This window comes from Thamnophis sirtalis, unplaced genomic scaffold, assembly GCF_051295495.1.
Source record: "Thamnophis sirtalis isolate CommonGarterSnake01/CBP01778 unplaced genomic scaffold, rThaSir2_p1.2 scaffold_11, whole genome shotgun sequence".
In the NCBI taxonomy this organism is placed as follows: Eukaryota; Metazoa; Chordata; class Lepidosauria; order Squamata; family Natricidae; genus Thamnophis; species Thamnophis sirtalis.
The window spans coordinates 35,638,907-35,783,085 of NW_028261391.1; the positions used below are offsets into that span (position 1 = coordinate 35,638,907).

The window sequence follows — 144,179 nt, forward strand, 5'->3', positions numbered from 1 at the left end:
ATGCATCAGGTACAGCTCCATGTCTGTATCCAGTAATTGGACTTGTTTGGGGGAGGCGGTGTGAGTGACAGAGGAAAATAACAAGGTTGGAAGGGAACATGGATGAAAAAGAAAGCTGAGAAACAGCTATTTGGCTAGGAGAGTACATGGTAACAGTTTACAAAATGATGTATGGTGTGGTCAACATGAGTAAAAGAAGCCTCTTCCAGCTCTCATAATAGTAAAACTCAGGATTCTCCAGTGAAATTTATTAGCAGTAAATTCAATTTAGTACCCAATTCATACATGCAGAAGCACTTATTTATGCACAGTTTTAGTATAATCTTTATTGTCATTGTACTTAAATACAACAAAATTGGTTATTACTTTCTGACTGCACAGCTTGTTGTTGTTGTTTTTACAAGCTGTTTTACAGGATAAATTATTATCCAAACGTAATTTATAGCTTAAAAATAAGATTACACAAAACTAAAGACGTCATTAAAATTATTGACAATTAATTAAACCATAAATGTTCTCTGCAGTATACAAAAACCATTCATACCTTTGCCCCTAGATGGCACTAATTGCTATTGCTATGATTTAGTTAGATTAAGCTTCTGCTGGGACATTGCCTACATACAGTGGAATCAGGGTAAGAAAATGCTTTTTAAACCACTATAGAAAAGAGATTTGGTCGGTAATTTCAAAGATAAAATAATTTTAGTGCTGCAAAATTGAAAGTATAAACTACCCTATGTAATCATTTAAGGAATAACATTATTATCCCCGCTCTATCCCTCCCTCTCTAACACCAACATCTCACCCAACCCCCATATAACCTAAGCACAAAACAGCTCACATATGTTTTGTTTGCTTTATTTTCTGCTGGAAAATGTTGGGAAATCATGATTTTTTTTTAGTAGTTTTCTGCCAAAATATGGCAGATTTCTTGTGAGTCCAAAAAAATGGAATGGACTAGAAACACAAAAGCCTACAACTCACAAATGCCAATCTCTGGGCTAGAGGATTTGCAGCCTTACCGAAAGGCTGAATTTACCAATTTAATTTATGGTAGTGTATTCAAAAGTTCTGTTGTTTCCAATTTAATCTTCTAATTAGATAAGTAATTGAATTGTGTGGGCTGAGAAAATCACATTCCAGGAAGGAATTCATTAAAACTGAGAGCCAATAGATCACGGGAAAGGATTTGCAGTACAGACTACAAAATGAAATTTGATGTGCATGATCAGCAATAGATAAACTGGAGAATTCTCATATAGGATCTGCCTTTCCCTAGGGAGAATTTTTCACATCTCCATTACACATTTCTCAAACCACATCTGAAATGCTGTGGTGCTATTATGCTCTTTTTTTCCCTGAATGGATTTCCTGTTGTAAGAAAAAAATGCAAAAGAACGGTTGGAAAATTCTGGGAGGATTGCAATGGGATATCAACTGATGCTTCTAAATTTGCATAAAGGAGGCATTGCAGTTACTCATTAAATTTCACATACTGGTGGTTACTATCACCTTCTGGCTTATTTAATAGTTTTTATTCAGGGATAAAAACATTGGATAATATCAAAACATGCAGAACTCTTTTTTGCACTTACTCCCCTTGTTTACCCCAGCTATTTATATTCAGGAAGGGAGTATTTTTAGTTTGTAGTATTGTTATTTATGTGTATGCGCACATGTGCACAGTCTTTGAATAAAACATGACTTTGGCAGAAGTCCATGCAGTTTTTTAGGAAACATTTTTCAGAAGAGGTTTGCAATTTATATTGGTGATCATTATATATATAGTGATGGTGAACATTTTATGTATGTATTTATGTCAAAGCACCTGGTATGCCCAAATATGGGAGGGAGCATACTGCTTCCCTTTTGCCTTTCAGCTCCACCCTAGGAGCCTTCCAGGCAGAAAACCATTTTTGTGTTGCATTTGTGCTGATAAATAAATAAAGGGAGACTAGTATAGATCTATTTCAAGCTATTTAGTTCTCATCAGCTAGCCATAGCCTTACTGGGATTGGAACCTGGGCTGTTTTTACATGTTAGGCAGTTGTTGATAGTTATCAGCTGATAAGGGAGGAGAGCTTGTGGCTTAGAGGCTAATACAATTGACTAACATGCACACACACACACATATGTATGTATGTATGTATGTATGTATGTATGTATGTATGTATAGTGGACAAAGAATTTGTAACACTGTACCGTAGTTAAAAGCAGTACATCATTAAAATACTAGCTCTCACTCTTTATTTTATTTTTTTCTTATTCACATTTAATTCTTTTCTTTCCCTCTTCTAATATTTCACACTGCTTCTCTTTCATTTTTAAACACTCAACCATGGTTCCACCCATCCATCTCACAACCAACAGTAGCAGAAGGATGTGGTAAATTACAAGCGTGAGTTTACCTTGTTTAAAAAACACTTAGAGTTAGGGAAGAATGTGTTCATCTAGAAGAGGTGTAACAATACACATCAACATTTCCTAAGTTGTTTTCCAGAATCTGCAATTAGAAAAAAGAAATATATGCATAAATGTATTTTCACATCTGATTTTTGCATTTTCAAACCAATACAGATAATCCTCAATTTACAACCACAATTAAGCCAAAAAATTATATTGTTAAGTGAGACATCTATTAAGTGAGCTTTGCCCCATTTTATGACCTTTTTGCCACAGTTGTTAAGTGAATCATTGCCGTTAATAAGTTAGTAATGTGGTTGTTAAATGAAGCTCACTTCCCCATTGATTTTGCTTGTCAGAAGGTTGCAAAGGTGGTCACGTGTCCTTGGGACCCAGCAATGGTTGTAAGTATGAACCAGTTGCCAAGCATCTGAATTTTGATCCCATAATTAAGGGGATGCTTCAAAGGTCATAGCTGTGAAAAATGGTTGTAAGTCACTTTTTTCAGTGCCATTGTAACTTTGCAGTCACTAAATGAACTGTTGTAAGTTGAGGACTATCTGTATTTGGTATTGGGTTGTGGAAGACTAGTGGATAAAGTATAGTCAAAGATTATTATCCTCATGCTACCTTTTCCTCTTCTAACTATGATATTTTTATATTGCTTTGATCTCCGCTATCCTATTCTTTAGCTATCGTAATTGTTTAAATGTTATTTTTACTGTAATTCTGTTAGCTGTTCCGGAAATGCATGTAGCAAATCAGAAAAGTACAAAGGTAAACAATAATTTTACCTAAGATCACTGTTCTCGAGGCTTTCACAGGAGTGAGTCAGTGTGCTAGTCAGTTTGGGGAAGAATGCAACCTATTACCATTGTTCTTTAAATAACCTTTTTTTTTTCATGAATGGCTCTTGCCCATGAGTAAGCATCCCATAATCAGTTTGTTTCCAGACATTTTGCGTTATTTTTAGTTTTAAAGCAATGTTACATTTCTGCTGCTTTGTTTTTAGGGCAGTCTTCAGATGGGTGACTGTACAGATCTGTGGAGGTTAACCAAGCATAGCTCAGTGGCTAAAACTGTTGCTGTAGCATTATGACTTTGAACTTCTTTCACTTCTAAAGTTCTCTCTGGCAGGACAGGACTTTTCTTATGTCCTTTGTGATAGACTTTTGTTTTCAGTATTTTTGAAGTATTTTGTTCCACCGAGTAGTCAAGTATCAAGCACTCTTTATCCTAGATTTTTTCCCCACAAACTATAATTTTAAAGATTTATTCAATGCTCCAAATAAATCCACCGTGAAAGAGCTGACAAGAGAAAGTACAAACATCACTCCAAAGAATGAAATTGATCTATATTATAACAGTATTAATGCCGAATTAGCCCCCAAGTAAAGAAAAAAAAAACCTGCCAAAGGTAGGAATTTAAGCATTTTTTTTTCTTTTACAGAGGAGAAAAAAGTAATTACTTTTTTAAAAAAAGTACATCCACCTACTTTTCTAATATTATGTTATCTTTTCAGAATGTTTGGAGGCTTGTTTGTTTGAGTTTTATTTTCAATTTTCTGTCAGAAATTGCAGTGGGCAATTTTTAGTAAAAGATGAACTACAATTTATATCTTCCACCACCACTATTAATGCTAAATGTATTGGAGACACTAGTCTGGATTGTTGCAGAATTAGCCACATATTCAGATGGGATTTGGCATTATCTACCTAGGTTCCTTCCCAGGGACAGGGGATAGGCAGATGTTGATGTTTGATGATAGTCACAAGATGTAGGTGGTTCCAAGTCAAGCTGCCTTTTGCACTTGATTGAATTTTTCAATGCTAATAGTCTTCAGGTGGCACTCCAGCAGAGGTGGGTTCCTACCAGTTTGCACCTATTTGGTAGAACCGGTTCGTCAAATCTACCGAACTGGTTAGAAGAGGTTCCACCAGTGGACCCAGAAAGCAGGCCACACCTACAGAAGAGGTTCCAATTTTTTTTGAAACCCACCACTGTACTCCAGTAATTATGGGATTACACTTGAGGTGCCTATTGTTATTGATACTACATTTGCTTCCTTTTGCCAGCCTTCTATTTCTATTTGCAGATCTTTGTATTTTGTGATCTTCTCTTCTATTCTGCTGTTTCTAAGAACTGCCACATCCACTGTCCAGACTTTTTTGTATTTCTTTATTTACAGTTGTTAAGTGTGGCAGTTGCCTGTCCATTTGAATTCTAAAGTCCCAGAGCACTTTAACTTCTTCATTTTCTATTACTTTCTGTATTTTATGGTTCCACCAGTTCTTCCTTGATGACAACTAGTATTTCTTCTAATGCAGCATTGTTGCTACTTTGTAGTGCCATTGTTTGTAGTCCGTCTGTGCAGTCTTCTTGCAGCAGCTAACTAGGTCCTCTACTCTTTCTTCAGCCACTTTGCAGAGACAGCATTTGCTGTCTGTTGCTGCCTTCTCAGTTTTGGCTTGTAAACATTTGTTCTTAAGGCTTGGCAGAACTAAAAGCCCTGGATAAGAGGATTATAAAAATAATGACAATGAATCATAACCTTCATTCATGCAATAATGTTGAAAGACTCTTTGTACCAAGGAAAATAGGTGACCATGGAATATTGCAAGGGCATAAGACAGCTGAAGAACATCAGACATCAGACACTGGAAAAGTATCTGAAGGACTGTGAAGATGCGCTGAAGCTGGTGTACCATGAAGGCTTAGTCAGTACTGGAGAGACCAAATTGGCTCAGAAGAATAAAGAAGATAAAAGAGATATAGCAAGGCAAAGTGTTACATGACCAATACATTAAAAATATCAGGTAAAGCAGATAACAACAAGACCTGGGAATGGCTATGAAAGGAAAAATTGAAGAAAGAGAGGCTTCTTCTGGCTGCACAACACCAAATGCACAGAATTGAGAAGACAGGAAAAAATAGCAAATGCAGCCCCTGCAAAGAAGCTGAAGAAACAGTTTGGTTATAGCTGCTGCAAGATTGCCCAGAATGATTACAAACAATGGCAGGACAAATAGAAAGAAAGCAAAGGCAGTACCAATAGTGATGGATACTTTGTGTGCAATCCCAAAACAACCGAAGCATCAGTTGACCACCTTTGGCATTGACAAATTCACCACCAGTTCATTGCAAAAGACAACTTTACTTGGAACAGATTAACATCCAGAGACTATACCTTTAACACCATCAAACATCAACATCTACCTATCCCAGTTTTTGGGAAGGACTTGATTGGTGGATAAAAATGCCAAATTCAGTGTAAACATCTGGTTAAATATGCAAAAAACCAATAATTTATACATACACACACAAATACCATGATTATTATTATTATTTACAAAAAGCATATACTGATTATATAATTGTATAATACTGGAGGATTGTTTGAGTTCAACTATAAAGTTTAGCCTGACTCAGGTTTGTCATCTTTTCCAATTTGTTCTATAAGTAAGTTCCTGCCCCTGAAAAGCTACATGAAAAAATTATTAATCTTTAATATTTAGATGTGTTTTCTAATGCATATAGTTTTGAAAGTGATTTCCCTTGATATGTATCTTTCTGGAAACATTTCTCCCTAAATTATATGATTTAATATGTATTTTAAACACATGCTTGAAAAAAATTATGCTAAATGATTGGGAAATCCGAGTTGATATGTTTGTATTAAAGATCATGGTAAAAATTCTGTTTAAAAGAAAATGCACTACTTCACAAGATAGTGATGGCTTGCTACAAATGGTTTATTATTTGCCCTATAGCAAAGTGATTGCTTATTGGTTCATGTTTTTATTACAGATTTCAAGAAAATGTAATTTTCTTGAAAATGTACTATTTTTTAGCATTTGATGTATCTTCTTCTCTGGCTTCAAATTATCTTTGTCCTGCAGTTCTAGATTTTAAATCAGAAGAAAGGGAATAAAACCTGTTCTTTCCCAACCTTCTCTAGAGTTCTACCATTTGTTTAAAATCACTCACGTTCTATCTCCAGTGGTCTGATAGTATCTACTTTTGTGTATATAAGAAATAACATCTCTCCAATGATATTCTATCTCTGGCTGACACCTGCAATATTGGAAATATTATATATATAGCACCATGTAACGGAGTGAACTCCCGTTACTTGTCCCGGCTTCTGCCAATCTAGCAGTTCGAAAGCATGTAAAAATGCAAGTAGAAAAATAGGAACCACCTTTGGTGGGAAGGGAGCAGTGTTCCGTGCACCTTTGGCATTTAGTCGTGCCAGCCATATGACCATGGAGACATCTTCGGACAGCGCTGGCTCTTCGGCTTTGAAACAGAGATGAGTACCGCCCCCTAGAATCGGGAACGACTAGCACATATGTGCAAGGGAAACCTTTACCCATGTATGTATGTATGTATGTATGTATGTATGTATGTATGTATGTATGTATATATGTATGTATGTAAAGGGAGTTGAAGTCCACAATGTCAAAACTGGCAAGTTTGAAAAACACTGGTTTAGTAGTTTTGTTTAGGTGAGGGTGGCATTTCCTACTTCTCAGCTAACATTACCTCTCACTATATATATATCACAAGAGACCATCCAGAGACCATCATCACAAGAGACCATCCAGACAGAAAGCCCAATATTTTACTGTTGCCTTTTTACATTTGTGTTGTATTTGTGCTGATAAATAAATAATCTGGATGGTCTCTTGTGACGAGCCGATGGACAGAGAATGGAAGCAGTTAACTTCCTCCCATAATTGGGGCGTACCAGGGGTTGTGACACTAAATATATACCTACCTCCCTGGCTTAAGCTGATAAGGAGGAGGACCTGTGGCTCAATGGTTAAGACATCTGCCTAAGATGTAATACAGCACAGGTTCAAATCCCAGTTTGTGTTCCAACATAACTCTGGAACTCCTCAAGCCATTTCAACCAAACTTGGTACACAGATGACTTGCTGGGAAAAAAAATACTGTGGGGGAAAGACACCCCTAACACCCCGAGGGGTGTGTGTTCTGTTAAGATACAGCTTGTTATGCCTTAAAATGACTTCTATTCTACTGCCTTAAAATGGCTTCTACTGTACAGCGCAGTGGAGTTGCCATGGTAATGACTTCACAGTACTCCACAAGGGGACTTCCTCTGATAAGGGGGAAATCCAACATTAGAAATTATGCTTCTGCTGGCACAGGGAAAACATTTTTAACTAATTTAATTGTTGCCAAAATCAGGACTCAGGGAGAAGTTGCTCTTGCAACCACCTCTTTAGGAATTCCGGTGATGTTCATGAAAGGAGGGAGGACAGCCTATTCCGCATTTACATTGCCACTTGACATTGCCATTCCTGTCTAATACAGGATTGGGATAAAAAAAATACCCGTGCAACTCCTGATTATCAGCTAGTAACTTATAAAGTGGAAGAAGTTCCAGTTGGAACAAATATAAAGAAAAGCTGGAACTTGAAGTACATCCACCAGCTATTTGTTTCTGGAACAATCTGGTCTCCTACTTCTAATGTGCTCACCTGACAATAGGGCACATTAACATTGTGTTGTGGGTTATCCAAAGGTTAGTTCTGATGCAGTGTTGTTTGGTTTCATTATGAATTATGGATGTGTACCATTTTAAGACAAGATGCAAATTGCTCTAGAGAACAATGCTCAGGTTGATCTGTGTAGACTGAGAAGTTAAACTAAGAACAAAATGTAACAATAACATTTGCTAATTTCCATTATGTTATAATCTTGCCTTTCTTCAAGAAGTTTACAGTAGCACATATACCGAAATTCCCATATACTAAAGCTTTGAATATGATAGATTGAGAGAATGGGACTGATCCACAGCCATCTACTGAAATTTTCTTCTAATTATTTTTTGTATATGTTTACCATAAATAGATTCTTCTATTTATCTCTCTCACTTATAACTTCTGTGAGAATGGATCTGTACCTGTATTATACCATATATAGCATTTCAGTCTTTAGAAGTTGACGCATTCAGTTGAAAAGTTATTGCACAGTAAAGTTGAAAATTTAGCTCAAGCTTTAATCGCTGTGTCCCCAGAAATAAACAGCAGTAAATTCAAACACAGCCTTTTGTTCTTCCTACACCTACAGATACTATGACTGAACAGATGTGAAGCACAGAAAGGCATGTCATTACATAACACGCTACAAGTCAGTACAGCAAAATAGACTATTAAAAAAAACCCAACAGGAACTTGGCATTTAATTGTACATTCCTATATAAAATACTAATAAAGGAGGAAACAAATTCCATTGGAAGTCTTCATCTTGTAATCTCACTTGATTTTATTCTTTACCATCCTTTAAATAGCAACTGCTTGAACTTTTAAGAATTGCTTGCATGTGCTTGTCACATTAGACACCCACATATACATTGTTTAAAGCTTTATCACAACTTCTAAGGTATGATTATATCCGTTAATGATCAGGAAGATCATAAGTGTTGGAATAAACAGAATATTTTTTTAAACCCAGTGTGACTCATACCTAGCCAATTTTAGTAAAATACACAAAGGAAATATGAAAGTGATGGATTAGGAAGACCAGAATGAAGTTAGCTTCCTGTATTTTATATCTTCAATAGCCAAATACAATGCAATTTAATGATTCACCTGTTAGGCACCTTGTTTTGTTGATAAAGTAAAAGAACAATTGAAACTACAAGAGATATAAAAATTCAGATATATAAAATATTTCTGATACATTAAAGAAAAAAAATAAGACTTTGATATAAATTAATAGATGGGGTAGAGGCAAGGAAAAATGTTATAAATAGAGGCAGAAAGAGAAAGAACAGTATCACAATTTTAAACAGTCAATATGAAACAATATGTTTTATATATTAAGTGTCATAAATTGATTAACATATTTCATCCCTATTTAAGCTGTCATTTTTCATTTCAGTTTTATAATGACACTTAGTTCCACTTATTGACAACTTCCCAGCTAAAAGTTCAGATGATTTTCTTCATATGGAAATTAAAAATCATGAGTTGCTATTGAGAAATCCCAAATTACAGAATGTAATTTTGTAACATACCATGTAATCCCATGGCACCATATTTGGAAATTATGTCTTCTAGCTCCTGATAGATACTTTGTGATACAATTCCCTAAAATGATCGATCAATTTAGATGATTTCCCCCAATAAACAAATGTAATTACAATGATGATTGACGAATAAACAAATATTCCACTTACTAAAAGATACATAATGTTCATCTAGATTTAGGTGTACTTTTATTAGCAATATCACAAGACTAATCTTTAGCTTTTTTCTTACCATCTAACAAAAAAAATCATTTTTTGCAAGTTAAGAATGTAAAATAATGGATAAACTATATTGAATTTCACTAAAATGTACACTTCTATAAACAATTCAGAGACCATGGATGTACTATTACATATCATGCCAGGAATCACCAGCCCACAGGAAGCCAACTGCCAATCAAAATCTTCCCAGGTTTGCTCAACTACTTTTTCTGTGTATGCCCAGCTCCGACTTTTCCAGGCAAAGGGGAAGTGAGTTTTGACCGCCCTCACACTTTATCTATGTAAGTCTAATCAGCTTTTTAAAAAAGTTTACAATCTCTATGTTGTCTAGAATCTCCTGGTAGATTATGAGTCACAATTTGAGAAACCCCAAATTACAGGATAGAACTTTGTGATACACCATGGCACCATATTTGGAAATTATGTCTTCTAGCTCCTGATAGTTAGGAGGATGCAGCTAGTCCTCAACGTATGACCACAATTCAGTCCAAAATTTCTGTTTCTAAGCAAGGCAATTGTTAAGTGAGTTTTGCCCCACCTACAACCTTTTTTTACCCACAGTTGTTAAATGAACCATTGTGGTTGTTAAATGAATCATGCAATTTTTAAACAAATCTGACTTTCTCCATTGACTTTGCTTGTTGGAAGCAGGCTGGTAAGATTACAAATAGTGATCATGTAATCTCAGGAAATTGCTACAAATTCTACATAGTTTTTAAAATTCAATGGGATTTATATACCGTAAATATATAAAGCACCTAAAATACCTTTTCATGATCAAAAACTATAATAGAGGTCTAGCTTTAATAATTACAGCTATGCCGCTATTATAGTAATTACAGGAACTGAAAATGATACATGTAATCACCTACAGTATATTTAGTCACAAGGAAAGTGATGAGAACTACGTATGGAGATGTAACAATCCACTGGAATTAATCAATTATATAGTAACAAGAACAATTTGTAATAGCAATATTTGTTATGAATACAAGAGTCACTGGAATGTGGTAACTGAGTTAATAGAATTGAATCAAGGTGTTCCTTGATAGGTGCTACTGCCACTTCAAATGGATCATACCGTGTTTGAAAACAAGTTACAGCAAACAAATAAACGAAGAAGGATAGTTGGAAATTTGTTACACATTGCATTGGAGGTATGGAGTATCTTGATGTGGAAATGGACAAAGTCCAACCTCCTGAGGACCATGCATCTTGGGCAGCAGTCTGTGGCAGTTTCTGAAAGTAAATTCTTTGAACTGAAGCAATGGGCCAAACTGTGCCCAAGAATGATGCTGTCTGAAGGAGTTTTGGCATGTTCCCGAGGGAATAGAATGGCTCACAATGCCCTGGAACAATACATTCCTGGACTAATGAACTTTGAAAATCTTTACATCACATCTCTTTTGCTGAAAAACAAAGCAAATTACACTTTACAGTACGTTCTGTTTGGGATAATAGAGCTGGTTTTCTGACTCTTGGATCTGGAAAAAGATATCTTGGAAGGGGAGCCTGCTGGATCTCATGGGGAAGGGGTATTTCGGGGGGGGGTACCATAGAAAAGCTTTGGTTTAGGAAGTTTTCAGGCACTAGTATTTAAAGCTTGGAACAAAATGCAAGTCAACAACGTTGGTTTTAGTGATGACATTTAAAATGGAGATAGAGCACTAACAAAACATCTGTTTATAGAGTGCTCATTATAACCTACAATATTTTAAGTCTTGAAATATCCTAATTTCTGTAAACTAGTATGGCAACTAATTCCCCACCCCCCACTTTGTTGGTATAAAATCTGTTTAGTTGCTTTCTAATTATGTTTTCCACTTAACAAGAAAACTGTGTAGGGGAGAGAAGAGTTTATGTAATTTCTGGATATTATATTATATTATATTAATTATATTTTCATTGAGAACTACTGCTTGTTTATTTATTCCAGCTGTTCTAAGGACAGACAAACTGCACCCTCTCCAGTAGGTTAACTGTAACTGGAATATTCCTCCTTTAGCATTTCATCCCAACACTGTGAGTAGTTGCACATTACATGAATTCAAGATTAACTTCCCTCTTCCAATGCCTAGTAATGAATTCTGAATAACTTGCAAGCTTGCATTCTCTTTTATTATTTTATATACTGATCTAACAAAGTACTATCCTAGTATAGAATTGAAGGAGGATGGAGATGGGGGAATTAAATGGAACTTTATTGTAAAGAAGCACCAGACTCTAACAAAGAACAGCTGCATACACCACCTTCTTAGAAGACTATTTCGCTCAGTGTTCCAGCAACAACAAAGCATTCAGTGTACTGAAATATGGTAATTTTAGCTCTCTATCTTGGGAGAGAATACGCTGTGGTCAGTTTTGCTATCATGAGACAGCAGCTCACAAGATCAGATGCTGGGTTCCCAGATCACATGACTGATAAGGTCCCACTGCTAGGACAACAGTGTAACAGGCATCCGATAGGCCTTTTCATCATTTAGTGATCACAAGTGATAATACATATTTGTTTAAACAGGAAAACTGTTCCTTTACTAATGGAATACTTAACTTCTGCAAAATGCTGACCATACAAGGAAAAAAAAAGAGAAGTAAGAGTTGGGATGGAAGAAAGATGGTTTCTCTGTATTTTCCTATGGCATGGATTAAAGAAATTTTAGTCCCTGGACTTAATACATCTAGAGAACCCTCTTTCTGAATTGTGAGCTACTTCTGTTAGGAAGCGTGCAATCAGTATGTGATCCACATTTTATGCTTTATAATTGGTCTTCCTCACTGGGATGAGGAAATTTGACAGCCTTGAAACAGAAAGGGGGAAAAACACATTGGGCCTTTCTAAAATATCCTAAATTCACTTAAATCAAATTGCATAACGGCTATTTGAATTAAAGTTTTATAATAGAAGACTACAGTAAGCTTTAAAATAAAACAATACAGTAAGTGAGCATTTCTAACCATGCACATGATAGTTGCTTCAACTATAAAGTAACAGAATAACAGAGTTGGAAGGAATCTTGGATGTTTTCTAATCCAATCCCCTGCTTCAGTAGATGACATTATACTTTTCCAGATAAATAGATGTCCAATCTCTTCTTAAAAAAAAAACCTTCAGTGATGGAGCACCCACAACTTCTGGAGGCACGTTGTTCCACTGATTACTCTCACTGTCAGAAATTTCTCCTTAGTTCTAGATTGGATCTCTCTTTAATAAGTTTCCATCTGTTCCTTCTTATCCTGCCTTCTGGTGCTCTGGAAATTAGGTTGATCCTCTCTTCCCTGTGATAGCACCTCAAATGTTGGGAGGCTGTTATCATGTCAACCTTCTCTTTATTAAGATTAGATATGCCACATTCCTGCAACTGTTCATGTTGTAACTTCCAGCTCCCATCATCTTTGTTGCTCTTCTCTGCACTGCCCCCCTAAAAAAGTGTTTCTAAACATAATAAGGAAAGGTTGCTGCAATAAGTAGCCTTAGCCCTAATAGCTATTGGCACATCCATACCTGTTAAATGTTTCTATCATGGTTAGATAAGAGTGAAGACATAATCTCTATATTGGGGATGGTGAAGTAGACTGACACTAGATACCTCTGTTGTGGATTATTTCATTTATCCTTCTCTTATATAAATTCAAATAGCATGGATTAAAGTGTTGTGCTATGTAACTAAATGAGTAATAGCATCAAAGAAATCTAATGGAGCAGTGTGCAAAATGGTTTTGGACTCATTTTGTATGTAAGCATTTTGATTAATTATTGCAATGACAAACATTTATCTTTACTTTTATTTTTACTAAATGATAACCAGATGAAGAGAGATGGATACGACATACTTAAGTACAATCTAGGCAACCACATTTTAATCTTCTGTGATCTATAAACCCAGCCCATTTTGTCAATTTATTCTTTAATGTGTCATATGAACCCAGAAAAAGTGGTGAATCAAATAAACCATAGTTTAACTAAGTACAAATAAATGTCTATTGGGAACAAAGCCAGTAAAATAGACTTAATTAAACAGCTTAAGAAAAAGGAGGCAGAAGCACCAAGAATTAAAATTAATTACCGGCTAGATTCTGGAAACACCACAAAAAATCCTAAGTTATTAAACTTCTTTGAATAGTGTGAGTCCTGGGCAAATGAGCATTTTCCCCAAGATATATTTTCTCTAGTATTAGTGCATTGACTTCTGAGCTGGATTTACTCAGAATATATGATTACAAATATGTAAATTCACTTTAACTAAGTCATATTTCCTTTTCTTCAAAAGAGATACCACAGAATCATTACATTCAAAGACTCTAGCAATCCATGTTTCTGACTTGTATTATGAGTCCCTTCATGTAGCTAATCTATGTCTTCCCTTCCCTAGGAGTTGGAAATAACTTAATAGCTCATAATCAATCATGAGCCTGTTACTACTGTTCCACAGCAAAAGCATGCTTTGATTACACCAATCGCTTTCTTGTCCCCATGATGGTCCTCTCTTAGTTCAACCCATGAGTGAGGTACCCTTGCAAATTACCATTAGCTCTATTGGTATGAAAATAACATTTCCCCATTTATACTGGCACTGCCCAATTCATACTTAAAATGAATAAAACGTGATATACTTTGTGACCCATTATCTTGCAGGGAAAGTCAGCTGAGCTATTGTGGGTATAACTGGAGAGGCGTTGGGAGTGTTGATGAGTGTTGGGAATCTTAAGAATGCCCCTTTCCCTCTGGTCACTTGCTAGCTTCCCCAGTTGGCCCTCCCCTCTCACCGTCTGTTGTCTCCATTTACACATCATCTGGGGAATGCTTTTCATACTCTTCACTTCCTGTTTTTGACACCAGCCTCTCTCCAACCAAGGATCAAAATAACAAAGGAAAGCACAGCAGATTCCAGTTAATTCATTTAGGGAAGAATCTGGAGGGTGTGTTTTGCATTTTCATAACAGTTAATGTAGTAATAACAACTTACTAAATCTACATGCCCACCTCCACTTTTTGAATCTAGGTAACTTACAATTGTTAAAACGTTTTTAAAAATAACAATACAAAAAAATACAATCAGCACAAGACAAAGGAAAAATAGTGGTGAATAAGCCCAGAGGGAAACAGAAAGAAAGAAGGGGCATGGATCAATTAAAAATTAATCTTTACCTTAAACCCTGCTTTTCCAGGAATTGAGGGATGTCAACCTAGGCTTTTATTCATCACATGCTTCTCTCTCTCTCTGAGATCAGTTTCAATTAGGCCTTGCTCCTATGAAGAATAGTCTGAATTCTTTCCCCTATAAACTTACCTGGTTATACAGTCATAATGGGGTCTACCTTTCTCCTTTCAGAGGCCATTTTGTTCTTGGGTTCCATTTATTATTGCAACATTAAGGATCCCGCTTTGGAGTACAAGAGGATGAACAATGCAGATTAGCTTAATGAAGACAATGAAATGAGATCCACCCCATTTCTGCCACTGTGCCTGATTGGTGCATATTTTAATAATGCCTGGTGAGAGTTGAAAAATAATAGCAAAACTAGAGATAAAAATCACTAATTTTGCCTAAAAGTAATAGTATACTTTGAAATATTCTATTACAAAAACCAGTGCTCTAGAACAAGTACAATAGGGGGATATGGCAATGCAGTCCAAAAAAAACATGCTAGTATTGTTTTGTTAGTCGAAGGATGAGTCAATAGTCCTTTAATTAATGAAAAATGTGGAGTCCTCTTAAATTTATTTCTGCTTATATTGAAATAACATTCTCCTTGAAAAATAATCTATTTATTCATATATATGACCTTATCCAAGCAAGGTAATTTCTCTGAACCAGTGATCAAGATTATGTCTAACTGTCTTATCTATCATTAACCTCCTCCTGGACAAACCACAATTTTATATCCAATAATTACATTGGTCAAAGTGAACCAAGTCAATAATAGCAGCAATTAAACTTAAAACTTCACTAAGTCATGAAGCTCATTGAATAAACAGGCCAAACACAGAGGAAGTGCATATATTACACTATGACACAACGTGGTTTGGTTTATGTACTAAGAGTGGTGTATGAATTCAGTCACTGTAGTTTATAACACTTTGCTAACATGGCTTAACTCATATCACTACCTGACAGAGAAGAGTGGAGAATCATGTAAGTTATCTTTAGTATGTATACTAGACAATCCATTGGGTCATTGTTTCAAAGAACAGATTACTGCAAAAAAGCGGTAGAAATGGGAGCAACCTTTGACTTCCTGCTGGCTTCCCCACTTCCTTGTGGGAAGGTGGTGGGGAACATGAGAAATCTTCCTTCTCCTTCCCTTTCCTAGTAAGCAGGTGGTTACTGCATTTGGTGGAGGAAGCAACGGAGCATGTGAGTGGCTAGCAGTGTGAGCTCAGAAGAACTGACAGACAGTGCACCATTTTTCTGATGACTTTCTATCTAGAATAGGGGTAGTCAACCTTTTTATACCTACCTCCCACTTTTGTATCTTTCTTAGTAGTAAAATTTTCTGATCGCCCACCGGTTCCACAGTACTGGTGATTTATAAAGTAGGGAAGTAACATTACTTTATAAAATTTACAAAGCAGAGTTATAGCAAACCCCCACCGCCTACCATGAAAGCTGGAACGCCCACTAGTGGGCGGTAGGGACCAGATTGACTACCACTGATCTAGAAGTTCCCACAAGCAAACACTTTTGCTAGTGAAAACGTGACAAGGAACATCAACAGCCATATCAGTAACTTCTAGTTTCCCATGGACTTGTGGAAAGCTGCCAGGGAATATTGAAAATGAGAGTAACATAACCACAGCTGGCAAGTGGCACTGTACAGCCAGGACCAAAGAAGGGAAGTAGCCAGACTTCATTCCCTTGGCAATAATGGTTCCCAGCATTCTGTAACCCATTGATACCCAATTTGGAAGCCATTTGAGGTATTCTTCTTGACAACATTTTGTCTTTAATGCAGTATTTCTCCCAACTGAAGGTTGCAAAGTATCAAACAGTTGCAAAATGTTTAGTACCATATAGATTATTGCTGGACAAAAATAAACCCTAAACAGAAATAGGTATCTAAAATGTTACATAGAGTAATGCCAATTTTATTACAATAGAATAGGTTGCACACTGATGTTGCAAGAGTCAGATATCAGAATTGATATCTTTGAAAGTAGCATGATAAAGATGGTAGTAAACAAATAATTGAAGTTCTTGTGTATTAACAGGCATAGAATTAAGAAGAGTCTTCACTCAAAAAAGTGAAGACAAACATGGAATTCAGAAAAAATAAATCCATAGCCTGTTTAGGAAAATCCAAGGATATGAATAACATTCAAGCCTTTAAGTCTCCCACCCACCCTCGAAAAAGTTTGTCATGCAAGATGGTAAATAAAACAAAAAGAATGAGAAACCAGCACTTCATCATACTCTTGAAATGAGGGAGGACGTTGCAACATGCAGACCTTCCAATCAGCAGAATCTGAAATTTATATGCTGCACTGGCTTAAAAAGATATCACCTAGTAATTAGAAGGGATGTGGTCACAAAGAATAAAACCTCATCTTTAATACTTATCTTTTAATGGAGGACTGGTTAATACTATAGTTATTTTAAAAAGCCAGTTTTATTTTAAAAAGTAAGTTCAGAATAGCATTAAATATTATAAACAACTTTTTTGATGAAGAGTTTTGGAGAACTTAGAAAATTGCATCTTATACCTTGGTTGGTTTACTGGTTGAGCCATCATTGTTTTTAATAACAATTTACTGCAGGGGTGTCAAACTCGATTTCATTGAGGGCCGAATCTGGGTTGTGTTTGACCTTGGGAGACCAGGATGGGCGTGGCAAGCTCAATGTCACTTGGCCTGTGGCGGCCAAGCACTCTGCCAGCAAAAATGGCTCCACAGCTCCATTTTGGCTGCGATGGCCTCCTGCAACCCTCTGCCAGCGAAAATGGAGTTGGGAATGCTGCCATTGCAAGCTTCATGTTCAGCTGTGACGACTCCATTTTTTTCTGGCACAAGCACAGTGGGCTGTTCCTTCGCTGTTTTCAGGGCAACCCCGCGGGCCAGATCTAAGCACCCTGTGGGTCGGATGCAGCCCCCAAATCTTGAGTTTGACACCCCTGATTTATTGGTTTCAATAATTTGTCATGATTCCTGGTTTGTAGACCAGTGGCTGATTATGCATTAACAATAAGAAATGAAATGTTTTGTTATGTAAGAACCTAAGTTCTGAGTTAGTGGATTATCCCAATGCTTTGGTAGTTAACATGGATTTTGGAATTTCGCAGAAAGTAGAATTAGAGGAAGACGTTATATATATGGGTCCACATTTTTTTGACAAACTTAGTATCTTAAGTCTTAAGGTACTTTAGACTTATATCCGGTAAGTCTAAGGAAACAGCAAAAGTAAAGCCTGAAATTCAAACCATTTGACCCCAAATTCACAGGTATAGATATCAAATTCCAAAGATGACACTATAAAGGATAGACCTTAACATCTATATTTCATACAAACTTTAATCAATTACACAGAAATTTGATTGAATATGACAACAGCAAGTAAAACAATTTTGGGTAAAGCAAGATTAAAATGATGAAAAACAAAAAGGAGCCCAAGTTTTCCTAAATCAAAATCAAATTTGATCTAAATAAAAGACTTAAATCTTTTAAAAGTAACTATGATCTTAAATCTGGCAAAATTTAGCAGGCATTTTTCCAAACTGGAGGGGGGGGAGGATATTTCTCCCAAGAATCATTGCCAAGCCCAGTCTTTTACCAACTACAAATTTAAGGCATACTTTGTAATTATACTGAACTGAGTAGACAGATATGCAATTTTATATGGGATCGAGTTCAATGTCTACATTAACTCAGTGGCTTTGTTCGCAGAACACCCTGAGTCATAAAGTTGCCAGCCACATTTTAGCGTAGGGGTTACTTGCGCAACCTCAACAATGACTGAGTAAACAATAAACACGGTTTAGCCGGTCGTGGGAACACAGCCAAGGCAACCTACTCCAGCCTTTCCGCCCCTCCCACCACCCACCACAACCCCCAAAAGCTACGCGATGCCTCCTCGGCGGAATCGGTTCAGTGTTTCCTCGGCTACAGCCCGAAGCGAAGGAAAACAGAATCGTCCTTTCTCTCCGCAGCGCGCTGCGGCGGGGACGTATCTGGCCTGCGACGGATCGAACCTCCCAAGCGGAACTCTCACTCTTCATGGGGGTGTAACAAACCCGGAGAATAATGCGAGAAGAAAACGAAAGTACGTGTTGCAGAGAGTGAACTTCTTTCATGAGATTGGCTGAGGTGAATTGGAAGGCGGAGAGAGCGGCGAGAGCGGAGAGAGCGAGAAGGGGCTGGTGGGAAGCTGTTTCCTAGGTAATGTTCGCCACCGGCGCCACCATTGCTTTCCTCCCCCCGCGGGTGCCTGCATTAGAGGAGTAACAGGCTTCGTTTCCCAGCAGGTAAATTACGTGTTACCGGCGACGGAGCTGAGCAGGAAAAGCCGCCACCGCGGATAGAAGAAACAGGAAGCGAGTTCGATTGCCGCCTCTACCCGCGCTTGAGTAGGTAAGTGGCTGAAACCAGAGGCAGTTGGCCGGAGAGTGAAATTACCGGTTTGGTGAGAAGGGCAATCCGTCGCCTTTCCCTGCCGTCGTGCCTAGTGCTGTTCGGCTGGGCTCGTTAGTGAAGAGGGAGCACCCCGGGGAAGGCGACTCGGGGCGGAACACGTTCGCCTTTGAAAAAGTCTGCCTGCTGGGCTGCTCTTAGGAATTTTTTCCGGACAGCTGATCTATATTTACTATTTGGCTGTAGGTCCCGCAAACCGTCCCAGAGAGACGAGATTTAACAAAACGAAAAATAAAATAAAATAAATAAGGAACCCACCCACCCCCCGACGCCACAAAGCTGTATTTTATTCTTTCGTAGATGCATTGGGCTCAAAAAGATTGTGGCGCCATCGGAGGTGTGTGTACGTGGGTGTATGTAGTCCTGCTCTCCTCCTTTTTCTCCTCCCCAAATAATATTTAACTCCCTGGTAAAGCATGGCCTTTTTTTTTTCATTTCTTCATTGCAAGCATAGTAGAACGGTAGTAAGAAGACAAAGATGTGTATCTGACGTCTTCATTTAAAAAAATTGCAAGAGTAGTAAGCACAGAGGCAGAAGGCTTCTGCTCTCTTTTTCAAGCGATCATGTGAAGTTTAGTCACCTCGCAATCAGTTGAGATGAAGAAGGAGGTTAGAAACAGGGCTGTGGCATGCTTAACAAAACTATTAGTGTTTTAAAAAAAACCTTGGGCTTTGTGAAAAAAAAGATGTTATCAGTTTTTGGGCATGCCATGTTGTGAAGAATGCGAATCATCTTTTATTGCACCATAGCCCTGGAAGGTGAGAGTCAACCGCTTCTGTTTTAATGATTACAGTGATTTAATGATTAGTAACATTTATTGTTTTTATTCGGATAATGGCATTATGTGAGAGGATATTTCACATCAGAGTGCTATTGTGTGTGATTTTAAAATAGCTTTCACGTTGTGATGTTTAGCACTCTTCTTACAAAAGCTATTCGCCAGCTGTTTCCAGTTTTTCTTTTTCCAGGAAGAGGCAACAATAGTTCTGTAATAAAAATACAGTTTGAAAATCTGGGTGTTGTGTATAAATTGCCAAATTCTCACTAATCTTTTTGGAAATTAGATGAAATTAACAGTGTTATTTAATTAAGAAAGATTATTGCTGTGTCAACTCTACAACTGACCAAAGCCAGGCCCTTCCTGTTGACAGTTGGTATTTTTCTGGGTAATCCTTTGATCTTAAATCTTAAATGAGGAAGAGGAAGTTGCTTGGGTCAGTTATGTTCTCTCTTTCCAAATCTTAAGAGTTCATTGTAATACTTCTCATTACAATATCAGAGCCTTGAGTAAATTAGTTTTTTTCTTAGGTTGCCAATGTTCACTGAATTTGAGATTGCATTGAAATACAAGCTTATTGCTTGTATTGCTTATTGCTTATTGTCCAAAGTCCAAATTTAAAGTTCTTTTCTTTCTCCTTCTGCCAGCCAATTTATTTTCCTTTCTTCCTCTGCGAAGATGACTCTCTGATAAGGAATACTGTAGATCACTGTTGTAGGCAGTCTAGGCTGATTATTTGCAGGAGCATTTTTTCATTTTGGTTGTGGGTTTCAGGTTGCTTACTCTGGTTTAAGAAAAACCACCCACTAAACATGATTACATTGCAAGTACTTAAGTGCCAGGAAGAATATTAACATTACCTTGCATTTACTAGAAGAAATGCAATTTGTGGCTTGATGGACATAATTAAGAGACAAATTGATATACAGTAATTTTAATAATAACAGCTATGGTGCCTGGAAGATAGGAGATAATTGTCATAAAGAATAATGGTAGGTTTTCAGATATGCATTCCAGTCTTGCTTGAAAATTCAGGGATGTTTATGCAGATACAGAAAAACTTGATTTTATTAACTTGATTTTGTAAGCCTATTCAAGCATTATGTGAATTGGGAATTTTCTCTTTTGACTAGATCAGGAATGTCAAACTAGCGGTCCATGGCCACATGTGTTATGTGCAGCACCACGCCCACCCCAGCTCTGTGAATGGGAAAAACGTCACGAGACGGCAATGTGATGTCGCGAGTTTGACACTTGTGATTTAGATAGCCTTTCGTGACCAATATCATTTAAATGATGTTTACTTCTATTCTGAATCTGTTTGTTTTTGTAGGAAGTTGATATAATTTGTGAAAGCCAGGCCCCTTTCTTGGTAATTAATTCCACTGTCAAACTGCTCTATTAAGAGGAAAATGAAATTATTTTTGTGATTTAGAATTGTTCTTCTGTTGGTGCAGCTTAGAATAAAATTCGCCTTTTTTGTAGACACATCACACAGTGCCTTATAGTGAATAGGTAATCAAATACTATCCCAAGACTTTTTTTCCACAAGTACCATTTCCAAGTCAGTATCCTCATCTAGTAATTATGCATTTGGTTTGTTTCTAGAAGGAATAAAGGTATAGTTACATTAGTTTCAGCTTATTTCTCTAACTGCTGAAAATAATTTTGCATTTTATTGCATCTAGAATATTTGTGTCATCAGCAAATTTGATACACCTGTCATGTTATTCGTTAAAAAATACTTTAAATGAAGAACTGATTCTTGTAGCATTCCACTTGATATCCCTGCTCAATTTGACAATGTACCACTAGTGAGCACTTTGAGTATGAATTTTCATACCATGCAGCCCTCAAGCTTGCAAATCAGAGTGCCATCTTCTGTAATGTACTTTGATACAGTCAAAATGTATTTATTTGAAGCATTTATATGATGTCCAGTTAAGATACTCTGATTTTAAGTGGTATAGAAGCAAGGAAAGAAAAAAAAAACCAAGCAATGCAAAAGACAACAGTTATCATTAAAATGTCCTAAACCAGTGGCTCCTGACCTTTTGGGCCCCAGGGACTGGTTCCGTGGAGACAAATTTTTCCGTGGACCAGAGGGGGCATAGCTTTAACATGCTGCCTGCATCCTGCAGATTGTTTGCGTGGCCTAGTTTTTCACATGCTGGGGAACAGTGCTGGTCAACGGGCCGAGGGTTGGGGACCCATCCTAAACAATAAAATAGTGACTGGAACAGAAATATACATTGTCTTCAAATTAAGAACTGCTTATCCTGGCCCAAAAGTCTATGGAAAAAGCTAGTTTAAACTGTCCTGATAAATGCATGCTAACTTCTGATTATTGTATTGTTTTAAAAGGTTTGTGCATCTCTCTCTATGATCCATTATAGAGTCTTCCTAAATAGAAGTGTCATACTAATTGTAGTTTGCTGGATCTTCAAATTTCCATTTGTTGAAATTGGGAGCAATTGGTACTTCACCAGTGCTTGAGGATTTCTGAAAGATAATATACAAGCATTCTGTGATACCATTTTTTTTCAATACCCTACAGTGCAATTCTTCTGGTCTTAAGAATTTAAGCTTAAAATCTTTTTTCTACCAATCTGGAACGTCATTCCAGTCCTTCCCCATTTCCTGATAGAAAATAGACTTTTTTTGTTGAGCTACATTGAACCAAACCAGAAGTTTATAGCAGTGCCTTTTCTTTATTACCTGTTAGGTAACTTATTATGTAACCTTTGTTACTTATTCTTTAGAATTTGTTCATTCTTCTAAATATAGTCCCAAAGTGTGGTTGAATTAATTGAAAAGATTATAGTCATCATGGTAAAACAAAATAATAAGTAATAAGCAGTACTAAAATGTTAACATGATAAATCCCTTAGGCAGCTAAAGTAGGGTTACTGAGTCCCAATAAAAGAAACCACACCGTTAAGTCCTGTAGGGACTTTCCAGGAAACCTCTGAGATTACAAAGCAGTGGAAAACATGCAGGATTCTAAATGAAGGCACACATATTCACCTACCTTCCCTCTCAGTTGTATTATCATGCTAAAATATTTCCTGGGCTTTTCAACCTTGTAAACCAATAAATTTGTAGTCCTGCCCCATTTTCACATGCATGTTTTGTTCTTTCAAATTACAAATTGTCGTAGCAACAAAAAGATGACATATTTAAGCCTGATATCAATTTCTTAGTGTGAAAATAGTAAGAAAATTATGCTCAGATGATATTGTTTGTCTCCATATGTATGAGGGGGATGGGCTCTTAAGTTTGATAAGTAAATAAAATAAATAAATAAAATAAATAAATACTTAATTATAGTGCAAAACTACCCTGGAGGAGCATAAAAGATCTTATTTGAATTTACATTTCGTGATCCTTCTCTTTTTGTCCTAAACATCAAGTTATATTTTGCTTTAAGTAATTTTTGATTTGATATATGCAAATAATACATATTTTATATTAAATTTAGTCAATTGGTAAACAAGTAAACCAAATAATTTATACAATTTATCTTATTTAGCTATTCATGAAGTTTAGTTTAAGCTATAAATAAATAGTTGCCTATTTATTTAGCTTATATGCAGCTCCATTTCTCAAGCTGCATTGGTTTACAATTAACTACATAAAACTAAAAGCACTGAGTGGCCCAGGGTTGTTTGCTAAGATGGATGGCTATAGAAATCAAATAAATAAACAAGACATAGAAAATCAGTAACATAATCATAACACCCATTAGGCATAATGTGTCACTACCTGTAAAGCAAAATATTCAGGCATTGCAAATAGTTCTTTGAAAAGCTATGCTTTCATGGATTTTTGAAAACATAATAGGGAGAGGATCGTCTGAGTATCTGAGTTAAAAGGCAGAGTGCCATCACTAAGAAAGTTCAAGCACAAGGTTCCTGTAGGCATCTCTCTAGGTTTGAGATTTTCCACAAATCCTTTCTACTACATCTTACTGTATGGGCAAGCTCATTTCTGAGAAGAATGAAGATATCCAAGTCTGAGCCACAGAGGTTTTAAAGATAATAACTGAATTGTACCCAGAAGTCAACTGCCAATCAGTGCAATTTCCACAGCAGTGGTTTTCCCATAATTACTCAAACTAATGTCAACTAAAGCTTCTAAATAGTCTTGAAGAACAACTCCATGTAGCATAAATTATAATTATCCAATGCAATGTGATGAGGCAGTTTGTACAGAAAGCAAAGCTTCCTGTTACAGAAATGTCTCCCATAGGTGTATTTGCTGCTCCAAGTCACAGGTTCAGGAACAACAAGCTATGAGTCCAGTAAAACTTCCAAGATTACAAGACCAGAGCCAGTACAACCAAACCAAGATGAAGGGTCTCTGGATATTGGCTTAGCCATTCTATAGCAATAGCACTTATATAACACTTCATAGTGCTTTACAGCCTTTTCTAAGCGATTTACAGAATTAGTATATTGTCCCAACAGTCTGGATTCCCATTTTAATGACCTTGGAAGGATGGAAGGCTAAGTCAACCTTGAGCTGGTAAGGATCAAACTGGGAGAGTGAGCAGAGTTAGCCTGCAATACTGCATTCTAACAATCTTGGTTAGAATAGTGGAATTGTAATTCAGTCAAAACTTCAGTCTAACTTTAATCAGGAATTCAGCAAATAAGTCTTCGTTCATCCCCATAAGCTATTTAGTACAATAATGATTAAAGGTGAGCAAAACGTGTGTGAGATTTTTCACTTGTTTTATTTTCTTTCAAATTTTTAATAAAAAATATCAGTTTGTAGACATAACTGCATCAGAGAGGTCTTAAGGCAGGAAATATAAAGAGATAGAGTGGACTCTTGTAAATTTTCTATGTTCTAATTTTGATTGTTCTAAGCAGGTAATTAGTATTAGATTCAGCAGAAATATGGATCAGGTGGAAATGGATAATTTGGAGCAAATTCCAATTCATCTGTGGCATGACCAGGCTTTTGAGTTTCCTCTGTTCTGATCCAGATTTTCTAGCAATCCTTGGTTCATCTGTCTCTCTGCCGCCAAAGCATGCTACAAAAGGCAGTATTTGCAGCAGCCAATTTTCCACACTGGCGAAAAAAGAAAATACTTTTGAAATTGATATAAAATTTCATTGTGTTTTGCATTTCCTTTACCTTGGCTATTTAAAAATTACATATTTTTATTGTATTTTAAATATAATCTATTAATTGCAAGGAATAGGTATATAAATATATCTATAACTTTAGAACAGTGTTTCTCAACCTTGGCGACTTTAAGTTCTGTGGACTTCAACTCCCAGAATTCCCCAGCCAGCGCAACTGCGCTGGCTGGGGAATTCTAGGAGTTGAAGTCCACAGGACTTAAAGTCGCCAGGGTTGAGAAACACTGCTTTAGAATGTAGAATAAGACAATGAATAAGAGTCCTGAAAGCTATGAGTTGACCTTGGTTTGGTTTTGGTTTTATAAGAGTTTTTTCCCTGCTTGAATGAACTTATTCCTAATGAGCAAAGTGCGTCAGTAGTTTTAAAGGAGGGAAAATATTTCAGGTATTCAGTACAAATGTGATTTTAGCATTAAAATGTTTATGGCTATAATAAATTTGACTTATTCTCCCTCCCTCCCCCCCCCCAAAAGTATTATTTTTGCAAGTACAATGTAAAACAAAAACATACGAAGCAAAGTAAATAAAAGATTTGTGAACATTGTAAAAATATTTTAAAATATAAGAATCACATTGTAAATCTGCATGTTGGAGTATCTTATACAAATTTTAAGTTTTTTGTCAATGCTAAAATAAGTTAATCTTTGGGATAATGCAATAATTAATTACTGTAACTGGTGATTCAAATTATGAATTGTAAACCAAGATTAAAAATGCAATGAAAAATTAGATGTTGAAGTTCAGGCCACTACTGGTCCTTTAGCTGGCAGAAAAGTGTGCCAACATAAAGTTTGCAATAGAAATGGAATAGAATCTGGAAGGGACCTTGGAGATTTTCTAGTCCAGCCACCTGCTCAAGCGGGAGAACCTATATCATCTCAGACAAGTGGCTGTCCAGTTTCTTCTTAAAAACTTCCAGTGATGAAGCACCCACAACTTCTAAAAGCAAACTATTCCAGTGGTTAATTTTCCTCACTGTTAGGAAGTTTCTCCTTAATGTTCTCCCCCTTAAGGTTGCTTCTCTTTTTGGTTACTTTCCAACCACTAGTTCTTGTCCTGCTTTGGAGAAAAATTTGACCCTCTCTTCTTGGTGGTAGCCCCTCAAATACTGGAATATTGCTATCATGTCACCCCTAATTCTTATTTTCTTTAGACTAGTCCGACCTGCAGCCATTTTTCATATGGTTTAGTCTCCAGACCTTTGATCATCTTAGTTGCTCTTCTCTGAACTTTTTCCAAAGTCTCAACAGCTTTTTGTAGTATGGTGACTGTTGTGGCTCGGTAGGAGCCTTTGGAGCTGCTATCAGACTCTGACACAGAAAGCTCCTGTGAGTGGTTTCAGGATGCTCACAGGAGAAGATAACAAGCAGCTGTGGCTCGTTAAGGATCTCCTCCTGCGATAAAAGACTGATGGTGCCACGCCCTAGTTGCAACATTCCGTGTTCTGTGCCTGTCCTAGTCAAGTCTCAGTTTGCAATCATCGAGAAGAAGCACTTGAATAAGTGATTTGCTTTATATAAACCTGGTTTGCTGTGAGAGTTTGTTTTTGCATTTGCTGTTTAACTTTTCGCCAGAGAATTTATCTATGTTTATTTTGGGCTCGCAGCTAGCAAAAGCCAGGACTGATAAAGACATTCATTTGCAAGCTGTTTGTGGCTGTCCTGAACGAACAAGGTGGGGGTCAGAACAGGTGATCAAAATTGGTTGCAGTATTTCAGGTGTGGTCTTACTAGGGTTTTCTAAAGCTGCACTAATACTTCACGTGATCTTGATTCTATGCCTCTGTAATATGTAGATGCTGAGCTTTATTCTGCTACAGTAACATGACTTACTTCAGGAATTATCCCTGCAGTTTTAATCAAGGTGGATTTGATTTAAATCATGTAGTAAAAAGGGTTGATTTAAATCAACTCAATTTAAATCATAATTTTTAAAGAGCAACTGTCATCTCTGTCCCGCAGTAGCTCTTCCTATGACCCTCTGTTGACTTACGGACAGTCCCAATATTGCAGAATATACAAAACCTTAGGGTACATAACTAAGCTCCATTTCATACTGAATAAACTAAATTATTAATGTATTTTAAATAGAAAACTCTTAGATAAATTTTTATTCCAAAAGCATTTTATTAAAATAAATTTGATTTAAAAAATTTGATTTAAATTTTAAAAATCCATTTTTTTAAGCCATCGATTTTTATGCACCCTGGTTTTAACTCATGGCAACTTAAAGCAGTTTTGTGGATTCTGCTGGCTTTATTTGTCCATTAAATGAGTACAGTTTCCTGGAGCAAAAAACAGCCACCAGTTACTCTGCTTAATTAGAACTAGATTGGGGTAAGAGGTGAGCTTTCACGAAGCTGTAGATGGATGGTTTTATCCATCAGTTAAAGTACTTGATGATTGGATGTGCTTGAAAATAATAAATGAGGAGAGAACCTCCTCCTTTATTCATACAGTGCTGTGTTATTGTACAAAGGTTTGGGGAAAATGCTACACGTATGGAAGAGAAACAATGTGTATCTTATATAATAATCCTATTCAAATAAAATGTTAAGGTATATTTTGTTTTATCCAATCTAAAACTGTTTTGTACATAAGCAAAGAAATTATGGCTTCTTTGACAGTTTCTGATTTTTTCCACTAGTTTTTAGCTGCTATTGCATAATTCCTCTGTAGATCAGTAGAGGCTTAGGTAGTCACAAAAACAAACAATACGTAAGCCAGAAAATTGAAGAAAAAAACAATGATGCCTTGTTCATGCTAAACTGCAATCAGTAAGCTACAACAAATCTATATGCATAGTCTCCTGCCCTAAAAACATGTTTTAGTCATTGACTTCAATTAATTTAGTTCCTCCAAACCAAACCAAATCAAATATACTATGACTTAGTACAAGCTTGTGAACTTAGATACTTTCTTTTTTATATAGTCACTATACATTATAAATGAAAGAAAATTCAAATGTAGAAAACTGCAATCCTCTCAATTCTGTCTTTCTATTTTCAATGTGACTCAAAAAAGCCAGTGGTTTCCCATAATTAGTAACTGTCTAACATCTTTAAAAGTGTGTAATAGCTTCAGTACAATTATACTAGTTGCTCAGTGATTCATAATGGTCCTACAAACAAATAGTGGAGTTATTTAGATGTTGATGCTAGGAAACAAACAAACAAAAGTCATATGTTATATTAAGCTCAGATTCTGATCCTAGACCGTAACTGTCACCAAATTTAGATACTCTCATGGACAGAGCTGACTGATACTGGAAATCCTAATTCTGAATTTGTAGGTCTTTTGTCTTTAGTTCTAAATCATTGAACAGACGGATACAGGGAGAAAAAGAGACAAATGGAAAAACCTGTCTTAAACATATAATACAAATCTTTGAAAATACAATTCTGTTATATAGAAAAATAGAGACCTAGAACTATATATTAATTCCTGTAGAAATAAGAGAAAGAAGATCAGTGAAAGTTGGAGGGAGTACATCAAATCAGGTAACAATTATCACTACTAGCTAACTGCTTTATTTTAGGTCTATTTGTAATATAAATCCATAGAGATTCAATCAGACTTCTTCATGTCCTTAGATTCTTTTGTTCAACAAAGTGCCAAATTAACAATAAGCTTTTCTGCCTTATTGTGCTGCCATTGTGTATGCGGGAGGCATTCACACATATGTGTATTGTATATTAAAGAATAGGCACTTTTTGTTCTTTATTTTAAAGTTGGAATGGCAAGTACTATAAATGTCTCTGTTAAAAATTACAAATAATTATATTAATGTTATATTACATTGATGATTACATTAACAGTAACAACATTTAATCTTCCTGTATTTTTTAAGCTTTCATATGTTTCCGTCCCCTATTGCAGTGCAGGCTCCAACATGTTGTACTTACTATAGCCTTCAGCAGCCATACAAAAAAAAATCATATCCTTGGTTTATGATTAAGATGCCCAATTTATAGTATTTCAGCCAGTAGTAGTCTGTATTATACTGGATAATGCACTTAAGTTCAATTTAAACCATAAGCAGAATAGCTTTCCTCAAGCCTTTATGGCTAAGCATGTTTGCTTTAACCAGGCTTTATGCCAATACTATGTAATTGGAAACGTTTTAGTAAAACCTTAAAAGTGCTTCTTTTTTAAAAAAAAGAAAGAAAAGAAAATGGATGAGGAAGGATATAAGTACAGTGTGCTTTGTTGGCTGGGTAAATCATTATTGTCTGAACCAGACTACTATAGAAATGATGACATTGTAAACATTTGTAAATTTGGAATTACTGCTTCACCATTGGGAGTTTTAGAAGTTATATTTGTATTTATTATTTTTTACATTGTTCTTTTTTGAGACAATGGATTGCCTATGTTTATTTTAAAAACCATTCAAAATACTTTGAGTAAACATGGCAGTGTAAATGAATATTTCAGGTTTTCTGTAAGTGCAATTTTATTTAAAGAACATTTGGAGGTGATTGTACTGTAGTGTTCAAACAGGAATCTACTGCTACTAAACTTTGCCAATGACGACAGCAAAAGCAGCAGTGATACTTAACATAGTTGCTATGGTTAACTAGGCAGTAGCAATTGCACTCATCTCTGATAAGTCAAGAGAAATAAGGGCAGGAATTCCTTCAGTTTAATTTCAGGATAGTGTCATAATTTGTAAAATAGCTAGTTTCTTAAATCCTTAATTCATTGAAAAGCAAGAGTACATTCAGTTTTTTTAAAATTAAATCACATGTCCTTTTCCAGTTCACAGTATGCAATGGTTTCATCATGTGAAGAAGAAACTTGGGCTTTGGCCCACTGATTGCTTGACCAAGAGCCATACATAGTTTTACTCCCATGTGTATTCATGCCCACCTTTGTGAAAATTCTCTATGTCTGCACATGTCTTAATCTTTACCTTGTACAGATAGTCCTCAGTTAACAATTCTTCAAAATTACAGTGGCTTCGAGAAGAGTTCTTTATGACCCATAAAGCACTTCCTGCTATTATAAAATGACCCCACCCTCATCATGTGATTGCATTTTGAGCACTTGGCAACCAGCTCATATCTACAACAGGTCATGTCATCCCACTGTCATGTTGGCCATTTTCTGGAAACCAAGAAAAAATGGCCATTGAGTGTGCTGGATTGACTTAACCATGTGGCTTGCTTAATAACTGCAGTGACTCACTTTATTATGGTTTTAAAATCAAATCAGATCATATTGCCCCAACTTTTGATCAAAATTCAAGACCCAGTTGTCATTAAATGAGAACTACCAGTACACATTGCCCTTTTTTCTCAACAATCACTGTGGATTGGTAGTTTATTGTGATCTAAATAATTTGTTAGTTTGTGGGAACCCAGTTCCTTTTTTCTTTTTTTTTAAATTAATGATAACAAAAAACCAGTAATCTACAATTATTTCTTTTTATCAATCAATTGATTAGATCAGACAACTAGATAGAGTTTCCAAGCAGCTAAGTGTAATACAATACTATTTATAAAAATAATGCCTATTTGCACAGAAATGGGAAAAATTGTATTAAATATCAGCTAATCATTCCAATATGTGCAGTACTTTATATTCAACTTCCCAAATGTAGGACTACTTTACATCTCCTTAAAGTAGCTATGCCTTTAAGGAGTTTTAGACAGTTTTAACATTTACACTCTGAATCATCTTTGGAGATTAAATCTGAAGTGTTGCACAACAATAATACCATATTCTTGATAATAAGAGTTAACATATTTTCCGTTAATGATGGTTATCTGAGTAAACATCAGTGCTATACTGTTTTTATATTGCTATCCCTATACTTGAAGCTGTTCAAATAATTAAAAACTATGAAATTGCATCAATGAAAACAAATTGAAACAATATAAAAGATATTATTTTAAAAGATTACCGTATTTTTCGGCGTATAAGATGCACTGGAGTATAAGACGTACCAAGGTTTTGAAGAAGCAAATTAAAAATAAGTTTTTGCACTTTACAAACCTCCCAAAAAAGGCATGGATAACCTTTAGGGGGCTTGCAGAGTGCTCCGGGGGGGGGGGGGCAAAAATGAGCAAAACCCGCCCCATTTTTCATGAAAATAGGCCCATTTTTGTAAAAAAAAAAAAAAAAGGGGGCATGGATAGCCTTTAGGAAGTTTATAGTGCGCTCCTGGAGTCTGTGGGGGGTAAAATTGAGCAAAAAACGGGCCACATTTTGCTCATTTCTGCTCTCCCCAGCCCCCAGGAGCTCTCTAAAAGCTTTCTAGAGGCTATCCATACCCTGCATGGCCATTTTGGTGAAGAGGGCAGAGTTTTGGGAGGCAAAAAATGTTGTATTCAATGTGTAAGACACACCCAGATTTTCAGCCTCTTTTTTGAGGGAAAAAGGTGTGTCTTATGCTCCGAAAAATACGGTACCTAAATAATTCATCCATGGTTCATACAGGGGTAAAAATGGAAGAGATAAAATGACTATAGCTTCAGAGACAAACATTCCAGAATGCAGAGGCCACCCCATAGATGTCCTACCTGTCAGTAGCTGCAAGATGATTGACACAATAAATACAGTAGGACTTCCCTTGGTGGTTTCAGTGACTGACCAGGTCTGTACTGGCAAAAATTGCTTTTTTGGACATTTTGAAGGCCTTTTTTAAAAAAAACCTAAGATGAAAGTAATTCATCTTCATCATTACCACCATCACAGCAAGAATAATAATGCAAACAGTTAAAACATTATTGGTAAAAATATTAAGAGAAACAATAATAAAGCAGAAAAGTATCCAGGAAAGATGTTGCGCCACTAGGAATTGACTAGAAGAGACTTGCACACAACTTGTAGAGGGTAGGGGCCTCATTGATAAATTGATAGTTGTGGGCCACCGAGGAACAGCTGATACACTGATCAGCTTTTCAGAGGTTTTGTGGCAGCAACAATGGAACTGCTGGTATCAATGAGCCTAGAGGCATTGGAGGAGCTTATCTTTTGTGATATCAATGTCAGCAGATTCCCTGTGGTAACATTTGGTGGTGGTGGATTTATCAAGTTCTCAATGTGGGTAGACTGCATATTGGGCAGGCATTCTTGAGAAGTATATTGAAACTGTTTCCTCCCTTCCTCAACTCTGCCCTTTCGGACACTCTATATTCTGCCACCGCCTACCTCTGCTGATCTTTGCTGTCTTCTTCGCACTGCTGAGGCACACCCAGTCAAATCAGCTGCTGGCTTTTTGTGAGGACCAAGCAGCTGCCTCAGCCAGGCATGCCGGGGGAGCAAGAAGACCCTTGGGGTCAGATAGGAGTGGCAGGATACAGGTGGTCCAAAGGGCAGATATGGGAGATAGACAAGTGATGGCAAGTCAGAAGAAATGTGAGGTCCTTTCCTAATGATGGTAACTGATACTATGTGGAACTGCTGTTGCTAAGTGGTGAAGTCTTGTGATGTTTTGCCTAATAACTGCTTCATTTGACAATAGAAATTCAGTTTTAATTAAAGCTATTAAACTAGGACTACTTGTAGGTATATTTGGTTTATTTCCTACGTTGTTCCCAAATAAGTGGATTTCATTGTTATATATTACCCAGCATACTAGTAAAGCAAACAATTACAACTTTTTCTTCAATTTTTAGATTCCCTGATAATTCTTTCCATATTTTCTTTTCAAACAGAAGCAATGTTAAAGTGCACTGTATTCCAGTTAAAAGGTTTACTGCACTAATCAAGCCTTGATTATCCCAATTAATAGGAAAAGGGCAGCTAACAAAAATGTATGTTGCTCTAAGAAAACATTTTACATTAATCGTTAGGGCTGGATTGTATTGTGTATCAACTCAAGTTATTCAGTTACAAGGTGCATTTTTGTTCAAGCTGTTAATGTAGAACATTACAGATTCCTTTCCGTCTTTTGGTGCTAATCCACACTTGTTCCAATCATGTTTTGCTGCCCTCCGCCAAATGAAGCATTCTGTCCCCACTTGAGCAAAAATTGCAAGCATTCTAGCAAATTCTATGTTAATGCCAGACCACAAGGCTCTAGAATCTTGTTTTTTCCTTTATAGATTTCAATAATCATGTCTTAAAGCAATAGCTTTCAGAAGCAGGTTGTAAGAAATGTGAATTTTTCAATCGTCTATGGACATGGAGAGAGATCCCACAATCTTCTCTATCTCTTTAGGTTCTGTCAGAAGGCATGTGCAATTTGAATATACTGTCACTTCATGATAAAACAAAACATTTCAATATTTCTATAATTTCATTGTTTTTGCTAAGGATTTTCCCCATAGACATTAGACCATGGTTTGTACCCATAGTTCAACTTTTCCCAGTTAAATATTTCACACATATTATGTGGGTGTTGTGAGATAGACATATCTAGAAAGCACTACACAGTTTCCATGAGTGTTCTGGAGATAGACGCAGAGAAAGATGCAGCAAGAGAATCTATTCTACAATTTCTTACTCTGTACATTCAAGCACAATGTTGCTATAAACTTTTCTGAAATGATAAATTTTTGCTTTAGCAAAGCAATTTAGATTATTGGAGGTGAACTTTTTGTTTCACTGAAGTGGAACAAACAACCTGAAGTGATGAATTGATTTAGGAGGAGTTGCTGCTGCAGAAAGCTTAGCTCAGTCTTCTCCCCTAATATCTCCAGTGTGTGCTGATATGTTTTAGCATTAACGGCTTTTATGTGGGTAATCGCATGGCACTTTGTGAGACCACTCATCCTGGAGTCCCCTTGAATGTGCCCTAAAATTCTTTCAAATTGGCTTCTTTGTTGTCTACAGCAGATGGTAAAGGTAGCCAGTGTGGAAATATTTCAGCATCCATGAAGAGATTTCTAGAATGGTGTATGATAAGAAGTCATTATTGGGGACACAAAAGATATCGTATCATAAGTAAACAAGATACTTTGCCCTAACAAGTTTACATAACTTTTCCACATATGCCTTGAATGATTATGTGGTTTTGGGGGCTGCTGTTTCCTCTCCCAATGGAATTGGAGTGACCTACTCATAAAATATTGTAAGAACAGTGATTGTTTTAACAAGAATATTCAAGCCTAATAGTGGTTAGGTCTTTTAGACACATTATACTACATTGTTCATGAGTTTGGGGGATGGTTCTATTTAAATTATAAACAAAATTGAATGTTTGGAAAGTTATATATGAAAATACAGTAAATACTAAACACTGAAAAATATTCAAATGCAATGTGTAAAAAATAGGTTGAACAACAAATAATGGAGTGCAATCTTTCTTTTTCTTTCAAGTATCTTGAAGTCAATACGTTCTGCATCTGTAGAATGAGACGATTTTCTTCTGCCTTAATTATGAATATGTGTCTAAAATAATTCAAAAACTCACTCAGAATATATCTATATCTGTCTTTCTATGCACGTATGTATGTATGTATGCATGCATGTATGTATACACACACACACACACAGACACACACACAGAAATTGGAAGAAGCAGCAGAAATGGATATTTCTATTCACTATATGAGTTCTTTGCAAATTATCTGGCTATTTATATGACTTGCTACATGTGTTGGACCGACAAATTAATATATTTGTGTGACCATTTGATTTTTCTGGGTGCTGCTCTAGAGAGTCCAAACATGGGTTAAATACAGCCAATCTGCCCAGGACTGAATTGAAACTTTAAGCCATGCCTCTGGCGCTGATTAATCCTCAGATTTTTTCAGTTCAGCTATCCCAGTGGACGCGCTTCCAGTTTCTCTTCATTCCTAAGTGATAAACCATCATGTGTAGCATACCGGAAGTTCAAGATTCAATCCCTTCAGTCAATTCTGGGTTAAATCAGGCCGGGAGTTCTCTTAACATCCATAGATCTCAAGGAGGCCTACCTCCACATCCCCATTCGCAAAGCTCACCACAGGTTCCTGAGATTCTTTTATGCAGGCCACCACTACCAGTACAGATCTGGTAATTTGCAAAGATCCTAGCTGCTGTGGTGGCCTTCCTGAGATCTCGCCTGGTGCGCCTGCATTGCTACCTGGACGACGTCCTCATTCAGTCATTGTCACGGCAACAAGCGGTGCAAGACCTGCAGCACACATTGTGAACCCTCCAACATCACAGGTTCTCCATCAACAAGGAAAAGAGTAATCTGCATCCGACCACCAGGCTGCAGCACCTGGGCGCCATCTTCGACACCACCAGTTGCCAGGTCTCCGTATCTCCAGAGCGGTTGGCAAGCATCAGAAGCCAGGTGTTGCTGGTACTGCAGTCATTGCAGGCATCGATCGTGCAGCTGTCACAACTCCTTGGCAAGATGATTTTGTGCCTGTCAATAGTACCTTGGGCACACCTTCATTCTCAATACCTACAATGGCTCGTCCTGCTCTACCAGAGGGCCAACATGAGCAACTCTCAATAGCTGGTTCAGGTCTCACCAAAGGTACGTCAGTCCCTCCAGTGGTGGCTGTCCCCCACGCTGGCGAAGGGCACCCTCTTCAAAGAGCCAGACTGTCTCACCATCATGACGGACGCCAGTCTATTTCGCTGGGGCGCTCATCTCCACAACCAGATTGCACAAGGCAGATGACCAACACCCGAAGCGTCCCACAGCATCAACTGGTTAGAATTGAGAGCGGTGTGGCTCTCTCTCTCTCTCTCTCTCTCTCTCACTTCCAAGACGACATCATGGGGCGTCACATGAGAATCCTAACAGATAATGTGGCCACAAAGGTACACATAAACCGTCAGGGGGGCACTCACTCCAGGTCCCTGATGGAGGAGACAGAGCATATGGGAAGGTGGGCAGAAAGATACTTGTGCTTGATCCAAGCAGAGGACATCTCCGGGGACCACAACATCCAGGCAGACTGTCTGAGCAGAGCCACAGTCAATCACTCGGAGTAGCGCGTGCACCTGGATCTGTTCCACCAATTGTCTCAGAGGTTCGGCCATCCCCTGGTTGACTTGTTCGCCACCCTGGAGAACACGCACCTCCCCAGGTTCTTTAGATTCCACACCTTGCAAGCCAAGGGGGTCAACACTCTCCACTGTCCGTGGCCATCGAGACTGATGTACGCATTCCCCCCCACCGTTGCCTCTTCTTCCCAGGGTGATTCGGAAAATCCTGTTGGAGGAGGTGGAAATTCTACTCATGGCTCCCTACTGGCCCAGAAGGACCTGATTTGCTGACCTGGTGAGTCTTTCCATCAACCCTCCTTGGCAGATTCCCTAGCACGAGGTCTCTCTCAGCCAGGGAGCGCTTCACTATCCAGAGCCCCAGTGGTTACAACTAGCCATCTGGCACTTGAGAGGGACCTCCTAAGTAGGGGTAGTCTTTCCACCAATGTCATTCACACCATTAGTCGTCCAGATGGCCTTCTACGACCAGAATATACGACGCCACATAGAAGTCCTTCGACAGCTGGTGCAGAAAGCACGACGCTGTGGCCACTACGGCTATGATTTCTCAGATCTTAGACTTTTTGCAAGATGGACTCAACCAAGGCCTGGCCCCTAACACTCTCAGATGACAGGTGGTTGCCTTGTCCACGATCGTGACAGTAGAGCATTCTTCCCTTGGTCGTCATCCCATCATCCATAGTTTTCTTCAGGGTGCAACCAACCTGAGGCCTCCGGTCGTTCACAGGTACCCCTCATGGGATCTCAGTGTGGTGTTGTGGGCTCTCATTGGCCCGCCCTTTGAACCTCTCCGATCGGCCAGCCTCAAACATCTGACATTTAAGACAGCCTTTTTGATTGCCATCACGTTGGTACAGCAAATTTCTGTATTGGCAGCACTGTCAATTCACGAGGACATATGCTTGATACAACCTGACAGAGTAATCCTCCGTTTGGACCCGGCATTTATACCCAAGATCAACTCTTAGTTTCACCTTGCCCAGGAGGTCATAATTCCGGATTTTTGTCCGCACCCCAAACATCCCAAAAAGAAAAAGTGGCACATGCTCGATATTCATAGAGTTACGTAAGTACATCAAACGTACGGCTGCCTTCCGACCCTCTGAATCACTTTTTGTCTCGTTTCAACCTGCATCCCAGGGCCATAAAGTTTCTTCTCAGACCATCAGACATTGGCTATAGGCCTGTATTACCTCGGCCCACGCTATTTAATCTATTCCGGTGCCATGCCATATCACATTCTACCAGAAGCCCAGGCACTGATAGAGGAGATTTGCAAGACTGCCACGTGGACTTCTTTATATCCCTTTGTTTGAAACTACAGACTGGACAAATTTGCTTCTGCAGAAGGGGCATTTGGGAAGCAAGTTCTCCAGGGCATTCATACCAGCGGAGAGACCCTGGATGCTTCTGCTTCCTGCCCTAGTGACATTTAGCTTGGGTATGTCCAATGCTTGGACTCTCCAGAGCAACACCCAGGAAAATGACCATTGGCTTACCTGAAGGGTCATTTTCTGGGTGTTGCGAAGGAGAGTCCAACCCCACCCTGGGGTCTGCTCCACCATTTGTCATATGATTTCTTCTGGACTTGTGGATATTTTTTTTACGACCTTCATTGACTTGGTTCCTGAACTTCTCAGCGCACATTGTCCACACCTTCATTGAAGAAAATCTGAGGATTAGTCAGCACCAGAGGCATGGTTTAAAGTTTCAATTCAGTCCTGGCTGTATTTAACCCATGATTGGACTCCTTCACAGCACCCAGAAAAGGACCCTTCAGGTAAGCCAAAGGTCATTCTCAACATAAAAAAGAAGTTAAAGCCATCTGTAAGATCTGTTAGTATCTTACTTAAATGCATGTTTTAACTTGTGCAGGAAAGGAATGGGGAACTAAAGAAATTAGGTTACCCACAGACTATTTCAAAATGTTAACAGAAGCAAAGCATCAGGAAATTAAGGCTACATGAAAGTTCTTGCAAATAATTGAAACTTTTTACATTTTGAAAATGTGATTAACATTAATAATTTTTGCTGAACTGTGGGTTAAGATCATCAACTAGTGCTAAGTTCATTTAAATAGTGCTTCTAATCTAACTAGCCAGAAGTTATTGTTGCTAGACTATCCTGCCTGCAACACTTATGGCATATACCATAGTATGGAGCCACAAGTCCCAAACTCCAGCATATTGTAATGCTCTCCCTTCAGCTGCTCCAGATAAGTAATAAAGAAATATCCTACATCCTGAATATATGTGACTCTGTGTAAGTTGTATGTGTTATATATGTTGTCCTTCAGTACTTGTTCTGTAGAACTGTTTCAGAGCACTCTCTGATCTCTGATTTAACAGGCTGCTAATTCACACACATCAATCTTAGGTTTTTATATTACTTTTGTATGTGTATCCTCTGTAATACTTAATATTTCCATCTGTAGTGATCAGATAAATAAAAAATTATATCCATGTATTTGTATTTTTGCTCATTGTTTTGTAATTTAGTCTTTTGGTTTTTATTGTTATATCTTTACATATATTAACATACATATTATTTAAAAAAAAAATTTAAGTGTCAAAAATATTTCCTGTGCTGATGTTTGACTGTGCTATATAACTCAGCATGGACTATTTTCAAGACAGATACATGTCTGGATGTATCCAGCTTTTTCAGTGAAAGTAGTACATTACAAGCTCTGTTACTGTTGAAGGCATTGAGGAATCTGGTAAGAAAATATCTCTGAAAGAATGATCTATGGGGTTGTACAGTGTCTATGTCATTAAATGCTTTATGATAATTTTATATCATAAAATATTTTATAAAATCTGCCAGATTCCACATGAAAAAGTGGGCTTCTCATAATTTTGTTATTCCACAAAGAAATTGTCACAATAGCATCATAGTTAATTAAGGCTTTACCTACACTTCTGTTTTGCTTTTGAGAAGGTAATAAAACAAAACACATTTATAAATATAGAGGTGCAATCACTATAGTTGGCAAATCCAAGTGTTAACTTTTCTTCTCTTGTCCTTTTCAGTGTAGGATTATTGAAAGGTTTTTAAAAGTTATATTTTATATTTCCAAGGAAATAAACCAAATTGAAAGTTGGAAAAAAATACTGATGAAGATGATACCTTTTAATTCCATGTTTATGTCCCTGTTTCTTCCTTTTAAATTTCTTACTATATTGTTTCAAGAAGTCAAGAAAGTAGGATAGAAAAATAACCAACATCCATGTAAAACAGATTAAGTTCAGGGCTTTCAATTGCCAGGTGGTTTAATATGGATTTTTTTCCCCATAGAATATTTTTGGAATATTGGAATTATTATGTATTATGAGATGTGAGTTCATATGGTATTATGATATGAAATATACATTGTGTACATTTGCAATTTGCAATTAATTGGAAATGAGCATAGAGCTAATATATTTTATGATTTAAGCACCTTCTGTTCAGTCATGCCATTTTACTCTTCTTCTTTTGGAACAGTTCTGACATCCAGTCCATCTTTCCAAGAAAACCAAGAGAAAAGATGGTTTGCACAAATAAGCTTAAGTGGCCAGAATTACTGTGAATGAATTCTGAACAGAAAAACAACAATGTAAGTTATTTTTATTGTTAAAGTTACAATTCCATAAGCTTATATATAAAGGGGATAATTTTGATTGGTTTTTCTCAACATTTTTAAAAGATCTTTTTTATCTCACCTTTATTATTTTTATAAGTAACTCAAGGTGGCAAACATTCTTAAATACTCTTTCCTCCTCCTATTTTCCACATGACAACAATTCTGGGAGATGAATTAGACTAAGCATACGTGCGTGGCCCAAAGTCACCCCCTGGCTTGCATGCCTAAAGCGGAATTAGAACTCACACTTTCCTGTTTCGAGCCTAGTTCCTTAACCACTAGACCAAACTAAACTCCAGAGCTGAAGAAGCTTCTTTTATGGAAAGTAAAATATCTTCAAAGAAAAAACAGAAAGTCCAGTTGCCTCTTGAAAAAAGCACCTTTGGGACAACCATGACCTGGATGACTGAGAATCTTCATAGATACTAGACTAAACTACACTGTATTACTTAATGGGGTGAAAATGAGAACTAGCATTAATCAGCACTGAAATCTTTATATGATAATTCTTTTATTTTTCAATTATTTGAAAGGGCAGGAAAGCTTGTATAAGAACATAAGGCATATCTACTAAATAGACTATTATTGTCTCTAATGAAGGTAAGATTAGTGCAATTTTAGAGAAGTTCCATTTTTCTTTATTAATGTCAGTGTAACAACTAAGCAATATCTATTCTTAGATGGGACCACAAAATTCATATAATATCCTTCTCCGCAAATCTACTTCCAGCTCTGTGAACTGGAGACACTACATTCATACATGCCGGACCAATACATACCGTATTTTTCGGAGTATAAGACGCACCTTTTTCCTCAAAAAAGAGGCTGAAAATCTGGGTGCGTCTTATACGTCGAATACAGCATTTTTTGCATCCCGAAGCCCCACCCTCTTCACCAAAATGGCCACGTATAGCCTTATGGAGGCTTTCAGAGAGCTCCTGGGGGCTGGGGAGGGCAGAAATGACCAAAAAAGTGGGCCGTTTTTTGCCCCCCCCCCTCCAGCAGCACTCTATAAGCCTCCATAAGGCTATGCATGCAATTTTTTTTGACAAAAAAGGGCCCGTTTTCATGAAAAACAGGCCGTTTTTTGCTCATCCCCCCCCAGAGCACACTGCAAGTCCCCCCCCAAGGCTATTCATGCCTTTTTAAAGTTAAAAAACAGGCACATTTTCACGAAAAATTGGCCATTTGAGGAGGTTTGCAGAATGCAAAAACTTTTTTCCTTTCCTTCTCCAGCACATGGATAAATACACCTGGAAATATCTACCTACCTACCTACTCTCTCTCTCTCTCCCTACCTACCTACTGTATTTCTCTCTCTCTCCCCCCCTCTACCTACCTACCTACACATACACTCTCTCTTCCTACCTACCTACTGCATTTCTCTATCATCCTATCTGTCTCTATTTCTCTCTCTCTATATATATATCCCTGTATCTACCTACCTAACTACTCTCTCTCTCCCTACCTACCTACTGCATTTCTATATCATTCTATTTCTCTCCCTCTCTTTCTCTCTCTCCCCCCCTCCTTTATCTACCTACCTAACTACTCTCTCTCTCCCTACCTACCTACTGCATTTCTCTCTCTTTCTCTCCCTCTCTATCCTTCTATCTACCTACCTACTTTTTTAAAAAATTGCCTCTTCAAAACCTTGGTGCGTCTTATACTCCGAAAAATACGGTAATTTGTTTTGGCTTAGTGGGTATATGAATAGATACAAACAGTAGATACAAACTATTCTGGAATTAGTAATTCAGCTATATCTGAAAACCATAGATTCTCCAACTTTAATTTAAACAATAATAGTATTAATAACCAAAGCAGCTTATATTTTCCGGCATGATTCTGTTTCAAAATTTATCTCACATGTTTGCTACAAAGATGAAATGTGAATACCCACCGAAATCTTGGCAAGGTAGAAGTGCAATATAAATATGAGGTAAATGCAAGTCACTTTCAACCAACTGGACAACTACTGCCAAAGGATCAATGCTGCTTTTAAAAATGTATTCTGGTGTATTTTGGTAAAGATAGGTGAGATGCCACTTTGCCTTCTAGATCTCCTATATGTGGAAATTCTAATATAATGCACTTTTCACGCCACTGTAATTCTTTTTTTCTGTTTTTGAAATCTTATCTTGAGGAACATCATTTAAAACAGCATTTGTCAAGAAATCCACAGGCCTATGGAAAAAATTAAAAATGTTACTCATGTCTACTGCAGAACTTTGTTTAAAATTATTTATTAAAATCACTGTTGCATAGATTGGAAAACTGTTTTGCTAGTCTTACAAGAACAAAGTTATTCAGAGGATGAAAGCCAATATCATATAGTAACAAAACACATGACTTAGATATTAATAATGAATGAAATATTTGTGGCTCTTTCTGTAATATAAAAATCAGAATTCTTGGCTGATAATGACAATTGGTTTATTGTTGAAGTGCTGCATTTTTGCACACTAATTTTTATGTAAATAAAATTGGCAAACAAAGCAAATTCAAATAAGGGTTTAAATCCACCTACTGAGATGGTGGCCACATACAGTTTAACAATGATCCTTTATTTGATGAAAACTGTCATGAGCAGGGAAATAGTTTTGATAGAATTATATTGTCACTAACATTGAAACAATCCACTCAAAAAAAAGGATTAAGCTTCCCCCACTTCTGCTCCAGTCAAAACATCTGCTTCATGCAGCTACATTTCTTTCTAATTCAATGGCTGGCTTTACCATGGAAAAAAATCAGTTTATCAGTTTTTACTTTGTTTTTTCGGAATATGGTATATTAATGCTTATTAACTATTATTAATAATAGTAATTATATATTCCCCAATTATCCTCCACGTGCATTTTGGTGGGGATGGTCTTCCTGGGAGAAATGAAGAAAGTTACTAAAGGTGTGTTCCAACATACATAATCCATAGCTAAGGCATGAAGGAAACTCAAATACTTCGGCCAGAAACTTAAATACTTTGGCCACCTAATGAGAAGTTAGGACTCACTGGAGAAGATCCTAATGCTGGGAAAGATTCAGGGCAAAAGAAGAAGGGGACGACAGAATGAGATGGCTGGATGGAGTCACTGAAGCAGTCGGCATGAGCTTAAATGAACTCTGAGGGATGGTAGAGGATAGAAAGGCCTGGAGGAACGTTCTCTATGGGATCGCCATGGGTCGGACACAACTTCGCAACTAACAAAACAACAAAGGCATGAAGGTCTCATTTAAAACAAACAGCACGTACAGTTTAATGAACAACAGCAATGCTAGAAGATGTTCAAGTAACCAATCTTATAGACAACAGAAAAGGCATAATTTTTATACAGCAAGGAAGAAGAAATTGTAATCTATACTGTATTTTACCAAAAAAATTCCATTCTTATTGGATAGATAAGATAAAATGATTAAGGATGATGGGCCCTTAGGCTGGATGGCACACAGCACATACAGAGGAAGAGCTAAGATGTTTTGGAGTTCTAATGATATTTATGATGTGGCTAGATTAAAACTTTCATGGCATATACTGACCTTACTATACAGGAAAAAAAAAATCTGAAGCCCCAAAGACAGAATTACAATTGGCACATGGAATGTAAGAAGCATGAATGTTAAAAAACTCAATACAGTGAAAGATGAAATCAGTTAAACTTTGGCATCTCGGGTATCAGTGAATTGAAATGGACTGAAACTCTGCAATTTCAGAGATCATGCTATTTACTAAATAATAGTAAAGATTTACTATTTAAGAGCTGAGGTGGCACAGTGGTTAAAATGCAGTACTGCAGGCTACTTTTGCTGCCTGCCGGCTGCCTGCAGTTTGAATCACCAGACTCAAAGTTGACTCAGCCTTCCATCCTTCCAAGGTTGGTAAAATGAGGACCCAGATTGTTGGGGGCAATATGCTCTATAAAAACCTTTTGGAGAGGGCTAAAGCACTGTGTAAAGCACTGTGAAGCTGTATATAAGTCTAAATGCTATTGGTAATGCTATTGCTACTATTAGGACATGAAAAACTAGGGAAAAGTGATGTTGCTTTTACAGTCAGGAAAAATGTAGCAGATAGTCATCCACAGGTCATCCACTTCATTCCTCATCATACATACCAAATCTTTGAGGTGCGTCATTTTCTTTTCTTTTCTTTTTTTGGCCCAGGGTCATGCAGAACTCATATCAATACAGTCATCCTTATAAATAACTTGTATTTTATGGTGAATTTCAATTGGAGAGACTTCTTTGACTGTGAAAATTCAATTGTAGCATGTTTTTCAAATTACGCTGAGTTATCACAGGCTTCTATTTTACAAAGAATAGCAACACACACTTTCCCCCCCCAGGAACCTGCTGCCAAATGAAATGAAATAACAGATGCTAAAGAACATGTCAGAGCTTTTGGAGTATTAGTACTGACATCTGTTGGTGATGTATAGCATTGGAAACATTAATTTTCAATCAACCCTCATATTGCGGTAACACTGCATTGTGAACTACATTTTATTGGCAACTTGAACATAATAATAAATGATACTGTCCTATTCCTTTAATCTGTGCACCTGTTAGCTATTCTAAAGGCATTATATCATTTCTTTACAGCTAATGAAAAGCTATATTTAATGTGAATCTTACCATGCTTACTGTTAATAGGCTATTAGAAAGCTAACCAACAACAGTTTAAAAGGAAAAAGAACAAAGACAAAAGCTTTCAAATTTTATTTTATTTATTTATTAATCAAATGTATATAGCCACCTATGGCACTGAAGGCAACTGGATAGCACATAAAAATGGAGTCCAATCATTTATATATATGATATGTGTGTGTGTGTTCGTTCCAGCATAATTCTGGAACACCTCGAGCTATTTCAACCAAACTTGATACACAGATGACTTACCCTCTGGAAACAAATATGTGGTAGTAAGACACCCCTAAACCCCCTCGGGTTCTTCCTGGTATGGTATGGTACGTCAGAAGAGGTAGTGAAAAATCTATAGGACCAGTAGTAATAATGGTGTCCTGGCCAGGCCCCAAATCTGTTGTGTCAGAAGCTTCATCAGAAGCTTTTATTTTTTTTAAAGGTTTATTTTCTCTGCCAGTTCAGGCAAGGGAAAAAAGCTTTAAAAATAAAAGAGAGAGAGGGAGAGGGAGAGAGAGACAGAGACAGAGAGGAAGGGAAGGGAGAAAGAAAGAGAAGGAAGGAAGGAAGGAAGGAAGGAAGGAAGGAAGGAAGGAAGGAAGGAAGGAAGGAAGGAAGGAAGGAAGGAAACGAAACTCACTTTTCATCCGAAAGATTCAGCAAAGGAGAAAAACAAATGCTGTCATTTTAAATCGGAACTGAGCATGCCTGGCTGTGGAATTCTGGGAGTTGAAGTCCACAAGTCTTAAAGCTGCAAACTTTGGAGAGTCCTGCTTTAAACTGAAAAGCTGCTTGGAAGGAGGTTTGCAAAGTGACATTCAGCAGTTTGTTTCTGGGTCAGCTGAACAACAAACTAGATAAAAGGAAGGATTCTTATATGGTTCTGTGTTTTTGAAGTTTTGGGGTTTGTGCAATATAGGCTTTGTGTTTGGATGATTCCCTGTTTGTGTGAATGAATGGAGCCAAACTTTCTATAGGCTCATTATATCATTATCACTATTTGGCAGGAATATGGAATGAGCCTCAAGCAGGTTTCTTTGTTAGCAGCTTGATTTTTCCCTTTCTGGGACTAATATTTTTTTTGGAGGGGTTGCTTCCCACAGGGAAGGTAGAAAGGAAGGAAGGAAGGAAGGAAGAAGGAAGGAAGAAGGAAGGAAGAAGAAAGAAAGAAAGAAAGAAAGAAAGAAAGAAAGAAAGAAAGAAAAATGCACAGCAATTTAGGACTAGAAGGGTACTCAGAGGTCATCTAGTCCAACCCCCTGCTGCAGCAGGAAACCTTACATTGTCTGGATTATTTTGGTGCCTCTAACAGAGAGAAAAGTTGCCAGAAAGGAAAAGGAGTTTACTAGGACAAGGCTGCCATGCAGAGAAAGGCAGAGATAGTCCTTGACTTATGACTACAATTAAGCCCAAAATTTTGGTTGCTAAGCAAGATCATTGTTAAGTGAGCTTCACCACATTTTATCCAATCCATGACATCTCCTGGTGAGTGACATCAAGTTGGCCATGCCCACCCAGTCACATGACCACCAAGCTACGCCCACAAAATAGGCCACTCTACAGAATAGGTAGTAAAAAGTTTTGAAACCCACCCCTGCCCTCAGGGTGTGTTCTGTTAAGATACAGCCTGTTGTGCCTTAAAATGGCTTCTACAGTATTGCTTCTATGATACAGCGCAGTGGAATTGCCATGGTAACGGCTTCACAGTACTCCATAAGGGCTCCCTCTGGTTAGGGGAAAAAATCTAACATTAGAAATTACATTTGGTCCGGGCATTTTCTCTCTATAAATAAATATCTGGGCATCTCCAGATTATCAACTAGTTGCTTCATAAAAATGGAGTGCTAATGTTATATATAATATTAAAATGTGATACGATTTTGCTGACATATCTTTATATTTACACTAAATACTTAATTTGTCTTGATAGCTGAACTCCCTGGATACAGTGGCTTCATATGGACATAACATTAAGCTAGTGGCAATGCCTGGCTGACTTATCAAAATTTAAAAGATAAGCAGGCCAGGCCTGGTTAGTGTTTCAATGGGGAACCTCCAAGGAATACCAGTATAGCCTAAGCTGAAAAAAATCAAAAAGATTCTCATAAGAAGACAATAGTAGACCACTTCTTTACATGTTCATTTCTGTGAAGTCACCCTGGCTCAAATGGAGACATTAGCGCAGCCTCTTCTTAGCATATTGTTGCCAAGAAAATTGTATGTTTGTTGTTGTGTATTCCATAGCAGTTGAGCACATCTCAAAGACACTTTTATGTATTCATAGAATTCATTCATTATAAGGCTGGTTCTACTGGAATTTGACTTATAATTCTGTAGATTTTTGTTCCATTTTTTTCCCCAAAATGATCTGTGGGACAGAAAAAAAATCTCAGCTTGCTCCATATTTGTTTTTCTTTCTAGGTCCATGTGGTTATGATATTTAAATTCTATAATGCCTCCTGCCATGGCAGATATCCTGGACATCTGGGCAATAGATTCACATATAGCAGCTGATAGTTCAATCACTGTGGATTGCCTGCTTCCCACTGGAATTTACATCAGTCTAGAAGTTCCTCGTGATGCCACTATTTGTCATATCAAACAGGTAAAATGCTGCTTAGATATTTTTTATCAGTATTTTTACTAATTAAGATTCTTCATATGAATTATTAAGATGTTTTTAAGATGTCTTATGGGTTATTTTTTTTCTCCTATGAGAGCACAAGTCATTTTCATGAAACGTCCAGTCTCAGTAGTGGTTATCTAGCTTCTAGTCATAGAAGAAGAGCAATATAATAAATAATATTTTGAAAAGAAAATAATCCCACTGCATCCCTTAGAGAAGATTCCAGAGGTGCTGTTCTTGAACCCTCTGGATCTTTAGAAGTGTACTTGCTCAGCCAACTCTCTCTTCCATTAACTAAATAATAAATGTAGGAGATCTCTGTTTGGTACTGAAGATAGCCAAGCACTTTTATTCCATTTTTAGGAAATAAGTCTAATGATTGATTAATAGAGTAAATACATTTGGTTTGGAATTGATTTTTGCTTTCATAGTTACCCAACCCAGTTCAATAGTTTGAGAAACTTACCAAAGAGATCACAAAAGAACCAATTTGCAGAAAAAAGCTCTTAGAACTTTCTGGTTAAATATAAATAAAGTTTTATAAGTGTCCTTTTTGTTACCGAAAGGCTGTTCTAGAATACTCATTGTAGTAGAAGGAACTAGTTTTCTCATAAACTCAACATACCAACACATGGAAATTTGATACTTTTGTTGTTCTTTGAAGGCTTGAGTCAGCTGGATTTGATTTAAGGATGTTTGTTTATGCTGGAGTTTGAGTTTGCAAGAGTAGGAAAGGAACATCAATTAATGCTGAATTTAAATTGAAAAAGAATTTACTTTCCAGTTGATTCACAACTGCTACCACAATTTGATCTTATTTGCAGCTATTATGGAAACAAGCACACAGCTACCCTCTATTTCATCTTCTTCTGGAGATTGATTCCTACATGTTCTCCTGTGTGAACCAAACAGCCGTACGTGAGGAACTGGAAGATGAAACCCGAAGACTCTGTGATATTAGACCATTTCTTCCTGTTCTCCAGTTAATTACAAGAAGCTGTGATCCAGGAGAAAAGTTAGACTCTAAAATAAGTGTTCTCATAGGAAAAGGTAAATGTCAATGTTCTTGTTTTGGGGATAACGCACTACATGCACATTAACTTGAGATGAATTGAAGCAAGATAATTATATTTTTATTTTACACTAAACAACCCATGACCTGTTGGGTCATTCTTTTAGGAACATTTCCTTACCTAAACAGAATGGCCACTGGTGGGCAACAAAACAGTGGGAGCAGGATGGATTTCGAACTTCCTGTGTGCTTCCCAATTGCTTTTGCTTGTGGGAAGCTGGCAATGAGCATCAAAAAACCCTTCTCCTTGGCTGGATTACAGAACTGCAGTCACTTTGTGACGGGGGATAAATGGAGTCAAGGACCATGAGGAAAACTGTACTCCCCTGCCCATCCCAGCATGTTCCAAAGGTTCCCTCCCTCCATGAGCAAGAGGACATAGTCATCGATCACCAACACTCTTTAGATAGTCCTACTTCACCAGCAGGCATCGGAGTTGCTTTCTCACTATCCATCACCACTAAGATTACAGATTACAACTTTGGTTTCAAAGCAGCCAATTGCTGGTTGTATCTCAGTCTTTGCCATCAACCTATAGGGAGGCAGACGGAGTGTGGAGTTACAACTGTCCCATCTTTCCTTGTATAATGTAATGGATTTTTGGGATGTTTAGTCAAAAGTATAATATTCTATCTATTTATTGCTGAGAGCTGCATTAAGAAGTCCAGATACCTGGAAAATTTGGAGAACAGACATGTTCCAACTTGCATAACAGTTTGAGAATTCTGAACTGGGTCAATTTAAACAATATTGTCCAACTTCTTTAGCTCTCCTTTCCTCCACCCCTGTTGCACTTTATACATGAGAATGACATCTCCTCACTTAGCAACTGCAATGCATTCCTTAAATTGCAAGTAAAATGGTTTCTAAGAGAACAGATAAAGATGCCGTGAAGATCACTGGTTTCTACTGTCCCATTTTAATAAACTCTTGTATAACTGTGCCATCATTACTCTCATTCTGCATGCATTGTGGTCAGATGCACAAAATTTAGTTAGTATGTGCAATACTCAGAAAATGATTTTTTTTTTAATTACCATTGTATTTGCAAATAGTAATTAACTAAGATAGCCTATAAACGAGGAGTTATAGACAGAAATGTAAAATGTACAGATTGTATTTTTTTAAAAAAAACTTATCCTACAAATGATTAAATATGCATTAAAATTAACCTTTCAATATAAAGAAAATAATGTAATTCTATAGTTATTAAACACTTTACTTTTTAAACCTCATGGACTGTAAAAGGCCCTTAGTATGTGGGTGTCATAAATGTTCATATATTAAATGGACTTTAATGATTATAATAATCAATAAGTAGGTACAGTAAAAGCTTAAATTTTGCTGTTGTTTTTTTTTTAAAACACAAAAACAATCTAGGCCTCCATGAATTTGATGCCCTACAAAACCCAGAAATCAAAGAATTTCGGCTCAAGATGCGACAAATTAGTGAAGAGAAAATGCAGTCACTGATGGGATTATCTACGATGAATTGGTTAAAGCACACATACCCACCAGAATTACAACCAGCAATCCAGGACAACTTCCAGGATAAACTTTATGGTGGCAATATTGTTGTGGCTATCCATTATGAAAACTGTCAGGTGGGGTTTTTAATCTAATTTTCACACTTTTCTATCCTTTAAATAATTTTCACTAAATGTGAAGGAGTTGATGGGCATTCTATGAATTTCTGGTCCCTTAATTGTATTATTTTGCAGACAGCTATGTTTTAGAACCAAGAACAGTTTTAAGATCTAATCTGATATGGCATTGCAGTTGATTGAGAGCAAACATGAAAATTCTATGATTGAGTGTAACTGTACATTTATGTATTTTATATACTATAAGCTGTCCAGAGTCTTTTTTGTTGGATGGCCTCAATACCTAATAAATTAAATTACATGAATGATTTTGGATCCCACTCCTTTCATCTCCTTGTTTTTAAACCAAAACACTTTTTTTCCGATACCTTCTGAATTAACTGTTAAATTTCACATTAAAGTGGAACATGGCTTTGAGCATTGCAACTTGAATTGTGAAATTACAATATAAATCTATTTTAATTTCTGAATGTTTGGGAATCAATGGCATTTTATGGCATTTTAAAAAATGACTAATGTAGGTGGCATTGGAAATCTTAATTTCATTCTCAAAAACCGAAGTGCTTATCTCTGATAGTTGTTCTCCTGTTAAAAGTAAGTAAGTAAAATCTTTGTTACGGTCAAAGACCAGCAATACACATTCGTTTTTACATTATATTAAAAAATACTAACATTAAGATATAATTAAAAAGTATTGACATTAAAAGTGGATAATAACACAACGGTCCAGAGATTATTAGAGGGATGTCCAGATAATTGGTACAAGATGGTACTATACTTCTATAGCCAATTTTTTTGTTATGGAGATTGCAGCAGCACAGAACTTTGCCACTGCATACGTGGTAACCATGTTACTGTCCTGGAGGAGAAAGCCTAGATAAAAATTGTCTGCCCTCCCTGGCAATCTTTCTAATAAGGGGAGAATATGTGCAGACCTACAAGCTCTGTATAGCTCGCAGTGTAATAGTACATGTGAATTATATTCCACTTCTCCTTTACCACATACAGACCCGTTCTGCTATAGGTGTTCTCTTATACCTGCCCTGGAGGAGTGCTGAAGGAAGAATGTTAAATCTGGCTCTGAAGAAAGCTATTCTTTGTTTTGGGGAGATCAGGTCATTTAGATATCTTGCCGATTCCCACACACCCTGTTTGATTCTGTCCTTACTGGGGAGGGGCAACCTATTTAGTTCTTCTTGGAACTCCATGTCCCTCATTCTATCAATTACTACTTGCTTTGCTTGCTCAAAGCCTAGGGACATTAAGAATAATGGTGAGAGCCCATAAGAGCCCAGCTTGTGATGAATTGCTTGTTTCCAGGGGGAAGAGAAGTTGTCAGTCAACTCTAGTGGGGACAGTCCCTCTGGAAAGAAATGCATTTTAAGCCAATAAATGATCATCATTTTCCAGGCTCTTACTTGAATTTGAGGCATGCCTGTTTCAATTCTTAACTGGGCATTTGGAATTCCATTGGGAGCAGCTAAGATGGCTCGCAGGAATTTTGTTTGTATGGATTCTAACAAGTCTCTCTTTGCAAGGATTCCTGTTTGTGCCCCGTAAAGAATTTGTGCCAATGTTTTGACCTCAAAAGGTTTTAAGGCAGCAGGTACTAACTGACCTCCACCTGTATAAAAGAAATGTTTGATTGTATTTGAGGACCTAATGGCTACTTGCAATGTGTGATCCAGGTGTGCCTTCCATGTCCCTAGCAAGTGGAAAACCACACCAAGGTATCTAAATGTTCTAACCTGTTCCAAACTATATCCTTCTATTTGCCAGGAGTATTGGCTTGGTCTTTTAGCAAAAACTAAAATTTTTGATTTATCGAAGTTAAGGACCAGCTTGTTTTGCCTGCAATAGCCGAGTGTTGCCCTAATTGCTCTCTTCAGTCCTATGCGGGTTTGTGATATGATAGCAGTGTCATCAGCATATAAGAGAATTGGCACTTTGCGTTGTGCTAGATTAGGAGGATGGAAATCAGGGTTCTGTAAAAGATCAATCAGGGGATTAATATAGAAGTTGAAGAGGGAGGGGGATAGGATGCAACCCTGCTGTACCCCTTTTTGTACCCTTACTGAGCCGGTTAAACTCCCTTGGGGGTTGCACCTCACTTTCAGGGTGGAATTGGCATACAATTTTTGTATGAGGAAGAGGAGGCGTTTATTGATAGTGGTGCATTTTAACTTCTCCCAGAGGGTTATCCTGGATATTGAATCAAAGGCCTGTTTAAAATCCAGGAAGGCCACAAAAAGAGAGGATTTTTTTTTATATGTGTATTTTTGTACTAAATGGTGGAGTACCAAGATATGATCCACCGTCGATCTTCCTTTTCTAAAACCGTCTTGTTCGTCTTTGATTATCCCCCCTGAAATTAGCCAATCTTGAAGTTTATAATTTAGGTGTTTGGCATACAGTTTACTAATAATGCTTAAAAGACTAATGGGTCTATAGTTGCCTGGGTCATTTCTATTCCCTTTTTTATAAATTGGTATGATAATTGCTACTCCCCAATCTCTAGGCATATGGCCTGCTTTGTCTATAAATGTAAACAGTGATGCTAAAAGTGGAGCCCACCAACTGGCGTTCTTTTTAATTATTTCTGGTAGGACATTATCAGCCCCAGGTGCCTTATTAGCCTTTAGGGCTCCAATCAACCGGGATATCTCTTCTGGTGTAACAGGGGGCCAGTAAGGAGTTTGGGCCATAGTAACTTGGCTCTCCTTAGTTACATAGTCAGGATCTGTATAAAGCTCCCTAAAATACTCTTCCCAGGCATGAATCGGAACCTGATTTGTTGGTGGTAGGGGGAGGAAGATTGTTTATTTCAATTCCAGACTTAACCATTCATATTAAGATAGCTGCAGTTTATGTCTTGTCCAGTTAAAACAGCAATTTCAAAATAAAAGATAGTATAAATGATAGTTACTAACAAAAAATGTTTTGTTTCTATATGCATAAGAGTAAAACAGATATCCTCTAGTTGTCTGAAAGTAAAATTATATTATTTTTTTCTGAGTGCTTAAGATTAATCAATATAATGTTTATGAACCTGCTTGAATATATTTATTTTTGAATATATTTTTGAATATTCTTATTTTCTTTACAAACAAAAATCGGGGGCGTAGAGAAATTAATTTAGCTAAGGGCATATTAACTCTTTCTTGCCATGTGTTTCCTGACTCAAAATTTCCATATCAGCTGATATTTGCAGGAATTGTAGTTTAAGAGGAATTTATCAACTGGGAAAATAGCTTTTTTAGAAAAAGTTAATTTCAATCCCATCTCTCCTAGAAAACTTATTAATATTTATGTTAGATTTTGTTCATTATTGTATAATACTTAAACTGTGTGTAGAGCTTTATAGAAACAGGTGACTCCTATGAAATATCAACTATATACAGAAAACATAGCTGATGACTTTATTTTTGAATATTTGCTATTTCAGTTTATGTCTTGGGCTTTGGCAGAAACTTCAGAGAACATAACAGTTTTGAGACAAATACATTTTGAACCTAAGAAAATATTGAATTGATTTTGACTGACTTCTTCATTTTAGCTATGATATTCCATCATGATGTTTGGCTGCTTACCAAAAAGCTGATACATAAAGTTCCAGACAAAAAATAATAAAATAATAAAACCAAATGAAATGAAAACTGAGCTATGATTTACATTTGTCAATAATTGCTTTTGAATCCTTACATTTTTTTCTAGAGTGAAAGCTCCATATGTCTTTATAAAACTATTTTGTGAATGTGGAATAGACACTGCTAGGAGGATTCTTAACAGCAAAACATTTTTCTTGCTTTATTTTAGTTGTATAGTGTTGGCATATTTCTGGCCAATTTTGAAGTGTCTGTAAGAATCAGCATTTGAACTCCGAAATACCTTTAAGAAAATTTTAAAATTATTTTTCACAGAAGTTTTTAAAATACTGAAACACAAGAGTTTTTGTTTTTCTCTGTAGAATCAATTTTGTTTACTCTTATTTTTATTCGCCATATAATAACCCTTAATTAATTATTGCACAGGATTTATATAATAATGCTATGATAATGCATAGAAATTATAATATAATATTTTATACATTTCTATGTTTAATAATAATTTAATATATTTTATTAACAATTTAATAAATAATTTCATAAAAAGAAATTAAAGTCTTAAAGCTGATAAAAGCTTATCATGGGAACAGAAGATTTAGAGGCCAGATAAGTGATAAGATAGCATTCATCAAAAATTTGAAAGGATGTCAAAGAGAAGGTCAAATGCTTTTTTGAATACATTCTTGTAGAGATTACTCAACCCATCTTTCTGAGATGCTTTTAATTTAAGTTCTGAATTGAGCAGGATGTGGGTATAAGAGTTTTATATATGGTATGAGTTTTCTATATCGTATGAGAGCCTTTATGAGTTAAAAACATGCCTATAATACCTCTAGTTATCAGTGATTTAACCTGTCAGATAAATTATGTCAATCAAAAGTAATTTTGTTGAAAAATATTTATCAATCTAAGTCATTCTTTTACCAGTTATATAGTGTCTTTTTCACCTAACACAAAAGATAACTTAAAATAATTATAATTTCATAAACAAATTCCTTTTAATGCTTGATAATAATACATTCTGTCTCTTCTTAATAGGATGTATTTAGTTTTCAAGTGTCTCCTAATATTAACCCTATTAAGTTGAATGAATTGGCAATTCGGAAATGGTTGACTATCCATGGAAAAGAAGATGAAGAAGTTGATCCTTGTGATTATGTGTTACAAGTTAATGGAAGAATGGAATATGTTTTTGGGGATCATCCATTAATTCAATTCCAGGTAGCTTTCTCACAAAATAATATGCCAATTTGGAACTTGGAAAAACAAATTATATATAAAATATTGATTTAAACTGTGAATAATATTATTATTATTTTTTCTTTTTAAGATAAACTTATTTGTTAATGCTAGTACACATGGACTTAAAGAGAGAAAGAATTTCATATAAATGATTATGAGAACTTTGTTGTCATATTAATAAAAAAATTATAGTATTATACATATCCCAAACAACATTTTAAAACTTAAATATGTAGAGGTGGGAGCAAATTATTTAGTTACAACTTTGGATGTATTGCTTAATTGGTAATAAAAGTATAATCTTTTTTCAATATACTCTTATTTTCTGAAGTTCTTTGGCCTTAATTATTTTTTAATATATGGAAGTACATATATATATATATATATATATATATATATATATATATATATATATATATGTATGTATATGTATATGTATATGTATATGTATATGTATATGTATATGTATATGTATATGTATATATATATATATATATGTATATATATGTATATATATATATATATATATATATATATATATATATATATATATATATGTATATATATATATATATATATATGTATATATATATATATATATATATATATATATATATATATATATATATATATATATATATATATATATATATATATATATATATCAGATTTGTACAACCCCTGGTAAGCCCCAATTATGGGAGGAAGCTAACTGCTTCCATCATCTGTCCTTCGGCTCGTCACAAGAGTCCATCACGACAGAAACCCAATATTTTTACTGTTGCCTTTGTTATATTTGTGTTTTTTTATTTGTGCTGATAAATAAATAAAGGGAGACTAGTATAGATCTATTTCAAGCTATTTAGCTCTCATCAGCTAGCCATACCCTTACTGGAACCTGGGATATAGCCCAGGTTCTAATCCCAGTAAGGGTATGGCTAGCTGATGAGAGCTAAATAGCTTGAAATAGATCTATACTAGTCTCCCTTTATTTATTTATCAGCACAAATAAAAAAAGGGAGACTAGTATAGATCTATTTCAAGCTATTTAGATATGTGTGTGTATATATATATATATATATATATATATATATGTGTGTGTGTGTATATATGTGTGTATATATATATATATATATATATATATATATATATATATATATATATATATATATATATATATATATATATATATATATATATATATGATAGATATAGATAGATAGATAGATAGATAGATAGATAGATAGATAGATAGATAGATAGATAGATGATAGATATAGAGATACAGATACAGATAAGAGCCAAGGTGGCGCAGTGGTTAAATGCAGCACTGCAGGCTACTGCTAGATCAGCAGGTCAGCGGTTCAAATCTCACCGGCTCAGGGTTGACTCAGCCTTCCATCCTTCCGAGGTGGGTAAAATGAGGACCCAGATTGTTGGGGGCAATATGCTGACTCTCTGTAAACCGCTTAGAGAGGCCTGAAAGGCCTATGAAGCGGTATATAAGTCTACTGCTATTGCTATTGCTATAGAGAGATAGAGAGATATAGATATAGAGAGATGATAGATAGATAGATAGATAGATAGATAGATAGATAGATAGATAGATAGATAGATAGATGATAGATAGATAGATAGATATAGATTAGATATAGATATAGATATAGATATAGATATAGATATAGATATAGATATAGATATAGATATAGATATAGATATAGATATAGATATAGATATAGATATAGATATAGATATAGATATATAAAGGCCAATAGCAGCTAAAGAACTGCCAAGTGTCGTTTCATATTGTCGTGATCAGATAATAATTTATTAATCTTACATAAATATAATTTAAAAAGTATTAAATTTATATGCCGCCTGGCTCCCAGCAACTCTGGGCAGCTAAATGTGATTTTAATTTACTTAAGATACAATGTGTATAGTACTATACACTACACAGTAGTATGGAGCTGAGGTGGCGCAATGGTTAGTGCTAGCTGCAGTTTGGCAGTTTAAATCTCATCGGCTCAAGGTTGACTCAGCCTTCCATCCTTCCAAGGTAGGTAAAATGAGGACCCAGATTGTTGTGGGCAATATGCTGACTCTGTAAATCACATAGAGAGGGCTGAAAAAGCACTATGAAACAGTATATAAGTCCAAGTGCTATTGTTATTGCTACACATGCAAATTAACATTTTCTTAAGATTAAGTTATTAAGTGCAGTTAATTAAGTTACCTATATTTAATAATTCCCTGCTTCCATTAGAACTTTTACAGGAGCTGCAGGGCTCACATTCTGTCTTCGGGAAGGAGCACAAAGGGCCCTTGGGATTTTGCACAGTCACATTCCTATTTGAAATGCTCTATGTAATTCTGAACTTCCAAGTATAATTTATAATAATATAAATATATTTATATTATAAATAAATTACATAAATTACATATTTATAATATATAATTTTCTTTTTCAGTATATCCATTGTTGTGTAATAAACAGAGCTCTTCCTCAGCTGACACTTATTGAATGCAGCACAATTAAAGCAATGTATGAACAGGAAATGATCGCTATCGAAGCAGCAGTAAATCGAAAATCAAACAATCTTCCTCTTCCTCTACCACCCAAAAAATCACGTGTGAGTTTTCATGCATATGTGTGGATGTTACTATTGGGGGAGGGGTATTATTGCTTTAGACCTGAGGTGAGGCATTTATTCAGAGAACTCTGATTGCTATCCAGAGATTTTCAAACTATAATACTGCAGTGCCTTAGAATGATAAAATATATTTGTGTCCTTCAACAAAACTACTTCAGCTGTCATAGTTTTGGTTAAACCTATGGAAGCCCACTGTAGACTTGTTCAGGTAAGACGGGGGAGTTTTATCAGTGATTCCAGTTTGCCTAGAATCGTGTTTTTTTTAATTTGAAATATCCCCAACCCACAATGTGCGAACTTTTGAAATAAACAGAATTTATGACTTCAGTTTAATGTTTTTGTTCTAATCTGCTGAAATGTTATTTACAAAAGAGAAATGATTCTGATAAGAATCCTAACAGGTAGTTTTGCATTTTTTCCTGTTATTGAATTGGAGGGATGAATTACTGTATTAATGCCAGACTTCTTTCTGGACTCCCTGGAATAAATGATCTCTGATTTGGGCTTATTGCCTGCAAATGTTCTGCAGTTACTCAGCGCTTCCAAAGTGGATTGTCCTTTTTTACACCTGGAGCTTTATCCAGTGTTGGACAAGCACTTCCATTATATCCAAAACCACTCCTACCAGATGCTCTACAAATTAGAATTGTACTACTAGTATATTGATTTTGAAATGTCTATGTACAGTATATAAGTATTACTTAAAGAGAATGAAAATCACACAATGCTGTTTTCTTTCTACCACAGTTGACTCAAAGTGTCTGGGAGATTGGCCACCCTTTCAAAATTTTGCTAGTAAATGGTAGCAAATTGAATACAGAAGAAATTGCCAAAGTAAGTAACTATTTTCCAATACAAGAGATACATTTATCTGTTCATCCCAGTACATTTTGTATATTATGAACATACTTGAGTTATTATTTAATTCATGAGCAAAGCTATAGATTTATATAACTTATATTATTTGATATTTAATGTTATTTAATGTTCCATTTACTCATTTTACAAACTATGGACAATTCAAATTGAGTCATACATAAACATTCTTTTCTTTGGTAAGTATAAAAGGAAATGAACCATTTCCTATGAACCTAAAAAAAATCCTCCTTTTAAATTACATTGTTTTAGTATTAAATGCCATTAACGTGTTCAGTAGCTTAGAGATGAATTGCTTTGAACAATTTAAATAGAGTGATGCCCAAGTACAACATACAAATGTTTTCTTATATTTAACTACCACAGAGTCATGGAGGATGTGTTTTATTGTGTGCCTATTGATTTCTGCTCAATTTGTTTGAGTAGTTTTACAGAACAATTACTTTTTAATTCATTCTTGTGCTCCTTAGTCTCTCAGTAGCTTTTAGTAGTGTTCAGCATGGCATCTTTCTGAGATAGCTCTGAGGTGAAGGGATTGGGGACACTATTCAGGGTGGTTCTTTTCCTTTGTCCAGGGCTGGTTCCAATAAGTGTTGGTTATGGAGAGGATGTTCTCTGAGCCCCTCGTTTGTGGAATGCCTTTTCCACCTCCTTTTCAACATCTAGATGAAAGCAATAAGTGATGAGAACCCAGGCATATCTTTTGACACACACGCCCAGGTCAGCAAAGTGAGGCTGTTGAAGTTCTGTCTCAGTGTCTCTAGATTGTCTGGGTTTGGCTAGGGAGGGACCATCTCCAGCTCATCCCTTCAATACCGAGTGGTTGTGACTTTGTGGGTCATTAAGAAGTGAGGATATTTCATTTCCGACCTTGAATGCGGTTGCCTTTCCCAATTCAAGAGTGGTGTGCATTCTGGATTCACAGCTGGAATTGCTGAACTCACAGCTCCTGCTTTATGAATACAAATGTCAGAGAAAGTTCAAGGATGTCTAAGAAGGATGTATTGGTTTCATCATAGTCCCAACAGTGCTCATCAACAAATGCAGTCAGGCCATCTCAGTTCTATAACCAGGCCCAAATCCTGATTGAAAAGGTTCCAGATAATCTGTTTCTTCCAGCCCCCTCAGAAGCTGTAAGCAACCATTTAGTCAACAACCTTCCCTAAAAAGGGTTTCTCACATCTCATGCCGAAAAGTATTCACCACTGCCTTTACCCAACCACTTGATACTCCCCAGAACAGTTTAATCAGCTAGGAGATATGAGAATCTAAACCACAGATAGATGAATTCATAGTACTGAAGACTCTGTCCATTTCATCAGGACCAACAGGCTCAAACTTTTCCCAGATAACCGGACTAGATTGTGCCTCAGGTAATTCTTGCAGAGACTGGTTGGATCTCCATTTTCATTCATTTGTCAATATTTAATACCGTATGTTAATTGTTCCTGTTCAAGTCTTGTACAGTAATGCTCATAACTTAGAAAGATTTGTCACCACTAAAAGGGTATATACAGGTAGTCCTTGATTTACTACCATTTATTTAATGACCATTCAAAGTTACAATGGAACTAAAAAAAATGACTTATAACAATTTTTCACACATCCCTGTGGGCATCTGATCAAAATTCAGATGTTTATGACAGTGGCAGTGTCCTGGGATCATGTGATCACATTTTGTAACCTTCCAACAAGAAAAATCAATGGATAAGCCAGATTTACTTAACAACCATATTACTAACTGAATGTGGGAGGAAGGCCATAAAATGGGACAAAACTCCCTTAACTATCTTGCTTAGAATGGAAATTTGGGGTAAATTGAGGTCGAGGGCTATCTATATGCCTGATTTCCATTTCATTAGAATTTTGTTAATAACTATTTTGCTTATGTTAGCATTTGTTTTAAGCAAAAATACAACAAATCATAGTTTGTTTATATATTGATAAAAAATTACAAATGTAAAAGTATCTTAATTCTATCAGAACTTTCTAAATGTAATTTTATTACAAAACTCTGTTTATCAGTGAGACATGAGAAGGTTTTGAAATTGTATGTATGTATGTATATGTATATGTATATGTATATGTATATGTACCGTATTTCCCCGAAAATAAGACAGGGTTTTATTTTCTTTTGACCCCCGAAATAAGCGCTTGGCCTTATTTTCAGGGAGGTCTTATTATTCTTGAGATGCAGAAGGCAGTAAACATGGTCACCTCATGGCTGCTGCTGTGTTGCAATATTTTCAGGGATGGCTTATTTTCGGGGGAGGGTTTATTTTAGCGCATGCAGTCAAAAGCCTGATTGGGCTTATTATCCGTAGAGGCCTTATTTTCAGGGAAACAGGGTATATGTATATGTATGTATCAGTGGTGGGTTCCGGAACCAGGTGCAACAGGGCCCAGTGTCCACCACATGAACGTGTGCAGCACACAAGTGCAGCGCACGCATGTGTCCTTGCCTCCTGCGATGCTCCAGATGCTTGGCGGAGCATCGTGCAGGCGCTGTACGCTCCGTGTGCAGAAGCGCCGAAGAGCTCAAATACCGGTAAGGAATGCGGGCGGGCAGGTGGGCCCTCCGGAGCACCGGAACAGAACGGTACCCGGGGCTCCCAGCAGGCACCAGTATGCCCGTACATTACACACACACATACACACACACCACCTTTTTATAAAAAAAACTCAAACATACCTAACACTCTTTGGCTGTGATAATGCCAACAGAGATGGAAAGTTTATTTTAAATCATTCTTGTTCTCAAAATGTAAATTAACAATTACATAAAATAAATTTGTCTCCGTACAGCAGAATTTTAATAATGCATGGTATTATTTGCTTAGTTGATACAATATTTTAAAATAATTTTCTATCGTGTACCTTGTAGGTTCATATCAGGGCTGGCCTCTTCCATGGCAATGAACTCCTTTGTAAACCTATTGTAAGCTCCGAAATAACAGGGAGAAATGACCATGTTTGGAATGAACCCTTGGAATTTGACATCAACGTCTGTGATTTGCCGAGAATGGCTAGATTGTGCTTTGTGGTTTATGCTGTTATGGATAAAATGAAAAATAAAAAATCAGCCAAGGCACTGAATCCTTCCAAATACCAGACCATGAGGAAAGCTGGGAAAGTGGTAATGAAAGCATTTAATTCCTTCTTTACATTCCTATTCGCAGCAGGGTACTTCATGTGTAGCTGTAGATATTTCAGGTTTCTATTTCCCTCTATATATGCTAAGATATTAAAACTCCTGAAAAGCTATTTCAAACCAGCCATTGTTTCTTTCAACCTAGTCTATTTCACGGGATGGATAAAATGAAGGGAGAAACTTCCCATGTTCAGTGATGGAACCCGTCAAAAGATATACAGATTGTCCTTGACCTGTGACCATTTATTTGGTCAGCAATGGTTCCAAATTAGAATGCTTCTGAACAAATTATAGTTACGACTGGTTTATGGAGTTCCTAGCCATCCCAGCCCCCCCCCCCCCACCTAAGCACATTGTTACAGTTTGGATGCTTAGCAACCCGGTCACACAATCAGTTGCCAAGCATCCCAATCATGTGATCGTAACCTTTTCTGACATTCTGCAGATTGTCAGTGCGGAAGCTATCAGAGAAGGTTGCAGGGGAACGTTTCCCTCACCCGCACACCAGTGGTGGGTTCCTACTAGTTTGGACCAGTTCAGCTGAACCAGTAGTGGTTTACTGGCCTGGGTCACTGGAACAGTCAGCAACCCAGACCGGCCACGCTCCCGAACTGGCGGTACCATCTTGATTTTCGGTTCTGCGCATGCTCAGAACAATTTTCATTGTACAAATTTGTTTTGGTTTTTAAATTTTTTTTAACATTTTGTGCATGCACAGACCTATTTATTTGCAGATGCATAGAGCGCATGTCAGGCATTGGAGCGAATCGAGCACATGCACACAAAATTTGTGAACTGGCAGTGATGCCGACAGCAACCCACGCCTGCTGCGCACCCTTCCCCACCTGGTTAGCAACCACTTACCTGCTCGAGGAACTGGGACATGCAAATTCATGCCAACTTTCCCCATTGGCTTTGGTTGTGGATAGTCATCAGGAAGTTCCCTTGCATAACAGCCATGGTATTCAGTTAACAGTGACAAACAGGACTGCAGGAATTGCTGCCACTGATAAAGTCACATTTTATGACCACACTGCTTAATGATGGAAATTCTGGTTCCAGTTATCATTGTAACTCAAGGGCTACCTTGTAACTGAAATAAGAATATGGTTTTTGACGTTTCAGGTTGTTTCAGCACTTCATATTTTGTTTGCATTTCAATAGTGTTTCCCTAATATTTCCTGTAATAAACATTAATCTTAACCTTTTTAATGTGCGTTTTGCGCACTAAAATATTTTTATAGTCCAAAAAGACAAAGGCACTTCATTCTACAAAGATCTATTATTGGGCTAATTAAATTTAAAACAAGTGTGCTATCTCAGTTAAACTAGTCTAGCATGTTAATGAAGTATAAAATGTTAACTATAATCAACTTGAATATTTTTATATTCATCTTTAGGTTCATATTTTTTGTAAATGTTTGTTTATTTATTTACACTTGCATCTTTTCTATCAGGGTGCTCACTATTTACATTCATTAGCTTTTTATCCTCATATCCATTTGCAGTTGATCACATTGAGAGAATAGGGCTGGTCAATCAGTGGGAAAATAAGTTGCTATATTTTGTGCCTGGATGTCCTTTAGTCCCATAGTTCAAGCTGCATTGTTCTTGAATGTCTTTTAAGATCCCTCCCACCATCAGCAACTTAATTAGTAGCATTTCCCCCCTAATGATTGTACCTTTGGATTTGTATATCTCAGTGTCACTGTACCGGTTTTAATTTTCAAAATATTTGGTTTGTCTTTGCAGCACTATCCTGTGGCATGGGTCAATACTATGGTATTTGATTTTAAAGGACAGTTGAAAACTGGAGATCTTCTTTTGCACAGCTGGTCATCATTTCCTGGTGAGACTGGTGTTGCTGTATGGGCACCTGCATAGCTTCCATTGATTTCATAATGACTGAATTTGCTGGGACTACCTACTCTAGAATGAAAGGCATGCAGTGTGGATTAGGATTAATGCAGTATTAGAGAACAGGATGAAGATCTGTAATGTATAGTTATAAAAAAAGATTATTGATAATGAAATACTGACAGGAATGATAATCAGTCCCAAATAGAGAGCTCTTTTCGCTAAGATGAAATCTTTCCCTTGGCTACCAGTGGTAGAAACTTTCTGTTAAGAGATGGATATCTTATGGTGGCTAGGTTAATACTTAACCTTTGCAAGGGAAGCTGCTGTGTCAAGAAACAATGCATCAGACTTAAAAGTTGTTGCACATAGGTGATATAATTAGTGCACGTTCTGAAGCAGTTTTTGAAAATTAAATGTAAAGCACTGTAGATCTCTTAAATGTTCCATTTTCATTAAAATAGGTTAGAACTTGTTTCTTTGTCACTGTATTTTAAGAGTAAGATGAATGGAAAATATGTATGTGTAGGGACTAAATGTACTGCCTATGTTTATTTTAATACAGGTATACAAAAGATTTAAAGGCAGATAACATTCCAATTTTGAAATATCCCATTCTGATTGTAACACAAGTGACTCAGTCTAAAAAAAAATTCATTCTGTGAAATAGAGGAGTAACCATTTTGACCCTGGACCACTTCCAGTAATGTCATACAGAATATTTTGCCATTGGAACATTTCCAGTGAAGTCAGGGTGTTTCACCCTTGAACTGTTCAATTCACCTGTGTTCAGAATATTTACATTTCCATCTAATTTCCAATTAGTTTAGAACTTCCATTAGCTTATATGGAAATACATTGGTCTCTGTTTCTTTGAAGGTTGTTCAATGATCTGTTGGCCCTCATAGAAGCAATTCAGTTAAAGTAATCTACCTCTGTTTATAAAGTTTATTTAGCATCGGAAGCATAGCCATGAGGATCTTGAAATGTGTTTATATATTTACAGAAGTAATGCCCTTAAACAGCATGTATCGTTAAACAAAATGTGTGTTATTCTGATTACCTAGATGAACTTGAAGAAATGTTGAATCCAATGGGAACGGTACAGACTAATCCATATATTGAAAATGCAACAACTTTGCAAATCAGATTTCAAGAATATTCAAAATGTCCTATTTATTACCCCCCTTTTGATAAGGTAAGGACTCATGATAATTTTTGCCTATGCTTTCACTTCCACACCAGTGCCCCAAAATACACACACCCAACATACTTCTTTGTCCAATTGTATTGTTACCAGGGAACTTACAACATAGCTAAAGAACTCACAAAAAAGCTTGGACATCTCACAGAGGGGAGCAAATATTCTATCAACTCCCCCTACAGTGACTCCAGAAAATCAAAGAACTAATATAGAAGGTAAGATGATGGTTTCACTCAATCTCCCAGCACTCCTTACATCCATAGATTCAGAACCAGGGGGAAAATGCATGGCAACAGTACTATACAATATACCCAAAATAACAAGTACACTAAGATTGACATATCAAACCATAGACCTCATCAACCTCTGGCTCACTACCTACTTTCAGTACAATTGAAATTATATATCAACAAATCACAGGGACACTCATGGGATCACCACTTTAAGGATTCATAGCAAAGACTGCAATGCAACGTCTAAAAACCATAGCACTCCCATGCATACAACCAAAAGTGTGGGTCTGGTATGTGGACAACAGCTTTGTCATAATAAAAAAGAAAAAACTAAAGAAGAAATGAAGCAATCAACATCATCTTCAAAGAAATAAAATTCATATGGGAAAAAGATAACAACAATGCACTGCCCATCGTGAGTAACCTCATTAGCAGAAGAAATGGTGGCAAATTAGAAAAATAATCTTAAGGGAGAAACCACCCACACTTATTTAGTGAGCCACTACCAAAGTAACAACCCAACCTTCCATGAGGAGAGCAAAACTTATTCAGATAAGCCAAACCACTGCGGCCACCCAGAACTAGAAAAAGAAAACATCATCTAAATATCTTCTAACAAAAAAGAATACCTACACAACTTTATCAAAGTGCCTGACTACTCAACCCACTTCTGCACAACCACCACAAGCTATAAGAAGGATAATACTACATACATTAAAAATATCTAAGAAATAATCAATCTACAGGCTATTGCAACCACACAGCATCACCAGCACACACACCAACTAAATCCCTCTACAACATCTTCAGTAAAAACAAAAGACCCAGTAGCCCAAGGGGGAAAATATAGGAGTTACCTGCAACATACAAAATAAAATCTGTAACAGCCACTATGCAGGATAGACAGAGTGCACTGATAAACATCAACTTGCTGTCAGAAGACACAATGAAAAATCCTTAATTTCACAACACACCAACTTAATCATAGTTTCATCCTAGACCAAACTAAATCCAAAATTCTTGGGGAATTCCTGAAAGCTTGCCACTCAAATCAACCATCAACAAGTACATAGACAACATTTATACTCTGTTCAAGAGACAAGAGCTGTTAAAAAAAGATCAGAACATCACCTCACCAGCAATCAATAGCCAAATAAACAGAAATTAACATGAGGATTAACACCAAACAATCAAGCAGTAAACAACAGCCTAATCAAGGAAATACCAAGAAGAAAACAACACCCTCATCAATTCTGACATGGCAAGCCACTGTATATAAACAACAAACTCTACTCCTTTCTAGCCCTGAAGATTTTACTTAACCGGGTAACAAAATATCTGCAAGAAAACAACCAATTTTAGAGACCATATGGACTCGAATAGTCACTTCAGTTTTAAATCTATGAGATTGTCTTCAAAACTTAGGTTGGAGAGAAGTTCTGTGTGTGTGTGTGTTTGTTTGTTTGTTTGTTTGTTTGTTTGTTTATATAAATAAATTTATATATTTATATAGATAGATGAACAAAGTTTCTATGAGAAATCTTTAGCTCTTAATCCTGCAGATATGCTACTGTGTAGCTTCAGAATCCATATGTATGTTTCAATAGGGGAGGGGGTCATTTAAATCACAATATCTAAAATGTGCAGATCATTTGAATCTACAGTATCTTTGGATAGAAAATCTACTTTGTTCCTCCCATCTGTAGGAGGGATATAAACATACATTTTAAGTTGCGAATAGAATAGAAATAGCCGAAAAATGAAACAATACTATAGCTACAACTTGAAAACTTTAAATTGACAAGTTGCATAAATGGTTGTCTACAACAATGGTCCCCAAACTTTCTGGTTTACTGGCCTGGCAGGGAAGGGGAGAGGATGTTTCATCTGAGCACAAGGACAGGCTCTAGGTTAGAGATCAATATGGAATTTGGGCCAATTTGATGCCTATTTCCATTCTACTCTTTCTGCTACCATCTACTGCTAGAAATGCTGAAGCAAATGAATTGAGAATTTGAAACCATGAGGAATTTGAAATTACACTTTTTGTCTTAAACCTGTCCCCAGTAGAACCTTGAATTTTACAGTCTCAAGTTGAATCTTTGGCACATCTAGATAGATCTGGATTTAAAAAATCCTGCATATTGAGCTAGAAGGGCTATTGGGCAAACCGAATATAAGTTTCCTTCTCCTTTAATTAAAAATAAATGCAACATTCCAGCCAGTATAAATCTGAAAAAGCAATAGTACTTAAACTTATATACCGCTTTATAGCCCTCTCTAAGCAGTTTACAGAGTTAGCATATTGCCCCAAACAATCTGGGTCCTCATTTTACCCACCTTAGAAGGATGGAAGACGGAGTTAACCTTGAGCCTGGTGAGATGAACTGCCAAATTGCAGGCAGCAGGCAATCAGTAGAAGTAGCATGCAGTACTGCACTCTAACCACTGCGCCACTGCAGCTCATTTTTACAATGTTCACAAATATGCGATTTCAAGGTCTGCATTCATTGTTTAGTATTTACATTTTGTTGCAGACCTTGTTTATTGTTGGTCCAGTGAATTTTCTTACAATGAAATAATGGAACCTGATTCATCTTAAGATATGATGATATAAGATGCAAATTTTGTATCTGAACAAGGACAGGAAGAGCAATGTAAATGACATTAATTACCTTACATGCACATGTTATTTATCAGGCTGCACAGAAACCAGTTAATCTTTAATTCTAATATTGTCTGACCTTGTTCAAGTGTAAGTGTGTGTGTGCGTGCAGGAAATTTTAAATTTAAACCTAAATTTCTTAACATGAGTTAAATTTTCTGCAGATACTTGAAAAAGCAGCCGAGATTGCAAGGAACAGTGATTGTTCTGGCATGGCAGTAAGTATCGAAGATGAAATAATTGCCATTCCCCATTTAAAAAAGAATGTATTTATTTTATGTATTTGCTTTTACCATGTGCTAGATGCTACTATTCAGAAATAATTTGGTTAAATTGTGACATTCTTTCAAAATTATATTTCTAGTAAAATGCATAAAAATCCTGCTCGTTAGCAGTCCACTAAATTTTGTGAAGTGAACCAGAAATTGTGAACATATATGAAAATGAGAGTAAATTAATTCATATAAATACGTATTTTATTGTACTTTTCTATGTTTAATATTTAGAATTATTAAAGCTTTTAATAGTGTAAGATAACCAATGTTTGTTAGCTCAGTAGAATGTTTTGACTTAAATATTTATTATATATGAACTGTTCTGAAAGCACTATGTTTTGATTGTTACAGCTTTTTGGATTAATAAAATTTATTAGTAGACAATAGTCTGTAGGTGTTTTATATGAAATAGTCAGAAAAGAAATGGTTTTAAATCAATGAAATTTGAGCATAGTTCTGCACTCTAATTTCATGATATATGAATGAATCATTGTCCTTGCTGTCACTTTTAAATTCCTTGCTCCTTTTTCCCCCTCTTATTTTTAATACCCTTAAATTTTTATTTAGCTTTTTATTACCCATAGCTTTCTAAGTCAGTTGAGCCAGGAGTTGGAATTGGCTGAGGCTTGGATATCACGTTCTGGTTTATTTAAATAAATATAGCTTGAATACAAGACAACATGGCAAATTGTGGGTAAATAAGAGCCTAAGTGGATGCTTCTACTTTCCTTTTTATCACATTGGATAAGCCACAACAGCTCAGGAGAAGACTTAGTGTACTAGGCATAATTCCAAAGTTTACTACAGGTTCATAGCAGCAAGAATAAATTTAGCACAGCATTGGAAAGGATATAAATTACCAAAAATAGCAGACTGGGAACTTAAACTTGGAGAATATACAGTAATGGCAAAATGCAGCAAAGCAAGTATAAATATCAATAAATAGCAATGCTGGATGGGGAATTCTGGGAGTTGAAGCCCATACAGCTTACAGTTGCGAAGGCTGAGAAATATGTACAGTTTTTAAAGGGGGGGGGATCTAACTAAAGCACTAAAATCAAAGATACACACACAAAAAATGAGATGTCTGTAAATGTTGTACATTAGTCAAAATATGATAAAAGGCAAGTTAGAAACTAATGTTTTAAAAATTTTAGTAGAGTTTCCACCCTCCCCCCACTTTTCTAGGTTTATTGTTTATATTGTATGTTTGAATGTTGTATGGTGGGGGAAATGATTTTTCCCATTTTTAACACAGTGTTGAAACATAAATGTCAAAAGTGCTGTTGGATGTTGACTTCATGTGGAATTCTTCACTCTCCTTTAATCCGTACATTTACCTTTAAATAATACAAACTTTTGCTTTTATCCATTCTTTGAATTTTAAATTCAAATTCACTTCAGCAGAAATTTCCAAAGGAAATAGTAAAATAACAATACTGCCCCTTAGTGGTCTTCATTGAGAAGTGTATATTTCATGAATGACAATGTTGGCATTTGTGATGTATATAAAACTTGTAAAATGAATATGATTTGATAAACATTTACAGTTTTACACTAAAACAAGGGAAGTATCTGTTATGGTCCTATAGCATTTGTAGCAATACTAGAACATAAATGCTTGTTTTGATATATATGTAAAATTTACAGAATGTTTGCTTGAACATTTATCAACATGCAACCCTCTAGGGTCGTGGTGGCAAAAAATTCTACATTGAGCTAAAGGAGATCATGGAAAGGGACCCCTTATCTCAGCTGTGTGAAAATGAAATGGATCTCATTTGGACATTACGATTTGACTGTCGTGAAAATTTTCCACAATCCCTGCCAAAACTGTTGCTTTCTGTGAAATGGAACAAGCTTGAAGATGTTGCACAAGTAAGACATATAGCAAACTATGTAGAGCAATAGTAATACCAGGACAAAGCGAATATTTTTTTTGCAGGAATGTGGCAGGTTATAATTTAAATGGGATATTGTTAATTGGAAAAACCTGGACATGCCAATTATTTACAGAGGAAAATGTTCTAATTTCATTTTCATCAATTTTGTTCACAAAATGAAAATGTTATTGTAAACTGCTTTACCAGTATTTTTTCATTTGTAAATTCTGTCCATTTTCTCTTCTGCAGTTTTTGCATTATTTTTAAATCAGGTATTTGGGGGTTGAGAAGGTGAAGGGACATCATTGTTAGTATACAAACATGGGTAGAGTTTCCTTTTCCAAATCAGTCTTGAGTAATTGTAGCAGAATAAAATGTAGAAACATCAGAGCAATTCCTAAATGTAGTTCATTTACATTTCATCATGTGCAAGGAAATACAGTATAAACAGTAGTCAAATCTGGATATTATGATATAGTGGCATTGCGTTCCTTTTTGGTTTGCCAAAAATGTTTGTGTTTCCCCAAAAATATGACTGGGTCTTATTTTCTTTTGACACCCCCCCTCCAAAAAAACAGCTAGGGCTTCTTTTTGGGTGGGTCTAATTATTGACTCACTGACTCTTCAGCAGCGGCACCAACAGCCCCTCCCAGCAGGAACCTGCTGCTGGCCCACTTCTGTGGCCACTTACTGCCACTTTCACGTGTCACCTCCAGCCTCCATTATGCCATCAGAGCCTTCCAGAAAGTTATCTGCAGCTGAGAAACAGGTTCTGGATTGACACACATGGCACCCCCTGACTTCTGTTTCACCTTCATATCCCTTCCAGAAAGCCCTATGTAGCCAATAAAAGAGTTCCCCATCCCCACCCTAACTTAATTTTCACCTGTGTGCCTCGCCCCACCTCCTGCACCCTGGGGTGTGTGGGGTATTAATTAGGGCTAGTTTTGGGGTTAGACCTTAATTTTAGTGAATGTGTTAAAAACATGATAGGGCTTCTTTTCGTTGCAGGTCATATTTTTTGGAAAACATGGTAACTTTTAATTTATTAATTCTTTTAGTACTTGAATAGCATTTACCCCAGTGTTCATAGTAGGATTTTTAGATACTGTTCTTTGGACCAGCTGCAGAAATCTGATTGATGTGCCATCCAGTTGTTTTCAACTCCAAGTGACTGTATAGATATATTTTCACCATGATGATTTATCTCAAAACTGGCCTTTCAGGTTTTCCAGTTGTGCAAAAGAATCTAACATATTTTCAGAGTATAAGATGGACCTTTTTTCCTCAAAAACGAGGCTGAAAATCTGGGTGCGTCTTATACACTGAATGCAGCATTTTTTTTTGCCTCCCAAAGCCCCGCCCCCTTCACCAAAATGGCCATGCATACCCTTATGGAAGCTTTTAGAGAGCTCCTGGGGGCTGGGGAGGACAGAAATAAGCAAAAACAGGCCTTTTTTGCCGCCGCCCCCCCCCAGCAGCACTCTAAGCCTCCATAAGGCTATGCATGCAAATTGTTTTACAAAAAACAGACCCGTTTTTGTGAAAAATGGGCCATTTTTTTTTGCTCATTCCCCCCCCCCCAGTACTCTGTAACCCCCCCTCCCCCAAGGCTGTTCATGCCTTTTGTTTGAAAAAAAAAACGGGCTGTTTTGGGGAGGTTTGCAGAGAGAAAAAACTTTTTTTTTCCTTTTGGAAAGCTCTTTAACTGATTGATGAGAATTATAATGATCAAGTGCTGTGCAAGCAAAAACAAGGTGCGGCAGATTGTCAGCTATTTTCTTCTCCAGCACATGAATAAATACACCTAGAAACATCTACTTACCTACCTACCTACTCACTCTCTCTCCCCCTATCTACCTACTGTATTTCATACTCTTTCTTTCTATCCCTCTATCTATCTACCTACCTACCTACCTACACTCTCTCTTTCCCTACCTACCTACTGTATTTCTATCCCTCTACCTACCTACCTACCTACCTACCTACCTACACTCTCTCTCCCTATCTACTGTATTTCTCTCTATATCTTTCTCTATTTCTCTCTCTCTCTATCCCTCTACCTACCCACCTACCTACACACTCTCTATCTACCTACCTACCTCTTTCTCCCTACTTATCTACTGTATTTCTCTCTCCATCTCTTTCTATTTCTCTCTCTCTATCCCTCTACCTACCTACCTACCTACACACACTCTCTCCCTACCTACCTACTGTATTTCTCTCTCTATCATTTTATCTACCTACCTGCCTAAGTACTCTCTCTCTCTCCCTACCTACCTACTGTATTTTTCTCTCTCTGTCCCTCTCTATCCCTCTACCTACCTAGTTACTTTAAAAAAAAATTGCCTCTTCAAAACCTTATATTCTGCTGCATCTTATACTCAGAAAAATACGGTATTTAAAATATTACTGCCCTAACATTATTTATAATTTAAAACCTTTTGAATAATCTAGTTGTATAAGATAATGCCATAAAGAATACTAATTGTCTGTTAATATTTTATAAGAGCAAAATTGTATATTGCCTCAACCTTATTACATTCAAAAATGTATTAAATTTATTAAAATGTAGCTAGAAGATGATAAAAAGGTAGCTGAAAGTGGCATAGTTCATTAATTTCTGAAATTAGGAGAAAGATTCCTAGTTGCTGTAATTTTCCTATTTATAATGGGAACTTTTTTTGTAGATACTTTTGCTCTGAATCAATATAATTGATTGTCCTGTAAAAGTATTATTGTTTTGGGTTTTGGTTTAAGAAAGGAAAGCTTTGAGCCCAGATGTGATAAGTCCCCTTGTTGGCCTCTGACCAACACTCTTAGATCAGCCAGTACCCACCTGGGATGTTGATCTAGCTGGTCAGCATTTCCCTCCTTATTCAAGCTCAGAGAAAGAATGTAAACAAGAATTGGCTGTATTTTTGGAATCTTTTTGGCTCCTTCTCAGGTCATTGAGCTCTTGTTTCCTCTAAGGGTCATATCACTTAACTTTTTCTAGTTCAATAACCTCTGCCTCTAATTTTAAGTTTTTTTAAGCATCATAATCCTAGTGGCAACAGAACAATATTCCATATGTTGCACACATTTTTGAATGCTTGGATTCTGTTATCTGATATTGTATAGATGAAGCCAAATATACAGAATATTAAATTCCATGTTTCCTGCAAGGAAGGGCTCAAGTTAGAGCTCTTTGGTGCTCAGCTTGTTGAGTTCAAGTGTAAATTCAGGGATACATCAATGCTCAAAGGATAGTGTCATTTGCACTTTTACGATGGGGCAACTAATTTTAATATTAGCATTTAATCAAATAAGATACAACAGATAACAGGTTGATAATATGAAACTATTTCCTATACAAAAATAACTAGTCCTTTGTTAAATTAATTGCCAAATAGCATTTGTCCCTGTTTTTAGAATTTGCAAATAAACATAACTGAGCTAATTTGTGTCCAGAGATTAAGGGAATTATACACATCTCTTTCTTTTATGTATCCTAAATGTATTCTCTAATATCTCATTTGAATTTCATTTGATTTGATTTATATGAACTACTACCCCTTTGTTTCTCTTATAGTATTTTACTCTGCAGATCACCCTGATTTTTCTACCCTTTGCCACACAGGGTCTGTATTCTGTCACAGGTAGAGGAATAATGAAGACTTTCAAATCTCCCCCTTTTACATCACTAGAAGGAAAAGAAACAAATGAAATTATTGACATTTTCTCCAACTGGCTAGAAAGAGGAATATTAAAGAGTCAGAGTTTGTGCTACCATTCTCCTCCTCATTAGTTTGAACTGAGGAATGGAGTCTTAACTGGTGTCTCTTGCTATATTATGTTTTACATCTCTGTTGAACATGTTTCCCTTTGTGTATGTGCGGGGGCAATATTTATTTATTAACTGAATAAATGTTGTTTTTTAGATTTATATTCAGTCCTTCCTCCAAGAATTCAAGGCAGCTCAAATGGGATTTCCCTTCATTTTATTCCCCCAAAAAGTGAAGTAGATTGAGCCAGTTCCTTTTCTCTCCCTCTCTCTCTCTCTCCCTCCCTCCCTCCCTCCCTCCCTCTCTCTCTGTCCAAAGTCATTCAGTGACTACAATGCAGAACGTTGGGTCCAGTAGTCCAACTCTATTTATAAATGAATTCTGCTCATAAATATTTTAGTTATTGAATTCTGCATATATTATGTTTATTTTCTGAACAGCTTCAGGCTCTTCTTCAGATATGGTCAAAACTGCCTCCACGAGAAGCATTAGAATTACTAGATTTCAATTATCCTGATCAATATGTAAGAGAATATGCTGTGGCCTGTTTACGACAAATGAGGTGAGTAGTGTGGTAACTTTATCCTAGTAACTGGCTTACAAGTTGGATCTCAACAAGAAAATCCTGTGGCTTTTACCCTGAGTGAAATAAATTCTCCAACTCAGGAAACAATTCCAGCTGTAGGCCAGGCTAAAATCCCAGTTTACTGATGATATCAGTAAGATCAGTCTGGGTGGTCCTCCTTTGGGAAGTGGTGTCTAGTCAGGAGAGGACAAGTCTCCCTTTTCTCTCTCGGGCAAATGCTACAGCATTGGAAAGACACAGATGTTTTCAAAATGCCAATTTAGAAAGCATCCAACTAATGTCCTATGGAGGTGAATCTTCGCAAATTTAGGATTATGTCATGTGAAACATACAGGAATGTACACTTGAGCAGATGTGCAACAGATTTGGTATGTGTGTTTATATAATAGGTTTTCCAAGAATCTGTTTATTTGTTTAATTTTAAAGCATAGATTTATGTATTCAATGAATTTTTTTTCCAGAAAAATCTTAACTATTATCAGTGCAGTGTTGTTGGGTTTTGTGGCCTTGACTTATCTGAACAGTGCTGTATATGATTAATAGCATTTCTTATTTATTTCCAAGGCTAAATTGCTAACAGAATATTTTGACGTCCTTAAAATGTAAACAAGGGGTTTTTCCCTGTAAAACTTGTCTAAGTTTGATATAGTATACAGTAATTCGAGAGGATTGTTTCTACTGAGCATTGGCATATTGTAAATTATTTCATAATTTTTTCTGTTTTACGTGTGTATATATCTTTCAGGAGATCATTTGCATTCAGCATGTTATGTCAATTTTTGCAGGCATCTTCCTTTCTAAGCAATATATAAAACAGAAAGAATGTTTAAATAATCTCAGTTGACAAAAGTTATAAATGCTAGAGTCTGAGAGCAGAAATGCCATAGTTACCAGTACCCTCTCTAATGTTGTTGTAGCATTATAGTAGTAGTTTAGTAGTAATTTATTGGTCTTGTATGCTGCCCACTCCCGAAGGACTCCAGGCGGCTTACAATAAACAAGGGAAGGGGATAAATAGACAAAACAACAATTTAAAATACACAACATTCATAGTTACCGTGGGGCTGGGTACTTCAAAGCCCCCCCGGCCTGCTGGAGAAGCCAGGACTTAGTGGCTTTGCGGAAGGCCGGGAGAGTAGTAAGGGTCCGGATCTCCACGGGGAGGTCGTTCCAAAGGGCTGGAGCTGCGACAGAGAAGGCTCTCCCCCGGGGAGTCGCCAGCCGACATTGGCTGGCAGATGGAATCCGGAGAAGGCCTAGTCTGTGATGTGATTTAGGCCTAGTCTAATGATGTGACTTAGTGTACTAGTTACATCATTATTGTGCTCTAGAAGGTGTCTTGAGGAGAATGTTGGCAGCCATGACTGGATGATTGAATTTAGTGATTTTTTTTTTTTGCTTTAGTACATATAGTAATTTTTTTTATATATGAATGGACAAAATATATTTTCTCTGTTGATATGATCATTATTTGCAATTTCATTTGAAATGAAACATACGTTATTTTCTTCAGCAAGAAAGTTGGAAGGTGGAGTCTTTGAACTTTCCCATTGATCTTTAAGATAAAATTCATGTAACTAATGTTAAAGAGGTAAAGATGTAGATATCTATGACACCTAAGGAAGTTGACAGTATCTTTCAGAGATGAATCCAGCCACCTGTAAATTATAACTTTCTCCTTGTGGTGATGGTACATGCCTCCAGACAGGGCACAAAGACATGAGCTGGGTCTGTTGCCTGTCTTGAAGGAGGTGATAGTGTATCTCCTCCTCAAAAAGCAATCCTTTGGTCTGAACATCTCAGAAAATAATCAGCAAGTCTCCAGCTTGCCATTTCTTGACAAGGTTGTTAAGAAGGTGATTAGATTTCAGCTACAGAAAATTTTGAATGGCGAGAGCGTGGTACAGAAATGGGTTGTTCTTGTGAATGATTTGCAGCAGAATTGTTTTACCAGATCGTTTTGACTCTGTAAATTGCTTAGAGAGGGCTGTAAAGCACTGGGGAACAGTGTATAAAGTGCTATTGCTATCTTCTTGAATTTGCATCAGCTGCCCAGTAAGGCGATGGCAACTGGCTAAAGAGCGATTCAGGTTATGTATATGCACATTCATTTTATGTATTGGTTGCATTCTTGGTCCTGCACATGGTCACTCAGATTTTCAAAACGGAGATTGGGAAGGAGTTGTATTCAGTCGCTTCAGCCTGACCTTTTACAATTCCTTTCATATATCTTAAAGATTATCCTTCCACTGTATTTTCCATCTATTCTACCTAGTCTATTATACAGTCCTTGCTAAGGAATACCCTCTATTAGGACACATATAGTAGCATAAGAGAACCCAGCATCAAGTATTCTCTATAGCAGGCCGTCTCCCCTGGAATAGTGTGCCACCTGAAGCTTGAATGGCTCTCACAATCATGGCATTATGGAAATTGACAAAAACATGCCACTTTTTGATCTGTCATGATACCACTTGTTAATTTTCTAAATATTTAATTTTGTGTTTTGTTCTTAATTTAAGTTTTGGATTTTTATCTTATTTTTAACACTTAATTTTTAAGAAGGTAGCTGTATTCTTTTGGTTTTTTGGCAGCTAAATACATCTTACAAATCAGTAAATATATACCAGTATGTACATAGTGTTTTATTCTTGATTTTAATTTAGCTTATTCTTCATTGAGAAAGTTTTAAATGACAATGTAAAAATAGTATAAAATTGAGAATGCATTTATCCAGAATTCCACTGGTTTATCTACTTTTTTCTAACCTATTTCTAGTGATGAAGAACTTGCTCAGTATCTCCTGCAGCTTGTGCAGGTCCTGAAATATGAAGCTTTTCTTGACTGTGCCCTCTCCAGATTCCTATTAGAGAAAGCCCTGGCAAACAGAAGGATAGGACAAATGTTGTTTTGGCATTTAAGGTAAGATTTGAAATGACTTGTTATACAAAACACCTGCAGCAAATAAGAAGGGGGCCCTCTACTCATTCCGAGTATTATATTTGGTTATTCTGTTTTATATCATACGTGTATAATTTATGTTTTCACTATACCAATTAAATTAGAATGTTTAAAAGTAGATGACATTTTAAAAATGCTTTAATTGTGGGGGGTTTTCAAACACCCAGAGAGAGAAAATGGTTTATTTTTACCATAGTCAATGGTAAATAAGTGAATTCCAAATAGATATACAATATACAATTCTTGAATACAAGCATATTAATAAGAATCAATTAAAATGCATGTAAATGTAAATGCATAAATATAGTCAGTTGGATAAACCATCTACAGTTGAATGATCAACTTGGGAACTTGGGAAGAAATAGCTAAGAGTTGCTTAAAGAAAGATTGCTGTATTTTATGAAGCAATTTTTTGTGACATTGATCTCATTATAACAGCTGGAGATAAAGGGAATGAAAGTACTTGACCACAAATGATAACAATTCTTGCTGAGTGTCAGCATAAAGCAGGAAGTGAAATATGATGCAGGGTTTCAATGTGATCCCATTTGAGTGGAGACACTGCAGGACTGTTATTCTAGATATCTAGCATGGTGGATAAGTAGAGCAAGTCAAAAATGTTTCTAGGCAAGATTGACAAGTCTATTTATATCTTTGTGTCCTTGGCATATTGCCTAGGGTTGGTGAATGTTCATTCATAGCCCATCTGGGAAATTGTGGCCCATGAAAATCAAAGTGGATAACTACGATTAGAGGAGACAGAATGGCTGTAAGAAAAAGTACCTTAAGTCAGTAAAAAAATATATGAATCCAAGTAGATATTTCAGTTTTAAGTAACTGGCTGCATGGTACACCATTGCATTAAGAATGGAGTACCGTGTTTCCCCGAAAATACGACATGTCCTGAAACTAAGGCCTTGCCATATTTCTCGTGTGGGGAAAAATATAAACATCCCCTGAAAATAAGCCCCCTGGACAACCCCCTCCCCTCCAGCCAGGCAGAGCACTGCTCACCGACCTAGCAGTATCCCGAAGGCACCAAGCTGTGGCAGTTGGGGGGAAAGGCACTCACATTGCTTGGCGCCTTTGGGAATACCGCTAGGTTGGGGAGTGGTGTTTTGCCTGGCCGGAGTGGGAAGTTGCCAGGTGGCTGCTTCCTTGCGAGTGGGCTCCCGAAGAGCCGGGCACAACCTCAGGGGTGAAGCAGCCATGAGGTGACCACACTCACAAGCAGCCGCCCAGCAAACCCCCTCACCAGCTGGGCAGAACACCATTCACTGACCTAGGGGGTGTCCCTAAGGCACCAAGCCACATGGCACTCTGCCCACCCCCCAGCTCCCACAGTTGGCACATTCAGGATACTCTCTAGGTCAGTGCATGGAGCTCTTCCTGGCTGGAGAGGGTAGTTCCGCGACCACCTGTTCCACCCCCAGGTCGCATGCCTCCCAGCCTCACCATGCTCTGGCCCAGCTCTTCCTGCAGGGCCAGGGTGCCACCGCGCCCTGAGCATAACTTCTTCTCCAGCTTCCAAACTCCGGAACTCGGCTTCCGATTCTTCCAGCAGTGGTCGCTCTAGGAGTACACTCTATGGTTGTGGGTTGGCTGCCATAGCAGCCGCTCTAGGACTGTGCTCTATGGTTGTGGGCCAGCTGCCATAGGGCCCACAACCATAGAGCACACTCCTAGAGCAGCCACTGCTGGAAGAATTGGAAGCTGAGTTCCGGAATTTGGAAGCCGGAGAAGTTATGCTCGGAGCACGGCAACGGCATCAGTGCCTTGGCTCTGCAGGAAGAACTGGGCCAGGGTATGGTGAAGCTGGGAGGCATGTGAGCTGGAAGTGGAACAGGCTCTCGCGCAACCCCCCTCTCTAGCCAGGCAGAGCTCCATTCACTGACCTAGGGGGTATCCCGAATGTGCCAAGCTGTGGGAGCTGGGGGGCAGGCAGAGCGCCACATGGCTTTGCGCCATAGGGATACTCCTAGGTCAGTGAATGGAGAAGGGGTTTGCCGGGTGGCTGCTTGTGAGCGTGGTCACCTCATGGCTGCTTCACCCCTGAGGCTGTGCCCGGCTCTTCAGGAGCCTGCTCGCAAGGAAGCAGCCGCCCGGCAACCCCAAAACAATAAGCCCTCCCCTGATAATAAGGCCCAAGCCATATTTTTGGGGTCAAAAGGAAATAAGACCCTGTCTTATTTTCAGGGAAACAGTAGGAAACTTGGAAACTGAAACTTAAAAATTGGCTTTGTATCAAGTGGAAGGGAATGACTTGTAGGGACTCAACTAAACTCTAAAAAGGAGTGGAATGTGAATCTCAGCCAAGAAGAGTTTAAACACTGCAGGTACAAACTGAGCTCCTTTGGAGCCTATCAAATTAATTTTACTCTTTTCATATGTCACATCCCAAAATGAATTCATCAAGGGAGTTTTAAGGGCTTTTGAGAGATGGTGCCCATGAAGGCGGAACTGCTATGAGACAGCAGTGAAAAAATAGTAAAGGTTTAGTCTGCAAGTATCTTGCATTATATAGAAGATTAAATAAATGTTATTTTGATAATAATCGTGTTCTACTTGTATGGTTTTTCCATATATTTATTTTTTTCAAAGTATTTCTTTAGAAGCAGAACCACGTAATTTCTTTAGGTAGTTTCTTTATAGTTTATCAAATATTTATTTAAAGATGTGTATATTTTTCCCTTGTCCCTTTTAATGTTGACACAGTTGTGTTCTTCAGAAGCAACAAGGTAGCTTGGGCTTCTGCTTAAGTCTTGAAATTCAGTGAACTTTTTCTTTACTACTAGAAGACCAGTCTTGGATTTATTTACATTTTATACATTTGTGATAAAATATATCAGAAGATTCTTTTTTGTTCCTCATAAAAATCACAATCATGTGTGTGGTTTCATTCCATACAAGATTGTTTTACATCGTAAGGTCTTATTCATTAATCCTTAGATCCATTTTTTTTGTCCCCCATTGAATCAGCATCTCAAAAAGCATTGATCCAGCTGAGATAATTAAAGAGAAAGGATCCATCAGATTGTTCTTCTAATATTCCTACCTACAGTTAATGAGTAAAAACAGTAATGAACAGGCTTTTAAACTGCAGCATGCCTTCAAAATGCCTTCTTCTCCCTTTTGATTTCTAAAGCTGCAGTTCCAAAAGTCATGCTTCCACTCCTTTTGATACTTCTATAGTCTGGAGCTCTAAAGTTATATTGACTTTCTTGGGGGAATTTGGGGGATTAGATTAACTTCTGCTGCAAAGGGCTTGAGTATTGTCTTTTAATAGGTATATACTTTCCACATGCAAGGGTGTACTTGGCTTTGTATTTGTTTATTTGTAGAGCAGTAACAACATAATTTGGGTTTTAACATCTGCACATTCAACTATCTACCTTCTGATTTCAATATATATTATAAATATGTCTTTAAAATACATGGTTATACATTTATACATATATGTCTTGTAGATCAGAAATGCATATTCCTGCAGTTTCTTTGCAGTTTGGAGTGATATTGGAAGCTTATTGTCGTGGAAGCATCACTCACATGAAAGTTCTTTCCAAACAGGTACTACTTATTTTAAATCCTTCCCCCGAGATTATTTGCACGAAATCAGTATGATGTAAAATGCTTTTATAGGGCAGACATTTTTGAAAAAGCACCTAACAAATTCACAGTAGTTGTCTTATCTGTAGAAATAACCAGTAATTGTTGCTTAACCAGTTGTGAAATGCTGCTGACCATATTCATTGGGAAACTGGCAAAATAATAGTTTTAGAGGGTTTTTTTTTAATCTACTGCAATCAGGTATGAATCTTTACCTCACAAAATAATCACCTACTCCTATAGTATAAGAAAATATCTTAATTATACGTTAACATACTTGAGTAAACCATTAAAAGCTAATAGCTGTTTTAAATATATTCAGTTTAGTCTTTTGTGGACTGTGACATTTTTTGTGCACTTTGGAGGAAGTGCATGTCAGTGCAATCAAAGAAGGGGCAAAAAATTCCCAACTGTGCAAACACGGAAGAAATTGAACCTAGAAAGGCTTCAAAAAGTTCCTGTTTGTCCAGTACAGGTTGAATTTGTTCCCTCATATATTGTTTGCACAGCTCCTACAATTGTAGAAAAGCAGGGATCTTTTGGTTTTCACAGATGGCTGACCTGACAAGTCTCTTGTCATTTCTTTATAATCAAACTCTGGACAGCTTCCATAGCATCCTGCTTGGAATGACTCAGCCTTCTGTAAGAAAGTTTAAGCCTTTAAAACATGCTTTATACTAAAATCCTTTTTTTCCTTACAGAACCTAGGGAAAATACAAAAGTAGATGCTAATTACTAAGCAATATATATTTTCCAAGTATATTAATACTGGTTTAAGCTTCAGATTTGTAAAGAAGCTATTATTGTTCTATTTGTTTTAGTGAGTAAAAGTATCAAACACTGGATATTAATAAATGTCTGACAATTCATGGTCTAAGGTCATATCCATAGCTTCAGCATTATGTTTCTAGAATTCTGAAATGAAGGAGGTAGTAATTTAACAAAATTGAGAGAAAGAACCAAGAAAAATGTTTGTTAGCAGGTCCATATTAATAGTCAATGTTTGTCAAAAGTAAGGTTGGATTCTGTACCTTTCATCCAAGATTTAAGGGCACAAAGACTGGGAAATTGATGGAGAATGTAAACTAATTTACACTGAAACAGACAGACATAAATCTAGTAAAAGAATTGAACTTTTTTTAAATTTTGTTCCTCACAGTCATCTTCACAATTGTTACATTTTAACTATCATGGTTCCCCGAAAATAAGACAGGGTATTATTTTCTTTTGACCCATGAAATAAGCACAGCCTTGTTTTCGGGGAGGTCTTATTATTTTTGAGGTGCAGGAAGCAGCAAGCATAGTCACCTCTTGGTTACTGCTGTGTTGCAATATTTTTTAGGGGAAGCTTATTTTAGCGCATGCGCTCAAAAACCCAATTGGACATTATCTGGGGAGGTCTTATTTTCAGGGAAACAGAGTATGCTTTTTTAACCCTGATAGATATAGAGAACAGACCTGTTTGCATCCTGTAGACGTAAATGTACCAGCATCGAAATTTCTCTTCTGATAATAGCAATACCCTGGTTGCTATGTTATCTGTAAAAAAAAACTGCATTATGGATGATATTAAGGTCATTCTAATCCATTTAGATTAGATGCTCCTTTTTTATTGACCACATGTTAAAAATTCTTCCTACTTCATGATAAAACTATGTTGGTCACCCATTTGGAATCATATTTGGCTATCATTTTCTTTGCTTCTGTTAACAAATGTTGTCAGCTAGCTCTTTAAATGTACATTGTTTTAATATTGTTATATATTTATGCTTTTTTAGTTGCCAATAAAATAAATAGCTATGTGGGGAATTCTCTGTACTTCTGAGAAAGAACATTACTTCAATATTTTGTTAGCTTCTTTTGGTACAATACTATCTCATATTTAAATTAAATTGATAAGAGGAGATGTGAGATAGAAAATTTATAGAAGTTAACATTTAGATACGATTGCCGTAAAGAAACAAACGTTAAATCTCACTTCTGTGGCTCCCTTAAAAGTGGCTCCTTTGTCAAAGGCTAGAATTAGTTTTGGTGCAGCTCAGGGAAAAGTGCTTTTACCATATAGGCATCACCTTGTATTTTATATGGTAAAAATATAAGGGGAAAACAAAATATCCTTGATTTTTTTTGGGGGGGGGGTCTTTAAAAAAAATTCAATATGCTGAGTGTTGAAAAGAGTTTGCATAATACTGTATAGTTACTTAATTTTAGAAATTATTGCCTGTACTTTGGATTATCCATTGACATATGCATACTTCATACATCTTAATAATTTATGATTTGATTAAGCAATATTTGTAAATAAGCCACAGTAGCCAGTACTAAACAAAGCACAAATTACCGTGATATGTGAACCCATTCATTCATTCTAGAAAGTAGCATTTTCAAATATGTATTTCAGGTTGAAGCACTGAATAAGCTGAAGACTTTGAATAGCATAATCAAGCTGAATGCCATGAAACAAAGCAAAGCTAAAGGGAAGGATACAATGCATACCTGTTTAAAGCAAAACGCTTACAAAGAGGCTCTTTCTCATCTCCAGTCCCCTCTAAATCCGTCAGTCTTACTTTCAGAACTTTGGTAAGATGGCCTGCTTTCATTCATCCATGTACACTGTACTATAAGTTGTAGTATTTAAAAAAACAACAGAAGGCTCCAATTATTTAAGTTCTGTGCTCTTTATTGCTTAGTAGACATGGCCATGCATAAGGCAGCATTCCTACATGTGGCTGACATTTTCTTTTTCTCCATCTTAGTCATATAAGCAAATCTCTGTTGTTTTAAGATTAAAATGTCAGTTCTAATCTGGAGTGAAGTTTGGATTACCCGTTAAACTGTTAAATGTTTAGCATTTCCAGAAATAATGGCTTAAATTAATAATTTATTGCTAATTGTATTATCAAAATATGCACAATAATAGCTTAAGTGACAACTTTTTAAACACAAAACTCAGTAAAATTTGGATGAGAGCACTCATCCAAGTATACTGAATTGGTTTTGTACGTGGTAACAATTGCTATAATTGTTTTACACCAGAAATTACAATCAATTTCTCCTGTGTCTGTCTGTCTGTCTGTCTCTGTCTCTCTGTCTCTGTCTGTCTCTCTCTCTGTCTGTCTCTCTCTCTCTCTCTCTCTCTCTTTCTCAGAGAGATTGATTTTCAAAGTAAATATGCATCTCTATTTCAGGTTTTGTATTAGTAGCCACTAATACCAAGTAATGTGCCAGTTTGCCAGTGTAATTGATATTGAAGCAACAGAATGAAAGTTTTGAAAAGCATTTGTCCAAGTTCTAAAACTCCTTTATAGAATAACCTTCCATCAGACTTATTTCTTCCCAATACATTTTTATGGCTCATTAATCTTTTAACTGAACTCACCAAAAATGTTATTACCTTTCTTCTAGTATAGAGAAATGTAAATATATGGACTCAAAAATGAAGCCTTTATGGATAGTATACAGTAACAAAGCATTTGGTGCTGACATGGTGGGAATCATTTTTAAAAATGGAGATGGTAAGTACATAGAAAACTTCATTTTCTGCTGTTGGCATTTTAATTTTAGATTTACTAACATAGTATTTTGAACTTAAAGTTTTAGACTTAAAAAAAAGGTGTAGTGGAACATTGCATTATTTCAGGCAGATTATATTGACATTCTGTGAAATAGTATTTTTTTTACAAATCCAAGTATGTTTTATTGATGTTTGAAAAATTTCCATATTCACATAGTCCTCAACTTATGACCCCAATTGAGCTCTAAATTTCAGTTGCTATTTTCAGCCATTTTGTGTGAGGGGAGGTTGTGCCGTTTTCAAGCATTTTGCGGCTGTTTTGCATGTTCAGTAGTAGTAAATAAATAGAGAGGGAAGTTGTACCTTGTTGAGGCCTTTGATTCAATTTCCTTCCCTATTAATTTACTGCTACTGAACATCCAAAACAGCCCAAAAAAATTGCCTTAAAAAACAGCTGGAAATAAGCTGAAATGGCTGAAAAACAGGCAGGGGCGCGGTCAGCCAGTGGATTGCTGAACTGGGCAGAAGTTTAACAAATGATTCACCTGAACCTGTCCAGACTAGCTGAAGCCCACCTCTGCATGGTCCAGTCAAGGTGCCATCTGGTTGCCTGCTAACTTTACTCCTCCTCACTCCGACTACCTGTGGGAATGTCCTTGGTTCCCAGGAGAAAATATTTTGTTTTGGCTAAAAAAATCACCAGCTATCTCTATTCCCCCCTCCCTATCCCTCAGCTCAAGTGTGGCAACTCTGAAGCCTAAAAAATAGCCTTGGTTAAATCAGCTTCAGGGTTGACAGACTACCTATATATTGCACATTTTTCTATTATTTTACATATCCTATCTATCGATTTTTGTTACAGATCTACGACAAGACATGTTAACTCTTCAGATGTTACGTTTAATGGATTTACTTTGGAAAGAAGCTGGGCTAGAACTTCGGTAAGTGGATTCTTAATGTTGTTTTTTAGATTGTCAGTATTACTATTATTTTTAAATACTACTTATATGAAGACATACAAAATGATTCAAAGTTACCTGAACAACTTCAGATAATTTCTAAAAGAAATACTTCTTTATACTTAGCAAGGAATAGAAGCATATATTACCATTTTTAAAGAACAAATCCTATACAAGTATGCTAGTTTAATATGATAAAAAAAGGATTTTCAACAATACAAAAAAGTTGCATCCTGATTTTAGCTTTATGTAATAAGAAATTAATTGCTGCCCTATAGAGAACAATAAAAATAAACCATTAACCAAGATACATTAGTTTTTAATATAATGTCAGATACAAGAATATTTCATTACCTATCATAGTATAGCCACTTGTCTAAAATGGTATAGGGTCTCCTGGAGGTTGGAGTAGAAGTCCCTTTCAGCTCTATTCTGATTGATTGTCCCTCATTTATGATGGAAAAGACCAGATTTAAATGCTTGTATTCAAATTGTAGCAAATCTTTTGAAATGAACTATTAATATTATAATATTTTATGTGTATCATGAAACCTGAGATATCTATTTTTGCACATAGATTTCTTGAAATAATTTGTTACTGTATTCCACCTTATTTATTAAATCCCAGAATTCTGGAACATCATGAGTGTAACTATCAATCCCAGTCTCCCTCTACAACTTTTCAAATCCTTGCTTAAATCATCAATCTTCACTTTAAAATAAAGCTATTTTTCTCTGAGCATCATACTAAGTCCTGTTGGAATACCACGAATGGCAACAGAATAATTGATATTTTGTGGTGCCATTTTGGTGGTGGAAATATGATGCAGCTCATTGTACTTCGGTTTCCAAGTTGCCATTAAGTAAGTAGGAAAACAAACAAACAAAGAAACATAAATAAATAAGATTAGCAAGGAAAAAGAATAAAATGCCTATTTATTTATGTCTTTACTAATGATATTAAAATAGTACTGATTGCATTATTCATATATCCTTCAGCATGACAACACTGACTCATGCTCATACTTTACCCAGTTTGATTTATAAATGCTACTCTCTAAGTAGCTCCTGTGCTTTCCCTCCTTGGGCCGGTTACTCTCACTCAGCTCAACTCAGCTTTCACTGGGTTGTTGTGAAGAAAATAGGAGGATGTATTAGGTATGCGCATCACCTTGAGTTTCATATATAAGAAAGGCAGAATTAACAACAGTAGTAACAACTTCATACACGATATATTTTTTTCCTTTGTTAATGCTTAATGTATTTATTTAGTCCTTGTTTAAATGGGCAGTTGTGCAACATTTGAAAAGTTACTTTGCTTTTTCTCAACAGTGGATATAAAAGAAACAAAATGGTTTTTTTAATGATAGAAACTATATCTTTAACTCACCAGATGGTAATCTGGAGCTCATCTCTTAAATATTTTAGTTTAACAAACAGAATGAACTTCAGGCATATGGCAATCACACAGATAAGAGCAATATTTATCAACAAGTAACCCAGGAAAGTAATAAGGTATTCATGAGAAAATGTTCTATAATTATGCATCTGATAGCAGAATAAATTAAATACAAAAGATTCATTTAGGAACTATTACTCAGAGAAAATGTGTGGTTATGTGCTCAGAAGTCAGTTACTGATTTACCATCAATTTGGAAACAAAACAAAAATCCCTGATTTTACAAATAAGCACTGTAATTGTTACCAACCTCTTAAGAAGTGTTGGAGGGGGTAGGATTACAATTAATTCCAGCAGAAGACTTTATGCATGTTTTTAAATACACTTTTTATATTAGTGCTAAAAGCTACAAAGGAGATTTAAGCCAATACTGATGCTACTGAACTGCAGAGAGGATGAGAACTTAAAAGATCTTGCAGCTAACTTCATGCTGTAGATTTCCTCAGTGTTTTATTTAAAATCCTCAAATAAGAATTTTCACTTACATTTTAAAATTCTCATTAATTGTACTTTGAATTCAGTTCCAATTGCTAAAGAGTGGAGGTGGGCAGCACAGCATTCATATTCATCAGAATGTTCACCAGACCTCAGTCTTCAAGGAAGACTTTAAATATATGTATTTATTTAAACATTCTTGAAATTGCTCAGAATTTGATGTTCTTATGCAAGATCTTGTGTTAGAAGGTTGCCGGATTTTGGAAATCTGATATGACAATTTCTACTGAAATCTTATGAGATTTCAAAGAGAAGGTTGCCAACCCTTGCCATAGATAAGCAGAATATAATTTGATTAAAAATATAGTTTATGTTGAAAAAAAGATTATGTGAAGAACCTTGTCTAGGAATCTATAAGAAGTACTTATCTGGCTACTCCACTCAGACAAATAAGATCCAAACCCTATATTTATTAGGATCAACAAAACATTACTAAAAGTTACATGAATGAGCTTCCTAGAACTTTTCATCAGCCTGGCCCTAGGTAGACAATAGATTGAGAAGAAACAGAAGCACTAAAAATGTGGCCAAATATTTAATTAGTAACTGCAAATGACCTCTATGTAAATGTATTTTTCTGGAAATCTCATGCATTCTTTCTTTTTTAAAAATTTCATTTGGCTAACATTCAGTTGTAGTACTTAGAAATAAATAAGGGAGATAGCACCATCTGTTGTTAGAGTTTTAGAAATTCAGAACAATGCTTTCCTCTTTCCCTTTTTTAATTAAATACTGATTTTGGACAACATATTGATTTAAACTCTCTTTGTAGAAAATAAAATCAGATAAAAATAACTTAGATAAATAAAAATATTCTGTCTTAATTATAAACTCATATTTTTTTCCAGATTGTTGCCTTATGGCTGTTTAGCAACTGGAGATTATTCTGGTTTAATTGAGGTGGTTTCGGCTTCTGAAACAATTGCAGACATTCAACTCAACAGCAGTAATGTTGCAGCAGCTGCTGCATTCAACAAAGATGCTCTGTTAAATTGGCTTAAAGAATACAATACTGGGTATGTAGAAAATGCTTAATTACATTACTCCTGTGTTTTAGCAATCTTTCAGTTTTCTGATAGATTAATGACGTTTGAGAAATTCACTACTAAAGGAGTTGTGACAAACTAGTTGGTCTTCAGTGGTGCCTCTGCCCAGAGACTTAAACAACACATCTCTTGTAATTTGCAATCACTCTTTCTACCTTTCCATTTGTTGTAGGGGGACAGAATGTTGTTAAACTGTCTTATTGTCAGGCATTGATACAGTTTTCACAAATACATTAAGATGTTGCACAGTACTCCATAAGCAAATACATGTATTTTTTCATGTAATATTCTCTACACCTATAGAATGTGTGTGTGTGAGAGAGAGAGAGAGACGGGGGTGGGGGGAGATAATAAATTGATTGTAATTTCTAGTGTAAAACAATTCTACCAGCTGTTACCACATACAAAACCAATTCAGTATACTTTATAAAAATTACTAAATATTTAGTGATATTTTAAAAATAGGCTGGAAGGAAAAGTTCATATCATTACAAATTATATTCCAGAATATTATAGAAAATTATATTACAATATTCCTGCCAAATGTGAAAGAAGAAAAATCCAACTTGATTATTGCATTTCCAACTATTGTTTTCGTGAAAAAATTTGCTACAGCCATATCATTTTTATCATTCTCACCACCTTTGTGATTTCCTATAATGTTAGCATTTTTTAAATTTAAAGTGTTCCTTTCAATTGCATTCTTTGATATACAGGTAATCCTTGCTTAATGTCCATTTATTCAGTGAGCATTCAAAGTTACAGCAGCACTAAATGAAGGGACTTACCCCTGTTCCTCAAAGTTCTGGCTGTGAAAGCTTCTCTCACAATCACATGAACAAAATTTGGGCCCACCTGCATTTTGGTTGTCCACCTATCCACTGCCACTAACTGCTCCCACTGCCAGGCCTTCTCTGTCATCGCACCATGCACCACTGCTGCCCTACCCAGAACCATCTTTTGCAGCTAGAATCTTATCTCATACTCAGTGTGATTTTTTTTAATGTGTGAACTTCATTGCAGTGCTCTGTGGTGTTCTTGTAGTAAAGCAGATCTGTAGGCAGTTCAGATGATACAAGTTTTAGGTTTTAAAAATGCATATTATTTCTTGCTTGCAGCTTACAGTGTCTTGTAGAGGCAACAATCATTGTTGTGTCAAATAACAATAAAGAACATAGATCTTAAATCACTTTATTAATAGTTACATGATGTGAAGATGTAATTATTGGGGAAATGGCTATAGTATGTTGTGAATTAGCGGGAAGTAATTCCAAAAGTTCCTTTTGCATTTGCCATTCCATTTTGCAAGATGTTTTCTTGATAATGTGCTTGGAGTTGTTGTGATAGAAAAACTGAATGAGTCTCAGCTCTGTAATTTAAGCAGCTCTTAAAGTATATATGTAGTATAAAATTATAAATGCCTAGTTCAAGTCTGTTTATAAAACCCATTGTCTTCTTAATTTAGAGAAGATTTGGATCAAGCTATTGAGGCATTCACTTTATCTTGTGCTGGCTACTGTGTAGCTACTTATGTCCTGGGTATTGGAGACCGACACAGTGACAATATCATGGTCAGAAAGAATGGTCAGGTAAGAGTCAAAATATTAATGGGAACATGTTTGTTTGGAATGTTCCAGTAGAGACATTCACTTCCAGCTCAGAATGATGATTGCTATGCGGCTTTCTGGCATGCAGTGATCCTAACAGTGATTTTGTCGGGGAAAAAGTTTTTTCACAGTATATTGTTAAGTTCATCATTCCAATAAAATCATTCTATAAATATTTCATTTTCTAACAAATACAACATTTCCACATAATAGGAAAATAAGGCCATGACTTTAAAATATTTTTAAATAGGCTTTTGAGTAAGTTCATGCTTTGCACATCTTCTTTGATACGTGACAATAACTTCAACCTTGGATATGTGTGAAGTATTGTGTATTGATTTAATAAAAGAATCATTATAGTGCTCAATAACTCAAAGAGTTATCTGCTCAAGCCTTTTTTCTCCTCTTGGCTTCCTTGCACTAAATGCCATTCACAAGATGTCTTCCTTATGCAGCAATTTTCTCTCTGCGAGTAAGCAGCTAGCACCTGTTTTGATTTACCCCCATCCTACTTGGCAAACATTAAATTGTTGTTCAATTCAATAAGGATGGTAGTAACTCAAAATTTTTAATGGGATTATATATTTTTCAGGCAGTTATAAAGTAGCAAATTAACCGTTGCCAAACATATAGCTGAAAATACTTGCCTAAATATAAATTCTTTCCTGAATGAATACTTCTAAGCTCTGAATTGACATTAAGGACTGAAGATTAAATATTTCTCTACACCAGAAGCTCACCTTGTTCCCAATACTCTTTTACCTTTCCATCAACTGACCCAATAGCCACTGCATTTCTTCTAGTCACATCTTCCTCTCCCTTCCAAAGAGAAATAAGTTAATCATTTAGGTGGTTTAATTGAAAAGATGCAAATTGTTAATTGAGAACTTGCAATTATTCATTGTAATTGAAGAGATGCAGTTTTAATTCATTGCAGAAGAATTTATAAATAAAATAATAGTGTTTTATTATGATTAATATGAATATTTCCCCATAAATAATGACTTATTATGTTTCCCAGCTGTTTCATATAGATTTTGGTCATATTCTTGGAAACTTCAAATCCAAATTTGGAATTAAAAGAGAACGAGTCCCTTTCATCCTTACATATGATTTTATTCATGTCATCCAGCAAGGAAAAACTGGAAACACGGAAAAATTTGGTCGGTAAGTCTAAGCGTGTTAGAATAATGTAGTTCTGGTTTAGTCTTAGATCCATATGTGACAGAATCAAATTGATGCTATACGAAACCTTGGTTGGTGGGAGATGGGAGATTAAGCAGGGTTAGACCTGGTTAATGTATAGGAAAGCTCCATACTGTCGGATAGGAGTGGAACATTAAAAGAAAAATCTAAGAAAGCAATAACAACCCTTTTGTAGCCAACAACAACCCAAAAATGGAACATATTATCCATGTAAATGGACATATTCAGGTTGTTAATGTCTAGCTTTGTATATGAAAGAGGGCAACTAATATGATAGACATTATAAGAAAAGTAGTCTTTTTATAAGCATTCTTCTGTACATCAGATCATCAGAACCACTATTGATTTTTAAAGGAATTCTTGGAGTGAGTGTGTGTGTGTGTATGGACACACATGTGCACACATGCAGTCTATTATTTTTACATATAAAATATTTTTTGCTGATCACAAAGTCATATATTTGAATTATTTTGAAATAAATAAGGTCTCCTTTTTTTAACAAGAATGAAAATGATTTTTTTCTACTTGTTAGAAAACATGCAAAAGTATTATCATGAATGTCTTAAGAACATAAATGAAAGTTGTTCTTGGAACTCTAAATGTAATAATTGGAAAACCACTTTTTCAAACAATGTCCATTATTCAGTTGGGGGAATAATGTCTTTAAATTTATATAGAATAATCAATAAACAGTAGTAATACTGTGAAATGTTATTCTTTCTCTTGGAGTATAGTCAGAAAAAAATTGTTTCCAATAACTGATATCCAGGATTGCATGAATTCATTCTTAACATCAGATATGAATGCAATCATATTTCTGATCACTCTAATTTGGATTATAATACACAGTTTCATTCTGTCAAATAACTGGAGTTGCCATGCTCTTAAATATGCTGTTGCTAAGTAGGAAGTAGAGTAAACTATTTGCAAATAAGTACTTTTCCGAATGAATAAGCTGTACGTCTTTTTTTTTCAAAGAGTTGCAAAATAAGAAGCAGTGATGATGTAAGCATCAACTATCAGTGATGAATTCATTTTGTTAATAAATGTCTTAAACCAGACCCTCCAGTGCAGTCTGTCTATTTTTATTGCCCTGATTTACAGTGTCTGTTTTTTAATGCTAATGTTAAGGTTCCGCCAATGCTGTGAAGAAGCATACTTGATCCTGCGAAGACATGGCAACCTATTTATCACTTTATTTGCACTGATGTTAACAGCTGGGCTTCCAGAGCTAACCTCTGTTAAAGACATCCAATATCTAAAGGTACATCTCTAATAATTTAGGGATATGGAGAAAACATGTTCAACTCCTTCCTTGTTGGCAAAACTCATTTCTTAATTTTTAGTCAGATCTTATGCTCTCCAAGAAAACTTGATATAGATTAAATAAACAATTAAAAGCGTAGACAGATAGTATTGTATATTTTTTCTAAATTTTGTCAAAGCTTTCTCAGAGTAATTATCTAATATATATAAATATATATTACTATTTCTCATACAAGATGAACATATGCATCTACCTAGATAGCAGTATTAATTTCAACTATTGTAGTAGCATCTTCCTAAAATCTCAGGCAGAGACCTTGAACAGCTCTGCCACAATATCCACCTCAACTCCCTAACCCAGGGATCTCCAAAGTTGGCTACTTTAAGACTTGTGGACCTCAACTCTCAGAATACCGCAGCCAACATGGCTGGCTGAGGCATTCTGGGAGTTGAAGTCCACAAGTGGCCAACTTTGGAGACCCCTTGCCCTAAACTAACCCAAGATACTGTATTATTGAAAGGCTGTTCCCCTCATGCCTTTTCATTGATCATGATGGCCAGACCAGACAGGAGTTCAGCAGTATTTGGAAGACATCATGTTGCCCATTCTTTCTCTTTAGAGACTCTTTAACTTATTTCTTGGACAATGTGTGTGATAACATAAAATTTATGCACTTTTCTAATAGCTTCCACTGAGAAAATACGCAAGGATACATAAATGTTTGTTTGTTTACCCATGTTTGTTTGACTCCTGAATAATTCTTTAATAAACAGGGCAAAAATAATTTTCCAAAAAGTGAACATCACTTTTATCATTTTTATGTAAAGAATGGTGCAGTAAATATGTTTTCTAGCTTAAATCACATTTTAGAAAGGACTCTATACCTGGAACTTTTCAGATTCTTTTTTTACTGAACTGATTCTTTCATGAAGGAATATTTTATTGTTAATTTTGGTTTATAAATAAATATGCAATTGATATTTACTCAGCATCTGCAAACTTTCAGCTTTATTTATTTATTGTTTGTTGTATAGTAACATAAATTCCTTTCACCTAAAAGTAAAAAATGCTAGCACTATATCATATTTTTGTTGAGTTCTGCAAACCCATAGGAATTAAATGCAGAATAATAAATCTTGTCAACAGTTTGCAAAATAATCTGAAAATATAGTGCACACAAGACAAATAACCATGTTTTTGTTACTGTTCTTAGGACTCTCTTGCCTTAGGAAAAAATGATGATGAGGCATTAAAACAGTTTAAGCAGAAATTTGATGAAGCACTCAGAGAAAGTTGGACTACAAAAGTGAACTGGATGGCGCACACAGTTCGGAAGGATTACAGATCCTAAATGGTGGATGAATTTGCACTAACCTTAAAAGTTATCCTGACAATAAAGCATTAAAGGAGAACAAAAACCCTAACTATTTTAAAAGACACCCAAGAAAATTACCTAAAGATTCCTGATTGTTTGGCACTCTGCTTTGGGAATGTTTCAACAAGATTTTGCAGAGTCAGTAATCGCTTCTGCTTACTTTGCACACTGAAAGTGACTACTAAAGTTTTATATTGTTTTGATACAGTGTAAATATTTGGGATTTTTATTGCTTAGACTCAAACTCTGATTAGATAGAGATTTTTTTTGAAGAACTGGTACTAAACTTCACTAGAGGTTTTTACGCCTTTAATTTTGCTTCAAGTGAACTTTAAATGCATCAATATATTTTTACTGGCATAAACATACATTCTACATACAGCATTATAATATTGCACAACTAATAGCTGCTTATTGGTTTCTACTGCTGCCAGAAAAGAGAACTCTATACTGTACTTAAAAATGGGAAAATGTAAACAGATTATGCCTTTTATTATATATGTTGTATAATGTGTTCAGTGTAATGTTTTAAATTTTATGTGGAGGAATTATATTTAAAAGATTTTTCAGCTCTTGGAAAATTCTACAAAATGGACTGCTGAATCTCTTTTTAAAAAATCCATAGCATCTGAAATGTTGGATAATGTCAATAAAAAGGAGTTAGCCTTTCAGTTTTCCAGTAATATCTGGAACAGACAGATTGTCCACTCCCGTGTAATATATGTAAGCATAAAAACAGGAATAAATATAAAACAAAATCTCCTTACAATGTTTATATATATGTCCCAAAATCTGTGTTTGTTAAAACCTAGAGGTTTGAAGAAAAGTTCCATTTTTAAAAGGAATCTCAAAATGAAGACAAATCCACTATGCTATACTCAGTGACAAAACATTAAAAAGGAAAAAACAGATGAATTAAAACAAACAATTATATGAATGATTCTGATTCTTTTGCACCTTGTTTGGGAATGCTTCAGCAAGTTTTTGTAAAATTAGTATTCTAATTCTGATTAGAATTCTGATTATAATTATTATAACTGTCTGATTCTGCATGTTGTAATATTCTTTGTGATAAAAGTATTTTCCCAGGATGTTTGTATTCAGCCTTAAAATGACTGTGATTGAAAAACTGGACATACTTTAATTTATGAAACGAGGTACCATGTTTTAAGGCAGCATGCCCTAACCTTTTGGGCACTAGGGACCGGTTCTGTGGAGATACGTTTTTACACAGACCAGAGGGGGGCGTGATTTCATGTGCTGCCTACATCCTGTGGATGAGACATCACTTGTTTGCGCAGCCCAGTTTCTGCCATGTAACGGATTGGTGCCAGTCCATGGACTGGAGGTTGGGGACCCGTGCTTTAAGGTGCTTAAAAGAACAGTTCAAATTAAAAGTGCAATAGAATATTTTTGGTTTAAAGATATAACATGAAATATTTGAAAAAATGGCAAAATGTATTTGTAATGGGCTTTTGCTTGCCAAAGAACCTAATAGCTGTTAATTTCTGTCGTGGGTGAGTGAACATATAATCAAAACAGTGATTTTTAAATAGAATTGCATAAAGACTATTATATTTTGTCAAAGACTTGTTTCATTAAACATTGTGAATAATGAATGTAGTTCTTGTTTAAAATCTTGTTAAAATGTTTGGTCAAATACTGATAATACAAGTGTGTAGCTAAATTACAAAATACATTGTATTAACAAGCTTTCATTATGAAGTAATTGTTACAGAATATCCCCATTCATTTTCATTATTGAAAGGTCAATTTTTAGCTTTCATTTTCAGTTCATTGCTTTAAATGATCTTATTACTATTAATTTTAAAATACATATTTTGCTACTGATGACAATGGAATGTTTTAAATCATATGAGCCTTTAATATATTATACTAATGATTTCCATCTGTTTCACCCCCATCCCTAGTTTGTGCCTACTGAATTTCAGACACAGATAAAGTCAGTTTATATATTGCCTTAGGTATCAATGGGAAACTGTCTTTTGTTCTTTCATTTGTAACTCCTTTACAGTATACGGTGTGAAATGTTTAAGGCTTAGTTATGGAAAAAAAAATCAGACTACCAAAGTTAGCTCAGTCCCCTATTCTGTATAATTCATTCCTGTCAATTTTACTATTCTACCTTCCTCCCCTTAACTCATACAGCCCACTGCTATGTATGTTTTTTCAGCAGAAACAGAAATAATGCAAGTGAAAACAATGAGTAATGAATTTTACTTTTGGAATTCATCCATTGAATTTAGCTGGTTTTGTAATTGAAATGAATGAGATGTATTCATTCTTTTAGATTATTAAAATGAATGCACATCTGCATGAATAGCAACTGTGCTTTTCTGAAGCGTCTTTGTTTTGAGACACTTTGATATTTGTCATATAGCTTACCTTGTATGTTACATGGCATCAAAAATTGTTAAATCTTTTCCATCAATTATTGTGGGTGCTAATGGAGTATTATTACAAATAATACAAAGATACTTTCCAGTTGAACTCAGCTCCTGGTGCATACATTGGTACAGTATATCCATGCAATTTTTATAGCAGCAACGAGGAAGTGATTTGTCATTATTCTTTCCCGGGATGCTGGATATTTGCACTAGTTGCACTTTGTCGCTCCTAAGTGACGATAATGGTACTCATCTTTTTACTTTCACCTTCACAAACAGAACAGCTACTTCGGATTTTTCTTGTTTTCATCATCCTTCCAAACAGAAAAGGCATGTTGGTATCACCTTATTTATATTTTATTAATTCACAAAGGGAGATGCAAAATAATGTATTAACTACTGAATCATCGTGCTGATTCCTTATTCAAGCTACCAAAGAACAGAGCGATACATGGAGAATGATACACCAGTTGCACAGAGAAATTTCATAAAAGGTACAAAGATGTATTAGATAGTTAATGTAAGATGTGGAAAGAGGCAAATAATATTTTTAAAAAGATTTGTCTTTATTGACTATAGGAGGGGAGAGTTTGTGTATATTATGACAATGAAATATACTAAGATTATAGCAGTTCGACTTATATACCGCTTCATAAGGCTTTCAGCCCTCTCTAAGCGGTTTACAGAGTCAGCATATTGCCCCCAACAACAATCCGGGTCCTCATTTCACCCACCTCGGAAGGATGGAAGGCTGAGTCAACCCTGAGCCGGTGAGATTTGAACCGCTGAACTGCAGATGAAGTCAGTCAGCTGAAGTACTGCACTCTAACCACTGCGCCACCTCGGCTCTTATGGTTATGCCACAATATTTTATTATTCTTCCAAATAACTTTTACAATGAATAATTATTGAATTTGGAAAACAGGTGGCTCAGAATGGGAAAAGACATGAGAAAAGGATGTTTGTTATCCCAGCATATTTTACTTATATGTGAACATACAGAAATGGCAATGTTAGAAGCAATATCAACTGGAATCAAGATAAGTGGTCAAACACATTCTGAGATGCATAGATTACAATTTTGATATGGTTACTAACGAATAGTAGACATTTTGGTTCCAGACCAAATAAATCCCTCCTTAGAGCAATAAGCAAAATTTCACAAATTAGTGTAGGATGAATGGGAAGATAAGGTAATTGAAAAACGGAAAGACAACAAACAAGGGTGAATTTCCTTGGATGATTATTGAAGACTGGCTGAGATAATGAATGTTTGTCCATACAGTCACCAGGAGATGAGCCTGACTCGGTGACAATTAATTTACTATGGGAAGTCACTATTAGGTTCAAATGAATGATTTCATTATTGGGGACTTCAGAACTCCAACTTCGCATTCTACTTGATTTCTTAGAAAATTTTCCAGTAGTTTAACCTTATTAATCTTCTAAGACAAGTCATCCAATAATTGTCACCATGCTTACAATATTTCATTAAAGTTATGAAAATGATTTTTTACTTAATTGGATGATGTTCTCTACATGAAACAGAACCCATAAAAGACCACTGTGATTCATACAAAAATGTTTTATGTTTTAATAAAATGTATGCATGCAACAAACTGATTAGGACTACCAGTCCTCATTGGACTGGTAAGAAACAATTTACATCAAGAAAGAATGAACATCAAAGAAATATTTCTTAGTGGACATTTTAGAACCACTCAAGCTTTGGAATGATATAAACAGGATGAATAAACCAAAACCATAAAATATATATCTTTAGTATAAAATTGACCAAAGTTGGGAAGGTGTGCATTAATGTGATAAATCATTAAATGCAATATTTTAATAATATTTTAAGAGTATCTTTATGTCCACTGCTTTCTAACTATTATTTGTATATTTTTTCTGAAAAGATCCACAAGCATGAGGCAGCAGGAATCCATGACCTACTTTTTTCCTCCTTTAGTATGAATTAATTTTATTATAACACAGAAAATATCTAAACTCATGAAGGGAATTATTTCAGAGGCAACTGAATCTAAAGAATGATGTAGGGCACAGTGGGCACACTTTTGACCATTAAGAGCATTTAAAATAAGATAAACACACTTTTCATTTATTTTTCTTAGGTTTGAAGGATAGTATGAAAACCTAGTCCAGAGTTACAGTTAATGCTTTTTATGACTTCCTTTACTGTATTAAATAGATAGTATCCTTCCATAGAGATGCGTGTAATAAAAAAGGCCATATGCTCCTGCTGTGTGTTCTGTCCCTTGGTGCCTGCTCATCATTCCCTTGGCATGCTACTTCCTGCTCTTTCCATGCTTTACAGACATTAATGCTCCTGTGTTCAATTAGCTGATATTCCCAGATGCAGATAAGTGCCAATTTTTGTGCTATGCTTAGAAAAGTTATACTGAGGTTTGTTTGCATTATAAATGGAATCAGAAATGTATGTTCATGGTTACTTGCATATGTAGCTTTGTAAAATGGAGCTATGAGATAGCCTCCTTAATTTATAACCATATATGTATGAGAATGGCTGATGCATCCATGTGCGTCAGTGGCGCTCCCATCAACCCTAAGAGGCAAAAGCAGTAGAAGATTCTAAATGGCAAAAACTATAAGTGATTAGGTAGTATATACTTAGCTTTGAACTAAATTTCATATGACTCCTGGTTATCTAAATTTTCGAAGAAAATGTTCAAAACAGATAAAGTCTATATATTGCAGACTTTTCCCTTTTCCTTTTAATATAATTTTCATATGTATTTATTAATGATTTAAAAAATAATAAAACTTTAATACCCATAAGGTCTCTTATAACAGTTAACAAGTATTAATATATTAGCTTGACTTTCCAAGTTCTTTGGTTGTATGACTGTTCTGATCAAATAATATATGCCTTTAAATATAGCATGAAGCCACCTGCTGAAATTTCACCAATGACACCTAGTACTTATTTGGTAAAATTAACTTCCTGTTTTTATATAGGAAGCTTATAATTTATACTTATAATATACAAACCTATCACTCTTGAGTTTGCCTCCATATAGTCATGGTAAGAAATCAAATGATCTGTAGAAGTATATTTTCTAATATGGTGAGGTTACAAACCCTGACACCAAACAAGACATTGTAGATATTTCTGAAGCAAGTTTCTTGGTTCCACCACAAATCCGTGGTAGACTAAAGCGCGCTCGACGAAAGCCCGTACGTGATGTCATCACAGCGCGACGAAAATGGCACGCTGTGAGCGATAAATTTAAAATTAATGCGAAAACCTTACCCTAACCCCCCCAAACCTAACCCTAAACCTAAGCCTAAGCCTAACCCTTAACCTAACGCTAAACCTAACGCTAACCCTTAACCTAACCCTAAACCTAACCCTAACGCTTAACGTAACCCTAAACCTAACCCTTAACCTAAACCTAACCCTTACCTTTATGTGAATTGGCTTGCTTTAATTTTATTTTAATTTTAATTTAATTTATTTTTAATTTTATTTGTCGCGCTGCTGATGACGTCACATACGCACTTTGATCGGGCGCGCTTTAGTGGACTGCGGTTTTGACGGGTCACGAGTTTCTTACACATATGGTGGTCTTGGGGTAACCCAGAAGTTGAGCAGCATGAAGAGTGACTTCCCCTATCATAATGGTCCAGCAAGCTATGAGAAATAAAACTGCTTTCAGTATGTAGCGTATGGCATACACTGCAGGCAATGATCTCACATTTGGGGCACATTTTTCCAGTGTGAATCTTTTCCAAGGAGAAGACCTCCTCTTTTTTTGCCTTCAACTTCCTGGAGTCTCTTCTTCTCAAGCCTCCTTTCTTGTCTTCAAAAAGGAATGTCTTTTCATTGAGACTGAAAAGCCAAAAGACAGATAAATGGTCTAAATGGAAGTAAATGAATTATATCAGTTATTTATGCAAATATGAGGTGATCCAAAATCCATTCTGGGCATCCCAAATGAGACTTTTGCATTATAGGAAAAAAGGAAAAGTTTTAGCTAAGACTGAAGTATGGACTAACCTTCAGTATTTGGACTATTAAGAGCTATTGGGGGGGGGGGATTACCTAGGATGGCATAGGTGAATGTCCCAATATGAAAATGAATATGAATAACCAGCACCAATGGAGTAAAAATGCCTTCAGTATAGTTACATAATACCAGGCAAAGGAAAAGTTTCATTAAATGTTAACTTCGGCAAGCTAGAGAATCTGTCCTGTCTTTTGAAAACTAGGTCTTTCAAAGTAAATGTTCACCCTTTGGACTAGCCATTCCTCCTGTTTTCCCAGTACTCAAAGATACTTCTGCAGGATTGGGACCAGTTAAAGCAGAATGGCAAAGTGGACATCTACAGGCATCATTGTAACTCTGAAGGTTGTGCAATACAGACAAGTCGAATTTTAACTTCCACTGATAATAAATCTTTTATCATGAAATCCTGGATATGTTTACTCAAAAATAATATTCATTTAGTAAACTTTATCCTCAACAATTGCTTAGGGTGTGATGACATATAACCAGCTTGACTGATCTTAAGTAGGGTGGAACCCTGTTAGTACTTGAAGTAGCTGAATTATAGTTGAAAGTGAAAACAAAAAAGGCAAACCACTTTTGAAATGCTGCCAAAAGAACTCTGCATGCAGTTAGTAGGAACCCTGCTCCCTTAAAGGATATATTCTATATATTTCAGTCATTAATTTAGTAAAATTTACTCATAAGTAAATGAAGTCAGTCTCAAATAAGACAACTAGATGTGATCTGCAAAAATCTGTTGATTTTTAGATGTCAGCAAAATGTTAGGATTTTATATGCATCTCTACACATGACTGTCCAGAGATTTTAAAACAGATCTGCTAAATGCTGATAATATTTTTCTGATTGCAATTTAATGGCAGCTTTATACTCCAACATTTTTTTTCATTCTGCTTATTATTCATATACATCACAATATTCAACACAGGAAAATCCAGTTGCCCTTTGAACAACACACTAGCAGTTGGCTTAACTAGACCTACTCAACTGATCTATTTTACTAGATTTGTATGATACTCTGTACCAGAAACTAGCATCACAGGTTATGCACAATAGGCAAGATGCGGTTTTGGTTGTCCTTTCATGCCTCTGAGGAATAGAAGGTGCCTGAAATTATTACATTTATTTTTGTACAGTTTGATAATACAAGTTGAAATTTAAATCCTATATTTGTCTCAAAAGAGAAATTGGAGAAATTTTAATTGCTTAAAGAGAATCGTCAGAGTTTCTATTAAGATCCACACCTGGTCAGAAAATAATACCATGACTATGTTTGCACAATAAACATGGTTGGCTAATTTGTGGCTCAATATATTATATAAATGCAGCCAATTGAGTTACTTCAATTAAAATAAGTGTGCAAATTGAGCATTTTTTGTGCCCTTAACATCAGCTTGATATGCGTTCATCAACAGGTGAACATTTAAAATTACTTACAAGAACCTACTGATAATGCTCCCTTTACCTATTGAACAAAGAATCTTTAAAATTTGCTCAAGTTACAGCATAATAATACAACAAAGTTTGAAGTTTGAAGTTTTGTTTTATTTATATGCCGCCCTATTCCCTGCAGGGACTCAGGGCGGCGAACAACTCAAATGGGGAAGGGAACATACAAATCCCAATTCAAATACTGTTTCTAAACTATCAGAGGACCAATTAGCTTTTTCTAGTTTATTTTCTTCCTATTACAGTCTACTTTATTGCTTTTGTGAAAGAAAAAAAGGAAGCAAAACACCTTACATTATATTACTTGAATGTCCAGAAAAGAAACGCAATCTGACAAACTTCTTAAGGAGGTGTCCATCCTTTTCTGTCCAAGGTTTTTCATCTCCTGTGTTTTTCTCTTTATTTCTTCTCTGGGTCTTCCTGGAATTCTGTCCTAACACAGAGCAGGACATAAAGTCATACTGAATAATATGAACTCTCCGATCCTCTTTCCATAAAAATAGAACTACTGGGCTCTCCTAATCTTACCTGCAAAAAAGGTCACATGCAGTACGCTTATGAATTAAAGCCACAAAAGTATTACTAACCTGAAGACATCTCTTTAAAGTTATGCACCTGAGCAAAGAAAAACTTTAGAGACCCCAAAGAAGAAGGAGAATGTGACAGCAGGATGCAGCTTTTGAATTCAATAAATAAGCAACAATGATCACAAAATGGAAAAAAATATTTATCCTTTCAGATATTGCAAAAGCATTTTTTTGTCTCTAGATAGAAGTGGGAAGGGGAGAAGGAAAGCAATTCTTGTAGCAAGCACACAAATGCAGATGTAAAATACAGCACAAGGGAATAAATATTTCCTTTCATCTCTGGAAAGTCAATCAATTGATCTTCATTTCCACAGTACGTCACTGTGTCTCCAAGAAAGTTCCTTTAGACTGCTCTAATCACATTAGCCTCTCTGTGTTCTCCATGTCATATTTTAATAATTGTATTTAATTTGCGCCTGACAAACTCACCTAGCAGGTCTTGGCCATCAGCAAGTAATTCCAGCTCATCCTGACAATTTGTTAGATTTGAAAACATTGCCAATAATTATTTATTTGAACAAAAATTAAAAATTATGTAAATGGGCATGTTTATTGAACCATATTTTAAGAAACTTGTTTAAAAAGATGCATTTTTATAAAAGGCCCAGTCTAGCAAAATCCCTCCAGTACCACGGGGTCAGATTCTGTGCCTTAATTTTTAACAAATTTTATTTAGATAGGGAAGGAAGAACCAAGTATTCTCTAGTCACATTATCTTTGTGCAAGATTTAACTCGTCTCAATCCTTCATGATATTATTTCTATGAATGAGTGCTGTATTGGATGAGATGGCATAAAATGAAATAAAAATACTTTATTAACTAAATAATAAAATAAAAGTGTTGTGGGAATCATGCCTTAGAAAATTCTGTCTGTTTTAGCTTTTCAGTGTTGTATGTACTTCTACTGTCTCTGATGAGATAGAGAAGCAGCAACTGCAGCTTTTTAAAACCTATTTTTGCATTTTCTATTTTTCTAAGAATCCCACTGAATGTCATAAGAGTTATTCCAATGGTTAGCAGACAAAAACACAGTGAGCACAACTCAACAATTTCTCACAGAGTCATATCATTTGTCTGAATGTCAGTATAACTGGGGAGCTCTTCTTGTTATGCCAACTGTGTAAGATGGGCTTTCAAGCTATGACATTGTTTGAACCACTTTAGCACAAAATAAAAATGTGGAAAATAATCCAGCAAAGGCAGAAAGTTCTCCTCTTCCTCCTCATCCCTCATCTTTTTTTAAAGCGGGATTTAGAAGTTCATCTTAGCAATTTAAATACCAAATTTTATTTGCAACAGTATTTGTATTCCTGATTAATAGTTAAAGGATATATTTAAGTTGGTTAAATTTGTTTCTTAACATTCTATGCAGTTAAAATCATATCATTTTCAGATAATGAGGCACAAACTGGCAATTAATCTTGCCCTATAAGATTTGATTCAGTATTTGTTTATATTGTTTATTCTTTATGAAGTTTAATTTCATAGGATTCCCTCTTCTGATATAAATAATACAGAAGCAACATGGCCACCCACCCTCTCTTCTCCCATTCCCAACACAAAGAAAATCAGAACATCAGAATTTAACAAAAATCCATTTATTCAGAGCAGGATTTAGACCAGTCAGAGTTCTAAGCTATGGGAAGGGCTTCTGGCAAGTATTAACAGAGAACAAGGTTATGCAACAACTAAAGTTGGCAAGAATGTTACCAAGATACAAAATAAACTCTTCAAAGGAGTTAAAAGATTCAGAAATGAAAAAAGGGGGGAAAATGAATGCATGAAGAAACAAAGCATACCTTAATGTATGTCATGTGAATTATAAGAAAAGTTTAATTTATGAAAATTTCATCTTTGAAACCTAATGAATGAAAAATATTTTTGTATTATTTATAAAGTTTTTATTTTTTTTAATTTTCATAACATATTATCACATGTATACTATTACATAGCCAACACCGTATTGTATTATTAAATGTTTACATCAATTCATCTTACCATCAACTTCCAAAAACAATTATTGGCTCTTCTGCTCTCCATACACCATATTTGTACCTTATCTGTCACTTTCTTCTCCCACTCTGCTCCCCCTCCCTACCTTCTTTCTTCCCTCTGTCATCCTTGTCTTCTATTTTCCCCTCCTCTCTCCTTCTCCTCTCCCCTTTCCACTCCTTTCTCTCCTTCTCTTCCCCCCTTGCCCACTCTCCTATCCCTCTCTTCTAAATGAAAAATAATTGAGAGGCCTTTCCAATTGTGAAATCCAGAGCTATAGCCTGCTTAGCTCTTCATTTACTTTTCTGTAACCATATTTAAGCTGCAAATGACAAAGTTTTATCATTTATAGCATAGTTACCCCCTTTTAATTGAAAAGTCTCTCAGATTAATTTAGATTAGATGTTAGCCACTACCTACTGAGGTAAAATCTAAAAGGCATGAGACAAATAACAGGAAGTAGAATTAAAGAAGAAAATTCAGATTCCAGTTTGTCACATTACATGATTATCTAGAATGGGATCAACAGGGGTTGAGTTAAGTGGTTTTGGTTTCTCAGTAAAATAAAGTGACTGTTATCTGTGGCCATTTGAAAAGTAAGACTAGTACTAATAGATTTCAAATAAAGCTAATGAAACAGCTACCAATCTCTTCCTTTGCTATTACCACCTGATATACAGGATATGTAAAAGAATAATATTAAATATAATTAGATTTTAGTCTTACTTTTATTACTGTTATGATTACACATAGGGCATTTGCATCTATGCATTGGGGGTATTGTTATGTACATATGATTTTCTGTGTGAGAGAGGCATGCATATGAAAGAGGTGTTCAAGGTTTCTGGTTGGGAAATTCCAGAGACCTGTGGATCTTCTTAAGTTTTACGTAGGATTTACCTGAAGCCAATGTCAAATCATATTACATAATGAACCATTATGATCACGAGTACAATATTTTCTGATGCAAAAACGTCGATCCCAAGGGTTATCCAAACCGAGAACACATTCAATTTCTTAAAATGACACATAATAATTGTAAATCTCATGCTTTTTCAGTAGATCCTATGCCAATATGATAAGGTGCCATGTGGATCCACTTTTTATACCCTTCTGTTTTTGTAACTAAGAAAGGATACATGTGAGAAGAATTTGTATCTTTTAAATTTTCATTAAATAGTGAAAGACAAAAAGTTAGAAACTTAAGTTGTGACAAATAAAGTCTTTTTAATGTGCCCTCTTTTCTTGTGCTGGTTTTATAAGTTTGGGTTTCAGAGAGGCGGAGGTGTGTCCAGGGAGAACTTTAAGAAGTTTGATGTCCTTAGTTATTTTATAGAGGTACCACTGATGAGATTGTGCTAATGCATCTACAATGCATAATACATCCCCTAATTTGAAGCAGTATACTAATTGTGCAGGCAACAATTTAATAGGTACATGATATATTTCTTCATGATCTCAAAGACTTAACTGCAGAGATTCTGCTAGGTAAGTTCAATACAGAATACAAGACTGAACATTACAATAAGATTTCACATGGCACAAAATATAATACCTTGCTCTTGTATCCCAATGTTAGGGTTTTTAAAAACACAGAAATTGGAATAATACTCTGCAGTTATCATAAACTGAAATTTGGTTTCCTTATTAAACGTATGCTACTTCAAAACTACGTTGAATTTGATAAAGACACTTGTCTCTTAGTAACTACCCATGAAACAAGTGTTTAATTTTTCATAATAAACAGTTGGATATAGGAAGCATAGAAATGGAAATACTGGAATAATTTCAATCTGCTTGATAGCAATGAAATTTAGAGAAACACCTTTTTCTTTTTGCATATTTAAGAAACCTGTACTTTATTTGAGGCAAATAAAATGTGTGACACTTCACGTTAGAGCACAAGTGCTATATCCCTTGAGGTGTCTGGAAGTGGCAGTCCTTGTCTGAAAAAGGTATTTTTGTTCTTAATGGCAGTTCAGCTCTTTAACAACCCTCCATTCTTAGGGGTTCTTGCTGTACTGTACAGTGCTCTCCAATCATGAAAATGTCATGATGGTAAAAATCCTATTGCTATAAATGATCAGATATTTGCAGATTGTTTTTGAAATGGTTTGTTAGATTCCAAAATCAGGGAAAAACTTTTAATATTTGCTGGCATCTGTACTGAAAATTGCTCTTTAAAAGTTACTTCTGAGCAGATTGTTTATAATTGCACTGACATTTCATTTCACTGACATCTCTTCACAGACAGGGAGACTTATTCACAAATCAGTACTAGCAGTGTACTTGCATGTAAGATATTCTAGGCAAACATCTGCTGAAATTAGCACAACTGCTTAACTATTTCAAGAGAAATGAATTCTATGTTTCTGGGATGCTGTTCCTCCACTTAATCTTTAAGTTAAATTTCATTTTTTTTTTACATATGGGTTTCCCTTTAAAATTTGATGCCTTTTTCAAATTTTGGGTATAGAGTACATACAAACTTCTTGTTTTATACCTTACTATATCCACCTACATAATTAGCAGTGTTTCAGTGGCATGAAAAAAATGCTGTCAAATTTATTTCAGGCCAAAACTCTCAATAAAGAGATCACAAAACTAGGACTCTATGGTTACAGATTATTAGTGAAAATTATATGTTTTAAAGAAAAGAAAGGAAATATATAGTAATGTGTCAGAGGAAGTTTATCAAAGGTCAGGAAGAAAACAAGTGCTTTTATAAAAGACTGGAAGCCTTTTATGGACTTTTTGCTGAAAATAGAAAAAAGTGAAGTAGTGATTTCCAGATTTTCTGATGTAAACAAGAGGTTAAACATTACAGAAATGATCTTGTAATATGATTTTAAAAGGGGAGAGGGATGTTCGTTTGTAGATACTACAGAGAAAACCAGGAGTTGCTTCTTTGTCTTTTTTTTCCTTTCTTTTACTAAATGTATTGCTTCCTCCCCTTTCCTTTCTTTTTTTTCCTAACCTTTCTCTATATATTTACACATTTATCTACATACATTAAATTAAAAGTTTTATACACACACATACAGACAGTCATATAGATGGCACGATGGCTCAGTGGTTAAGTCACTGGGCTTGCTGTCTGGAAAGCTGGCAGCCCAGGTTCAAGACTGAATGCCATGTGATGGGGTGAGATCCCATAATTGCCCCAGCTCCTGCCAACTTAGCAGTTCAAAAGCATGCAAATGTGAGTTGATAAATAGGTATCACTTCAATGGGAAGATAACAGCAGTCGATGATGTCATGCTGGACACATGACCACAGAAAGGCCTTTAGACATTTCAAAGGCTTTGAAACAGAGATGAGCACCACTCCCTGTAGTCAAGCAATGATTAGTGGAGTAAAATCTGCAGGGATTCACACACACACACACACACACACACACACCAAAGACATATTTATAGTTTATATAAAATCTCTCCCTGAGATTTGATCTGATCCAATCTAATCCAACATTGGATCAGATTTATATTTATGTGTAAAGAACTTTAAGGAGGAGGGGGAGTATACCAATGAGCATATATGACATTTTACAGTCAAGAGTTCTAGTATGCACCTTGTACTTTTATTTAAACTAGGATCTTACACCTCGTGATGACAGCTCCATGTGACACCTTTAATATGATCCCAACAAGAAAAAAGTCCTATGAAAACAAATAAGATGTGGGAGAAATTACATAAGGTTGATGAAGACTTTTGTACTTAAAAAATCATAAAATGAGTCAAAGCACAGAAACTTGCACTTAGATAACTAGATTTCTTCTCAAAGCCAGCAGAGTAACCTTTCTTTCCTCTTGCTGTTTGAAGAAGAATAGAATAGAAAAAGAACATCAAACCTTCCTTGAAAAGCCTATCCTGGGACTACAACTGCTGGAAAGCTTTGCCTTCTCATTTCTTCGCGGGTGGGAGAGGGAGAGATGAAGCGCAGACATGCTCAGTAGCTGATGTCTCCTCCACAGCAACAGTGTCTACAATATTAAGAGGTTGTTTGCTTCAGAAGCACGGTGAGAAAGCCATCTTTGCTAACGACTGAACGAGAGAAACAAGGCTAAATCATCAAGCAACAAGCAATGTAAGTAAATCTTGATTAAATCGGGGAAGGAAGCTTCAGAACGGACGGAGGGCTCGAGAGAGAGCGAGTGTTGTCAAAGTGGCGCTCGGCGCTATCCGGCACCTATGGTGCTGAAAAACTCAAAACACTCTTCTCATATATGGGCGTGTTCCTCGTTCTAACAGAGCACTGGAAATCCCCAGAAATTTAGGGTTTCCTCTCAAGACTTTCATCCTTTAAGACTTTTTACTTCGACTGTTGTACATTTCCTCCTTACAAGAGATTTTATTTATAAATATATACATAATACCCAGTCAGTCCATGAAGGTAAGGAAAAGTTGCTATTTGGGTTCCTATATATACCATAGTCAGATTATCCCATCCTCCCATTCTGTAAATGGATTTACAAGTAATGACAAGAAAACGTTTCTGTGGAACAGATAACCATGTGAAAGAGAAGAAAGTAATAACTAGGTCTCTATCAGAATGTCCATCAATAAATGAACAAGCTCATATTAGATTGCCCCTAGGGTCAATCAAAATCTAGAACATCTAATATGATGTCTTGCAAAGTGGCATGGTAGCTTCATTTTCAGCACTGGATCAGATTGACATCACATGATGTGCAAAACCATTTTTCACTTGGCTATTGTGAATTTAAAGGAAGTAAGTAAGTAAATAAATAAATCAGAAGACACTTTTTTATGCTTATATCTGGCCCAATGGTCTTGAGGTAATGAACCCATCCCCAATAGAGAGATTCAGAATTCAGTGAATTCAGTGGTAAAATACATTCTTTCCATTTATAGTTTTTTTTTATTCCTTCCCTAGTCTTTTTAATAAAGGACAATAATTGGCATTACTCTTGAAGAATCACCAGCCTTCAGAACAGAAATTAGATACTTGTTCTGATTAATAGTGGACATTTACTTGGTTTGTTTTATTATATATACAAATAGCTATTATATTTATTTTATTCTTCAATGAAAACTTCACCTACTGTAGCATTTTACAGTTAGAGTATGTAGAAAGACAGATCTTTATTGAGCTAATCTCACATTATTTTGATCTGAGCTTTTAATGATATAACTCCAGGCTTCTGATTTCTCTTTTGAGAGTTGGAAAAATTATAGATGAATTCAAACTTCTGTATATACTTTGCCTATTCCTTTTGTATAGATTCATGGGAGACCATTTAACAAATCAAGGACAGAATAAGCCACAAATTAATATTCTGGGAATTTACGTCTTGGATTCTGAACCTGTTATGTTGTAATATTATGTTTCTAATATTTTACCTAAATAATAAGAAAGCAAATGTGAATAAAAAAGTCTAATACTTAATTTACTCCAAGCTCTTGAGTTTATTAGATTTTAATTAGTTATGCATAGATAGATGATAGATGATAGACAAACAGACAGACAGACAGACACAGACAGATAGACAGACATTTTGAAAGGATATATATTATTGAACAAAATAGTCATTTTAGTAATTATTGAAATGTTTAAAAGGATAAAATAGAGCACTTCTTAGCACTTCTATACAATAATTATTATTAAATGTATTTTAAGATATAATTAACAATTGTGTGTAATATTTCTATTTCCCACCTTATTATGTCAAGAATAGTCAAAACTTCAAAAAGGGAGAAAAACCCAATATATCATAATTTACAGTTTAAAAATACGAATCACAACAAAAGTAACTAATGCAATTTAAAAGTCATACCTGGGGATGTTCTTGAGGGTTCTTGTAAAGATGCAGATTCAGTAATATGGACAAGTGAGAATAAAAAGGGAAATGTCTTACCCACTTGTCTGATAATTTGGTCTATGAATTTGCAGGCATCATTATGAGAAGTTTTCATGCTAATCTTATGGCCTGGACAGTTTCATACAAATTAGGTGGTCTCTCAGGTAGACAAGTCTTTAGATTAATATTTTATTGTGTTTGGAAAATAACTGGCAAATCAATTACTTGGCAGGGAATTGATAGCCTATACAAGGAAAGTTCACATTTGGGCATATATTTCACAATGTTAATTGCTTTTGGTGCATATGTTTGCACAAGTCAGTTTCCAGCACTTTGGAGCTAAAAGTAGCAGCAGATAGTAAATATTTATATTTAATTCTGAAGAGCCAATTGTTCTAGCCCTATTAAATCTATGCCAGAAAAAAGGTATGTTCAATTATTGTTTCACCTGAATGCAAAGCATGCAGAGTCATGCAGTGTAATTCCCTACTTTGTAAATACAGTATGCATTGGGTGCTTAGCATGTTTTATGCAGTGTCTTTAGTAGCTTCACAATACATGTTATGTATGTTCATTATTATGGTGTTCAGGTAGCCAAGACAAGCACTTAATTCCATGTGACTGAAGGATTTATTCCATTGATCCAGGAAACCAAACATAAATAACAGTTAGCATATTTCTTCCCTTACAGTAGCTTTCTGAATAACCAGAGGCTTGGAAGTCTATTTATATTTGTTTCATCTTAGAATCTCTGAGCAAAGTGTTTTAACTATACATCGGTCTTTTCCAGATTCTGCTGGGTTTAATGTAATCTCCTGTACCTTTCCAGCAGTTATGAACTTGTTCTGCAGTTCCTGCTTTGTTGTTGCCTAGCTCTGTGTATGTAAGAAGACAGGATGACGTCAAATACTTTTGTTTGTGTGAGTGTTCTGTAGTGATTAAGGCACTCATTTCCTGCTGTAGAATTATATAAACTCTGCTAACATTTCAGCTAGATGTAACTTGTTTTGTCTGTATTCCAGCATGACCACATTAATTCAACACTGAAATATGCTACTGATCCTGTAGCTTCAAATGTCTGTACCCAATGCCAGGTTTATGAAACAGTCTATATTGCTAATGGAAGCCTTCCTAAGTAAACATCCTAATGACTTATTGCATTCATTGTTGTTACTACCACTAAAATATACTCCTTTAATATGTTCTATTTTAAACCAGTGATTCTCAATAGCACTCTCTATTCTACTCCAGCTAGTCTATTACTCTACTGCAGACGATCTTCATATAAAAACTGAAATGATACTTCAGGAAATCATGATTATGTGCCATCAAGTCATAGCTGACATAGATAGATCAACCAATAGTGCACTCATTGCCTTGTTGCTGGTCATCCTTGTTTCTCCTTTTTATTTTTCCCACCAATAGATCCTTCTCTAGAAAGCTAAGTCTTCACATACTGTAGTTTCCAAACTAGAAAAAATGAGCCTGTTCTGTTCATTCTGAATTCTGTTCATTCTGAACCATTAGTCTCCAATTGCTTACTCTGTGCACAGACAGTCCTCATTTAGTGACCACATTAGGAACCAGCACTTCAGTCATTAAATGAAGCCATTACTAAATGAAATTGTGATAGTGTTTTTTTAATCCTACTTCAGCTTTCCTGTCCTTCACAGATGATCATAAATGCGGCCTTTGTCATTAAGTTACCTTATCACCACTGTACAAGGCAATTCACTAAAGAAAGACTACTTATACTTTTTGTACTGAGCATTATTTTATTAATATACTGGATTTTTAATATGAATAACAATGGGACATAACAGCATTTCTATTTATTAGAATTATTTAGTTTTTCTATTTATTATTCCAGCTAGATAAACTTTCCTCTGTGATATTCTACTCCCCTACTCACCTCAGCTGATGTCTATCTGTCTACATATCTATCTAATCCTCTACCCCTATCAACCCCAATCATTAACTTGTATTCCATACTCATTAATCATATGTAGTCCTCCATGGGCTGGATGTGCTAAACAGCAAATTCTTCAGCATCAAATGCCTGGTTCATTGTAAACCATACTTTTTTTAGTCAAGGAAAGAAGTAAACAGAATCTTTAGGACTTTTGTAAGTCAAAACCAACTGGAAATGTTAATATCGAAGAACTGTATAGGAAATGTATCTGCTGTGCCACATCACTCCTGTGTCACTTGGTGGCATGGTGGGTTATAATCATACACAAAAACTGTGCCATGAGTGCATTCCAAGCAATGAATCACTAATTGGATGCAAACATTTATTACTGGTATTCTACTTTTCTGTTATGTGAAAGACTTACGTTGTTTTACCTTATTGCTCTTGGATAACAATGACATCTGATTTGGTGATGTGGGATGCATAGGTTTTCAACTTCTGTAATTGGCCTGATCATAGTAGCATCAAAGCCATCCCCTATAGTTTCTTCACAGAAAAGAATCCTTTTAATCTGTAGTGATTAACAATGAATTATTCATCATATATATTGTTTATGTTTATTGACCAATTTGCAAGAGATGAACCTAGACTACTGGAGGTTTATTTTTTACATAGACATTGAAGGAGGATAGTTGGTAAGTTTCTATTCTCCAGGGGTTTCTGATTGTACTTCCCAGCAACATCAGTCTGCATAATCAGTAATAAGAAATGCTGGGAGCAGAGATGTCTGCATGGAATTTTAAAAAAAAGTCAAACGTCTTTGCCTGCTTTTTATGTGCCTTGCATGCATGATGTAAATGCACAGCGCTTTGATCAGGCCTTCATGGCTACCTATCTTGACATTTTTGTCCATATCCTGCAGATATCTCTGCATGAAAGCAAACATATGAAGGACCATAGGAATCTGTCATTCATTTTACACAGTTATACATTATTATTTTTTTAAAAAAATGCCAATAGCAATAGCAATAGCAGTTAGACTTATATACCGCTTCATAGGGCTTTCAGCCCTCTCTAAGCGGTTTACAGAGTCAGCATATTGCCCCCAACAACAATCCGGGTCCTCATTTTACCCACCTTGGAAGGATGGAAGGCTGAGTCAACCCTGAGCCGGTGAGATTTGAACAGCCGAACTGCAGAACTGCAGTCAGCTGAAGTAGCCTGCAGTGCTGCATTTAACCACTGCACCAACTCAGCTCTTCAATACCAGCCACACCTATGCCTTATCATTACCAGTGGTGTAGATTTAAGAACTGTAAATGCAGTCATGAGAAAAATGATACATTTATATGACGTACTGAAAATTGGCTGAAAACATGTGAAAAATGCTTGAAGCAAGCAGTACATTAATTTTTAAAAGAATCAGTTGGCTGGAATATAAATGTATTCTTTGACCTGGGAAAAGAAATGCACAAATGGAACCTAATCTACTGGAATGTAGATTTGCAAGCATCCTTCCTCAGCATTGTCTCTTAAAATTATATATGTAATTAATTTTATGAAGTACAATTATTACAATGATTTGGTTTGACTTGTATTTCCGTTTGTTTTTCTTAAGATCATTGGCACTCAAAGGGTTCATTGTGTGAATGTTTTTTTCTAAAGAAGAACTAGGGATTTATTATACTTTTACACTTTTTCCCTGCCATGCAAAATGTGTGGCTCACAAGACTTTGTGCAAATATATTTGCTGCTTATATCCACACTTTTGCTTTACAGGATGGTATTTTTAATTGGTAGTGTTACAGACTTCATTATACAAATTCTGCAGACAATTTTATGTTTTTCCACTGAACAATTCAAACTTGATCATCATGTGGTTTTTAACAGGGGAAGTGATTTTGTCATATGTTTACTGAATTCCTTCCAAAGTGTTCAGAATGATCAATATAATATTCTTTGTCTTTGTTCACACATTGCACTGTTATCATTTGCTTAATCATGGTTAGTTATTAAATCTTAGTACTTTGGATTCACACAACGTATTAAACCATGGACTATGTGATCAATATATTTTATTGGAATATATATGAAAACCATGTTTTGCTATATATTCTAATCCTGCACACCACCTTTTAACTGTGTTGGTGTCGGTTTGATTACAAATAAAAACTGGTTAGAATATATCATATCTAGTTCTGATGCACAATATGTTGGATATTCAAAAAACATGCATTCTGTTATTTCATTGATGCATCCATATAATTTAGGGATTGCCAGTGCTAATTAATAAGTTTTGAGTGAAAGATCATAACAGCAAAAGAAATATATATTGCATGCTTAGAATTCCAAATTCAATTCTCAAGATTTCTAGATAGAATTGAAAAGACTTCCTGCATGAAACCTTGGAAATTCACTACCTGTTAATGTTGACAATATAAACTAATGCGTAATGATTTCATTCATCTGAAGCAGCTTTTCTATGTTAATTTTATTTCCTGCTTAATCCTTCTCTGTCTGCCACACCCTACAGTTCCTTGTTTACTTAATATTGCTTAGCATTTAAAAAGGCTGAAAGCCTGATGCCAAGGAACATTTCTCAGATTGGCATTGGGTTCTAGGGTTCATCATTCAAATGCCTTTTTCTAAGCCTACCTTTAATTTTAACTATACTACTAAATTAAAACCATAAATATATCATCAAATGTAATACAGGTAGTCCTTGACTTACAACAGTTCATTTAGAGCACATTCAAAGTTACAAGAGCACTGAAAAAAAGTGACTTATGACTCTTTTTTACAGTTACAACCTTTGCAGCATCTCCATGATTATATGATCAAAATTCAGATGCTTTGCATCTGGTTCATATTTATGATCGTTGTGGTGTCCCAGGGTGATGTGATCCCCTTTTGTGACCTTCTGACAAGCCAGGTGAATGGGGAAGCCATATTCACTTAACAACCAGGTTACTAACTTATCAACTGCAGTGATTTACTTAACAACTGTGGCAAGATAGGTTGTAAAATGAGGCAAAATTCACTTAATAACTGTCTCACCTAGCAAGAGAAATTTTGGGCTCAATGTGATCCTACATCGATGACTATGTGTACATTCCCTTATAAAATGCTGCCCTTTAGAGAGAGGGGGAGGGAGGGATTGAGAGAGAGAGAGAGGAGAGGGAGGGAGAAGATTGTACTAAGAATTTGTGACATTTACCATGTACTGATAGCGAAAGGGAGCATGGATGGCAATGGAAGAGGAACAGGTTGCTGATCCTGCAAAGGAACTCATTTGTGTTCTGTAGCCACTGTAGGACAGTGGCCATTTTGGCCATCTTCTCTATATACATTATGAAAATGAGGCTGAGAGATGGCTGTGGGGAGATATAATGGGAGTTAGGGAACATCTATCTAAATGGAAGATGTAGCACAGTACTGACCACAAAGTAGTGACAGAGACATGACAGTACTCAGGCTTGCTGCCCAATACTAGCCTCCCGGTTGCTTCCTCGGCCTACACTCCCCCCCTCCCACAGCTTTGCAGCAGGACAATTCTCACAATGGATTTGAAAACATGGCAGGAGAAGAAAATGGGCATAAGCTTTAGAGAAGAGTGTGGCATTACTAAACTAGATGGGTTTCAAAACTGGAAACCATTTAAGAATCTAGAACAAAAAAATAAAGACATCTCTGTCAAAGGTGTAATAGTGGATGATTTCTTCCTTAGGTCAGCTCCAAATCCTTTCCAGGGTGTCAGTTCTGCTTCCAGTCCAGGAGTTCCCCCTCAGAGCAACATGACCAGCAATCGAAGACTGCAGCAGACACAGGCTCAAGTGAATGAGGTGAGCTTCACCCAAGACATAGTCATATGTGTTATGATTTTTAAATTTGGAACATGTGGGGGGAGGGGTGACAAAACATGGAAGTGAATCAGGCTCAGGTTATACAAACATAGAAACATGGTTATGTTTATGGTTTTATGGTCAAATAATAATTGTTAAGCATATGCATTCTGACATTCTGGAACTTAAAAATAACTGCAGCAAAATACTCAACATGTATGTAAAGCTAATAATCTAGAAATAAGAACACCAATTCATTAATGATCAAGGAGTTCAACATGCTAAATACGATCTGTACAATTAAAAGAAGAGAGAATTTAAGACCCAAGGTACAGATAAATCTATTGATTTCCTTAAATGAAAATTCTCTGTGGTACAGGAAAATGCTCTAAACAGCTGACTCATTGGCACTATCAAGAAGTGAAAACACAGAAATATCCTGCCACTGTTTATCACATGCTCCATGATCAGAAACACAAAGAAACTTTTCCTGTAGTGGGCTTTCTGAAAAACACAAGTGATTTTGAAGAATACAGTGTCCTTGAAACAAATATTTAGAGATTGAAAAAATACAGAATAATTGTGTATTACTTGGATGAATCACTGGCTAGTTTAGTGCATCATGTAAAGCAATTTCCCCCCTCAAGTCTGAGGTAGCACATTGTGATAACACGAGCCATTGCAGCTAAGAAATCATGGTTTATGGTTTACTATATTGTCAGCTCAATTAAATTGCAGGAGTTTACTAATCATAGTTAACTAATCATGATTTATCATAATGCATGAATCCAGACATAAATAAGAGTCATGGTAGTCTCAATGCAATGCTACTAAACCTAACCCTTAGATGGCACTACACACTCACATACAGATATTACATTAATTGTCTGTAAGAGCTTTCAGGAAAAACAGTCTATATAAATAAGACATTGTTAGCACATGAAGAAATGTTACAATGAATATAGTCAAACATAACTTGCTGTGTAATTTGAAAATTGTGTTGCCTGCAAAGATCTTCAATCTTCCAGAATTTAGGACACCCATGCAAAATCATTTACAAAGTACTCTTCCAACTGGTTTTACAAAGCTGTGTTATAAAGTAAAGGACACTGGAAAAACAATGCTAAACAAACAAAGGAAGTGAAGGCATAGATTTTTTAAAAATGGAAAAATTGGATCTGCTTAATCTATTTAGGGGCAAATATTTTTAGATCCCTGCAAATATTCAATGTAATCCTTTATAATAACATCAGCTCAGATCAAGTAGCCTGGTGTTTTTCACAAGGCAATGTTTCTATGAATTCTTATCAGCAATTTTAGTTATTATGTGGTTTCAAAACAATAATATTACCTCATATTCCTTCCATGAATTGAGAAAAGTGTTTTACTATGGAAATCTGAAAATCCAACTGGCTACTTATTTCAACAGAAAATTAAGTTTTTCTTCAGAGGCAAAATCAGTATGTGAAGATGCCATTTTTAAAAACTTTAATAACTGAGCTCATTTTACTCTCATTTAGAAAAAAATTCTTGATTTAAACTTGACCTTCTCACCTTCTCAAGATTTAAGTAGAACCTCAGATTATTTCACTTATTGATCAAAATGTGAAAATGGCCTCATTACTTTATAAGATCCAATTTCCATATACTTCCCTGTCTTACTACAAAAAGTAATTGTTTGACTTAATCTTTCCTTTTTCCATTCAGAAAATGTTCTTAATTTAATATTAAATAGTGTTCTAAAATAATGTGATCATTTCCTCTGTTCAGTAGTCCAATTCTTGCTTATAATAAATTAACAGAGGGGCAATGGGAAGGTGTCTTCCTACTGTGTCTTTGAATTTCATCCTCCTTGAGCTCCTGGTTCTCAAAATCTCTCTAACCACATACTGACTATGATGAATTCTTAGCCTTTTGGACCCTGCACAAATTAGACGATGCCAACAAATACAGTCTCATTTCTTTTTTGCATACATTTAATGTATGCATCTAGAAGGTATGTTAGAAAAAGCATCAGTAGACTTTGTTCAGTATAAACCTATGACAACATTCGAAATTTTAAATAAAGTTGTCTTGTATACTTTTTTTTCCAGTAAGCAGGTTGTGCTTTATCTCAGAATTATCCTTTCTTCCTTCATCAGATGTTGAAAAAGTGATTCCACTTCAATACTTTATAAGTAGGCTTCCTAAACGCTGTGCCATTTTCAGGTGGTGGACATCATGAGGGTCAACGTAGACAAAGTACTAGAAAGAGATCAGAAGCTTTCAGAACTTGATAACCGAGCAGATGCTTTGCAAGCAGGGGCCTCACAATTTGAAACCAATGCAGCTAAGCTGAAGAGGAAATACTGGTGGAAAAACTGTAAGGTATACTTGTCTACCATATGATACAATGTGATCTTAGTCCAAGAGAAATAAGGACAAACATCATCCTAAATTCACTGTGTTAGTCAATTAAAATGAAAATGTATATGCACCTGATCAGGAATTTTGTAGTTTCATTAAAATGTATGAGGTTGAGATTATAATATTATACAAGTAAAGAAGAACAGATTATTGAAAATATTGTAATTACATTTTATGCGTAAAATAGATTGTTTATTTCTTACAAAATGATGGCAGGTGTAGGAAAAGTTAGAGAAGAAACTCTGTATGTTTCCCCCTTTCTTTTTTTTAAATTATATTTTTCTCTCTTCCGGATTGAAAGATATATCAGATTATGTCTAATCTTTAAATAGACTAATGTACATAGTTTAGGCTTATCTAGCATAATGTTATATACTCAGAACAAACATTAAGTTTCTTTTTCTTTCATACATGGACTTGCTTTCACGTTTCTTTGTACAAAAATAATTTTCTAACATTATTCATTTTTCTCTATATACATTATTTCTACTATAAAAACCCACCTGAGAAGAGCACCTAGAGCTGTGTGAACAGTGTTGCAGTGCTTCAACTCCAGTAAACACAGCAAAGTGGTACCATGATACAGAAAATAAGGTGTTCCACTTCTCATTGAATTAAAGGGCAACCTCATTTTCTTTTTCAGAGCTATACAAAGGAACTTTAGCACTCCTTTGTATTGTATAGCTATAGCTACTGCAGATTTGGCTTCTATTATCCAACCATCCTATCTCATTCATTGAAGTTTGAGGGGCATTCTTTTTTTCATTGTCAATTCAGACTTATTTTCCTACCATTTTCTTTTCTTGCTATATCAACAATGGGTTCTGTATTTTTCCACAGCTGCCTGCCTTCAATGCATTTTTGAATTACCTCTCCAAAGTAATTCAGAAACACTTTAATACAATTTGACACCTTGAATTCATTTGAAGTTTCAGCTTGAAAAAAAATCACCCCAAGGGGCTGATTCAATCAATCTTTTTTTTTTTTAGATTAAATCGCCCCTTCTAAATATTGTAGTCGTAATATACAGGGCACACCTGTAGTCTCTCCATTCAAATAAAAGCTGTTACCTTTTAATAGCAAGTTTGAGGTTAATTATTTTCTTTTCTTTTCACTTTCTAGATGATGATTATCCTGGGTGTATTATGTACAATCATTCTTATCATAATTATAAGTGAGTAACAGAAATGTTCATTTTGACTGACTTCATTTCATTTTATATTGATCAGTTAACACTTGTGAATAAATGACTGATCAGAGCATTTACAAATTTTCTTGGCATTGTCTCCTTCCCCATTTTTATAAAGAGAAATACAAAAGATTGTATCACACAGTTAAAAAACAGCTTGATTTTGAAAGTACTTGTGTTGTAACTGCTTATTTTGCTGAACAGAAAGTGTCTTTGCACATGGCAGCACATGGCAGACTGGTTTGGACTGGGAATATAAGAGGACTAAGGGCTGGTAAAAGGTCAGATAAGATTTCTCCAAGAAATACAAGAGCTCTAGACCGTTTTTAAAAAAATCCCAGAGGATGACAATGGTAAACCACTTCTAAAGAAATCCTACTTTAAAGGGAAAATCTTTTTATGATTAGCAAGGTGGAAAACACTTGCATAAAGTAGTCTAATCTTGATTTTCTTAAAGTCACGAACAAAGTCCCTCTTAGCCTTGTCACAGCATGATCAGGTATTACATCAGCCAAATGCTATAAAATAGAGATTAGTCTTTATGATTAGCATGAGCACTGCACAGGATGGCTAAAGGATGTTAAGATTTCATCATCATCAGAGGTATCACTGGCTAACGAGGACCTGCTTCATATAATATATTTAATATATCTGTTGACGTCTATTGTATGAAAACAGGTTGGCAAAGACTAGTTGTACCTTAACTCACAGGTAGCCCTTGATTTACAACAGTTTGTTCAGTGACCATTCAAAGTTACAATGGCATTGAAAAAACTGTTACAACTGTTTTTCACACTTAAGACCCATGCAGCATCCCCATGGTCATGTGATCAAAATTCAGATGCTTGGCAACTGATTCATACTTACGACATTTGCAGTGTTCCGGGATTATGCAATCTTTTGCTGCCTTCTGACAAACAAACTGCAAAATCAATACGGAAACCAGATTAATTTACAAGAGTGTTACTAACTTAACAACTGCAATGATTCACTTAACAGCTATGGCAAGAAGGTTGTAAAATGGGGTAAAACTCACTTAACAATTGTCTCACTTAGCAACAGAAATTTTGGATTCAGTTATGGTTGTAAGTTGAACAGTACCAGTACTGATCTGCTATGCTGAGCACTCTTTATACTCATTATTTTAATTAGAAGTACGGTAAATGGCACTATGTTGTATCAATATGGCTTTTCCCCTTTATGATCAGCATTTCAGCAGAGTGGATTAATAAACTGATTTTCTCTGAACATCTTTTTAATCACTGATTTTTTATTTCTTTCACACTGTGAAAGTCAAATCATTTAATATGAAGACATGGCAGCTTTGAAGCAAGTTACCGTATTTTGCGGAGTATAAGATGGACCTAGCTTTTGGGGAGGAAAATAAGAAAAAAAATTCCCTCTGCCTCCAAGCAATTTGCCTCCCTGCAGCAAACAGCAAGTTTCAGTTTCAGAACAGTCTAATTAGCACAAGCAGCTGATTGTCGAGCCTCCCGACCATCAGCTGTTTCAGGTTTCAGGGATTGCCATAGCCTATTGCCGCCTCCGTGTGCCCCCTTTTCCACCTGTTCCAGGTGGCGGGGATCAGAATGGCAGAAAATGGGGTGCATAGAACCCAAAAATGGGGCAAGACGAGGCTGCAATAGGCAATGACAATCCCTGCAGCCTGAAACAGCTGATGGTCAGGAGGACCGACAATCAGCTGCTTGTGCTAATCAGTCTGTGTTGAAACTGAAACAGGCTGTTTGCTGCAAGGAAGCAAATTGCTGGGAGGTAGAAGCCAAAGGGTGGGGGCCAGTGGGTGGGAGGGGCTCCATTTGATGTATAAGACACACTCAAATTTTCATCCTCTTTTAGGGGTGAAAAAGTGTGTCTTATACTCCAAAAAACACGGTATCTCCATTTCTCATTTGGCTGAATATTGGTAATATAGAGTAGGTGGAGAGACAATTTCTTGATTAAAGAGAGCATAAATTGTTAGCTCGCTCCAATTCAAAGCACATCATTCAGTGCACGAAGTCCAAACAAGTCTCAGAAAGAAAGAAAGAAAACGTTTACATTGATTCTCTGAAGTTTATTCATTTGTTTAGTTTTTAAAGTAGTGACTGGGATATAAATCTCCAGGATTTATTGTAGAAATAGAATTTGCTATATATTAAATCTATAGATGAAAATTAAGCGCCATTTTGGGAGCATTAATCATGAAGCAAAGGTGAGTTATCTCAGTAAACTTTTAGTAAAATTTTAAATTTTAAGATATTTGTTTTAAATCTGGAGAATGTAAATGACTATTTTATTTCTCTGTGTTATCCATTGTTACTAAAAATATGTTGTTGCACATGTGTCTGCTCAGCAGACAAATCTCAGTTCTTCAGCTAGGAAACATAAAGGAGATTAACAATATTTTCATTATTTTTTCTTCCAGTTTATTTCTGCACCTGAAATACTAAGAACAAATGGATTGATGTGGCTACACTCAACTTTACTGATAATTCCACAAATGAAATTGAAACTTTATTTTTATGTCTTGGGATTGGTTGCTTGCAACAATGTGTAAAGATTGTTTGTTCAGGGTTCAGTTTTCATGGGTTTGTTTTGCTTTTGTTGGGGGTATGTGCTGTTCCTAGAAAAATGGTGTGCCAGTTAAAATATTGCCAACTAGTTTCATACATCGATCTCTTGCTGTGTCTTAAAATATGAGAATGGTGATCTTTAAAAATGTGCATTCTTGACAGCTATTTCATCTGAATGAAAAAAAATCACCAGATAAAAATAAAATGGATGGTGCAAATGGGCTTTGACTGAAAGAATATTAAATAATGGCAAGTTGTTTGTAAAATTAGGTACCTTTACACCATAAAAACCACCTCAGATTTATAAGAGCTGATCTTTATAACAGCAGTTTAAAACAGATTCAAAGCAATATCTAGGGCTATGATAATCCTGTGATAGGAGTCACGCTTAAGGAATAAAGAACAAACCTTGTACTCTCCCCATTCCCCAAGCTGAATACAAATAATTTTTTTAAGAGTTCACAATATCTTGCAATATTCCAAGATATGGGTGGGTTGGAAAACAAAATTAAATCCAGTAATATCCAGGGCAGACATCATTAACTTTTGAAGCAGCATGAGAGTTCATGACTGGGTTCCTAAGGTCACTCAACAGTATTTACATGTAAGCAAAGACTTGATTTATCCCTGTCCACATCTTCCATTAGACCTGTGGTCAGCATGTGATATTCTTGAGTAGCTACTGAAGCTTCAGTGCCTAGTCAGAACTCACCACTGACACCTGTCCTGCTCCTATATTATTTTTCTGGCATTCAGTATTAGATACCTAACAGTGGTGCAGTGGTGGGTTTCAAAAAATTTTGGAACCTCTTCTGTAGGTGTGGCCTGCTTTGTGGGAGTGACTTGCTGGCCATGTGACAGGATGGGAGTGGCTTGCCAGCCATGTGACTGAGTGGGAGTGGCTTGGCAGTCATGTGACTGGGTGGGAGTGGCCAAGACAATGTCACTGAATTCTTTGCCCCAATGGATGATCTACAAAGAGATATAAAAATGAAATTTATTATTTTGTGTACCTACTACTTAAATAAGATTAAAATAAGTACACAAAACAATAAAAGAGCTACTTACAGAAGGAAGATGACTGTCCTTGCCAGTCTTCAATATCACTGACTTCAATGAATGGTCTGCACAAAGAAGAGACACAAAAATGAACTCTTTCATTGCATGCACTACATTAGGATGAAACCAGCACACAAAATAATAGAAAAGGAAGATTACTGTCTTTTTGTGTATTGAAGTCACCCACTGACCACCTTGCTCCAATGAATGGCCTGCACAAAGAGATACAGAAAGCAAGACTTTAATTGCTTGCACTACTATATTAAGGATGAAACAAACACACAAAGCAATAAAACAGCTACTTACATAGGAAAGATGACTGTCCTAGCAGTCATACTCTATTGCCTCTTCATCCTGTTAAATAATACTAACTGCAGAAGAAATAAAACAATATTGGACTTGATTGTGGTTGTAAGCTGAGGACTACACTACAGGTAACAGAAGGGATCTCTGTTTTCATCCAACAACGTACAGTCTTTTCAGGAAGGATGTCCCCCAACAAACAGGAAAGATATAGTTTTTCATCTAAGAAGTTAGATCAAGAATGAATGTCATAGGTAGATTCACAGAGCAATACAGATTTCTTTTTCTGAAATGTATTCCTCAGTTCAAAAAACAGGAATATATGAATTAGGTTCAGTACTTAGGACAGACCAAGTAGCTATTCAAGAGTTAGTGGTATCATGGTTAAAAGCAATGGTAAAGCAAGATATGGATTTAAAACCAGTAATATTTGGTTGGGCATTTCAAAGGGAATACAATACATATTTAATATTACACATGTTAACAGCTGCTGGAATTGTGTTTGCACAACAGTGGAAAAACAAAGATATGAAAATGAATAAATATTAGAATGTGCAGGAATGAATAAATTGACAATTAAAATAAAGAAGGCTTCGAATACTTTTTCACGTGAGATTTGTTTTATAAATTGCTAACTAACAGAAACAGAAATTTGAAATCTAAAAGTATGAAAGAAAACACCAATTATGTAAGGAAAGGTCACTGAAATATATAAGGAAATATTATTAGTATTTGATCATTATTAATGTGTAGATAACTGTGGGACATTACACACCCACACAAACGAACTATGACAGTGCCAGGAAAACACCAAAAAAATAACAATTTCCCCCCAAAAGACTGCAGATGAAACCAGTTTTTTTCCCTAATCCTAAGGACAGGAAAAACAAAGTCACTGGAATAAAAACCATCAAGGCATTGTGGGAAATTATAAAGGACAGTGCCAGGAAGCTCACAGAACCAAGAACCACAATTACCTAAACAGCCAGGTATCACAGAGAAACACACAAAATATGGCAAAACTGCCTTGCACCAACCTGGCCTGCTCATAGAAAAGCAGCCACTTTGAGACACATAAACCATACACCAACCTGCACACTTAAAAGCAACATATTGCATCACAAATAAAACATTTGCAAAAAGGAATAACATTTCTTGTAATAAACATATTCTATAAACAATAAATAAATAAAAATTCCCTAAAAATAATTTTTTAAAAAAAGATATTCTATAAATAATAATAAAAACCTTAAAAACCATTTAAAAATATTCTATCCACAATAAATTAAAATAAAACAATTTAAAAATATTCTATACACAATAAATTAAAATAAACCATTTAAAAATATTCTATCCACAATACTTTTAAATGTATTGTGGATAGAATATTTTAAAATCATTTCATTTAAAAGTATTAAGTATAGAATATTTTTATATGGTTTATTTTAATTTATTGTTGATAGAATATTTTTTTAATAGTCTAAGAGAATTTTAAAAAAGATTCTACCAACAATAATTTAAAATAAAACCATTTTAAAGTATTCCACACACGATAATTTAAAATAAAACCATTTTGTAATTTGTAATTTTGTAATTTTAATAGATTTGTATGCCGCCCAATCCCGGAGGACTCCGGACGGCTTACATAAAAGCAATTTAAAAAAGATTAAAACACAGAACAGTACAGCTTAAAAACAGAAAACACAACATGCACTCAGTTATAATGGGGCTGAAGTTCAGTCAAGATCAACAGCCCCAGGCCTGCCAGAACAGCCAGGTCTTAACGGACTTACAGAAGGCCAGGAGAGTGGGGAGGGTCCGGATCTCAGGGGGTAGATCGTTCCAAAGGGCCGGGGCAGCAACAGAGAAGGCTCTCCTCCGAGGAGCCGTCAGACGGTATTGTGTGGCCGACGGTACCCGGAGAAGGCCCGCCCTGTGCGATCTTATTGGATGCTGGGAGGTATGTTGCAGGAGGCGGTCACGGAGATATCCAGGTTCTAGACCATGTAGGGCTTTATAGGTAATAACCAGCACCTTGAAGCGTGTCCGGAGACCGATGGGAAGCCAGTGCAGCTCACGGAGGATAGGTGTAACATGGGTGTACTTAGGTACACCCAGTATCGCTCGCGCAGCTGCATTCTGGACCAATTGTAGTTTCCGAACAGTCTTCAGGGGCAGCCCCATGTAGAGCATGTTACAGTAGTCGAGCCTTGAGGTGACGAGGGCATGAGTGATCATTTGGAGTGCCTCCCGGTCCAGATAGGGCCGCAACTGGTGCACCAGGCGAACCTGGGCAAAAGCTCCCCTGGTCACAGCTGACAAGTGATGTTCTAATGTCAGCTGTGGGTCCAGGAGAACATCCAAGTTGCGGGCCCTCACTGAGGGATGTAAGATTTCACCCCCCAGGATTAGAGGTGGGATCTCCGGACTATTTTTGGGGGGCAGCATCTAAAGCCACTCAGTCTTGTCAGGGTTGAGCGCGAGCTTGTGCATTCCCATCCAGATCCTGACAGCTTCCAGGCACTGGCACATTACTTCCACTGCTTCACTGAGTTGGCACGGGGAGGACAGATACAGCTGGGTATCGTCCGCATACTGGTGGTATTTAATCCCGTACCTATGAATGATCTCACCCAGCGGCTTCATGTAGATGTTAAATAGGAGGGGAGACAAGACCGAGTCCTGCGGCACCCCGTATTCAAGGGGCCTAGGGGTTGACCTCGGTCCTCTGACCAACACCGACTGCAACCTGCCAGAGAGGTAAGAGGAGAACCACTGCAAAACGGTGCCTCTCATTCCCACCTCTTCCAGCCGCTGCAGAAGGATACCATGGTTGATTTGATTTGATTTTGATTTATTTGCATTTCTATGCTGCCCTATTCCCGGAGGGACTCAGGGCGGCTCACAAACCAAAATAGGGGGGGGAATACAAACAGGGGGAAAAAACAACGGACAACTACTACAAACAATTTAAAAACACTCAACAACCACACAATTCGAGCGGGGGCGGGAAATCCGTCAGCCCCAGGCCTGTCGGAACAACCAGGTTTTAAGGGCTTTGTGGAAAGCCTGAAGAGTGGTGAGGGTCCAAATCTCCATGGGGAGCTCGTTCCAGAGGGCCGGAGCAGCCACAGAGAAGGCCCTCCTCCGGGTGGTAGCCAATCGGCATTGGCCAGTAGATGGAATTCGGAGGAGGCCTAATCTGTGGGATCTAATAGGTCTGTTGAAGGTAATTGGCAGCAGGCGGTCTCTCAAGTACCCAGGTCCAATACCATGAAGGGCTTTATAAGTGACGACTAGCACCTTGAAGCGTATCCGAAGACCAATGGGCAGCCAGTGCAGCTCGCGGAGGATAGGTGTGACGTGGGTGTACCGGGGTGCACCCACAATCGCTCGTGCGGCTGCATTCTGGACAAGCTGAAGTCTCTGGATGCTCTTCAAGGGCTGCCCCATGTAGAGCGCGTTGCAGTAGTCCAGTCTTGAGGTCACAAGGGCACAAGTGACTGATGTGAGGGCCTCCCGGTTCAGGTAGGGACGCAATTGGTGCACCAGGCGAACCTGGGCAAATGCCCCCCTGGTCACAGCTGACAAATGGTGTTCTAAAGTCAGCTGTGGGTCCAGGAGGACTCCCAAATTGTGGACCCTGTCTGAGGGGCGTACAGTTTGACACCCCAGCCTGAGAGATGGAAAACTTGGCCAATTGTTGGTAGGGAAACACACCAGCCACTCGGTCTTGTCTGGATTGAGTGCAAGCTTGTTAACCCCCATCCAGACCCTAACAGCCTCCAGGCACTGACACATCAAGTCAACCGCTTCACTGAGTTGGCACGGGGCGGACAGATACAACTGCGTATCGTCCGCATACTGGTGGTATTTTATCCCATGCCGTCGAATGATCTCACCCAGCGACTTCATGTAGATGTTAAACAGGAGGGGGGACAGGACTGAACCCTGCGGCACCCCGTACTTCAGGGGCCTAGGGGTCGATCTCTGCCCTCCAACTAACACCGACTGCGACCTATCTGAGAGGTAAGAGGAGAACCACCAAAGGACGGTGCCTCCCACCCCCACCTCACATAATCGTCACAGAAGGATACCATGGTTGATGGTATCGAAGGCCGCTGAGAGGTCAAGGAGCGCTAGGACGGAGGCATGACCCCCATCCCAGGCTCTCCAGAGATCATCGGTCAGTGTGACCAAAGCAGTTTCCGTGCTGTAGCCAGGCCTGAATCCAGACTGAAAGGAGTCTAGATAATCAGTTTCATCCAAGGACCGCCGGAGCTGAGAGGCCACCACTTTCTCGACAACCTTCCCCACGAAGGGGAGGTTGGAGACTGGACGATAGTTGTTCAAGATGACTGGATCCAGAGATGGCTTCTTCAGAAGGGGTCTCACCACCGCCGCCTTTAGAGTGGGGGGAAAGAACCCCTCCCGAAGGGAGGTGGTAACAACCGCCTGGATCCAGCCCCGTGTCACCTCCCTGCTGTTCGCAACCAGCCAGGAGGGACACGGGTCCAGCGCACAAGTGGAGGCACTCACAGCTCCCATGGCCTTGTCCACTTCCTCAGGACTAACAGGTTGAAAATCAATCCAGAGATGTCGCTCCAGATTCTCCCCTGGTGCCTCGGCTGGCTCTGCGCAATTGGAGTCCAGGTCCGTCCGAAGCCGAGCAACTTTATCCGCGAGGAATTGGACGTATTCCTCAGCTCTACCCTGCAAAGGATCGCTCGTATCCCTCCTATTCAGGAGGGAGCGGGTTATCCTAAACAAGGCGGCTGGGCATGACTCAGCGGAAGCTATCAGAGTGGCAATGTGAGTTCTTTTTGACCTCCGGATTGCCCGAAGATAAGCTCTGATGCAGGATTTTAATAGTGCTCGGTCTGACTCGGACTCGCTGGATCTCCAGCGGTGCTCTAGGCATCTCTTTCGGCGCTTCATCTCCCGGAGTTCCTCAGTAAACCAAGGAGCCCTCCTGGATCCACTGCCTCGGATCGGCCGTAAAGGCGCAATCCGGTTGAGAGCCCCTGACGCTGCTGAGTTCCAAGCAGCAACCAGGGTCTCCGCCGGACTGCGGGTGAGAGTATCAGGAACAACCCCAAGCTCCATCTGAAAGCCCAATGGGTCCATAAGGCGCCTGGGGTGGAACCACCTAATCGGCTCCTCCTCCCTACAGTGGGGGTTTGGTCTCCAAAAGTCAAGCCTCAGTAGGTAGTGGTCCGACCATGACAGGGGCAAGATCTCACTACCCCTCAAACCAAGATCACAACTCCACTGCTCCGAGAGGAATACGAGGTCGAGTGTGTGACCCGCCGAGTGAGTCGGGTGTCGGATTACTTGGGTCAAGCCCATGGGTGTCATGGAAGCCATGAACTCCTGCGCTCCATCAGAGTGCTCGCCGAGCGAAGGCAAATTAAAGTCCCCCGGCACCATAAGCCTGGGGAACTCAATTGCCAGCTCGGCTACTGACTCGAGGAGCAAGGGGAGGGCTGTTGCAATGCTGTTGGGAGGCAGGTACTGTCAGCACCTCTCCATTAGATAATTAGGAAAGAAGACCACGAGACTCCATGTGTAGAAATCAAGTGTACTTTTACTAATTATAAATGATTAAAGGCATAGCGAAGCGAAGTCTGATTATTTAGGCGCGAAAGCGATTGATATATAGAATAGCCCATTCCCCACCCCTTGGCATCACAGTTACAGTCCAATCATAATTCTCTCAAGTGTCAGGTGTGAGATAACTTCAAAAGGCATCACGAAGATGGAATGTCGGTGCCGTTAGTCCTGGCGGGAATCTCCCACGCATGCGTAGTCCGACAGGCAGCTGAACTCCAGAACCTTCCTCCAGCACAATGAGTAACCCCTCCCAAATACCATGCCCTCCCTCCCCGTTTCATGGCAGCCGAATCAACAGCAAAGCAGAGGCTGACATCTACGTTAACAACAAGCCCACTTGACCCTTGAGGTCCAACTTCACTAGCAAGGACTCACACCCAACAAGCTCCGGAGCAGGGATCCTATGAGGAGCTAGAGACTCTCGGATAACAATAGCCACACCCCCACCCCTTCTTTGGGGTCGCGGCTGATGAAGCACCTGAAAACCCTCTGGGCACATCTCAGTGAGGGGGACTCCTCCCTCCGGGCCCAGCCAGGTTTCAGTAATACATGCCAGGTCTGCCCTCTCATCTAAAATTAGGTCCTGGACGAGAGGAGCCTTGTGAACCACAGACCTGGCATTTAGCGACAACAGCCTGAGACCAGGGTCCTGATTACTCGCGCCATCTGGCCTTGGAGTGGGACTAGAAGGGCCGGAAGGAGGGATCTCTGTGACATAGGGTTGATGGTATCAAAGGCCGCTGAGAGGTCAAGAAGCACCAGGATAGAGGAATGCCCTCTATCCCTGGCTCGCCAGAGATCATCGGTCAGTGCAACCAAAGCAGTTTTGGTGCAGTAACCAGGCCTGAAACCAGACTGAAAGGGATCTAGATAATCCGCTTCATCCAAGGTCCACTGGAGTTGAGAGGCCACCACCTTCTCAACAACCTTCCCTAAAAATGGGAGGTTGGAGACTGGACGGTAGTTTTTAAGGACGGCCGGATCCAGAGCAGGCTTCTTGAGGAGGGGTCTCACCACCGCTTCCTTCAAAGGTTGCGGGAAAGACCCCTCTTAAAGCGAGGTGTTTATAATCCTCTGGATCCAGCCCTGTGTCACCTCTCTGCCGGTCGAAATCAACAGGAGGGACAAGGGTCCAGTAGACAGGTGGCGGTACTCATCGCTCCCATGGCCTTGTCCACTTCCTCAGGAGTGGCAAGCTGGAACTCACTCCACAAAGTTTGATCAAGGCTCTCCCTCGGCATCTCTGCTGGCACTGTCCAAGTGGAGTCCAGGTCCGTCCAAATCTGAGCAACTTTATCCGACAGAAACTGAACAAATTCCTCAGCTCTTCCCTGTAAGGGTTCACTCGCATCCCTCCCTTTCAGGAGGGAGCGGGTTATCCTAAACAGGGCGGCCGGGCGAGATTCTGCGGATGCAATAAGGGTGGAAAAATGCACACATCTTGCCGCCCGTATGGCCACTAGATAAGACCTAATAAAGGTTCTTAGTAGTGTTCGGTCGGATTCGGAGTTACTAGCCCTCCAGCATCGCTCTAGGCATCTCTTTTGGCGCTTCATCTCCCAGAGTTCCTCGGTAAAGCAAGGCGCCCTCCTGGATCCACTGCCGCGGAGAGGCCGCAAAGGCGCAATCCGATCTAAAGCCCTAGTCGCTGCGGTATTCCAGTCAGTGACCAAGGACTCAGTCGAATTGTGGGCAAGTAAGTCAGGTATCTCCCCAAGCTCCGTCTGAAATCCCAGAGGGTCTATCAGGTGCCTGGGGCGGAACCATTTAATCGGCTCCACCTCCCTGCGGTGGGGGAGTAGCTTCCAAAAATCAAGCCTCAACAGTAAGTGATCTGTCCATGACAAGGGCGAGATCTCAATCCCCTTTAATTCCAGATCACGTCTCTACTGCTCTGAGAGAAACACAAGGTCGAGTGTGTGTCCCGCCATATGAGTCGGACCTGGAATTACTTGGGTCAAGTCCATGGTTGCCATGGAAGCCATGAACTCCTGGGCCCCATCAGAGCGTTTGCCGAGAGATGGCAGGTTGAAATCCCCCAGTACTATAAGTCTGGGGAATTCAACCGCCAGTCCGGCTACTGACTCTAGGAGCGCAGGCAGGGCTGTTGTGACGCAGCTGGGAGGTAGGTACATCAGCAACAAGCCCACTTGACCCCCTAGGTCCAACCTCACAAGGAGGGACTCACATCCGACATTCTCTGGCGCAGGGATCCTGCGAGGAACTAATGATTCCTGGATAATAACAGCAACTCCTCCACCCCTTCCCTGGTGTCGTGGCTGGTGGAGCACCTGAAACTCTTCTGGGTACATTTCTGAGAAGGGGACTCCTACCTCATGACCCAGCCAGTTTCAGTAATACATGCCAGGTCTGCCCCCTCGTCTAATAGTAAGTCCCGGACGAGGGGAGCTTTATGAACCACAGACCTGGCATTTAGCAACAGCAGCCTGAGACATGATAATCTATGTAAATGATAATCTATATAAGACATGATAATCTATATAAATAAAAATGTAATGGTTGTTTGTTCAAAATCGCTAATCTCCGAACGTTCTTCACCGATTGCTTTGAACTTTCGACACAACGTTGCATTCGAATACGCAAATGTTTTTATATATCTATATTGTTCTTTCCCCCCCTTCACGGCTCTTAACAAACGGCAAGACAGGCAAACTTAAAAGGACTTTTCTTTATCAGTTCTCAGTTCAAACTGGCTTCGAGCCCAAAAATAACATAAAATACAAGTCTCCGACAAGAATGCAAAACAAAACTCTTACAAGCAATGCACTTCTTCCAAAGTCTCCATGAATCAGGGTTACATGAAACACCCAAGCACTTATCCAAGTGTATCTTCCATAAATCACGATTAATAATCAAGCAATGTTGTACCAAACAAGGAACACACGAAGGAATGTATGAACGTATGTTGACTCCTGCGACTAGGGCGTGGCAGCATCCGTCCTTTTATCTCCAAACCTGCCTCTAACCAGCCCCAGATGCATAATGAATCTTGTATCCCGAAAAGACTCACAGCAGACATCTGCTGATGCACAACAGTATATTATATAGATGTCACACCTGTGACAGGTAAAAACATAATTTTTTGTAAAAACATGCTTTTTTGAAAACCAGTGCCATCTGGTGGACGTAAAAGCAACACACGCTATACTAAATATTTCATGATTCCCTTTCAATATTTCCGATTGCATTGTTATATTGAATTTTCATAGATTTTGATTTATTTTCATTTTGATTTAATTATTTCGTGTGACATTGCGTTGGAATTGAGCTGTGTCATTTACCATAGCATTCATTTAGTGAGTATAGTATATTTGGTACAGTTCGGCCTCTCTCCAGCTTTGTCCCGAGAGTCCCTTTATATGTGTGGCTGGGCTGTGGCCACACCCTTTCCCCTTTCTGCCCCTCCTCTGATGAGCTTTGGCCATTTCCGCCAAGGGGAGCCAAAGCCCTTCGGCCTCCCCCTCCCCTCTCTCCCCTCCCCTCCTGCCGGACCTTTGCTGTCTGTGGCGGGGCACCACCTGTGCCATCCCTCGGCTGCCTCCCCCCGCCCTTAAGCCAGCCTACCCCCGGCCAGCCCAGCGGAGTTCCAGAGGAGGTGGAGGCAGAGTGTCTCCTCAGCCTGGCCGGCCGCGTGCACTCTCCACCTCCCCTCACAGCGAGCCAGCTATGGCCTTGCAAAGACGGCTCTGACAGGCGGTGGCGGTGGTGTCAGCTTGAGGTGCAGCAGGGCTGGGGCGGCCCCTGGGTACCTCATGAGGTGGCACACCAAGGACTTCTCCTCCTCCAAGATCCTGGATGTCTCACTCTCCTGGACCACCGACTTGGGGGAGCCCAAGTGCAGCTCCTCCGAGGAGATGCTCAACAACTTCCACGAGGCCGATAGCCCCAACCAGCCTCGCCCAGCCCAGCAGCCCCAAGTCCTGACCAATGGCAGCACCCACCTACCACCCCACTACGCCCAGACTAGGCCACAGTAACACGTGGGCGGGTACAGCTAGTTTAAAATAAAACCATTTTAAAGCATTCCACACACAATAATTTAAAATAAAACTATTTTAAAGTATTCCACACACAATAATTTAAAATAAAACCATTTTAAAGTATTCCACACACAATAATTTAAAATAAAACCAGTTAAAAGTATTCTAAACACAATAAATTAAAATAAACCATTTTTTAAAAATCTATACTCAATACTTTTAAATAAAATTTTAAAAAATTCTATACACAATAAATAAAATATTCTTTAAAAAACATTAAAAGCATAAAAGAAAAAAAAACCAGGTCACTTACTAGCAGGCAGAATCAGCAGCTCTCCAATGCGATGGATGCAGCAGGGAGCAGCAGGTGACGGGGCAGCAGATAAGCTGGACTGAAGGGACAAGGGACAACCGGGTCAACTAGGCCCACCACCTGGCAGCCTTAGCCAGCCAGGCGAGGCTGGGGACTGGGGGGGGTTTAGCAGAAAACCTCCTTTTGGCCACGCAGCGTACACCAGCTTGTGACTTTCGTGAGGGAAGGCCTGAAGACCTTTCCACATGAAAGCCACGGGCTGGCATACACTAGCCTCTCGCCACCGCCACCGCCACCGCCACCCCCCTCACACTTAGTTGCTTACCTGAAGGAAGCAGCAAGCTGCTGGAAAGTGAAGCGAAGCGAAGGGAGGACCCGATCAGCAAGCGCGATGCAACAGCTGTTCGGGAACGAGAAAGACTCTTTTTAAAAAAAAACTCTTTTCCAAAGAGGAATGTTGGTCATTGGCGCCATGCTTTTAAATGGGTGTTAGAGGCAGGCGGATCGACTCCAGCCCGCTCACTGATTGGCTGGACTCCAGCCAATCAGTGAGTTGTGGGCTAGCCTACTTTAGTGCAGATGGCTGGGGTGAGTGAGCTACAGGGCCAGGGCAGGCATTCCGAAACTTACTTCCAGGTCCACCGGTGGGACCTCTTCTAACTTTTATGGTAGAGTTGACGAACCTCTTCTACCGAACCAGTTAGAACCGGCAGGAACCTACCCCTGCAGTGGTAAGTTCCTACTGGTTCGCACTGGTTCAGCTGAACTGGTAGTGGTTTGCTGGCCTGGGTCGCCGGAACCAGCAGCGACCCAGACCTGTCATGCCTACGAACTGGTTCCCCAGTTGGCGTGGCATGGGTTTTTTCCATTTTTAAAGGTCTGCGCATACAGAGACCTCTTTATGGGCAACTGTGCATGTACACAAGCAAAATTGTACGCACACTAATGTCGGCAGCAACCCACCCCTGATACCTAGGTAGCACCCCAGCATTTACTTTTTACAAAATAGCTTCCAAGATTTTGCTGAACTACATCTCTCAGCATCCCTCATTACTGTCCATTCAATTGCTGGGAGTTGGGTTTTTATAATCCCAGGAGGACCACAGATTCTTTATTCTTGATTCTAAAATGATACCAGACAATTAGGATCAAAATCACCACTATACGATCCAATAGAATACTTTGCCAAGACTCTCCCTCTGTCAAATTTGGAGCCATTTATAGATACACACATAGTCTAAATTCATTTTGTTAAAATGATAAAGAGATCAGTGTGTATATACATGCTGATATTTAAAGATATATTTAATTATTAAAATGGTGTGAGATACTGTAATTAATTCAGACTGATGAGAATCTGTTTTTCAATTGTGCTTCATGTTTTGATATTATTATTAAAAAAAACTCGATACCCACAACCTTAATTAAACAGAAATGTAATGTACTAGCTGTTGCTCCTGTTTTCAGTCTGAACTGAAATATCAATATTAACAATGTTGAACTGAAATATCTATATTTACAATGCTGTATAGCTAGGTATAAAATGAAGTGGTGCGGGACAAAGACATTTGGTATGTGATGCATAAACTCTTCAATATTCTTGTTTCCTCTCTTATACTAGAAAAATTTATTTTCCCTATTTGCTTTGTAAATCATAATAGAAAGCTGTATTTTTCAAAGTGTTGCTGAACTGTCATTCTCAGCACTTTATATCACTGCTTATACAGGTAGTTATGGTTGAACATCTGGAAGGCATAAATTTCCAACTGCTCTACTTGTCTGACATCACCAGAGTTGAAAAAAAAGCAGTAGCAGGTGAAATGGGCTGCATGGCTCAAGACTGTATGCTTTGAGGTTGGCCTTATGGATGAAGTACTACATAAGTACTTGCATGGCATAGCTTCAAATTAAATCCTAATCTTCTGCTTATACCAAAGTATCTGAAAAAAGCATATGTAGTATTATCATCTTGATGCAGATCCAGCAGTTTTCCCCGAGCCACTGAGATGCCAAAGAGAGAGACTCCAGACGAGGCTTGCAAAAAGTACCAGCTTTTATTTATGGCCATAGCAAAAGCTGGGTGACAAAACAATATTCCAAACATACAAACAAATGCATGTAAGGAATAGCCACACCCTGGAAGAATGGCTCAGAGTATATATATTTTAGGCAGATAGAAACAAAGTTTATCCAATCAGAGACAAAGATTTGTTACCAACGTGATCTTTAAAGCGTTCTTTTGTTCAAGCTCCTGTCTCTGTCTACCTTATCTGTGGAGTATTCCTATAGCCTTGTGTAGGGGGTGGCTGCTCCCCTTTGCCAAATTGTTTTTCAGTAGAATGCTTTAAGGATTTATGAGCCAGGAAAACTCCCTAGTTTGGTTCCTTTATCTATGCAGCCCGTTTAACAGTTTCTTCTATGTTTTCAAGAATGTCCCTAGGTTTGAAGCCAAGAATAGAAGCAATACACAGCCGTAAAATAACATTTGCAGTCCAGTATTGTTACAATTTGCTAGGCTAGAAAACAACTAATTTCTGACAGTATACAATAATATAAGCCAAAGCAAATATTGATTCATATTGATTCATATACTCCTTCATTTGCAATCCTGAATTTGTAAACTTGATTTCAGAACTTCACTCATTGTGAAGCCAATTAAATTTGTTAATCTTTTCATTAAAATGTCTTGGCATAATAGTGTATTTGCACTTGTTATATTCACTAGTCGTTATTCTGAATCTGTAAACAACTGAACCCAAATAACTTAGCATTTTGCAGAAAGATGCTATATTTAACTGTATTGCATAGATGTTGCATTGGGTTCCTTTCACTTAGGAATTCATTGAAACATACAATTCAGCTTGGGATTCTAACATGAATCTGTTTTACACCATGGATGTCAAACTCACGGCGTCACATTGCCATCACATGATGTATCACATTTTTCCCTTTGCGAAGCTGAGCTGGGTGTGGCCTGCATGTAACATATCTGGCCCATGGGTCACCACTTTGACAGCCCTGTTTAGACCCTTCTTAATGCCTCAGGTGTAGGACTGTAAGAGGTCTTTACTTCAGGGTAAATCGCTCAGATGGATTCTTCAAATGATGACAAAATACAGACACGGAGCCTATACCCCACCTCACCCTATGCTGTGCCAGTCTAGAAGAGAGGAGTGAAATTTTAAGAGATATATTCTTTCCACTGATGGTACAGAAGGTCTCACTCTTTGATACTTTGCTACTCCAGACTTTTATAGCCCTACATCAAGCAATCAAGTTTATTGAGAACTGAAATGTAGCTCTGTTTCAGTTACAATTCTTTCTCTCATTCTTTTCAAAGCAGGAGTTTATACATTCCTTTTTCTAATTCTTAAAAATGGTTTACAACAATTACCACTGTATAAATGCACATTAATTCAATGGGTTGGCGCTAGATTTAGTTAAAATAGATCCTTTATAAACAAGAAGCTTACATTAGGCATGCCTTAGGTTCTATTGCTTTTAGTGGATCTTCTCTAAGATTCCACTCATGTACAAAAATATACATTGTGAGATGGGCAGCAAACTAATTTTAATAATAATAATAAAAACAAACTCTGAAAACATCTTAAAGCTGTGCACGCACTGTGTGATGTAGAACAATCTGCTTAAGGCAATATCAGAACTTGGTAGTGATTGTTCTATTTTATATTTGATTTTTCCCCCAGAATATTTTTTTCCTGCTATTCATTACAGAAGCTCCAAATTATCAAGCAATTTATTTTTTTTTTTAAAAAGTCCACAACTTTAAACATAAAATGTACTGAAGTCTCTCTGCAGTTGCAACTGCCTACTAATTTGGCATTTAAAAAGCTCCATCTGTGAATGAAAAAGCAAAACCATGGCAGTCCAATTACATGTTGTTTTGTGAGTGTTAAACCTAGTTATGAGGCAGTGAGTCACCAAAGCAGTAACCTCATTCTGTCATGGATTGGAATATTTCGTTTAGAAGGAAAAAACTACTATGCCTTAATTGAAAGTAGCCCCATCATTAACAACTATATTTAGGTACACTGGTGGCTCAACAACGGATAATTGCAAAAGTTTAAATCCTCTAGATCTCTTCCATTAGCTAAAAGGATGGAGAAGCAAGTAATAAGGATTCAGAATTAGGGCAGTTATGGGTGAAATATCTGTCCTATTTTTATGTATTTTCTTCCTTCCTTCCTATCTTATTTTTGTTAACATCTTCCTGATGAAGAGTATTGGAAAACTGAGAGCTTTTAGACTACTTTTTACTTTACACATGTATTTTGTTTGAAAAGTTAAATCCAGGCATCCCCCTCTCCAAAAAAAAAAGAACTGAATACATCCTTCTCTACTTGCATTATCCTAAATAATGGAAAATATGGACATACTAAATTACTATTTTTACTACTTTATTCTACAATATATTAATTAAATCAAGAAAGAAATAATCACCATACTAAAGATTCCTACTATAGAGTTACTTGATGTTTTATATGCTGTCATACTCGGAAGAACCACCTTCCTTTGACCTCTGGTGATCATGCAGGACATTCGGCAAAGCTAATATCAACATGAGAAAATTCACCATCATGCCCAAGTCTATTGTATGGTCTCGTATGGTCATTTTCCCAGTTGAAACTATGGTTAAGTCTGTGCATTTGTTGTGAAATTAAAGGGTTTTCATTGTGTCTTCTGACTGCTGGTTGGTGTTCAAGGATGCGTTTTGCCAGTCTTCTGCCTATTTGTCCTATGTATGGTTGTTGCAGTCATTACACTGTATACTGTAGCTAACTTCTGTTTTTCCTTCTGAGGCTGCTGGGTCTTTTGGTTTACTTAAGGTGTTTGGAAGGGCTTTAGTTGGCTCCTGTGCTGTTGATTCCATAAGATCACTACTTACTAGCTCTGATGATATTACGTTTTTATTACTTCTCACATTCTTTCCCTCAAGATCAGGTGAAGTGTTAATACCACTTTCTAATGCCTTAGTAAGGCCACGCTTGGAATACTGCATTCAGTTTTGGTCACCACGATGTAGAAAAGATGTGGAGACTCTAGAAAGAGTGCAGAGAAGAGCAACAGATGATTAGGGGACTGGAAACTAAAACATATGAAGAACGGTTGCAGGAACTGGGTCTGTCTAGTTTAATGAAAAGAAGGACTAGAGGGGACATGATAGCAGTATTCCAATATCTCAGGGGTTGCCACAAAGAAGAGGGAATCAAACTATTCTCCAAGGCACCTGAGGGTAGAACAAGAAGCAATGGGTGGAAACTAATCAAGGAGAGAAGCAACTTAGAACTGAGGAGAAATTTCCTGACAGTTAGAACAACTAATCAGTGGAACAGCTTGCCTCCCAAAGTTGTGAATGCCCCAACACTGGAAGTCTTTAAGAAGATGTTGGATAGCCATTTGTCTGAAATGGTATAGGGTTTCCTGCCTAGGCAGGGGTTGGACTAGAAGACCTCCAAGTTCCCTTCCAACTCTGCTATTGTATATTGTATATTAGTTGCTTATGCTATTAAAGTGTATTACATATAAGTTTTAAAAAAACTGTATTTTACAGTAATTAAGGGTAATATTGGTAATAGAACTGCAGATGGAACAAGCAAAAGAAAGCACCATGAATTCTTTTTTTGTTTTTATCCAAAAACGTTAAAAGGAATTGGGAGTTCTTCAGGGTTCAGGAATTTTTCCTTTAAAGGTTCTCTGTTGATAACTTGTTAAATTGTCCAGTTGGGCGGTGACTTACAAGAGAAGTAAACATGTGCACATAGTTGCAATTTCATGACATCAACTTCCTTTAATTTAATTACTGAAGGAAGTATTTAGATAATTAAACTTTGCATCTCTTGTAGCCATCCAGATTGTACTCCTGGCATTATTCATGTCTCTGTTATTATTTCTAAAAGAAAACGAATTGCTGGATAAAGCTAACATGGTAACATCAACAAAAATAAAAAGCAAAATTACATGACCTGGAGAGTCATCACATTATAACTTTTGCATAACCAAGGTGCCAGCAAGTCCAGAAACTACATCCAAGTATCATAGATTACTAGATTATTCCTAAAGACTTACATGGAGGAAAAGAGAAAGGTAAACATATAATTAATTTGTTTTTTTTAATGATACTAGCATTGAAAAAGAACTCCACAAAAATATTTACTGAAGCAGTTAAAACACTGGTTTTGTTACTGTACTGAACCTTTTAGGAATATTCTGTGTAAATTGTTCTTAGAACTGTGGCACCATTTAATGTTACACTTTTCTTAACATTATGCAAAAAAAACCATCTATTTTAGAAAAAGAATAGCTGTAGAAATATTTTATAAATATTCCTAAATAACTTTTTAAGAATATTTTTCTTTTCATCTTTTCTTAAGAATCAAAACAAATTATCATATTTTTCAGAGTATAAGATGCACCTTTTCCCCCCTAAGAGAGGGTGAAAATTTGGGTGCGTCTTAAACACTGAATGTAGACCCACCCACTGGCCCCAACTCTTTGGCTTCTGCCTCCCAGCAGTTTACCTCCTTGCAGCAAACAGGGGCTTGCGGAGGCTGCAATAGGCTATAGGGGCCTGCAGCCTGAAACAGCTGATGATCGGGACAAATTGAAAGCGAAACGTCCTGTTTGCTCCATGAGGTAAATTGCTGGGTGGCAGAGGCAGATATTTTTTTCTTGTACTAATCAGGCTGTTTGCTGCAAGGAGGTAAATCAATAACTATAAATGCTTATTAAATTATTAGACTTATTTTTTAAAGACAGCTTAATAAAATGAAGCTTTTAAAAATAAGTGCTTGATCTGCAGAGGTATTGCAGTACTATTGTATCTTCTTTTAAATAGCAGAGAATAACTATACTGTACTTCCAGAAAGCACATCAATTTTAACAGCATCTGTAAAAATATAGTGTGAAATCTAACATTATAATCCGTGTATATTGTCTGTACTGTTTGCTGTTTGTTGCAAGGAGGGAAATTGCCGGGAGGCAGAGGCAGATATTTTCCCCTTGTTTTCCTCCCCCAAAGCTAGGTGCGTCTTATACTTTGGAGCGACTTATACTCTGAAAAATACGGTATTTAAAGAGGTCAAGTATTTCTTTCTGATTTGCTGAGAATAAATTCCATCCTTAATTGGAATCAAAAAATGTGAAAAAAGAAAGGGTTTTGAAAAGAACCAATAGGATCCAATCTCAAGATAAAATGTAGAGTTCTTTATATTTTGTAGTTTGCACTTACATTTTAACATCAAAGGTCTTGTACATCAGTTTGCAATAAGGTATGGAAACAAATCTATTTTCTCCTTTTTTGTGTCTTGATATAAAATACAAAAAAAGGACTGTTGGAATTAGTAAAGACTCAAATGGATTTATCAGAAAGAATAAGTTATTCTTCATTTTGGTCTCTCTTACATCTGTTCTAGGCAATGTGATGTCATATTTGTGTTCACTTGTGTATACAGCCACCCATCAAAGCAAGGACAAAATAGAATAAGAGTTTATTTATTTATTTAGCATATGTATGTTTATTACACTTGTATGCCAAATACATGGACTTATAGTGGTTCAAATGTTAATGTCCAGGTATTTCAACCTCTCAGAAAAGTCTAGAGCATGCTCTAAAGTGGCTGTTTTGGAAAAATAGGACTGACTTCACCACTAAATAAAAGTTTGCTGAATTCATATTTATGAAAAGATTTCAGGCAATTTAGAGTCTCAACAATCAATGGATTTTTAATACATTAGAATTTTAATTGGTAAAATACCTGTGATTTTTCTCATATAACTGAATGATATAGATAACTATAACATATCCACACAGCCAACCTGTCTGTGCCTCCTTCCCCCTCTTGACTCACCTCAATTTAAATCCTTTAATTATTGCATCTGAAGTGAACTGCAGCTTATGAAAGCTTATGCTTTTGAATAAAATTTGTTAGTTGTAAAAGTTGCTACCAGCCCTTCCAATGTTTCTACTTCTTTTTTTAAAAATCCAATATATGGAACCAACACCAAATAGCTGGCAGCAGCTGGCAAAACACCACAACACTGTACTGCAGTCTCTCATTCTATTTTTTTCTTACAATTTCTCCCCAATTTGACATTGGGCACATCAGCAAATTAACTGAATTTTTGTGATCTCAAAAAGCTAGGCAAGGTGGAGCAGGTTAGCATTTGGACAGCAGACCACTCAACACCCCAGAGATGTAGGCTACATGGGTAATTCATCAACCCCCGACCATTTCCCCATTGTTAATTCAAATATCAAGTTGCCATGAAGTGACCAAACGTACAGTACTTGAAGTCTGGCAGGACTTCTGCTTCTATGAGAAAAAGTGGCAGTAATCTTGGGAGTACTTCCCCAGCAACGACTCAATCGCCCTAATTTACGCAGATTAAAACAAAATACCAAATATTTATCCTTTCATTGGGTGACAAGAGAAGGAAAAATCAATCCTTCCTCCTCAGGAACGCATTACCAGAGCCAATTTCTCAGGCTATTTTCGCGTTATGTAAACGTCATACCCGGGTTTAGTTTATCGCGTCATGAGAATTGAGTAAACACGGATAAAGCATGTCGTGGAAAACCCGCCCATTCCAGTCACCGTACTCCCCCCCCCCACTCATGCGTTCAGACAGCTATCCCAACACATCCAAAGTATGACGTAGATAATGCCGCACGCTCTTCGCCCCCACACCCTTCGGGTGCATCTTTCCCTCCAGCAACGGGAGAAGAGTCCAACTGACAAACGTAGAAAACACCGTCTGCCAAAGCGCGCAAGCTAAAAGGTTCCGCAGATTTCTGCCCCGAAAGAAACATGGAGCCACACGTGAAGATTATACAACGGGACTGACGCCCGGCGCGGCCAATAGTAGCCATCTCAGTGGTGCGCCCACCCATTCTTTGGAGAGTCAAACTTTTCCTTTAGCCAATCGCCGCCTGCGCGAGCTGGTTTCTCAGACCGGCTCACGTTTCTGAAGGTATGAAACCCGAGCTCGGCGGTGCTTGAGAAGAGGGTAGACGGAAGACGGTCGCCGAAAGGGGGCGCTCGTAGAGGCAGGGCCAGTAGGCGAGTGGCGAGGCAGAATAGCGGCTGCTAATCCGTTCCTCTCCGCTTCTTCTCTCCGTGGGTCTCTCCGCTGAGGGAAGACTCGGAAACCGGCAGTCTTAACTTGTATAATCTGCAGTCTCCGCCGACTGACCGGCCTTTCGCTACCGCTGCCAGCGCCGATATTGGAAGTAGGTGAGGGGATGAGCAGGGAGAGAAGCCCGCCCAGGCTGGACCTCGTCCGCTCCGCGAAAATCGAAAGACGGCGGAGGAGTAGCGGGAGTGTGAGCGGCTGAATTCAATGGACCTGGTGGGGGAGCGAGAGTGGTGGGAGGATGCCCGGTTTGACTCCGTCCGGTCAGCGGAGAAAGAGATTTATTCTCGGTCCCCTGCCGCGAGTCACAGAAAATAAAGGAAAAAAAAGTTAGGGTTTGTTTAAAAACTGGTGTAAGAAACAAAACGAGACGAGTTGTGAAGTGGATGAAACCAAGAAAAGGGTTAGGATGGGTGGAGATCGGAGCGCTCAATTATTTGATTGGAAGAGTGTGTGGTTTTTATGTCGTCTAGAAGTGCCAACATCCCTATTATACTTCCCTCTATTGGCATATGTGAGATGGATTTTGTTGTTTTGTGGGAGTGTAAGAAACCGCAATATCGGATATGTGTTAAACTGGGGATATGTGCCATTGAGTTTAATGGGATTTGCTAGACGTATACAAGATTGTGTCTGTCACTTGATTCAACACGAGTGGATTCTACTCAGAGGCAGCTACTGGGTCACTGACCTAATTTATGTGCGGTGTTTAAATTAAACTGGCAGGTGCTGTCATGTCTTAACACGGTACTGAATGTATTTGGTGTAGGTGAATTGGCAAGTAGATTTTGGAGGACTAGTCAGGTGCTATTGGAGCATTAAAGGCTAGGAGAGAAAAATTAGTAGGTCAGTAGGAGAGTGAGGAATAGAACAGTTGTTTCGATATGTACTCCACTTACACTTTTGGTCATGAATGCCTTTGAAAACTAACTGCTATAGCTTTTCCCTGTTTTGTTTCATGTTAATTTTGTAGTTGTGAAATGTTTCTTTAATGAATGAATTCTGATTCATTGTTTATTTTCCTTTGGCAACTGACTCTCCAGTTTCTTCCCAAAAGCAACCCTGCAAAGATATCTGCAGGATCAAAATGACAAAAGCAATATTACACTGTTACAGTGCAGGTTCCATAAGCTTCATGTATAGGAGTTTATTGGAGGGTGGCACTCCGGCAATACACACCTCTTCAAATCTATGAGACAGTTTGGGCAGAGAGAGAGTGGGTGAGAGGGAGAGTGTGTGTATGTGTGGGTATGACTGGCTCAAAACTCCCAGACACCTTCAATGGTTAGTATAGTCTAATAATTCCACCACGCCCAAGCTAATGTAGCTGAAATGAAAATTAATTATTATAGTTCATTATGCAAGCAACTCTTGATGTTTAGTTACCATGATTATACATTTAATATGAAATTAAGTCATTTCATAGCATAAGTTTTAGAAATTTTAGAGTATTTAACTATCATTTATGTTTTCAACCAAACAGCTGGAGGTAGAATGCTTAATTGGGAAATCAAAAAAGGAGAAAAAGTTAAATCACTGTATCCAGCAACATGGCATAACTCCAGTTCATCTGGCTTTACAACTAGCTTTTTTTTTCCTCAAAGAAAAGCCAAAGAAAGGACTGCTTTTTTCAGTCTTTAATTTGTGGTAGCACTTCTTAGAAAACCAGTAAGCCTCTCATTAGCTATAAAGAGGAGTCTGGTATTTTGCAACTCGCCGATAGACATTAGTGAGCAGAAAAATCCATGCACTTGTTTATCTATACACACATAAATCCATACATTAGTTGTGCATTGCCCAAAGTCACCTTCAGTGAGATAGGCAGCTATATGAAATTAATAAATAAATATACTGACACAGGACCTTGTCACTTTATTGTTCTACATGTTGGTTATAATAAATGCAGATATTATCTACACAACAATGTAGTTCATTTTAGTCTACATAGTAGAGGGTGGAGGTAGGGGCTCTAACTTGCTAAAACATTAGCTTCAAAACCAGTGTGGAGAAGCAGGTTATTGACCTGTTTGTTTATTTATTTATTTATTTATTTATTTATTTATTTATTTATTTATTTATTTATTTATTTATTTATTTATTTATTTATTTATTTATACATACATACATACATACATACATACATACATACATACATATATTTGTACATGCTAGAAGTTAACACACACTATACCGCTCACTTCTAATATTAATATAATATGTTAATATAATATTAATATTCATTAATATTAGAAGTGAGGCTCTAATATTGAACATGCTCTACAGGGGGTTCCTCTTGAAGAGTATTTGGAAG

At 37.0% G+C, this 144,179-nt stretch overlaps 2 protein-coding genes across 6 annotated transcripts; both read left to right on the top strand.

The window, feature by feature from the left end:
- The first annotated feature begins 18,774 nt into the window (after positions 1-18,774).
- PIK3CB (phosphatidylinositol-4,5-bisphosphate 3-kinase catalytic subunit beta) lies at positions 18,775-94,819 on the top strand. Of its 5 annotated transcripts, none has more exons than XM_087725505.1 (26): positions 18,775-19,056; positions 19,140-19,248; positions 39,628-39,739; positions 46,332-46,413; positions 46,821-47,006; positions 47,852-48,077; positions 49,480-49,703; positions 54,347-54,529; positions 57,022-57,183; positions 57,952-58,038; positions 60,965-61,216; positions 62,984-63,080; positions 64,156-64,286; positions 67,355-67,408; positions 69,155-69,343; positions 73,556-73,677; positions 76,480-76,623; positions 80,130-80,229; positions 82,670-82,848; positions 83,674-83,783; positions 84,645-84,723; positions 87,544-87,711; positions 89,207-89,330; positions 90,370-90,515; positions 91,686-91,818; positions 93,035-94,819. In XM_087725505.1, the coding sequence occupies exons 5-26, from the start codon at positions 46,854-46,856 to the stop codon at positions 93,170-93,172; spliced, it is 3,201 nt and encodes a 1,066-aa protein (XP_087581631.1). In that variant the 5' UTR covers positions 18,775-19,056; positions 19,140-19,248; positions 39,628-39,739; positions 46,332-46,413; positions 46,821-46,853; the 3' UTR covers positions 93,173-94,819. The 5 variants fall into 5 exon arrangements, with proteins under 5 accessions (XP_087581631.1, XP_087581630.1, XP_087581633.1 ...); XM_087725504.1 differs by having other exon boundaries at positions 19,143-19,248; XM_087725506.1 differs by lacking the exons at positions 18,775-19,056; positions 19,140-19,248 and adding an exon at positions 19,848-20,067.
- A 12,838-nt stretch (positions 94,820-107,657) lies between these two features.
- LOC106545688 (vesicle-associated membrane protein 3) lies at positions 107,658-121,645 on the top strand. The gene is made up of 5 exons (XM_014062326.2): positions 107,658-107,769; positions 115,144-115,258; positions 117,467-117,625; positions 118,787-118,838; positions 121,279-121,645. Coding segments are annotated over exons 1-5 (345 nt in total). The 5' UTR covers positions 107,658-107,767; the 3' UTR covers positions 121,296-121,645.
- The last annotated feature ends 22,534 nt before the right edge of the window (positions 121,646-144,179 follow it).

Coding starts and splice junctions, on each gene's coding strand:
- PIK3CB (XM_087725505.1), top strand. CDS start 46,854: ATGCCTCCTGCCATGGCAGATATCCTGGACATCTGGGCAATAGATTCA. Junction 49,704..54,346: donor TCCATTATGAAAACTGTCAG/GTGGGGTTTTTA, acceptor TCTTCTTAATAG/GATGTATTTAGTTTTCAAGT. Junction 54,530..57,021: donor ATCCATTAATTCAATTCCAG/GTAGCTTTCTCA, acceptor TTTCTTTTTCAG/TATATCCATTGTTGTGTAAT.
- LOC106545688 (XM_014062326.2), top strand. Junction 115,259..117,466: donor CACAGGCTCAAGTGAATGAG/GTGAGCTTCACC, acceptor TGCCATTTTCAG/GTGGTGGACATCATGAGGGT. Junction 117,626..118,786: donor ACTGGTGGAAAAACTGTAAG/GTATACTTGTCT, acceptor TTCACTTTCTAG/ATGATGATTATCCTGGGTGT.